Source organism: Nelumbo lutea, chromosome 1, assembly GCF_056320005.1.
Source record: "Nelumbo lutea isolate HS-2025 chromosome 1, American lotus-T2T, whole genome shotgun sequence".
Taxonomy (NCBI): domain Eukaryota; kingdom Viridiplantae; phylum Streptophyta; class Magnoliopsida; order Proteales; family Nelumbonaceae; genus Nelumbo; species Nelumbo lutea.
The window spans coordinates 19,874,930-20,019,108 of NC_142684.1; the positions used below are offsets into that span (position 1 = coordinate 19,874,930).

Sequence of the window (144,179 nt, forward strand, 5' to 3'; positions counted from 1 at the left end):
TAGACTAGCCGAATCCAACAAGGAGTTTCCTTCTGTAATCTCCTATTTAAGGAGCTACAAATTGAAGTAAAGGCATTCAGTTTTCAACCAAGAAATGTGTTAGGAGAGTTCGGGTGATCTCTTGGACAAATCACCCATGTGATTGCCACAATAGGGTCTATACGCAAGGGCAAGGGCAAGGGAATACAGGAGTCTCTCCCGGTGGACCGACCCATGACAAGATCCTACGCGTGGGCCCATAACACGTTGTCCATTAACTCAGAGAACTCTCCCCTTTCAGACACGATATGCCCCAAAACAATACCTGGTCCCAAAAATGCATGTTTCGATCCTTCAGGAAGTGGGAATAACTCTATTTTTGGTGTCTCCATAGAAGATAGCTTCGGCTGTTCTCTTTCATGCGGCAACTCCTCAAAGCGTGGTTGTCAAAACGTCTTCAACTTATCCTACATGTTATTAGAAATAGAGGAAACATTAGAGACATCATTAATATGATAAAACAAAAATTCAGAATTCAAATCAGAATTACAGAGGAGATATTCTAAAGATTCAAAATTTTCCTTTCATCTACTTCCTCTGCAATGAGAGAGTCTATCATATAGGTATGATAGCACTTGTCCTCATCTCGGGGCTGCTTCCCAACATGAAAAATATTCACCCCAAGAGTCATATTCCCAAATGAAAGCTTCATCAAACCATTCCTACAATTAATAAGAGCATTGGCTATAGCAAGGAATGGCCTTCCTAAAATAAGCGAAATCTTCCACTCATTATCAAAAAATTAATAGGATAATAGAATTTATCAATTCGAAGCAAAAAGTCTGCTTCTATCCCCCTCGGTTTCCAAATAGAACGATCAGCCAGTTGTAACACTACAGACGTGGGTTTTATCTCTTCAAGACCTAATTGCAAGTAAACCGAATAAGGCATTAAATTTACACTTGCTCCTAAGTCCAAGAGAGCTTGACCGAACTCCTGTGTCCCAATACGGCTGGAAATTGTGGGGCACCAGGGATCTTTGTATTCCGGCAATGTTCTTTGCTCAATCACCGCACTTACCTGTTCTGTCAGAATGCAGTTTTCTTGACATGGTGTCTCCTTTTCAAGGTACATAGATCCTTGATCACCTTGGCATAAGTTGGTACCTGCTTAATCACATGCAATAAAGGTAGATTAATCTTAACTTCATTCAAATGTTCCAAAATCTCACCTTGGTTGTCTAAAATTTTTCCTCCATATCTGAGAGCTTGGAGAAAAAGCACTTGGATCGTAGCCTCATTTTCTGGCTCTTTTGAGGGAGCATCTTCAGCTTTACTCAAAGTAGTGACATTTATGCGAGGTGGGCTTGGCAAAGGCCCATCTAAAACCTTACCACTGCAAGTAGTGATGGCATGGACCCCCTTAATGTTCTCCAGTTTAGAGGTGGATCCCTATACCATATATGACCCCTTCAGATTGATCTGAAGCTAAGATGCAATTTTGCCTCTCTCATGTATAGTAAGACCATTGGTAAGCTTAGTTATCTGACTCTTGATATCATTGTTCTCTTCAACCACTTGCACAAGAACATATTTAAACTTTTGGTTAGTCTTATTTTGTGCCTCCATAAATGCTTGAAGTGTTTTCTCTAAAGGATTCCTATTCAGTCAATCATTGTATTGAGGTGTAGGATGAAATCTGTGTGGTTGCACCACTACACTCCAATTATTGTTGGACGATGTGGGTTGGTTCTGATAAGCCTTCCAACTAAAATTGGGATGGTTCCTCCAGCTAGGGTTGTAGGTCTCTGAAAAGGGTGATAAAGGTTTCCTATACATTCCTAAGGCATTACATTGTTCTTCATAAACCTCTCTCATCTCACCATAAGTTGGGCAATCTTGAGCTAAGTGATCCAATCCCCCACAGACAAAACATGAAGTTTGAATTTCTACCCTGGCAACTGTGTGGGTGACTTTATTATTCCTCATTTTTAATGCATCAAGTTCCCTAGATACAACTTCTAATTGGGCTTTGAGGTTGTTTTCCCCCACAAACAAAACATTGTTCTTCTGTTGGAATTTTAGTCACAATTGAGATTTATGTAGTGCAATGCCTTTGCTTGAAAGGCATGTTACCATCCCAAGCCTTTGAAGGCAAATGCAACTGTTAAGCAATCATGTGAAAGACACAGTGGTGCCATCCCAGAAATAGCTAGTATTAATTAATGTTTTATTTTTATTTTTTATTACAAGTGATTGATTCTTGAATTATTGATTGATGTGTCAATTTGAAGGGTTTAACACTTGGATGGGGTTGGTTATTTCATAAAGCTTGTTGGGTTTTTATTGATTTATATGGAAGTTCATGTTGAAAGAAATATTATGGGTGTTTGATTTAAAAACCTTTTAGAAAACCATTTTGGAAACTTGACAAAGGTCATGTGATTACTATAGCACATGATGTTCTAATAGGTAACAAGAATCCTTCATATGGGAGTAGCTTGTGCATTGAAACCTCAATAAATCAGATGTTGAAAATTGTGTAGTGCAAAGCGTTTTGGTGTGGAAATAAGTCTAACGCCTCTAGCAATGATTTGGCCTCCACAAGAATGGTTTGAGGATAGGATAATTTGGTTGCAAACTATCATGCTTTTGGCACTTCTGGACATGCTACAACACAGAGAAATCAAATTTTGTGTCTAAAGATAACTTGCATAGAGCAGAAGATTAGCGAATTTAATGATTATCCATGAATCATGTAAAAGATTTTGATTGATTTCATGAAGTGCAATTTTTTTGCATTTTTTGGTCTATGATACGAAGCATTTGAATTTTTCTTTTTTTTTCCTTTTTTTTATTGATTTTATGATTATGCCCAAAGGCTAAGTGAAAGTACTTTTAAGATTATGTCAGAAGGCGAGTCACACAAAGCAATAGATTTTGCATTGTGCCCAAAGGCTAGTCACACAAAGCAAAAGATTTTGATGGATTTTGCATTATGCCCAAAGGCAAGCCATTCAAGGCAAAGGATTTTGATGGATTTTGCATTATGCCCGAAGGCAGCTAGCATAAAGCAAAACATTTTTATGGATATTGCATTATGCCCAAAGGTAACTCAAACAAAGCAAAAGATTTTGATGGATTTTGCATTATACCCAAAGGCAATTTACACGAAGCAAAAAAAAATTATGGATTTAGCATTATGCTCGTAGGTGGGTTGTACGAAGCAAAAGATTTTTATGGATTTTGCATTATGCCCGAAGGTGAGTCACGTGAAGTGAGACATTTTGATGTGTTTTGATGGATTCTACATTATTCCCAAAGGCATGTTGTACGAAGTGAGAGATTTTGATGGATTTCGCATTATACCTGAAGGCAAGTCACATGAAGCGAGAGATTTTGATAGATTTTGCATTATGTCCAAAGGCAAGTTACATAAGGCAAGAGATTTTGATGAATTTTGCATTATGCCCAAAGGCAAGTCACATGAAGGGAGACACTTTGATGGATTTTGCATTATGCCCAAAGGCAAGTCACATGAAGAGATTTTAATATATTTTGCATTATGCCCAAAGGCAAGTCACATGAAGAGACTTTAATATATTTTGCATTGTGTCCGAAGGTAGGTCACATGAAACGAGAGGTTTTGATGGGTTTTGCATTATGCTCAAAGGCAACTAGCACAAAGTGAGAGATTTTAATTGATTTTGCATTATGCCCAAAGGTGGATCGCTCAAAGCGAGAAATTTCAATCGATTTTGCATTATTCCCGAAAGCAGGTCATTAAGGGTGGCCATGAGCCAAGCTTCTCATGAGCTATTCAAATTCGGCTCAGCTCGGTTTAAACCAAGCTTCGAGCCAAGCTCAAGCCTAATACATAAGCTCGTTTGTTAATCAAGCCAAGCTCGAGCCTAGTGAAGCTCAGCTCATAAAGTCTGAAAGCTTGGTATAATAAATAAATATTTTTTTATTACATACATACATACATACATACATACATACATACATACATACATGCATACATGCATGCATTCATACATACATGCATACATACATACATACACATATAAATTATATAAAATAAACAATTTTTATTATATATAATAATAATATTTTTTTATGTATAATAGTAAATAACTTTTATAATTCTTGATTTGTTGTATGTAAAATAGAAAAATATTTTTATATGTATAATTTTTATTTTTTAGAAAAAAAAACTTGGCTTATAGTCGAGCTCAAACTTGTAAGCTTTGAATTGAGCCGAGCACGAGCTCAAGTCTCTATCTCAAATTGAGCTTGAGCTTGAGCTCAAGCCTAAGACTATTTCAGCAAGCCGAGCTCAAATAGCCAAGTATTCTGTTTGGCTTGGCTCGAATCCACCCCTACGAGTTGCATAAAGAGAGATTTTAATGGGTTTTGTATTATGCCCAAAGGCGGGTTGCATAAAGTAAGATATTTTGATGGATTTTTTTGTATTTAAGTGATTCTGTATTTTGATTAGAGGAAGTTTAGATGATGATATCATTATGATTTTTTTTGTACTTAAGTGATTCTGTATTTTGATTAGAGGAATCTTAGATGATGATATCGTTATGAAATTATGTTTGGATGAAATAGTTTTGGGTGATTTGGATTTGGACAATTTAGATGAAAGTAATTTAATGAATTTGGACAAAAGAGGCCCACCTACCCTTGGTGGAGTATGATATTTGACAATTGAAACACTAGTGGTTTAAGAGATATATGACTTGGAAGCATTAGATGGTAACTAAAAATTCATTTTGAGAAATATTCTAGTGAGAGGTAGTTGCCCCTTCCACGCAACAATTGAATCCTGACTACTTTCCAAGAAAAAAGTATTGCCTTTGCTTGCAATGAGGCAATCGATTTGAATGTTGAAATGAACATCTTGTGCTTTTATACACTTGTCCCAAGTTTTGAATGTGCCGCTTTGCCTCTTGTTTAGTGTTTTTAGGTTTTGCTCACTTTTTTTTCTTTAAACCTTTGGGATGCCCTTGTGGGCTTTCACATTCTTTAAATAGGATGAAGTCTAGCTTAGAACAAGGCTCACAATTGAAGGATAGGAGGCTCAACATTAATTTTTTTTATATGAATGTTGAATGCTTAAGTTTCCAAATAAGGCATTTAGCACATTCTTGCATTTTCTTCCTTTTTTGTTCTTTTTCCTTTTTGCTTTCCTTTGGATATGGTGATTGAGAAATGCTTTCCATGTATTTCAATTCCATGAGCCATACATCTTTCTTGATCCATAAGGACTTTATGCTGGGATGAAGAATGAAGTGTAGTTAGAATGAAATCAAAGAATGGATATTCAACCTTACTAGCTTAACTGCCCTAGTTTTTTCTTTGCTTTGCTTTTTTTTCTTTTAAAGTCACACTTTGTTACCCCATTTTTTACTTTATTTCCTTATTTTTATTTAGTGTAAGGGCATTCAAACATTTGACATATATCTATCTCTTCAGAAAATGGTTTAAGGGTTGGTTAGTGGATCAAATGAAAGGGGTTAGAATGAATAAAGCAACGCAAATGACTAATAGACAGCCTCCCTTCATTTCTTGATTGCACACATGATTCCAGACAAGAAATACATGTCAAGCTTCTCCCTGATTAACTATCCAAGGAAAATTATAGTTCCTGGCAAAGTTGGGGTGCTTTAGTGAGTTTGCCCCTAGTTTCTCTCTACTTTTCTTTCTTCTCTCTTTTTCATACATCTTCTTCTTCTTTTTCATTTTTTCCCTTTGATTTATGCATCCTTAGGAGTTTACATGTTTTCTCAAATGAATGATTTGATGGAGGGCTCAAATGAACTGACTATTATCTGAATGAATGATGAAGGACTAAGGGGAAATGATCAGCCAAAAATGGCCTCTAGTCCTTTCTTTGATTGATCAACAATTGACATAGGTATTGTGAGGAAAACTTTATTTTGTACTGACTTAGGAAAAACTATTGCAAGTAGACTCTGCCTTGTATCTTCGGTGCCTATGCTACTTGGGTTGTCCCCTTGTTTGAATATTGTTTTCTTCAAATTTCCAATCAACAACCAACTTTCTTAAGAACACATCCATGAGACTTTTTTTAGGTCCTTAGTTAAGTTTAGTTATGACCATCAAATCTAGATATATTAAAAGGATGAACGGAACTCAATTGAATTTGTTGTTTTGTTGGGAGTAACTAGTGGGACACAAACATAGATTGACAAAAGACAAAAAAAAAGTAAACTTTTATTAAATAAAAACCGGGTACAATGATTTTTAAGGCATAATGACTAACAAAACAAAATTCAATGCAAAGGTGTTTTAAGCGGCATCATGTCCACAAGCTCAAGCTCAGGGTTATACTGGCCATCATCAATGAGGTAAAGTAAGCCTTCTGGTTGAAATTCTTTGCACCTACGGGAGGTTTCCAAGATATAAAATGAATGTATCCTTTCTCGAACAATATGGGCAAAAGTTAAGAAGGTCAACATGGTAAATAAATGAATCTATTCACTTCTTTTTTGGATGGTTGAGGTGGTGGCATAAGATTTGAAACAACGAGAGATGAAGGAGTCACTCTTGTACAAGAGATTAGCCAATCAACTTTGAGGATTAATAGGTTAATTGCTTTTTAAAGTTCTTCAATTTCTTATTGGATTTTGAGTTGATCTCTTGTAAGTGTGGTCATCTTTACTGTTCAGAGCATTAGACTTTAAAAGACATGAAAAGATGCATGGAATGAATGTCAATGAAGTAGTGCATAATGTGTGTGCATGTAATGCAAAGATGATTCAAGCAATGCCTAGATTATATGGGTTGATACCTAGAGGGTTTTGGGTAAAAAACCTTGGTCTTTGGGAGATGATACTAGAAGGTGTTAATTTAAGAGTCCTAAGGTTTTACTTTTACTATATTATCTAAGTCACACCTAAGCACCATTGCCTAGGCTACCTTGTACCCTTTGTAAGGAGTCAGAATGATCGTAGTTCTTGAAAAGGTTACAAATTTGATTATATATTTTAGTGATGCTTCCAGGGGTATTGTCCTACATTGATGAGATCCTGGATGTTGACTTTGAAAATTGTGTAGTCGTTTATTGAGTGCCCCAGTCCTTGGTATTAAGCACAATACTCATCTAACTTGAAGTTCTTTGGTAAAGGATTAAGGACTAATTTTGGAGCCAAAGGTGTTAAATATCCATTCTCGATCAACTAGGGAAGCAATTGAGACTATGGAGGGAGGGGAGTGAAATCATCTCTTGACTCTTCTTTTGAAAGGATAATTAAGAGTTCAATGTTTCAGTATTAAAGAGGAAGGTTGATGTATGGTGACAACTATAGTAGGCTCTTTGAGTTCTTCTGGTGAATTCGTGGGTGCTAGGTGGATTTTCTCATGCTTAATTCCCCATTTTATGTATAAACCAACCTCTTACAATTGATGAAAATCTTGGAACGCTTATTCTGCCATTAATGAATAGAAGGTTTCTCTGAGTGACTTGATAAAAATCCTAGCCGCATCATTCTCTGGTAAGGATTCCTTCACATTGATAGAAATAATCTTCCATCATTTCAAATACTCAATAAATTTTTCATAGTCTTTAAGTAAGGTGTTCTAGATCACTTAACATTGGCAATGTTTAGAAATCAAAGCTCTTGATAAGTGCTCTACTGATTTGCTCCATGTCTTTTGGGTGTCTAGGCTAAGTTGGGTATACCAATCTAAAGTGGCTATTTTTAGGCTCTTGGGAAATAGCTAGGCCAACAATCTTTCATCATATCCAAGTTGAAACATATTTGTGCAATAAAAGAGTATGTGTGCCAGGGACAGTTGGATCCATCATACTTGTGAAATTTTAGGATATAAACTTTTTCAGGAAGGTTAAGGTTGGGGAGAGGGCACAAAGTGCTAAACTCAATTATCTCTTATGGTTGGAATGCTCATATGTCCTTCATGTTCTCCATATTGACTAACTCTTCTTGGTAGACTACAATCGAAAAATATTGCTCAATCAGAGGCTGACTCAAGACTTACTCCATTGTAATCCTGAAAGGAGTCCTCTCAAGTTAAAAGTAATTTGAACTATTATTACATTAAATTTGTTTTATTTGTGTTGTTTTACTTTATTTAATTCTATTGTTGACAGGTTGGCCTAGACATTTTTTTGTATTGTCAGCTCTATGAGGGTATTAGGGTTGGTAATAGGCACCTAATAAGTGGAAAAAGACTATTAGCAACTAGATCATGAGGGGATGGGAAACCTATGTGTGGACACCCCATTTTTGCGCCCTTTAGTCTTCTTGCAGCACATCAAGCTTCAAGCATGCTTTAGCTAACATCTTAGCTAATCCAGGGGCATTCTTAGATTTTTACAAAAGTTGAGACCTCTAGAATCTGAGACCATATCGATGACACCTGAATCACCCAAATCCAATACCGTTTACCCCTTCATCTTAAGGCCCAAATCTAAAACCGATTATAACATCTGCTTGGGATCATTTTGATCTTGAACCTTTAAGTCAAATCATAAATCCAACACCATAGGTATGTAGAGCCCAAAATTTTAAATTTGTGATACCAAGATCACCCAAATCCGATACTGTTTACTCCTTCATCTTAAGATCCGAAACCGGAACTGATTCTAATCATCCGATTGGTATTGTTTTGATCCTGAACCTTATCTCATGTCAAATCAGGAATGCAACACCATAGGCACTTATAGCCCAAATTCTAAATTCAATGACTCCTAAATCACCCAAATCCGATACTACTCACCCCTTGATCCAAGGTTTAAAAATTTGATACGATACGCCTGATATGCATGGAAATCGGGTCTCATATTTTTTCATGTGTATTAGACCCATATTGGGGGCGTATTGTAGGCGTATCGGGGGTGTATAAGGGCATATTGGTAGCGTATCAACGAAAAAGATACAGACAAAAACTAAAAAAATAAAGGGGGAAATCAAACTTCTTTTCCCTGAAATAAGCCTTCTTTCACCCCCAAATGACTCTAAAACTCCAAACCTCATTCCTAGAGTGACAAATTTGCAAGAAATAAGTGTGAATCGTTAATTTTTTTTAAGATTTTTTAAAATTTTGAAAAAATATGGCAAAGTAGGTAAAATTTTCAATTTTTCATAATATCTTGTGATTTCTTTTTTATTGAATGTATAATTTTAAGTTGATCTACATTTGTTACATTCAAAATCACATTTTTTTGTGTTATTAGTAGATTTATGAAAATTTCATGAAGATATTTGGGGAAAATATAAATTAACAAAAAATGTAATTTTTTCTCTGCCTATAAAGACAAAATATGTTATAGATCTATGGATTTATCTATCATATCCATAGAGCAATTGACATTTCTTGTTTAATATTTTTTAGTTTTTATATTTTTAGAATTAAAAAATAAAGGTTAAACTATCACTATTCTTTATCTAATTGACTAATTGTACCGTTATTATTTACATATTGTGTTAAAGTACCATTATTGTTTCTAAAAATTGACATCATTGTTAAGTGCTAACGGAAAGAAACAAAATATCGAATTTGCCCTCCACTATTACTCAGATTTCAAAATAAAACTCAACTGATGAGCAGTTCCAATGATGATGCTTGATCCCTTTTTCCAACAACTGTGTAAGAGGGTTATCTCAGTTGGGTTGGTTTTCTAACAAACTCCCGATATGCAAAGAGGGGAGATGGAGAGGGACAACGAAGAGGAGAAGGGGGCAGAGGAAGAAATCACCATCGTTGTTGGGAGTTGCAGCGGTGGTGGTGATTTTGGTAGATCCAAAAATAGAGTTGAAGGGAGCTTTGTTTTTCGCCATCAGAAACCCTGTTGCAGTGGCGGTGGTGATTTCATCATCGGAAACGCTGAAGAAATCAGGGATGATCTTCTTCGACAAAAAAAGGTAAGCAAGATGGTACCAGTAGAAAACACTGGTAACATAGGTGTGTGCTTTCTTGGCTCCAAGGTATGGAGTCATTTAATCTGACTGGTGGTTTAGCTAATAATCCTATGACATCTACACTCATTAACATATTTAATGATGATAAAGAAGCTAACTTGATTTCAATAGGGCCAATCATTGAATAAAGGACTTCAATTCTATTTTAGAGTTGGAAGTTGATAAAATTAAGACAATTTGGAGGCTTGAGCATAGAAGGTGAAGGTGAATTCACCAACTTTGATATTGCTAACGAGATTACCATAAAAGCTACAACCAAGCAAATTGCGGAATTCCCTACATCTAAGGCTTGCTACCTTGTCTTGGAGGTGAATTTGTGCCAAGCGCTGAATCCACCGTGGGTTGGGATGTCATCTATGGTGTTGAATTCGTGCCAAGCGTTGAAGATGGATTCATTGTGATAGTTCATAAATCGAAAAAGATCGATTCACTACGTTGAATCCACTGTCTATTGTGAGGGACCTCTCCAGCAGTGGCTCTCTCTCTCTCTCTCTCTCTCTCTCTCTCTCTCTCTCTCTCTCCCCGTCCCCTTCGTTCTCTCTCTCCCTCTCGCCCCTGCTTCATCATTGTTGTTGTTGCAAGTAGAAGCAGTAGATCTGGGACCTATTCTTTGTCACTGACTTCGATCGGCCCTGTTCTTCAATAGATCTAGGACCTATTCTTTGTCACCGAATGGGGTTGCTGCAGTAGAAGCAGTCGGCTGCCGTAGAAGGAGGTGGCCATTGTAGGAGTAGGTTTCAGGTTGTGGTAGCAGATCTGGGACCTACGAGCAGGAGAAATGTTGTGTTTCCTTGATTTGGGATTTGGAACCGTAGTAGAAGATTTGGGACCTGTGAGCGAGATAGATGGCTACTTCATCTTAAACTCTATAGATCTAAGACTTGCGACTAGGTTTTGTGTTCCAGTAGAAGATCTGAGACCAGCAAGTGAGAAAGATGTCATCCCTAGCCTCCTCTGAGAGAGCGGCACCGACAATTCTTGTCAAGAAAGAGAGACCATGGAGAATGATATGTTTGTAAAATAACGATGGCAAATTTGAAGGAGAATAGGAAGAAAGAGAATGATGGAGGGAAGAGAGAGAGGTGAGAGGAGGTAGGGGCTGCCGGTCGAGAGGAAAGGAATGAGGGTAATATTGGGTTTTAAAAAATTTTAAATGTCACATAGTGTCACGTGTGTACGAATTTTAAAGGGAAATTAACGGATGCTAACGATAGGGGTAGAGCTAGTCCATTGTCAGAAAACTTGGGGGTGCTATAAGACAATAGTTAAACAATAACTGTACAGATAGTCAATTAGATAAACAGTAGGGGTAATTTAAGGAAATTGCCCAAAAATAAATAATAATTAATTATATTTTATCATTTGATCACAACAGTTGAATATATTTAATTCTATGAATGATCTATCATATCCATAGACCAATTAAAATTTTTACTTTAATAATTATTTTTTTTATATTTTTGAATAAAAAATAATTAATCAATTAATTATACTTTATCATTTGATCACAATGATTGAACAAATTATAATTTTATGAATGATCTATCATATCCACAAAGCAATTGAAATTTTTTCTTTGATAACTATTTTTTGAATATATTATATTATGTTTATTTATTTTTTATAATTTTTAAAAATAAATAATAAATAATTATTATTTAAATAATAAATAATTAATAATTATATTTTCACTTAGAAGTTGTGACAATGCATGTTTTATGGTTGGATAGGAGAGTTGGGTTTTTCCCATCCCATAAAACATTAAAACTTAAGAATTATAATTTATAAATTATAGTTAAGTATAGGATTTTTAATGAAATTATAATTAACTACAATATATTTCTTCATAAAACCATTAAAATATATTAATTTAATGTATGTACACCTCATTTAGGTCTTATATTTAGTGTTGTTGATGTATTTTTATGATTTATTAAAGTTTTTATAGTGTTTCCAATTGTATTTATGCATATCTTATTTTTTTCTCTCATACACATGCATATCCCAGGCATATCTCAATACATCTCTTAAAATTGCCTTTCCGATACACTTGACATTTCTGATACTTTGAACCTTACCTTTATCTTAAGGCCTAAAGTTGGAACCCATTCCGATCATCCAATCAGGATCATTTTGATCCTAAACCTTATTTCACATAGGGTCCAAAATTCCAAATCCGATGATACCAAGATCAGCCAAATCTAACACCATTTAAATCCCTTCATCTGAAGACCTAAAGTTGGAATCGATTCCGATCATCTAATTGGGATCATTTTGATATTGAACTTCATCTCACACCAAGTAAGAAATCAAACATGATAGGTACGTAAATCCCAAAATTCCAATTCTAATGATACTAAGATCACTCAAACTCGACACCTTTATCCCTTCATCTAAAGACTCGAAGCCGAAATCAGTTTTGATCATCCGATTGGGATCATTTTTTATCTTGAGTCATATCTCACTTGAAATTAAAAATCCAACTTTGTAGATGCATGGATCTCAAAATTCCGAGTCCAACGATACCAAGACCGTCCAACTCCAACATTGTTAACCCCTCAATCTTGAAACCCAAAGCTAGATTTGATCTACATCCTCCGTTTGGAATCTTCTTTACTACAACTTTGAACCTTAGGACCCACACACCCAGATATTTCTCCCAACCTATAGAACCATTTTAAAATTTAAAATTTAACCAGTTAAAGAGCCTCCAATCAATCAAGCCAATCACCTAAACTTGGAATGTTCAATTTTGGCAAATTGTTGAATTTTTCCACTTAGGCTATGTTTGGTTTGAAGGAAAAAGTAAGGAAAGGTACAGAAACCTTTACGAACCTTGTATAGGTTTCTCTATCTTTTCCTTCATTTCCTTACTTCTTCCTTCAAACTAAACACGACCTTATTGTCTTAATTGATTGAGAAGATCTCTTCCAAAGTTGTCTTGATAGCCCCTTTCCTCAATCAATCTCCCTCAAAAAATACTTTAAATCTCCTTTCCAAAACTCTATAAATACCCACGCCTTCTCACACACAAGAACAAATATTCTAGCCTACACATATTCTAACATAGAAGGAGACACTTACACCCATTAGCCTAGAGAGTTCCCTAGGGTGAGCAAGAAAAACCGAAAAACCGAGCTGAACTGGAAAATCAATCAAAACCGAACCGAAAATCCGATTAATCGAACTGATCAATTCAATATTTTGAAAAAAAAAAAGCGAAGGTACCAATTCTGTTTCCGTTAACTGGTATAGAAAATTGAGGTCCAATATACATATAATTCTATATATTTTAGGTAAATTTATGTATATTATATATAATTTATATTTTCTATATATTATAAATTAATAAATATATGTATTATATATATACATATCTAAATATATATATTGTAAATATATATATATATTGAAAAATTGACAAACCGAACCACTCAACCAGTTAATCGATCGGCTTTGGTTCAGTTTCGGTTATCAATTTTCTGGAAATTAGTGATGCTGATTCGGTTCCAAAAATAAGCCCAGCACCCTAGAGTCCCTCACCACGTCCAAGAGCTTCCAGCTCACTCTTCCCATGTCCTTAGATAGTTCATAGGAAGGTACAAGAGTTAGGAAGCCCCTGGGGTCATGCATGTCCAAGAAATGAAGTTTTGATCATTCTTGAAGCCAAGAACAGTGCAACACAGCATACACCAACATCCAGCAGTGTTTTTTCTTCCACCTACGGCCACATAACCACTATCGTTTGTCTCCCAAAATGCCCAAAAATTCAACTTGATATAGTGGTTGGTAAGGGAGTCGATGATAAGTTAATCAAGAAAGAAGTCTACAAGTGAGGTCTGCTACTCAATAGTAAAAGAGAGATCTTCTTTGTTTTCTACTAGTCATTTAAAAGGTTTGCTCTTGTCATTATCTCCCTTGCTTTCTTTCATGGGCGTTTTCTAGTGATTTATTTTTGTTTATCTAGGTTGTAATATCAGTGGTAGAATGTTGTTTTTACCTGCTCATGCATATGTGTTCTTTGGGTTGTTTTTGGATTATATGATAGCCATTCAAGTCCTTCACTTAATTCGTATTTATGTTCTCTTAGTTTTCTTTTTAAGTAGCCTAATAGGATTGGCTTATACCAGATGTCCAAAGGTGAATATGGTGTTGTTAAATTTTGGTTTGTATAATATTAAATATTCAAGGTTTGCTTCTCTTTCATCATTAGTCACTTCTAATTAATCTAGTTCCTCTTTAGAGAATCATTCCACTCACTCGCTCGTTCCATATCTTTCCCCTCCTATAATTAACTTCATCATTTAATCTTCTTAATCATCCATTTTTCTTTCTTACGCATTTGGTTAATAACTTTAGATTATACATCCTTCTCATTTTTTTTTCTTTTAATTTGTTTTTGCGCCATAGTCAATAACCACATACATACTTTAGATCTCAACACTTCCAATCTTTGGATTTCAGCATTTACATAAATCTGTGTCTTTTGGTGCATTAATTATATAACATTTAAAATAGGAGCAGTTCTCAGGTATTTGCACAAAAAATCAATCAACATCTCTCTCAAATTAAAATTGCACTTTAATTTCAATCATTTGAACTCGGTTTTCTTCTCGTCTCAGGCATTAGAGTGGTTGGGCTTACAAGGTTTAGATAATTGCATGTTTATAGTTTTTCTACTAGGAAGGTACCTCAAAAAAATTAGGAAAAAGTTCATAATATTCATTAGTATTTGAAAAATGCACCTTTCTCACTTCAGGTTGCAACTTGTAGTTTTGTTTTATCCCATATGCATAAAAAAGCAACATGTTTTCCACAAAGATGATTGCTCACGTTGCATACCACCACCCACCTAGGCATTCCACAAAGATGATTGTTTAATCCTTGTAGTTTCATACATCCATTTCATGTCCTAACCTCTTTTTTCATGACATGATTGTCATTGCAACTTCATGTACATTAGCCCAAATTTTCAGTTTAGAGTAATTTATTTTATCAACTTTTTCTTTTAGAGTATTAAACCATTTCTTGTAAGTTGGTAAGCTAGAACTTGTGGGTATTTGAACACCTCACTTAGGATCACCAATTCCATCTTTATTTCAGATTAAATATAGATTAATTCATTTTTCTTCTAATTTGTTAGAAAACCACATCTTGCTTGCTTTAGTCATTACTTAATCATTCTCTCTTTAGTGTATTGTCATCTCTTTGCTAGTTCATGTTCCTTTGATTAGTTATCAATTTGAATAGTTAGAAATGTAACTTTTTTATTCTTTCCCTTGAATAAGTTGCTATGTTGAATGTGTGTGTGTGTCAATTTGAATTATTCATAAGCCCAAAATTATTAGAATAATCCTTGAAACTTTGATGAAGTAAAGGCCAATTTAATTGAGCGTGTGTGGGGTGTCTAACGCCTTCCCACACTTTACCTTGGTTCTTGATCCCATTAAATATCTATCCAATTGGGTCTAAGAGTCACCAAGAAGAATTCATTTTTCTTGAAAAATCTTGGGTTTTACTAAATTCTCATTTCCCCAAAAATTTTGGTGGCGATTCCATCCACCATATTCCGTCTCCCTCCAAGTCGAATAGCCACACTATGAACTAAGTCTAGCGATGTGGCATGTCACGACATGCAATATGCTCATGAAGTGTGGATAAAACCACAATAAATCCGGTTTACCCCTAGTATGCACCTAGAGCTATAGAGGTTACTATGGGTTGGTTAACTAGATCTAGGGTGTTAGGTAAGAGTGGATTGAGGTTAAACTTGACTTGGCAAGGATACTATTGTCTCTCGATCTAGAAGCTCCCTCATGGCTGATGACTCGGACTCTGACTTGAATGTCTACTTACCTGGGTCGAGCTGTGCAAGGCTGAGCTGTTGTATAACCCAGCTGATGCTCGTGTGTCCGAGCTGATGTACGCTGCAAGAAAAAGGGAATGAGAGTGTTCGGGTATCTTTTACCCGGGGAGGGCACTTTGATTCTTAAGTCAGAAAATGTTTGAGAGTTCTCTGAGAAATTGAGAGAGCTTTAGGGTACTCAGTGCGCGTACCTTTCTAAGTGGAAATAGGTGCCTTTTATAAGCATCAGTGCTTAGGGCCCCCTTGGTAACAGGCCTGAGCTCTTCGCGGAGCTGTTTCTATTTTGCCTGGCGCATTAATACGTCAGTTGCGAGATCCCCACGGAGGTTACAGTCTGCTCGAGTAAAGTTGAGGCACGCGATACAGCGGGCCATTCTAACAGTTGAGATATCGGCACTTTTGGTGGCATATTGCTAAGGATGATTAGCGAGCTCTTCCTTGCAAGCAGCCTTGGACTCCTGTAGTTTGGCGGGCTCCTAGGACAGGTCGCTGCAGTCATACGAGGTCTACTAGTTTTCCTTGGCCAAGGTGGAGGTCGGCCTAGCCGAGGTGCATCGAGCTAACTTACTGAGCTGTTTTGCTTACTCAGCCCCAAAGTGTTGTCCGAAGGCCACATGTCACTTTACGATTAGAAGGACTAATTTATCCATCATCAATTTCCTCCCACTCTAAAGCCAGCGTCAGCTCAGTGAAGAGAGTATCTCTCAGTAAGGGTAATTGATTTGGATAGTTTATGGGTCGCTCGACTTGCTTTATTAACTCGATCTTATGCTGAGTGAACCGTGGCTTCTCTTTCAAATTTCAAATCCGAAGAAAGAAGGGAGCGTGCGCTGGGGAATTTTCAAAAGAGGTGCATGCCTAGGGTGTGCGCTAATTTCAAATTCAAAAAAGAGCGCGCTTGGTGAGTGTGCAAATTTCAATTTAAAAACATCCCACGTACGCTACTAGTTGTAGCCTAGCTATTGGCACATCTGCACCACTCATCTTCTTGCTTGGTGGGTTATAAGTATGGGGTCCCCCACCGAGGTCCCCACGCACACTATTTCTCTTTTGGAGTTTTCTGGGTGGTGTCTAGTCCGAGGAATTCGTGAGTCGAGTTGGTTTGAGTTCCGCTCTCTGTCAGGTTTTCATAGTCATTGTCACTAGTCTTCTTTTATTTTTTCGATGAGTATTTTGGCTTTCACAATGTCTCATAGTCCATCTGGGGGTAGGCTGCCCAATCAGAGGTTGGATAGCGAGGCGAGCACCTCGAGGGAGGACTCGTATGAAGAGTATTGTGCTGGTTCTTTGGTGGGAAAGAGGCACGAGGTTGAGCGGGTTGTAATCATGCTTCGTCCAATTGAGTTATTAGGGGAGTGAATAGTCAAGTTTTATCATTTGTACCAAATCCCTAGTGAGTACAACTGGACCAAGCCGCATGCCAATCACTTTCCGACAATGACCGAGATGCGTTGTGTGTCTATGAGGAGGCATTGGCCAACAGTCTCCACTTCCCCCTTCACCCTTTCATTGTTGTTGTTCTGAGGCGTTGCGGTGTATCTTTGGGTCAGCTCACCCCTAATGCGATCCAAACTTTGGTGGGGCTAATCAACTTGTGCCACCATTGTAACTTCCCATTGTCTAAGATCATCACCCTTAGTAGCTTGAATCTACACACGATGTTCCTCCAGGAGAAGTGTTGAACGTTGTGAGCTGTTATGGTGACTAGTGGCTCGACTTCTACCCACTTTGTGAAGTAGTCAACTACCACTACTAGAAACTTCTTCCATCCCTTCGCTGGTGGGAAGGGACCCAACAAGTCTATCCCCCACTGTGCAAATGGCCATGGACTGGTCAAGTATTTTAGGTAGGCCACATGTTGGTGGAGGATGTTGGCGTGTCGCTGGCACTTGTCGCATTTCTGAACTACCTCGATCGCGTCTGCTTTCATGGTGGGCCAATAGTACCCTTGTTATAAAGCTTTCTTAGCGACGGCCCTGCCCCCCCCCCCCAAGTGTACTCCACAAAGCCCTTCATAGATCTCATGCAATACTCGATCTACTTCAGTTCGGCGTAGGCACCGTAGGTAGGGTAATGTGAACTACCTTCTATAGAGTTCCTCGCCTATCATCACGTAGCGAGCTGCTTGTCTTTCTATTCACTGAGCTACGTTTCATTCTTTATGCAATAAGCCTTGGCGTAGGTAGTGAACGAGTGGATCTACCCAGCTCGACTCTGTTGTTGTCATTTGGACGACCTCCTCTACTATCTTTTCTATGGAAGGGCGAGGTAAGTTTTCTATATAGATTGTTCTTTTGGTCGATTCAATTGTGCTAGCTAATCTAGAGAGAGCATCGGCCTTTGTATTCTCTGATCTTGGAATTTGTTGGAGATGCCAGGAATGGAAGCTGGACAAAAGTTCCCTTACCTTAGCTAAATAGGCTGACATGGTGGGTTCTCGTGCCTCATACTCGCCATTCACTTGGTTTACCTCAAGTTGTGAGTCACTGTAGACCACAAGATGCTTGGCCCCGATCTCCCTTACCAGTGATAGCCCGGCTATAAGTGCTTCATACTCAGCCTCATTGTTTGAAGCTCAAAATAGGAATTGGAGTGTGTATTCCAGTTTCACTTCGCTAAGCCCATAGAGTATCAACCTAGCTCTGCTTCCACTCTGAATGGACGAGCAGTCCACAAGGAGTATCTAGGGCTCCTCATCCCAACTCGTGATCTTGCAGACAGGGGTTGGCGCTGCACTTGAAGCCTCTGATGTGGGTACAAGCTCAAAAACTTCAGGGGTCGACGAGTTGAAGGTGCACTTGACAATGAAGTTTACCAAGACCTAGGCTTTTATTACTAGTTGCGGTTCATAACGGATATCGTACTTGTTGAGCTCAATTGCTCACTTTGTTAACCTCCCCAAGACCTCGGGCTTCTAGAGAATTTGCCTTAAAGATCGGTCGGTTAGGATTACAATAGTGTGAGCCTGGAAATAGGGCCTCATCTCAGCAGCGTGCAGGACTTTGCTTACATAGTATACAAGTCGTTGAACTTTATTAACTTCACTTATCAGAACAGAACAAACTACCTCATCACTCGTGGAGAGTTAAAGTTTGAGCTCATCCCCAGGCTCGGGTCTAGTCAATAGGGGAGGCAAACTAAGGTATCTTTTTAGCTCGTCAAAGGCGAACTGACACTCTTTGGTCCACTCAAAACCTTGGTTTTTCTTTATAGCTTTAAAAAAGGGTAAGCACTTCCCCGCCGACTTAGATAAATCGGTTTAGGGTAGTAATTCGGCCAGTTAATTTTTGGGTTTCCTTAACCGTGCTAGGAGGTCACATATCTAAGATTGTCTAGACTTTTTCTAGGTTTGCCTCGATACCATGGAGGCTAACAATGTACCTGAGGTCACACCAAAGGCACACTTGTTCGAGTTAAGTTTTAAGCTATATAGTCTTAAAACGCAGAAAACAAGGTCAAGGTCAATGACTAAATCATTCAAAAAATGAGTTTTGACTACCATATCATCAACATAACACTCCACTTTATTTCCAATTAAGTCAGAAAATACATAATTCACAAGCCGTTGGAAAGTTGCTCCAGCATTTTTTAGCCCAAAGGGCATGACTTTGTAGAAGTACAAGCCCATCTCAGTTACAAAAGCCATTTTTTCTTGGTCAACTGGGTCCATCAGGATCTGGTTGTAGCCGAAGTATGCATCCTTGAAACTCAACAGCTCGAACCTGAGGACGCATCCACCAAGCGATCTATCTAGGGTAGGGGAAGTTGTCTCTTGGGCAAGCTCGGTTTAGGTTTGTGTAATCGACGCACATGTGCCACTTGTTGTTGGCCTTTTTCACCAACACTGAATTTGCTATCCAACACGGGTACTGGAATTCCTTTACGAAGTCCACTATCAGCAGGTTCCCCACTTCTTCATCTACTATTGTATTCTCAAGTGGTGGCTTTAGGTCAATGTTGATGGAAATCTTGCATTTTGCCTTCAAGGCGGCTACATAGAACTTACGAGATTCCAATTGGTCACCTCACAGTACTCCTATGCTTGTGTTTGTAGGGAGCTTTACTGCCAAATGGTACATCAAGATGACAACTTGGAGGGTATGTAAGATAGGTTGGCCTAATATGGCACTGTATGGGGAAGGGGTGGCGACCACTAGGAAGTCATGATCAAACCGCATTGTAAGAGGAGGCGAGCCTGCCTCAACTAGTACTCTTACCTTGCCAATAAGTCAACTAGTACTCTTACCTTGCCAATAAGTCGAACTACCTCTTCGCTGAAGCCTATTAGGGGAATATTGGCGGGTTGTAGATCAGTTTTCCCAAGCTCCATGCACTCAAAGGCCTCCAAGAATAAGATGTCGACCGAACTGCCAAAGTTGACAAGAATTGTTTTTACCCTGAAGTCGTTGATAAGTAACCTTACCACCAAGGCATCATCATGCGGATATTGAATTCCACGTATGTCACCCTCGGTGAAATAGATTACCTCTTCTCTTTCTAGGCACTTTGACGGGTTGTTATCTTCATGTTCCAATTCTCTGACTGAGTTTTTGCTTGCCGAGGTGATGCACTCGGTGATGATTGATCCTCCTATTATCATGTTGATGGTTCCTCAGATGGGTCGTTCCGTCTGTTGGTTTCTGGGAGCTACCTCCTACTCCCAAGTTGCTTGGGGTGCTTCTCTGCCTTGATCTTCAAGTCGGCATTCGTCCTTGATGAACTGCTTTAGGTAACCCCATTTGATCAGGTCTTTTATTTCATTCTTAAGGTTTCAGTAGTTCTCAATATCATGGCCAACATCACGATGGGAGTGGTAGTATTTGTTGGGGTTCCTAGTGGTTGCACTGCCCCTCATCCTGGGTTGCCACTTTACACAATCATTGGATTTTATTTGCATTAAAATTTCTCCCCATTTTGTATTCAGGGGAGTGAAAGTTCTATTGTATAGGGCGAGGTACTATGTCACTGGGTCGAGCTCCGAGGTGGTGACTTGCACTTCCTTCATGGCGAGCTACTACGTCTGCTCTTTGGTGATCTACTTCTCTTGGGAGACTTGCTTCTCCTTTTGGTCTTACTGCTACTTGCTTCTTCTTCTTGCGTTGCCCCTCGACCCTAGGGCTTCTTCGGCCTTAATAAACTTGTCTGCAATTGTGAGGAATTTCTCCTTGGTGGCTGGCGGGTTCAGCTTGATCTCCTAGTGTAAGTTGGGGTGACGTACACCGTTTTTGACCGTAGTGAGCTGCACGGCTGGGTCTAAGTCTAGAATCTGTAGGTGTTCCATATTGAACCTCTTTATATATTCTCTCAGTGTTTCATTAGACTTTTGGATTACATTAAGTAAACATGTGGCTGATTTGGAGTACCTTTTGTTAGTGGTGAACTGACTGACGAACATTCTAGCGAACTGGTCCCAATTCCTAATGGATCTAGAGGCCAGCCTTGAGTACCAAAGTCAAACTTCTTCTTTCAGGGTGGTTGGGAAGGCGATTCATATGCTTGCATCATTAGCCCTGTGAAGTAGCATGAGGGCTTGGAAGCTGTCGGCATGTTCAATTGGGTCTGTCTTACCTTTGTAGGTCTCAAAAGTCGGTGCCCTAAAGTTCTTTGGTCTTGGGGCCTGGAGCATCTTCAGTGCCAATGGTGATTCTCGGCTTAGATGTGGTTGTTTCCTGCTTGCTTATCGCTTTACTATCCACCCTTCTCTGGGTTATGCTCCTGTTGGAGCAAGATGGCTCTTTTTGGTAGTATGGTGTACACGTCTCTTGCACCTTCTTTTGGACTCTTCAGATGAGCTGGCGGATTCAGTTGCAATGGAAGTCGTAGCTCGGCTTTCCACTAAGAGTTGGTTGTTGTTGTGGGCCGCGTTGTTGACGTGGGGCCAGTTGTTGTCATGCACGGGCATCCCGTTGGAGACCTAGATCTGGCGGTGGACCTGGGGTGGGAGCGAGTTGACATGGTTGATCTGGTTCAGACCGATGTTGTGTTGAGGTACCCAAGGAACCTGCTGAGGGGGTACCTGTTGGAGAGCTACCTGGTGTTGCTGCTACTGTTGTTGTTGTTGCTGGTGTCCCTCTATGGAGGCGAATTTGCTTTCACAAAACTAGTGCAAGTCAACTGCTACGAGAACCGCTACGGGCTCAACCACAGAAGGAGGCATGTTTACATTCTCTAGTGCAATGGCTGGGTACAAGGGAACATCTATTTGACCAAGGGTGACAGTGGGGATTTGGTCATTGGTGTTGTTATTGGGGGACAAGTTGCTTGAATATGCCATTTCTTAGCTTTCAAAGAAATAAGAGAGAACTTAACTTTTTGTTACAGTTTCCCACAGGCGGTGCCAATTGATGTCGCTCAATCTGGAAGCTCCCTCGTGGCTGATGACTCAGACTCCGACTTGGATGTCTGCTTGCCTGGGCCGACCTGTGCAAGGCCGAGCTGTTGTATAACTAAGCTAATGTTCGTGTGTTTGAGTTGATGTACATTGCAAGGAAAAGGGAATGAGAGTGTCCGGGTATCTTTTACCAGGGGAGGGTACTCTGATGCTTAAGTCAGAAAGCGTTTGAGAGTTCTCTAAGAAATTGAGAAAGCTTTGGGGTACTCAGTGCGCGTACCATTCTAAGTGGAAATAGGTGCCTTTTATAGGCATTAGTGCTCAGGGCCCTCTTGGTAATGGGCATGAGCTCTTCACGGAGCTGTTTTCATTTTGTCTGGCATGTTAATGCGCTAGTTGCGAGATCCCCATGGAGGTTACAGTTTGCCCGAGTAAAGTCAAGGCGCGCGATATGGTGGTCCGTTCTAACGGTCAAGATATCGGTAGATTTGGTGGTGTGTTGTTGGGGATGATTAGTAAGCTCTTCCTCACAGGCAACCCTAGACTCTTGTAGCTCGGCAGGCTCCTAGGACATGTCGCTACAAACTTATAGGGTCTACTAGTTTGTCTTGGCCAAGGTGGAGGTCAACCTAGCTAAGGTGCATCGAGCTAACTTGTCGAGTTGTTTTGCTTACTCAACGCCGAAGTGTCGTCTGAAGGCCACATACTGCTATACGATTGGAAGGACCAAATTACCCCTCATCAGATACTAAGGACGAGGTTGAGGTAATAGGCTTGATGGAAAGTGCTAAAGTTGATGTAGCAATTGATTAGAGGGGTCCTAAGACTAGGAGTGTCAAGAGAACCTAGTAAGGATGTGTAGGGATTTATGGGCAACTAGACTAGCTTATGTAAGGGGAACACCTTAAATTAGAGTTCTTCAATTAAAAATTAAACGAAACAGCTAGAAAGTAAAAACTATGGTTGAACTTGAAGTTAGAAAACAACTCTATTTGTAGAAAGAAACTTTGATTAATCTTTTGGGATTTGATCAAACTTGATTAACTTACTTTATTTTGATAAGGTTGAAAGAGTATTCATAGATTTTGATGTTTCTTTTTGACAAATTTAATAAAATGTTACAAGTGATTATACATAATTTGAGATTTTCACTATCTTGTAAATTAAGAATTGATATTTTGTCTAGGTAAAGAGGCTTTATTTGACAATGACTTTATTTGATTACTAATGTTGGTATTTTTGTTCTCTTTTTTTATTATTAATTTTGGGACTTGAGCAATTAGTGGTATAGTTAGGATCAAATTTTGATTTAGAAAAGGCTTTTGGGTGTTAAAAAAGCCTTTGATGTTGCTTACCAAGAGTAAATTCATTGAGTGAAGCATCTATTCAATGTAGATTGGATAAGAGAAAGAAGGATATTTGAGTTTAAAAGTTTATGAAGGAACATACGAATGTCATTTTGATATTGGCCAAGTGAGTATTAACCCTTACACCATACATATATCTACTAGATATCCCAAAGTTTTGAAGGTATTAATGTCAAAGTGGCCTTTTGATGCTGCTTCTTTTTTTTTTTTTTGTTAAAATGATATTGCTTCTCAAAAGTGAACTGATAGTGTCAAGTATTTACTTGGCCTAAGTTCAGCTATAGGAATGGAGTATCCTTTGAGACTAGTTAAGGGAGGGTTAGACCCTTCACTATACATATCTAGTAGATATTCCAAGTACAAAAGAGGGTCAAGATGGCCTTTTGGTGCTACTTCTAATGAGATAAATTCATACATTCATGTATCTACTTGGCCATGGGTCAAACTAAATGGTCAAGGAATGAAGTACCTTTTGATATTGGTTAGTGGAGGATTAGACCCTTTCCATACATGTACTTACTAGATACCCTAAGCATAGAAAAGGGTTAAGATGGTTTTTTTATCCAATCTCTCAAGAGTTGAACTCATAGAGTCATGCATCTATTTAGCCTAGGTAGGGAGTGAAAACCTTGGATAGAAACAGGAGTTCTTTAATCATTATAGATGAGAGTTTTGGATTTTAAGAATTGTAGGTTTGGTTCGATCCTAATCCCTAGATTTTTTTTTGTTGGAATTTGATTTTAGATGAAGGTTGTGGAATTGATTTTGATTTTTTTTTTAATTTGATTCAAAGTTTGTTTACCATATATATATATATATATATGTCAGCATGTCTCTCCTTTGAGAGAAGCTATTTATCTATTTTCTCCATTTTTTCCATTTTTTCTTATTTTCTATTATTTTAAAAACATAAAATAGTAACCATTGCTTATCTTGATTAGATTAATAAAGTTGTACACTATTAGAGAGAGACCTTTGGGTTTTCTTGTGCCTCTTATTTTAATGCATGTTATTAAAAAAGACATTTAAGAGAGAGAGAGAGAGAGAGAATAGAAATAATACAAATAGGTTGAGGTTAAACAATAAAAAAATTATTAATTTAAAAATCACTAAACTTTCACTAAAAATAAATGTTTACAAAACTTAGTAAATATTAATAATGTGTTCCAGTTCCACTTAAAAATCAAACTTAATAAACACTAATATAAATAAAAAATTTAAATATAAAAATATTAATTGATAGTTTTAATAATATTATGGATTACTTAGAGTTGAGACCTTTATTGTGCATGATGAACTCATTAAAAATGATAAAAATTAATAAAATTTTAAAATGCAGAACCCATTACTGAATAATAAAGAAAAAATATCAACAATTAATTAAAAATAAGAAATTTAAATATAAAAATATTAATTGATAGTTTTAATTATATTATTATATAACTTTGTATCAATGTATTTTTAATTAATTAATAATTTTTATGAGTTGAGACCTTTATTTTGCATAATGAACTCATTAAAAATTATAAAAACTAATGAAAATTTAAAATGCAAAACATGTTTTATTAATAGTATTATATTGCAAAAATTACTGAATAATAATGAAAAAAATACTAACAATTAATTAAAATCCAGAAAATTCTAAAAAACCTAAGCATAATTAAAATAATAAAAATAAAAAAAATATTGAAAACTAACAATATTTTATATTAATAGAAATTTATGTTACACTAAAAGAAATTTATGTTAGGGGATATTTAAAATAGGTGAGAAGGATAAAAAAAAACATAGATTAGTTGAAGCCTAGGATGCAACGAAATAAATATGCAAAAAAAAAAAAAAAAAACCTAACTAATATGGGTACAAATGAGAAAGGAATTAAATACTACAAGATTGAAGTATAAAAAAGAATAATAATAATAATAATAATAAAAGAAGAAGTAACATTAAACAAAATAACAAAGAAAGCTAACACCTAACTAACCTTTGAAATGAACGGGTTAAATAACTGATAATCAGAAATTTTATCGTACTTGGGAGATTGCTTGGAAAGATTTAAAATCACATCCTCTTTCTAACATTAAGCACAGCAAATTCTTATCTTCAATTGACAACTTTAATCCCAATGTATGTCTATGTTGCACCATCCTAAACTCCTCTTGTACTTTGAGGGATCCCAATAATCATCGTGAAAGACGAGAGATATAAATTATGTGGCCAAAATGATAAAGAAAGTTGTTGGTTGCCTGCAACTTTCTGAAACAGTAATTACGCTTCAAGCAAGATTTAACTTCTCTCATATGACTCTAGGGTCGGTTCTATGGTGGATGCTTGGTTCTCTTAGCCTATGGACAAAGTGAAGAGTGTATTGGAGTCGTGGGATGCAAATCCTTAGCACATAGGAGACGTGGAAGAGGTTATGAAGTCATGTAAATGCCTACAGAAAATTACAGTAATGTTGCGCATGGCTTAGGTGATGGATTTTGACATAATGTAGGTGATCTCTCAAGCTAGGGGATGGAGAAGAGCGAGGAGGGGTTGTCTTGCACGTGGATGAGTGAAGGTTGATGATGCTTGGGGCATGAAGTGTTCTCTATACTAGTGAGTGTAGGATCATCTCTCTAGGCTTTCTCTTGTATCTAGGATGTGAGAAAATGGTAGTATTTATAGATTTTTTGAAAGAAAAATGGAGGGCTGAGATGGAAGATAAGAGAGATCAATGGTTGAGCTTTAAATGGTTTTTGAAGGGAGATTGATTGAGAGAATGGGCTGTCGAGACAGATTTGTGAAAGATCCTCTCAATCAATTAAGACAAAGAGTGAAAGATTTCACTAATTTACCTAAATTGGACATTCCAAGTTTAGGTGATTGGCTTGACCGATTAGAAGCTATAGCCGGTCAAATCTTGGATTTTTAAGATGCTTCTAGAGGCTGAGATGAAGTTTTGGTCATGGGATGACTTAGGTTCGAAGTTGTTGTGAAGGATTCCAAATGGAGGGGCTGTATCAAATCTAGCATTGGGTCTCAAGATGGAGGGGCTAATGGTGTCGGAATTGGATGATCTTGGTACCGTTGGACTTAGAATTTCAAGATCTATCAATCTAAAAGGTTGGATTTCAAATTTAATGAGGCATAGGGTTCAGGATCAAAGATGATCCTGATCAGACGATCAAAATTGGTTCCGACTTTGGGTGATCTTCGTGTCATCAGATTTGGATTTTTGGAATCTACGTACCTATGGTTTTGGATTTCTGATTTAACATGAAATGAGGTTTAGGATCAAAATGACTCCAATTAGGCGATCAGAATCAGTTCCGGCTTCAGGTCTTAGAATGATGGGGTAAACGGTGTCGGACTAGGGTGATCTTGGTGTCGTTGGATTTGGGTTTTTGTGCTCTATGTATCTATGGTCTTGGATTTTGGATTTGATGTGAAATAAGGTTTATGATCAAAATGACTCCGATCAGACGATCGAAATCAGTTTTAACATCAGGTCTTGGGATGATGAGGTAAACGGTGTCGGACTCGGGTGATCTAGGTGTCATCGAATTTGGATTGTTGGGTTCTATGTACCTATGGTCTCACATTTCTGTTTTGATGTGAAATGAGGTTCATAATCAAAATGACTCCGATCAGACAATCAGAACTAGTGTTGGCTTCGGCTTCGGGTCTTAGGATGAAGGGGTAAACGGTATCAGATTTCGGTGATCTTGGTGTCATTGGGTTTGGGTTTCTAGGCTCTACATACCTATTGTCTTGGATCCTTGAGGCCCCAACTTTTGCCTGAGCTGCTCTTTCAGGCTTTCAACTCAGTAGGCTATGCGTAATATTTTTTTATCCTATCAACATTGGTAGCCTTTGGGAGTTCATTTCCATCAAGGTCAACAAGTCGAACAATGTAACTAGGCAATACCTCTTTGCTGACATAGGGCCCCTCCCAATTAAGCTTGAACTTGCCCCTAGTATCATGTCGGTCTCCTATATGGCTTTGAGTACTAGATCTCCTAGTTGAAACTCCTTTGGTCGGACCATCTTTGCAAAATCTCTAGCAATCCTTTCTAGATAAAGTTTGATATGTCACAAGGCTTGCAGTTTGATATGTATGTATGCATGCATGCATGCATGCATGTATATGTATGTATGTATTAGGCTTTAATGCAAACCTCATGCGTCAAGCTTCATTGTGCTCAAGCTCGACTTGATTAGCAAATGAGCCTATATATTGGGCTCAAGCTTGGTTTAAACCAACACGAATTGAGCTTTACATAAGCTAAGCTCAAATAACTCGTGAAAAGTTTGATTTGTTTCTTCCCCTATTTTTATTGCAAATTAATTAATAGCATTCCATTACAAGGTGCCAAAAGGTTAGTTGGTAAGGCCTCCTACTAGTTGTACTAGTGGAGACTTGGAAAATATTTATTCGGGTAAGTTTATATCCATGTTTTTTTATTTACCAAGTAAATAAGACAATGACTGTTTTAGCTATAAAAATTCATTATTAAAAGGACAATTTTGTCTCATCCAAGTGCTCCTAAGTGGGGATCTTACTTACCCACTTGGGAGATGTGTATCACTTACTCCTAAAAAATAATTTTTTTCATGAACCCCATATATTGAAAAAAATCATGGGTATCTTAGTTAATTGGAACCAAAATTCCATTGACCAATTTTCCCTTTCAAAATCCAAAAAGTGAATGCCATATAAATTCTCATGTATCCCAAGCATTTCATGGGAAGTGTTAGTATATGTAGGAATGGCAACAGGTAGGGTACCCGTGCAAAATGCCCTATCCATTCCTGAACCCGCCTATGTACCCTTGATCCTAAACTCATCTAACTTTTCCTCTCAATTACCAAAATTCATCTTGTCCTAAACCCGTTAAACCTGTCCCACTCAATTTGAAAAGTTAATTAATGCTTTCTACTAAAGAACATTTATTAATTCTTAAAACATGATTTGAACCCGAATTAGTTAATGATAACATTGAAACTCTTAACACTACTTTAAGCCACTAAGCCATCTCGTCTTTTGTGTTATTTAATGAAATAAAATAATTTTTATTAACTTTTGCGTTCATCCAAACAAACAATACACATTTATGGTTAATAATTCCACTAAAATTTAAAAGAAATAATATTTAAAATTATCATTTTATAAATAAATAGAAAATAGAATAAATAGTTTATCAAATCCAAATTTACATCAAAAGATGATTTTAATCCCAAGAAATTTATACAAATAAAATATTAATAACAAAATAATTATCTTATTACTTAAAATTTATAAATTTGTGCATGATATATCTTACAACTTTTGTATTTATTAGTTAATATTTTAATTTATATTCAATAGAATTATATATATATATATATATATATATATATATATATATATATATATATATATATATATATAATAGCTGGGTTTATATTTTGGTATCGAAAAGGTACCTGTGTCAAATAGAACTAGGTATCGAGTATTGGTACCCTAAGTCAAAGCCCAAATCCTATAGGATTTTAATCTACAATCTCAAATCCGTCCTAAACCCTATAGGGTTTTGATAAACGAATCCTATTAGGGCCATAATGGGTCATATACCAAAAAATTCCCATGAAATTGCTATCCCTAAGACTATGTTTGGTTTAAAAGAAAATACAGAGAAAGGAAGGGAAAAGTAGGAAAACCTTTACTAATCTTGTATACTTGTCTTTCCCTTCCTTTTCCTACATTTTCCTTCAAACCAAACACCTAAAACTCTGTTTGATTTGAAGGAAAAAGTATAAATTCTAGAGAAAGGTAAGAAAATCCTTACGGACCTTGTATATCCTTCCTTTCCAAACCTTTTCCAAAAGAGTCTATGCGAGGCCTTCTTAAACAAAAGGCATCCGCACACCGCACGTTCGTACTCCTTCCCACGATTCGTGAAGGGTTTGTTCGTCTTTTCACCCTTCTGATAGGCATACCGCGTTTCGTGTTTCTCTCCTCTCATACCATATTCCCTGACCAGACACCTCTCCAGACTCCGGCTATCCCTCCGTCATCGCCGAACGGCCCGAACCCGGAAGCCAACGCCGTCGTCGCCGTCCCTTCCTTTTTGACCCTTCTGATTTTTATATGGGCGTTTTGCCTTTTTCCTCTCCCTCCGTCTCTTTCTCGTCTGAAGCAAACCCTGCTCTCTCGCTCGTCCCTTCCTCTCGCTCCGTCAGCCCATCTCTCGTTATCTTTCTAAACCCTAGCATAGCGTCGTTCCTTCTCTTTCTAAACCTTCTTGCTATCTTGGCCGGAGCGTCTTGCCTTCCTAGTGTTGCCGCGAGAGGGGTGTTTGATTGGTCCAAGTCTAACAATTTTTTCTTTTTTGTATTCCCATTTTGTGATTCAGGTCTCACAGTTTTATTTCTCTATTTTTGCAGAGTCTCCACAGTTGAAGGAGGTTTTCCTTCGTGCTCTCTCTCTGCCCCCCCTCTTGTCTTTGTCTTAGGCGGCAGCGGACGGCATTTCCAGCACCATGTTTTCTATTGAGTTATGGATATTCGACAGGTTCATTAAATCTGAACTTCTCATTTGAGTTATGGACATTGGAAAGTTATTTCAATTGGTATTTCATATTTGAATTTTTACTTTATTACTTTTGCTAATTAACTCTAGGTTTTCCTCTTGGAAATTTTGATATGAGAAGATAAATGCAATGCCTCTCTATTCCTTAATTTTAAATGAAAAAGACAAATGCATGTTTTCCTTCTATTTTTTTCTTCTTTTAATTGATTTTTATTTTCTGATTTTGTTTGTTGTCTATTAGATTTACTCATACTTCTTAAAATTATATATATATATATATATAAATAAGATTTTTCTTCTGTTCATTTGAAAAACACAAACGTAAAGGTGAATTCTCTGAGTCCAAGTGAGGTTTGTTTTCGCTTGTCACTTGGAGGAACCGTAAAATACTACAGTTGTTTTGGTAAACCCAGCTCAACTCGAACCATTTACCATCCCAGAGTGCTGTGTAAAACTCTATCCTCTTTATAATAAATGAAAAAATTACTTACTATTGTCCTTTTTCTTAAGATATTTAAAACTCTTGACCCTTGCTTTTTCTGACAACCAAAGAAGAAAGGAAGGGTGATGTGGAGAACAACGAGGGCAGCTGTCTTGTGGGCAGTATGCGAAGAGAGAAACAATAGGATTTTCCAAGGGAAAGAAAAATCAGCTCCTGAAGTTATTGAAGGGATCACCATCAAGGCAGTACATTGGCTGAAAACTCTTGACTTGTTCAAGGATGTCTACAGATGATTTGATTAGAGGTTGGAATATTTTAGCAAGATCTTCTACTTCATCACCTACCATACAAGCAGTTTGGTCCCCTCCTTTGCAGTGTCATGTCAAACTGAACTTTGATGGCAGCTCTATTGGGAACCCTGGACCTTCTGGAATAGGGGGTGTGTTTAGAGATGCGGAAGGAAAAATCCTAGCTCTGTATTCTGGCCCAATAGGTGTGGGGGACTCGCTTAGAGCTGAAGTTTTGGTGCTCTTCTAGGGGCTCAGATGGGCCAAGCAATTGGGTTTCCAACAGTTGGAAGTGGAGGGGGATTCAAAATTAGTAGTAGGATGGCTGCAATCAAACAGTTTGGGAACGTGGTCCCTTAGACAACAGGTAAGGGAATTATTGAGCCTCGCAAGGGAGCTGGATGCAAAAGTGTATTGGTCTAGGAGGTCAGCAAATGCATTAGCTGACTACCTAGCAAAACAGGGGGTGAATCGGGAGTTTTTGTTTTGTGCAGTGTTGTAAGATTTTTGTAATTCGGGGGTCACCTTTTATTTTGGAAGGTGACAGTTGTTTCTTATGGTTTTATCTAATGAAAGTTACTGTTTCCTATAAAAAAAGTGTGGCCTTTTCTTCATTTGCATTATTGTCTTGTACATTATTTATTGTATTATAAGGACAGAAGTGTGCCCTTTTATATCCTTTAATATAAATAGCCTCTTCTTGGTGTGGTAGACACATTAGACACACCCCAAATTTGTTGTGTTCTCTCTTGTACGAGTTGCACTGACAATATTTGGATTGCTAAGACTTGCAAGTAGGGGAATTTGGTGGAAGCATTTCGGCTAAAGATCATAATGGTTCAGGAAGGTATTGGTCCTCATCTATTTACTTTTAGGCTGTGTTTGGTTGCAATACAAATAAATTTGCACTGGTACAAAACTATGGCAGTGCAAATGATTTGAGTGTAAATTCTGACCTATCTTTGTCTCAAATTTTAGCTTATTTTGTTTGATTTCAGTATAAATGATGTAAATTAAGACATGAAGCAGAATAAAGTAAAATCCAAAGCGAAATTAAACTAGAAGTTACATTTTCTTCATTTGCATTGCCATGCATTTGTACTAGTGCAAATAAAATTGCACAGAAACCAAACACAGCAGGTTCTATTGAAAGGATGCCTGAATGAAAATTGTCTAGCTGCAATTTCAGTCCTCCAAGATCAGATCCCTTTGGGGTTAGGTAGAGGTAGAATAGGTAGAGGAAATTGTAGTGATTTTGAGCTAAGAGATCTCTTAATGGGTCCTATTGATTGACAAGGTCATTTTCAATTGATTGGAGTACATGCGATTCTTTGCTTAAGCAATTATTGATTCTCATTATCTTGGGGTAGATTGATGCTGATGAAGATGCTATAAAAATTCTCTATTTTACGAGTAGAGTAGGTTTATTGTGGTGGGAAAGTTACTTAGGGTTAATGGAAATAGGGATTGAGTTTGTGTGTGCATGAACTATTTCCTTTTCTATTTATACTGCTGAAGATCTCTTCTTGCAAAGGTCTGTTTAATATTCTTCCTTGCTCTGTTTCTTGAATGTCATTTGGTTCTTCCTTTTGTGTCTTTAGTGTTTTATTTAGTGTTGATGGAAATTATAGTAATTGAATTAGTGTGTGCATGAACTGTTTCCTTTTTCATTTGTACTGCTAAAGATCTCTTCTTGCAAAGGTCTTCCTTTGCCCTGTTTCTTGAAATGTCATTTGGTTATTCTTCTTTTTTGTGTCTGTAGTATTTTATTTTAAACATTTCGCTTTCATAGTTGATGTAATTGAAATCTTTAGTAATCACTGTCACTTAACTGAGAATGATGGAAAATGGCGGGAGTTTCTCACTGTGACTGAGAATGGTGGAGAACTGGCGGAGAATGATAGAGTTTCTCACATAACAATGGTAATCACATCAAACATGCTACATGACAAATGTTTGCAGGATTAGATTGTGCTATTATTTAATTAAAAAATATGCTGGATTAGAGAGAAAAACCAATTCAAAAAACATGAATTGGAGTCCAATTCATGTTTTTGAATCTCATTAAGTAGCATTTGTATTTTCTTAATCTTAAAATAGTATTTTTAATTCAAAAAATTTTCCATTTCTTTTTCAAAGATTCAGCCTATTAAAATAGCAATTGTTCTTGGTTAATTTAATTTAGTGATTTCTGAATTTTGGTTCTCTGCCTTCACTCTCTTTCTACTATGCACTAAAACCCAGCATCTCTGTGTGTGTGTGGCTATGCAAATTGGACTCAATAACTATTTTGAACTTTTGGTAAAAAGATTACTTAAAACTTTTAATTTTTTACCACAATATTATATGTAAACTGTTGAACTTTAGCATATTAAAATTCTAAAAATGGGTGTTCATCTTTCAGGTTCTTTATTGCAATAAGCCTTGTCTAACTTTGAACAGTTGTATTAGTACCTGAACATACTTCAGTATATCCTAACAACTGTTTAAAAGGTAAAAGTTGACGTTGTAGTTGTCATGTGGATTCATCTGCACTTTCACATTCACTGTGATATATTTATTACATTTTCAGCATCTTGCGTTTTGTGTCTAAGGAAAGTCAATCCATTTTCCTGCAGTGATTTTCCTTTAGAACTTGTCTCAGCCAATGGTGGAAACCTTCATGCCTTTATGTGGCTGTAGGCAGGATGATGCCTAAGATTTCCACTTGTAGTGGACAGAGATGAAAGTCTCTGCTCTCTTAACCTCTGCAGGCATTAATATAGGCCTGTGTGTGCTGCTTTTGTCGTTGTATTCTGTCCTGAGAAAACAACCAGCAAATGTTAGTGTCTACTTTGGCCAGAAGCTTGCTCGAGAAAACATAAAACGCAATGAATTTATATGCTTAAAGAGGTTAGTTCCTTCCCCTAGCTGGATTTTGAAAGCCTTGGAAACATCTGAAGATGAAATCTTGGAAATTGGTGGCTTGGATGCCGTGGTTTTCCTCAGAATACTTATTTTCAGGTGATTAACATCTCACTTCCTGAAAATTCTATCCAGTAAAGTTGATAAATATGAATTTGTTCCCCAGTAACCAACATATGAATTTCATGTTACTGGTGGTACTATTCTTTGGGTGTTGACTGGGAAGATATATGATACCCAGTTGCCTGTACATAGCGGGTGTTGGACACATACTGGATTCTGCATGAACACTTTTATATGTACTCTATAGCATGAATGCTTTTAAAATATGTAAAATGGTACCTTTTAATAAAAATACTGTAAAAAATCTGTACATGTTGGAAATTTAACTAAACTTGGCAAGACTTAAATTTTGGGAAATGGAATTCAGATCTAAAATCTAGATATACAAGAATGATATAAGCATGTTTCACAATTTCAATGTCATCTATTAAAAAAAATTTCAATGCCAATAGAGATTTCACCATGTGGAGTTGGAGAAACTTTGGAGATATTTCACTAATTTCATAAGATATTTAGAAAATCTAAAACATTAGGAAAGTTTTCTAGAAATGTAGAATTAGTGAGAAATCTTTAGAAGAAATATAACTGCACATTTAAGGCTCAAAAAACCATAGAAAAGAACTGTATAAGTCAAATAGGAGAAGATTAAGAGACCGTAATAGGCATCTTTCTCTTTGTCTCTCTTTTGTCATATAGCCATGTTATCTTCTTTTAATATATAAATTACTTGCTATTTTCACTTTTGTCTTTATTGTTACTTTATGTTTTGAACTTTTGATTACATTGAGAATACTCTTGTAGTTATATGCATTTCCTTTTCTTTTGCATTATAGTGACTTGGTAAGTGAACCGTATATAAAATAGTAAGCCAATTATCCAATCACCAATCCCTTGTTGGTTCTTTAGGAAAATGTTTTTAAAAAATTAGGATGATTTTAATGAAATACTAAAAAGTTTTTGATAATATTCTAAAATTTTAAACCATAAACATATGGTCTATCAATGAAACCTGAAATATTGTGAACATATCGGCAAAATATTGGGAAAACAGGTGGTGTGTATTCCAAAAGGAAAAGGAAAATAGGGTTGGCTGAAGTTCGTGGAAGCTCTATATGATTTTGTGAAGGAAAGGAAATCCATCATATGGATGACCGAACCATGCTAGATGGCCGGGCGAAATTTCAAAAATTTTCTTTCACCCTTTCGGGAATCGTATTCCCAGTTTTAGAAAAACTACATTTTTCTAGGATCGTTCATGCACCGAAACCAGACTAGATTTGAAACTAAAAGAAATGGAGAAATATACCTGATACAGATTCCACAAATGTAGCTCCCAAAGTGGTAGTTCATGCCCAAAGAGAGTTCCAAAACTAGCTTCCATTGAAGATGGCGCAACTTGAATTGAAGTCGGTTCAACAACATAGTTTTCAGCAAAACTGCGATCCAACACCTTGGATCAAACAAGGGAGGTGAGCATGAATTGGTTCTGATATATTCTTGCAAAAATCAGAAGTCAGAACTGATCAATATCAGTTCAAGAACTAGAGGTCGAATTAGGGTTTTTAGGGCGGCAAGAACAGAGAGAGAGAACTGAGAGTAGAGTGATAACTGGAGTAGTTCGCCTCCTCCCTATTTATAAGCCTTAAGGAGCACCACTCCTAATTTGATTAGGAGGTTCCCAATCCAAAGCAGATGAGGAGGGCCAAATAAAGGGATGGAGAATAGGGAGCAGAGGCGTTCCAATAACTTCCCTTCAGTTTGGTGATGATATTGTTATTTTTTGTGAAGGGAATGAGTTGAGCAAAGTGGAGAACCTTAAGATTTTAATAAGTGCTTTGGAAGGGTCTCCAATTTGAAGGTAAATTTTGATAAAAGTTGTGTGGCTGGAGTAAACTTGGAGAATAGGGAGATTGAATCCATTGCAGAATGCTTAGGTTGCAATATTTCTTCTTGGCCTTTGACATACTTAGGGCCACCCTTAGGAGCCAACCCTAAAGAAAGTAGTTTTTGGACCCTATTGTGGAGAAATTTGATAAGTGCTTGGCGGCTTGGAAAAAGAATTACATTTCAATAGGGGGTAGGTTGACTTTAATTAAGGCTACACTTGCCAACCTTTCAACCTACTTCCTTTCAGTGTTCAGGATTCCTCCAAGGGAGCCTAAGAAACTAGAGAAGAGAATGAGGGACTTTCTATGGAAACCAGGAGAGGTGAAAAAGGATCACTTGATCAGATGGGAGATAGTTAACAAACCAAAGGAAGAAGGGGGCTTTAGCCCTTCTAGGGAAGTGGCTATGGAGATGGGCGCAACCTATTCCTTGTCAAAGAAGTCTGGGCGCAACCTATTCCCCCAAAAATTGCTGTATTTTGCTGGGAAGTCTTCTATGGGAAAATCAATACTTTGGAAAACTTATAGAAAAAGAGCCCCTCTCTTTGTCTTTCCCCAAATTGGTGTTCCTTGTGTAAGGCCGAGAATGAGGACTGTTTCCATTTGCTGATCTCCTGTTCCTTTGCTACAACTATATGGAGGTGGAGCCTTTGTTTATTTGGATGTAGGTGGTCTATGCCTTCTAATTTAAGCTTGTTATTCAACCCATCTGTCTTTGTTTGACACACTAGAAGAGGTAAGGTCATGTGGAAATGTGGCAGGGCGGCCACTCTGTGGACTCTTTGGGAGGAAAGGAATGCATGAATTTTCTTAGAAAAGGAAAGAGGGTTAGATGAAATGAAGGATTGTATCCTAACAAGAGCAATCCATTGGCTGAAAACTGTGGATATCTTTGATGACTTCTCCTTTGATGACTTGTGGAGGAATTGACTAGTAATAGCTAACACTTCAACAAAGAAGGATAGAGTTCTGTCAAAATGAGTTATGCCTTTGGAAGGTGTCATCAAACTGAACTTTGATGGAAGCAGCCAAGGCAACCCCGGGCCTTCAGTTATAGGGTGTGTCCTGAGAAATAAGAACAGCAACATAATTTCCCTATTCTCAAGACCGGTGGGAATGGGGGATTCCACAAGGGCAGAAATCCTTGCTGTAGTACAAGGAATTCAGATCGCCAACCAGCTTGGGGTGGAGCATCTCCTAGTTGAAGGGGACTCTCAGGTGGTAACAAGGTGGCTCCTAAACTTGGATATCACCATTTGGGGCTACAAAGATCTCATAAAAAAAGTAAAGTGGTTAACCAGCATTATGAGAGTTGAGGTAAAATGGGTTAGTAGGTCTGCTAATTCTTTGGCTGATGCTTTAGCCAAACAGGGGGTTTCTAGGGAAGATCTTTTCTGTGCTTCTTTGTAAGTTGTTATTAATTTGGAAATCTGTACTTAACTAGCTCGGAGAGGTTGCAACTCGTGCCTTTCCTTGGGGACTTTGTACTATTGTCTATTGCTGATTAATAAAATTATTTCAATTATCAAAAAAAAAAAAAACTTAAGGCTAAAATATCTAAGGAAAAATAGTAAAATTATCAAAGTTATAAATGAGTTTGTGCTTTAGATGTAGTATCTATAAGGTTCAGAGTATCAAAAAGGCAATTTTAACGCTAAATCCCAAAAATACATCTATAACACTAAATCTATGTTTTAGATGATTATAAGCAAGGCATATACATATAAGAAAGACATACTTTAAAAGTTTATGTAAACTGTGAACTATTGATTCACACTTGAGAAACATTGAAAAATGATAAAGAACTAAAAGTATGGTGTGTATCTTATTATCAAGAAACTAATACAATTCTGCTAATATTTATAAATATATACATTTTAATAATCATTCTTTACTTTTTAACAGATGCACTGAGAAGGGAAAATGTCTATAAGTTAAAATTTAGAACCCATGTCATAAAGACAAATAATTGAAACATAGCATAGTGGTGGATTTGTTTCCTTTTAGCCTAAAGACTCGGGTTCAGGACTACCTACTTGTTTTTTTACCATTGGAATATAATATATAGAGTTAATTAGTAGAATTTAATGGTGTGAGAAACAAAAATGCTTAAATTTAGGAATTAATGAAAGAAAGTGATTGATGTCTCAACTGAAGAATAGAAGTTAAAATTATGTTTTCTGCACTCACAATAGAGTGGGAGTAAATTCAGAAATACAAGTATTGCATTCAAGGAAAAGTACAAAGATTTGAGGTCCATTCACACTTCCATTAGCAATGTATATATATGGTGGTAATTGTATTTAACTATTAAGTATGAATTGCAAGACAGGAAGTAGGGGCAACCCTTGTATACAAAGACTTTACATGTTTAGTGAGAGAAAAGTACACATGTACATGTCTATGCCTTTACAATTCAAAAGGAGAATGCAAATTGAAATCTACCACGCCATCTACCTTCCTATTTGTTCTTCAAAACATTTTTCTTTTGTGTGGCCTTGGGGTGTTTACTATTAAAAATGTGCTTATTGCATTCCTTTCCAGAAGACCAAACATAAAAAGGAAGGTAGGATGTTCCAAGAGATAGGTCCCCTAGCTTCTTGATGACTTCTTAATGTTATAATGTGCTGTCCATGATGAAAATTGTAGTGCATGTTAGTCTTGGTTGTCAAAATCTTAAAATTTACAGTGATTCATGATATGAATGATGAATTGGGGTTTCAATCTGAATCTTACCATTGTATAAAAAACATTGATTATTATTTAAGTTTTGCAATCTTATTTATGTGATTTGAATTAAATTGACTGGGACCCAATATTTTTTTGATAGGCAAGCTGACATATATATGCATTCAGGGCCAGAGGGTACAGGGCTGCTTGGGCAGTGTTCTGTAAATCCTGTATACAACTTGTTGTTGTACATGTTCTCTTACTTCAATGATATTTTTACTTTATTTGTTCTCATTATACATATTCTTTCAAAAGAAGTTGGCAAGGTCCCCACCAAATAACTGCGACCCAACTTTTACACCTTATCATTGCCTTTTCAATTTTGTCAAAGGGCCTTTTGTCTTCAAAACTTAATTGATTAAATGCTTTGGATTTTTTTGAAACCTTTTTGAGAACACTTTTTTTTTTGGTTATTTTTGGTGAAAATGTGTTTTAAACAACCACTGTATATGGGTTAACTGGCTCTAAACTTTATTTGTATAATTAATGACTTATGGTAGAAATAGTAGACTTGGTAATATCAATTAATTATGCAATACTTGGACTGAATATAGGGTACAAATAGATTTTTGTTTTTGAGATTTTAGCATATGTTTTTTGGTGAAGTTCTAAAGAAAAAAGAAAAAATAAAAAAGAAAAAAGAAAAAATAAAAAAGAAAAAAGAAAAATCGTATTATCTCGAACATGGATCACATTGAACTTTCTTTACAATTTGTGATAAATTGTGATATTCAGACATTCAGGTTCAAATGCATTTCATCCAGCTAATGCTTGGATGTGCCATTATGTCACGGGGCTGTGCGTTGGGGCCCCATGCGACACACATTAGTTGACGAGTAAGCCTATGAAGTAAACAAGCAAGCAACAAGGAAACAACAAATGCACACAAATTAGACAAAAGGCTCTTTGTATTGCATAAATTGGTGGCAAGCACAAGCACATAGTTTAGTGTCGAGGGGATCTCGTGCTTAACCTTTACACTCTATTGATTCGCTCAACTACCTACCTCCCCTCAAAGAGTACGTTAAGCTTTTGGGGAAGTGATAGAAAGATACATCAAAATACTGAATAATCATACTACTATTTACATAATTGCCATTGGCATTACCCCCCTATACAAAAAGAATACAATGACCCACCCAAGACACATGAAGACACTTAGATGGCATGCTTGATGGTGACATTGGTGGCTGAACCGTCACAATTAGCTATGACTTCCTAGGAAGTTGCTTGTGCTGTTGCTTATTGCATCAGCCTTCACTCCATTGTGTTTTTGCTACGATTTTCTTTCTTGTTTCTGGAATTTAACTTCTAGTAAAGTAGCAAGTGTGCTTGTTTGCCTTGAGATAAATAGAACCATCCAGTAACATGATGGATGGTCGACTTTATATGTATTCGTTTTTAATACAGGTACTTTAAGTTGGTTCTACAACTTTCCTTTAAAATAAGAAATTCGTCCTAGTAATTCTTTAAAAATGTTTCCATTGGCAATTACATTTATTCCTTTTTGCTTGGTGCAATATTAAGGTTACTTTTTTGGGAGAGTTTTTAAGATTCTAGTGTATTCTCTAGTTTACTTGTTTAGACAACCATGTAGTAAACAAGTACCAAAATGTTTGCAGATTTCCTACTTTTGTTACAATTCTTTCAGCTTTCTAGTTGAGCAATTGTGTATTTGGATTGTCTGATGTTTTGGAATTTGAATAGATTTTGCACATTCTTATTTTCTATTTTTCCTGTCACCTCAATGAACTTAAATGATAATTAAATTCTCTACAGTATCCGGATATTCTCCATTGCTGCTATCATTTGCGTTCTTCTAGTGCTTCCATTGAATTATTATGGGAAAGAGATGCATCACAAGTACATTCCTTCAGAGTCATTGGATGTATTTACAATATCAAACGTAAAGGAAGGTTCAAAATGGTATGCTTCATACTGCACCATTTAATAATGCAAAAAACTACTTCATGTGAGTTTTAAATTTAACATGACTGGTTATGTATTCATATGTTGAGTTAGAGTGCTTTTATTTGCTGAATGGCCAATTTGGTCTGTTTTGGTTTTAGCATAGAAAATCATGATAATACACTGCACCGTTTAATAATGCAAAAAACTACTTCACGTGAGTTTTAAATTTAACATGACTGGTTATGTATTCATATGTTGAGTTGGAGTGCTTTTATTTTCTGAATGGCCAATTTCGTCTGTTTTGGTTTTAGCATAGAAAATCATGATAATAATTTGAAGAAATGATTCTTTGTTGGCTGAAAGGAAAATATTCAAAAACTCGGGAGGCTTTCACAGTTGCTGCCCACAAATGCTACTGGGTGCATATCTGCACTCAAAAAACTTCTTGTATATTGAGAGAGATAACTTGTCATAAAATAGGCAGCGATGGTATTTTGAGGAATACCATTTTATTTGGTTGATTGAGTTCGGATTTGTTTTGTAGGAGTGCTAGTTTGTAGTACAGTTTGCTAACAAACTGTTTATGATGGGAAAGAAACGAAAGGCATGCATTTTTTTTTTTCATTCTGAAGCAATTGTTATACGTTACAGAGGTATTGATTATAAATCCTAGGTTTTGTGATGTTTTCTTTTTTTTTTTCATAACTTTCTGTCTTTAGAAGAATATACACAAATAGTTTGTTAAGAAGAAACTGAAATGTGGAACCCAACATGGATTATAAAATTGTTATTATAGCTATATAGTTAAACTGTCACCTAGGAAGGCATTTAGGCATGCAAGCAAGCAGTAAATAATAGTGTCTCCTTTCATTTCATTGCTTATTTTTTTTTATTAGAATTTTTTACCTATTAAGAACAAGCATATGCATAGATAAAAATGAGAATATATTAATCCATGTGTCTCTTTGTATCTTGAGCTGAAATGTTTATTGAAAAGTCTTATGATTTTTTTCCCTCAAAATCAGGTCATACCAAAGGCAATGAGCTTATATTGCTTACTGTCACTACTGAATTAAGTTTTCCATGAACAAGTCTTATAGGTTGCTTACGTGTGTTTTTTTTTTTTTTTGATCAATAACCGAGCTTCATTAAAATTTAGAAACAGATAAAGAAAGCAATGTAAAGGTTGCTTACATGTTTTCAATTAATAATGATTGAGTAAAGGTTGCTTATATTTACAAATATTGCAATGTAAATATATATGGATTTGTACCTGCTTTAATTACTGTCTGGAACTTCCAATCCTATAACCTTCAGCTTTTTCATTGATATGTTGCATACCTGCATTTGAATGTCGTGATAATATTTTCAGTCATTGCTTCTACAAATTTATTAGCATATCTGATTTTATTTTCTTTTCTTTGATGTTCATTTTGCAGGCTTTGGGTCCATTGTCTTGCATTATATATAATAACTTGTTCAGCTTGCGTTCTTCTTTACTTTGTAAGGATGCAATTTCTGTAATTGATATATGCATTATATTTCATTTAATTTTGCATATATTCATAAAAAAAATTATTTGAAAGGTTTGTTTGTTTGTTTTTATGTCTATAGGAATACAATAAGATTGCTAAAATGAGGCTAGCACACATTACTGGATCTCCTGCTAATCCAAGTCACTTTTCAATTGTTGTTCGTTCCATCCCATGGTCTTCAGAGGAATCATACAGTGATTCTGTACGAAGATTCTTCACAAATTACCATGCTTCAAGCTACTTAACACACCAAATGGTTTACCGGTCTGGAACCATTAAGAAATTGATGGTGAGTAGTTGTCATAAACTTTTCTTCATTTTTGTTTTGTATTTTGTGTGAGTTTTGGATTATGTATTGCATAGTTGTCAGGGCATATATGCAATTCTAGGTGATAGTGGAGTGCCCAGTTGCATAGTGACCTAGGCAATTGAATTTTATAAAATAAAAAACTAAAATCTAGGTCAGTTCCCTAGTTTATGCCAATCGGCATGCATATATGAAAAAAATAGCAATAATATTTAGTAATAACACTAACTTTTCTCTCAAAACATGGAGAATTATCATATCTGAAGACTGTCATTTTAAATCTATTAATTTCAATTTTAAATATTTGAAAATGACACTTTGAAATAGAAAGTACATATTAGAGAAATTTCATGCAAAGTTAGCAACTAAAGAAGGATATAAGTTTGTAGTTGTACTTCTAAAAATTAAAGATTGAGAGTTACAAAAAGGGAGCAACAAAAAACAAGGGGAGAACCCCTATTCCATTTAATTTAAGAGAGGGAAAGGGAGTAGTTGATTAAAAAAGAAGAAACTTCTTTTATTGTTATCTTCTTTCTTTGATTCTCTTCTCAAAAATCTTGGATCTTTTAAGTTTCAATTGTAAAACCTTAAAAAAACATAAGTAATGTATGGTATAATGTATCAACAACATACTAGTAAGATGAAGCCATCATAATAATATTATAGTAAGGTTCTTGCATTGTGACTCAGAAAGGAACTAGAAGTGGAGGAATTGAAATAAGCTGATGATGCTGCTGTTTGAGGCTTCTTGAACTCCAATGCAAAAAAAATGGCCCAACCTGCACTCCTTCCCTTTTACCTTCCTAGTGTTCTGATCCTGAATCAAACATCCATCATATGAAGAGGTGAGAATGTTACCTTTATGAACTAATTAGCCAACAAAAATCAGATTTGTAGTGAGATTATGAACAAGAAACGTCTTGGTAAGAGGGAATGATGCAGTGGGTGAATATGTTTGTGATGGGTTTTATAAGGTTACTTGGTTGGTTAGGGTAGGCTCCTGTCATATGGTTGGTAGCTCTATAGTCAATGATCCAAATGTGAGAGGGAGAAGAACAATAACTGGAGAACTCACCACATAAGCCAATAGCAGAAAAGGTAGAAGAAATAGTAGATGCTACTAGTTGTCGAATGTTTTCATCTACCATAGATGCCACCTTTAACAAAAGAATAACCACTAGTAGAAGATTTCTTACTACAATGTGCTACAGCAGCAGTGCCAATCCCATAAGTTGATCCATCAGGTTTCACATGAATAATATCAGCTCTATCAGAGGCCATTTTAGAAAAAGAAACAACATTCTAGACACAAGAATATCAAAGAAAGACAAATTCAGCAACAGTCCACTCTAATCCAGGGGGATAGAGAAGTATTCCCGCAGTAGAGGAAGTCAAGAGACTCTAAAAAATACCACAAACAACTTCAGCAATCAAGAACTTGAAATTGACAGTCGAGACAAGTTTTAGGATTATTGAATCTAAAAACTCTCAAATATCAATCTGAAATCTGAAACAATTAAATGAGAAACAAGAAAACCCTAGGGTCACACCAGATCTAGGGCTATAGGTTGATCGAATCAGTCAATTGAGAGGAAACTGTGATTTACCAACATGTCAGGCATCTTTTCCAAGAACAGGTACCTTCTGTTGACGGAAACAGCCCTCAGAAAAACTTCAAACCAGAAACTGAGTGTAGTGTAGGGTTAAAAAAACACTAGATAGAACCCTTCAATCTGGAGAGAAAAGCCTAGATCGCTGGATGTTGTAGAAGACCTGAAGTGCAAAGCTGTTGCAGTCTAGAAAAGGAAACTGTACATTATTGCTGCCACAAGAAGAAGATAAGAACTCCTTCAGAAACTTCACCAAATCAGATGCTGTTTGTAAGGTGAATACATAAGGTCTAAGCGACACTAGATCTGAAGTTTGGCCTCAAACCAAGGTCTCCCAAGCAGTGATTTAAAAGGCACACCTCACGCACACCTAGTTGCACAGACAAGGTGCATTTAAGATTAGGTGCCTCGCCCAGGTCCTAGGTGCAGCACTTTTGCTCACTCATGAAAGCTCCAACAACCCCCTATTTGCTAATGCTGTTCATTCATTGATTTTAATAAAATATCTTCTTGAAAGGCAATTAAAATTATAAAATGAGAATTAAGAATTTAAGGCCCTAACATGGACTTGTTTGGGCTTGCCTTGAGGGGTGTGGCACAAAGGCAACTCGTTGAATCAGGAATGTAACATGTTTTACATCACATTAGCTACTTGAAGTAATGCAATTGAGGAAAAAGAAGATTGTGGTCTTTACATGCTTGGAAATGTTTTACATGTTTGATTTTATTTTTAAATTTTTATTTGAATATGCTTTACATGTTATATTTATGTATTATAATTTTTTTGATAAATTTTATGTATTTTAATTTTAGATAATAGGTTTTATAAACTATTAATTTTAAAATTTAAGTTTATATTTCTTATTAATATTATGTTTAATATTTTTTATTTGATGCATTGTTTTGAATTTTCTGACATTATTTTTTATTTTTATCAATTTTTTTTTGTATTTTTGCACCTTGCTTCGAAAAGGCACGTGCCTTGCGCCCTTTTTGCTTCTTGCGCTTTTAAAACATTGCTCCCAAGAGAGATCTAATAAAAACTTTCCTGCTGGTTGCCAGAGTAGACTGAACAGCAATTAGGGTTGATTAAAACTGCCCTAATATTTTTCAAAGAATAGAGGACAGTAAATCCTAATAGGACAGTAGGATTACTGCTTCCAGTGAGGATCGAGAGAATAGAAAACAGATCAGAGAGCAACCTGTTATGATACCATGTCAACACTCTTGGCCAAATAGAGAAGTGAACAAGAATAATCTTAAATGGTCGACCCCCACCTCAAAGAGTCTTTATATATTAAATGATATGCACAATTACACGAATGCCATATAGGACAAAAACAGAAAAAACAACAAAGAATACAAGTAATGTAACGTACAACAGGGACTATACTAATAGGATACATCAAGTCACAGAATCTCCACAAAAATCACTTCACAACCTTAGTTTCATCAGGAAATTAATCGCAACACAGATTCATAAGAGATCTTCACTTCACAGTACTGAGCAGCCTCAATTATCACCTTTCCTCTTGGTTTCGATCCATTAGAGGGTCACAAACAATCACTTATCACCTGTCACAGCACTTGTGATGGTTGGAACCATCACTATTCACCCAGGACCTCTGCTGAGCCTAGTTCGATCCCCTGTAGCAAGCTATGGCAGTCTTCTATAAGGAACCCTAACCAGATCGTTGGCAAGAATTAGCTGTAATCTGATCTTCCTTTTGTTACCTGCTCTGATACCATGTGAAAAAGTGGTACAGAAGAACTACAATGGAATTTGAACCAGAAAAGAAGGAAAGAAAGGAGAGAAGAGAGGAGAAGAGAGAATGGAGAAAACTGCAGATCTGTTTTATAGAAAGATTAGACTTCATAATCCTCTCTAAGCAGTCGGTCCACCTTTATATTAATAATAAAAGATAATGAATTACATATATGCCTCTATTTATGATAAATAGTGGACAGGAGTGTCCAAAACATAAATTAAAAAGACCTCTCTATCCTGCTGCTCAATACACCCAGAGATACTATTCTTTAAAAAACAATTTTTTTATGTGGATAATGGATAAACAATGACTCTACCATTAAATTTTCAGTTTCATGATGTACTAACTAGTAAAAGTTCTTTTTTAAGATACATTTCTGTGACAAAGAACAGAATGGTGGAAAAAGATTCATGTAGCCATACATCTGCATGTATAAGCTAGCCCTTCTTGTCTTTCATGTGCATGTATAAACTCATTTTTCTGTCAATCTAACATGCCAGTGATGATGTCTGACATTTTCTATTTTCAGAATGATACAGAAAAGACCTATAGTGTTCTTTCACACCGTAGTTCAGGGTCTTTGGACCAGAATTGTCGCCCAAGTATACTAAGACGTATCACCTGTGGAGGAGCAACAAATTTTTCCCACTTACTACCAAATCAACTCATGCGTGTTTTGGAGAAATTTATCCTTAGCTGTGTTGATTTTTGTATAAGAAAAAAGGTGACGACTTCACATGCCATTTGAGTGTTCTAGTACTATTATATTATTCATTTATTCATTATTTATACATTTCTAAGATACAAGTGCTTGGCTGGTATTTATCAAAGCTTTCCTTTATCTTCAACTTAAAGTGCTTTCTCTTGTGGGCTTGTATTCTGAACAGATTTCTATTACCTAGGTCATAGAACGTATGTTTTTCTTTAGCATACTAGAAACTAGGTTAACTTTTCTTAGCTGCCTCTATGAGGACCCATTCTCTCCCTCGTGTGTACATGTGTCAAAGTTGGTACAGAAGAATTAAAAATGTTGTGCTTGAAGTGGAGTCCAAAGTCTAATATTTTTATATATTTGAAGTTTGAAAATTTTGAATTTTGAAAACTATTAACTTGACATCCATTGTCATTTACAAAATAATGTTACATATCAACCATGGCATAGACCTTAAGTGGAACTTTTCTTTTTGACTAAGGCCATGTTTGGGAGTGTTTATGCTAAAAATAAGTGGTTAAAAAAAGTGCTTATATGAATAAGCACTTATATGTATTTGGCACCCAGCTTTTTCAAGTGCTTATTTTAAAAAATAAGCACTTATTTCATATTGGGTGTCTAGTGGCCTTTTTCTCCAATAAGCATTTAAATAAGCACTTGTGACTCTTTTGTAGTCCCAACAGAGCACAGTTTCTCTCTTCTAGATTATATTCTTCGGGTTATACTTTCATAAAAAAGGTATTCTGATCCCCTGCAAACGCTTCATGATTTAAAGCCTGTTTTCTTGTCTTAAAACCTCCACCTCTGCATTTCCTCTCTGGGTTCTCCCACCTTTGCTCTCTACTTCTCTGTTCCATCGAAATCAAAATCTCGAACCTATTCTCTGTAATTGAATTATCAAACTGTAGCAAACTTGGGACTTTATTCTTTCCATGGAAGGAGAGAGAGGGAGGCTGACTGGCCCACTGGCCACCGCGAATTCTGAGATTATTATTATTTTTTCATCGGATTGGTATGAGCTGTAATTCTGTGTTGTAACTGTAATTCGGAAATGGTGAGATCGGGAATGAAAATTTTCTTTCCGGCTTCCTATCATCTTACTAACTTGAATTGGTTTCTTCATGAGAGCAAGAGCAAGGGATGGACCCATGAAGAGAACAAGAGGTTTAAGGATGCTCTTGCGGTATATGATAAGGACACTCCTGATCGATGGATGAAGGTAGCGGCAATGATTCTGGGCAAGACCGTGGTGGACGTCATGAGGCAATACAATGAATTTCTGGTCGTCGTTGGCCATAGAAAAGCTGGCCAGATCCCAATTCCAGGGTATGACACCCCTTCTTTCACATTAGATTTGAGAAACAATCATGGGCTTGACGGGTTTAAGCAATTGTATAGTTCTGGCAGCAGGAGAGCTACCTTGGGTCGGCCCTCTGTATAGGAGGGATTTGGGCATCGGAGAGATTAGAGAGATCTGTGTTATTACAGTGGAAGAGACCTGGGCATCAGAAAGTTTCCAACCATGGAACGAGTGAGAGGAGAATGTGACCCCAGATCAGTGGAGAAGAAATCATGTGTTTTTACAGTAGGGTTCCATTATTGGTTGCAGAGAGCAATGGAGAAGAAAATCCTCGATGAAGAAGAAACCCTCTGTTAATTAATAATTTTTTTAAAATAGAAATAAATACAAAAAACTATGAAAAGTAAAAAATTATAGAATATTTGGGGGCACATTTCTAATATTTTATATTAATTGTATTAAATAAATTAAATGTGATAACCAAGAAATGTTTTTACTGATGATGAAAATGAAATACAACACTTAAAACCGACTCAAAACTGAAATTGTATTCTTGTTTGATGATGGGCCAAAAGTTCAACATTTTGGTTGATATGTGATAACCCTTGATGTCATAATTAAATTATAAAAAAAGAAAAAATACAAAAAAAATGAAAAAGTGCAGAAATTTTGTAGAATGCATTTGTGTACATCCTTAACATTTTATATTTAATCATATTAAAGTAAAACAAGTGTGATAAGCAAGAATTGTTTTTTATTGATGATGGAAATAAAATAGTGTTCTGCAGTTCACATCTTGTAAAATGACATGATGCTTATGGTGATGAGAATAAACATGATGAGGAGTTGACTCTGATGATGCAGATAACACTAGTATAGTCATAAGAAGCTGAACCTGAGGCAACCTGTCATCAAGAATAGTGTTCTCCCCTTAGGAAAGGTAGAAAAGAAAGGCCAACTCTCAAAGAATGATACATCGATAATTTACCAAGAAACAAAAAGAATGATACATCCATAGAAATGGAGTGCCTTTGTTGCTGATAAAAAAAATGGAGTACCTTTGTGACATAAGATCGAAATACTTATACCCCTTCCAAGAGGATGGATAGCCAGGGAAGGCAAAGGGAAGGACTTGTGGTCTAACTTTCCACATGGGGGAGAAAAGTTATGAATAAAACAACGATAACCAAAAAATATGGAGAGTAGAAAGAAAACGATACTTAGAATCCATTTGTTCTGTCCAATTCAAGGTCTGGATTGGAGTGGGACCTAGGTTTTAAAAGAGGCTTCTGTGGGTGTGAAATAAGTAATATTTTGTTCTTGCTCCAAAGTCTTGAGAGGGTGGTCTTGGACCCATTAAAAAGGGATAGTCGAATCTGGACTCTTTCATCCAGAGATTCTTTGGCTTCTGCATCTCTCTTTAGTTCTTTAGGCCCCGTTTGACATTGTTTTTGGTTCTGTTCTTGGGGAAGTTCCTGTTCCAGAACAAGAATTCTGTTTCTTTTTCCTGAGTTCTTACCTGAGTTCTTGGACTATTATTGTTGGTAGGTGGTTGTCAGAAAAACAAGTGAATCTACAGATTGTTGCTGGTAGAAGAAACAGGTGATGGATGAGTGCGACCTGAATCAACATATGAAAAACTAGTCGGGGGTTGTCACTGGAGAACATAAAACATGAAAAAGGGAAAACTGTGAGTCATGGTGATGGGGAGAAGAGGACCGTTTGAAGAAATTAGGGTTTTAGAAAGCTAAATTTGTTGTTCTGTCTGAGGTTTTGTAAACACCCTTGTTGACATGTGAAGTCCAAGCCACACATGTTCGTAAATTCGAAATAAGTGTTGCTGTGTTGGGAACACCGCCTTTCTCTTGTTCCTGAGAAATGACAAATTTTTCTTGGGGCTCTATTCCTGTTCCAGGACAACGTTTTTCTTGTACTTTTTTTGCATACCAAATGTTTTCTCCTGCGAGAACATCGGGAACACGATAAATGTTTCTGCGGATGGATCCCAAACAAGACCTTAATACAGCAGGGTGATAGTCTTGGATTTTCCTTTTGTGTTAAAGAGGTTTGGAGTACGCCTAGGAGGATATTGCTGGGAAGTCCTTATCACCCTATTGGTGCTGTTGTCAGCCTGTTAGTAGAGTAGCACTGCTGTTAGGGTGTTCTTTTCATAAGGCCTTTTGTGTTCTTTTAGTAGTATGAGCTGCCAGGGTCAATTCTGTAATTACAGCTCTTATCGTGGGGCACTAAGAGCATTCATCAGATCTGCAGTTTTCTTTCAGAACTTTCTTTCTTTTGGACTGTGGAGTAGAGAACCCATGGCGTCTGATGGGTTTTTCTCTTTTCTTTTGTATTCTCCCTTGGTCATAACACCAAGGAGAACAGGTGTAACAACCCGATGCTGTAGAGGTGACAGTTGATATGGTTTCTGCGTACCTGTGTGCACAAGGAGTTGTGTAACCCCTGCCGTAGGTGTATCCAGATTATTTTTCATTTCAGCATGGTGTTAGGTGGATTGTATGTGGGTGAGTCATTGTCTGTCGTGGAGCTGTAATTGGTAAGTATCAGCAGTCGAAATTGTTTTCTGGATTGAAACCCTAGTGTTGTGGGGCTGTAATTTGTATGTTTCAGCAGTTCGAATTGTTTTCTGGATAGTTGACTTCCAAGGATTCTACTTCTTCTTGTGTTACCACATCACGGGAACAGCCAGTGTAGGGACTGATAACATGCTGTTTCCTATGCCAACTACTCCCTTCAATGGCCTGAATTATCTGGAGTGGTCAAAGGGGGTGAAACTCTATGTAATTGCAAGAGGGAAAGCTGGGTATATTAATGGGAAGATAAAAGAGCCTAAGAATGGGACCGCTGAACATGATAGGTGGGACCGGGAAAATAGTATGGTGATGTCTTGGCTCCTTGTAGCCATGGAATCTGATGTTAGTAAGAACTTTATATGGGCTGAAACTGCCGGTGAAATTTGGGAACAAGCTGGGACAATATATTCTGAGCAAAGACATTATGCAAAGATCTATCAATTACAGGTTTAATCCACAACTTGTAAACAGGGTGATTGGAGTTTGTTAGCATACTATTCAGCTCTCACTTTAGTATGGAAGGAGTTAGATTATTTTCCGAGTATAGAGTGGAAACATGATGATGATGCCAAGGCTTATAAGAAGCTAGTCTCCTAGCAGCGAGCCTTTGCCTTCTTGTTGGGGCTAAATCCTGTATATGAGCCCCTAAGGGTTTAGATTTTAGGAAGTAGTACATTACCTTCAATTCAAGAGGTGTATGCCTTAATCCAGTCCGAAGAAAGTAGAAGTGCGATGGTTACAACTGAGGGGGAGAAGCAAATAGCATTGGCTGCAAGGGGTAATGTGACAAAGAAGAGTGAATTTAAGAAGAATGATGACAAGGACAAAGTTGTGGTGTACCCACTGTCAACACTCTAGACATACGCGTGAGAATTGTTAGAATCTCGTAGGAAAGCTGAAGTGAGCAGAAAAAACCATCAGAAGGGCCAAAAGAAGTATAGTACAACTAAAGTGACAACTCAAGATACTTAGTGCGGTGATGTGTGTATTGGTACTACCCATAATCATCATACTAGTTCTGACCCCAAGGAAGATATCATCAATTATGTTCGTGATCACCTAGAGTCTTATGGTAAGGCTTTACGTCAGATCGAGAATACTACTACTTGTACTCCCTTTTCTTCATTTGTGTCTACATTAGGTAATGTTGCCTTTGCCTTCCTTGTTTCTACTACCATTCATTCCATCTAGATCATCGACTTAGTGGCCTCCAACCACATGACTGGTAATTCAAATCTTTTCCAATCTTACAACCCTTTGTCTGGGAGAGATAAGGGGAGGCTTGTAGGTGGATCTTTCTCCTCCATTGCAGGCCAAGGATCAATATCTCTTCTCCATGGCCTTAACCTTAATAAGGTATTGCATGTACCGAAACTTCCTATCAATTTACTTTCCACTAGTAGTATCACAAACTACTTAAATTGTAGTGTAACCTTCTTTCCTGGTTCATTTGATTTTCAAGATCTAACTTCTAGGAGGGCGATTGGTAGAGGAAGCTTAGTAGATGGTTTCTACACTCTTAACAAGGTTGATGTTTGGGGACCTATCACTATTACTTCAGAGGGCAGTTATAGGTATTTTATCACTGTGATGACTTCTCCCTCATTACATGGGTATTTCCCATGCATACTAGAGATGAAGTTCCAAGAATTATAAGGGACTTCCAAAAGATGATGTTTATGCAATTTCATGTTGAGATTCAAATATCTCAATAAGGTAATGCAAAGGACTATTTCCATGGTGATCTAAATTAATTTTTTGGTTCCCATGGATCACTTCATTGGAGTTGATTTGCAAGAACACCGCAACAAAATGGTGTTGCAGAAAGAAAGAACCAATACTTTGTTGAAGTAACATGAGGGATGATGTTACATATGAATGTGCCTAAACGTTTTTGGATGGATGCCTTGCTACCGCATATGCCATCAATCGTATGTCCTCTAGAGTATTGAATTATAAGGCCTCTCATCATTCATTGTTCCCTTAGTCCCCTTTATTTTCCATTCCTATGAGTGTTTGGTTGTCGTGCCTTTGTTCATGATTTGTCCCCTTCCTGTTGTAAGTTGGACATTCGGCCTATTCCATTTATCTTCCTTGGGTACCCCTCTTCTCAAAAGGGATATTAGTGACTTGATCCCATTAGTCGTAAGTACTTTGTCTCTATGGATGTTTCCTTTATTGAGTCTAAACCATTCTACTTTGTTTCTCCTCAGGGGGAGAGTAGAGGAGAATATCATTCGTCATGTCTGTCTTCCTTTTATTTCGAAACCTACTCTCTGTGTTTTCCTGCATAAGCGCCATAGAAATCAGCAATGTTCTCAAGATGTGAACCCACTGGATACCGAGTGATCGATATTGCTAGACTGTAGGAAGGTAAGTCCAATTGAGCCAAGTACCCTTGTTCCGATTGTTTCCTTTATTCCCATTTTAGTTGTGGATGATCTTGATATTCCCATTGCCTAAAGAAAAGGGGTAAGGTCATGCATTACCAAACACCCTATTACCCATTATGTGTCTTATGACCATATTTCTCCCTCTTACCGTGTCTTCTTGTCTACCATGGATAGTATTCCTATACCTAAAAGCGTGGTAAAGGCTTTGACTTACCCTGAACAGACATACAAATGCTATGAAAGAGGAAATTAATGCTCTCCATAAGAATTATACTTGGGAGTTGGTGGATCTTCCAAAAGGGAAAGGCCTAGTGGGGTGTAAATGGGTGTTCACAGTAAAACACAAGGCAGAGGGAATGGTAGAAAGGTATAAAGCAAGGCGGGTAGAAAAGGGATACACTTACACCTATGGTGTTGATTATGATGAGACATTTGCTCTAGTAGAAAAGATGAATTCAATTTGGGTTCTTCTATCATTAGCTGCAAATCTTGGTTGGGAGTTGCACCAACTTGATATATAAAATCCCTTCATAAATGGTGATTTGGAAGAGGAAGTTTATGTGGTTCAACCACCGGGTTTTTATGTTGAAGGAAGCGAAAGTAAGGTGTGCAAGTTGAGAAAGTCTCTCTATGGATTAAAACAATTTCCCCAAACATGGTCAATAGGTTTCATATAGTAATTCAGCAAGTAGGGTTCAAACAATACAATTCTAGTCTAATCTTACCCTCTTTGTTAAGAGATGTTCAGGGCAGGTCACAATGTTGATGGTATATGTGGATGGTATCATCATTACATGAACTATGGCTTTGAGATACAAAAGTTGAAGGAGTTCTTAGCCTCCCAATTTGAAGTGAATGATCTGGGACCCCCAAGGTATTTTATTGGGATTGAGGTTGCCCGCTTACAAAAGGGTAGCTTTATTTCTCAAAATTCGGGTTGCTCTCCCTACCATTATTTCTCCATATCAGGGTGCTTTGGTAAGTGGAAGGCCAATCACTGACTAAATCCTAATCGCTAATGAATATATGGAGGATGTAAACTGGATATGGATAAATCTTATGATATGGTGGATTGGTCTTTCTTGCTAGAAGTGTTGAGGGGTTTTGGCGTTGGGGAGAGATGGTACAAGTGGATCAAAGGGTGTGTCAAGATTTTTCATTACTCCTTAGTCAATGGGACAATGGTTTTTCACCAAAAAAAAAAAAGAACAATGGTGGATTTTTTTTCCAGCCTTAAGAGGAAGTAGGCAAGTAGGCCCTCTTTCTCTTTTTCTATTTACTCTAATTGTTGAGGTCCTTGGAAAACTAATTTATAGGGTAGAATCACAAGATTTGGTGAGGGGTTGGAAGGTTGGTCATGTCGATTTTCCAATTGCACACTTGCAATTTGTAGATGATACATTATTATTTTGTGGAGGAAATGGGAACTTGGTAAGGAATCCCAAGCTTACAACACAACATTTTGAGCTAATCTCCAACCTTAAAGTGGCTCTGTCTCTACTAGAGCAGAACTGATAGGAACTGAAAATGGTAGGGGCATTAGTCATATGGTAAGATGCTCCTGAGTTTCTAATCCAGGGAGGTCCCTCCTTACCTAAAGTGGATGCAAGATTTGCAGTTGTATATGAATTACCTGTATGTGCAAAGGAAGTGGTGTAGTTGGCTCCTGCATTCTGCTGTCCATCTGGAAGGCTAGAGCTAGGTGAATCCTTCTCACTGATAAGCTGTCTAGACCTCTCCAATTCTGTTCTCAGTGCTGCTACTGCAATGGATTCTCAATCAGTTTGGGAGAGAGGGGATGAAGAGTCTCCTGTAGTGGCTACATTTGCATTTCCCTTCTTGTTTCTTATCCAAGCAGGCATAAGATTTGTATGAAGCTTTCAACAAGTGTCCTTGGTATGCTTAGGCTTCTCGCAATAATCACACACCAAGTCCTTATCTTCCCTTCTAGTCTCACTATACCCCCTGTCTCTATTCGACTTAGGTTTTGTTGTACCAATCATAGCTGACTGATTAATCCTAGGCTGTCTCAGCATTACATTCCTCCTATTCTCCTCTCCAGAGACAAAAGCATAGGCCTGAGAGAGTGTCACACCCTCCCTAGAAAGAATATGCTACGTAGCAATGTCAAATTCAGGTTCAACCCTGCCAAGAACTCAAAAACCCTATTCCTCTCTACCAGTCTGTGATAAGTTGCTGCATCATTTACACTTTCCCATACCACAGTTTCTAAGTGATCTATTTCCTGCCATAGGGTTTTTAGCATGGAGAAATACACAACAAGAGGTTTTTCTCCCTGTTTCATATTTATCACCTGATTTCTTAACTGATAGGCTTTGGCTTCATTTTGCTTATGAGAGTAGGTTTCAGTCACTCCATCCCAAATCTCCTTAGTAGTATTAGCCCATAGGAAATTTTTTGCAATATGAGGTAACATAGGATTACATAGCCAGGACATTACCATGTAATTCTCTTGCACATATCGGGAAGAGTCTGTATTAGATTTCCTCTCCTCGCTAGTGAGATACCCTAATTTTCCACGGGCACCAATAGCCATCTTTGCTGATTGTGCCCACTCCAAATTATTTCTACCATCAAGTTTTACTGTAGTAATGATCCCAAATCAAAAAATATCACTACTACCTCCAACACCCAGTCCCACAGTATCGATATATTTCATCTCGGTATTCAAACTCTCCATCTTACTTCAAACAGTTCAACAGTAAGAAAAAAATAGATTGGAGACCTTCAAAAAATAATTTAATATCACACACACATGAACCAACCCTTCCGGAAGAAGAAAACCCTAGCTGGAGGGAAATCTCTCTCCTCCCCACGCCTCCCAACAGAGAGAAAAGTGAATCGACTACTCCGAGAGGCCTAGAAAATTCTAGAAACCAAACTGCTTTCTTTAGAAAATCAAAAGAAAACTAACAATACCTGGGTGCCGAAGATTAGATAAAAAACAAAGAGTCCAACTTTTTTGGGACTCTTCCCCATACTCCAGTTCTTTCTGATTTTGATGTCAAAAAGTTGATCACCTTCCTGATGACTAGATCTCCAAAAACTCCAAGAACTGGGCAATTTATAGCAGATCAATCAGCCCTTTACTACTTCATGCAGTCGGCTGATTTAGGGCTGCATGAGAATGCTTTAAGAAACCCTAGCCGATGCTCTGATACCAAGAAGAAATCTACTGCTTTAAAAAAATATAAAAGAAAAGTAGTTTCTTGAAGAGAGAAGGAAGAGAGAAGGAGAAGAAGAGAAGAAGAGAAGTTGAAAAGAAATGTGAGCATTAATCTAGCCGCCCCCTTCACTTATTATTTATACTAAAATAATAGAATAGTACAAAGACAACTATGCTCTTATAGGGCGGCAAAACATAAAACAACATATATAACACTCAAAAACATAATAAAATTTGGACTCACATAACTACTGTGGTCCCCACCTTGTATCTAACAACTAACATAAAACATCTACTCAGAATAACATCATAAAACTAATTAATCTTCAACAATAGGTATTCATGGGCTTGCAACTGGTACTTGGGATGTTGGAATATTTATTGGGGCTACCACAGTCTCACCTTGGAAAGCCATCCAAGCTATTCTCCCCTCTTTCCTGCCTTTGTCAAGTATGACCATTGTTCTGGTAATCTTATAAAATTTTAGGAATAGGTTTTGAAGGGAACTTCTCCTTGAAAGATAAATTCCTCTCTGTTTTTGCAATGTTGAGATATAGTGATAAACATGTGTACTCTTTTCTTGTTCCTTCAGGTTCAAGAAATGGCTTTGATTGGGATTTTTGATTGAGAAGGGGTGAGGGACTCAGAATTGAATGATGTTTTGGAATTGCCTCATACCTTGATGGGGTCTACTTGGACTCCTCTGGTGCTTATTTCTTCAAGGCTGTTATTCAACATTTTGATTCATTGGAGCCAGCCTTTCCGGTTAAGGAGATTTGGGGCAACCCCATCCCTCCTGTTGTCAGTCCTTTTATTTAATTAAATAAATAAAAACTTAAAAAGAATTCTCCTGGTATGAGCCTAGAAGGAGAAGAGACGAAGAAGAAGAGGAGAAGAAAGGTCAAATAGAATAAGGTTATACAGTTTCTATTGAAGAAGAGAACTGCCACCCAAAATTTTTAATTCATAATAAAAGGTAAAATTACACTATTACCTTTGTATACAAATGCTTGAGAATAGAGACAAAAAACATTGATTTAAAGAAGGGAAAAAACTAAAATAACCCTAAAACAAAGCTGTATTTTAACACTCCCCCTCAAGTTGGAGCATATATATCATGCAACTCCAACTTGCTACAAATGTATTTCCTCTGAGCACCACTCAAGCCTTTGGTAAACAAATCAGCTAGTTGATCTTCAGGCTTCACGTATTGGGGTAATGAATTCACCACTGACCACCTTTTCTTTAACAAAGTGGCAATCCACCTATATGTGTTTAGTCCTCTCATGATACATTGGATTGGAAGAGATATGAATGGCAGCCTGGTTCACAAAATAGCTTCAAGGGTGTTGTGACTGATGTTCCCATCTCTTGTAACAATTGTCTCAACCACACCAACTCACATGTAGTGTGGGCCATGGCTCTGTACTCGGCCTCAACACTACTCCTAGCCACCACATTTTGCTTCTTGCTTTTCCAAGTAATCAAATTCCCTGCCAAAAAGGTGCAGTAACCAGTTGTTGATTTCTTGTCAGTAACTGACCCTGCCCAATCAGCACTTGTGTATCCTTCCAAGGAAAGTTCTCCCTCTTTCTTATACAACAACCCTTTACCTGGAGCCCCCTTTAAATAGTGTAGAACACTAACAATACCTTCCCAATGGGTTGTCCTTGTGTTTTGCATGAATTGGCTCAATAATCCAATGTTGAAGGAAATTTCAGGTCTTGTAATGGTTAAATAAATCAATTTTCCTACTACTCTCCTGTACTCCAAGATCATCTAGGGGCTCCCCCTCACTATTAGACATCTTCACATTCAGATCTATATGGGTATCCACGGGTTTTCTACCTAAAAGACCAGATTCTTCCAATAGGTCAAGCACATAGTTCCTTTGTGAGAGAGAGATTCCCAACTTTGACCTTGCTACTTCTATACCCAAAAAATATTTCAAGTTCCCCTAGTCCTTAGTTTGGAACTGGTTTTGTAAAAAACGTTTGAGCTTTTCAATGCCATGCTCATCACTTCCTATGATAATGATGTCATCAACATAGACTACTAACATAATCTTCCTAGATGTAGTGTCTCTACTGAACACTAAATGATCAACCCTACATTATGTCATTCCAAACTGTTGTATTACACTACTAAATCTCCCAAACCAGGCCCTCGGAGATTGCTTTAACCCATAAATTGCTTTCTTCAACCGATACACCTTACCTTCCTCCCCCTGAGCAATGTAACCTAGAGGTTGTTCCATATACACCTCCTCTAGGTCACCGTGAAGAAATGCATTTTTGATATCCAACTGGAACAACAACCAATCAAAATGTGCAGCCAGGGAAATAAGCACCCGGACTGAACCCATTTTAGCTATAGGTGAAAAGGTATCAGTATAATCAACACCATAGGTCTATGTATACCCTTTGGCTACTAAGTGTGCTTTATATCTCTCCACACTACCATCGGCAAGATGCTTAATAGTGTAAACCCACTGACAACCAACTGCTTTCTTTCCTGGAGGCAGAGAAGTGAGGTCCCAAGTATAATTATAATGAAGAGCATGAAATTCCTCATCCATCGCCCTTTACCATTCTAGAGAGGGAGGAGCATCGTGAAGAGATCTAGGAACAAACACAGACGATAAAAAGGATACAAAATTCCGATAGGATGGAGATAAATGGGCAAATGAAACATAACGAGATATAGGATGTTCAGTACAAGTACGCATACCTTTGTGAAGTGCAATGGGAAGATCAAAATGAGATGGATCCGTTGACGGAGGAGCTACTGATGGCGAAGATAAAGCTGGAGAAGGCTGAAACACAATACCACGAGGGTCGTGAGCATACACTCGATGGACCGGTGGTCGTACTGACTCTTGAACAGCGGGAGTAGGCACAGACACCTCCTCCATTGGTAATGGAAGAGGAGGTGGGGATAGAGTATCAAGGGAAGTAGGTTCAGTTGAGGAAAAAAAAGGAACATTTTCAAAGAAAGTCATATCAGGAATAACAAAGGAGTGCCAAAGGGAAGGACTGTAGCACTTATATCCTTTCTGGGTCCGAGAGTACCCTAGAAAGACACATTTAAGAGCACGAGCGTCCATCTTATCCAACACCTGCCCCAAGCGATGAACAAAACAAACGCAACCAAAGACACGCGGAGGCAAAGGGAATGGAGATTGAGAAGGAAAGACAATAGAAAAAGGAGAGGAGCCACTTAACACGGAAGATGGCATATGATTAATGAGAAAGCAAGAAGTAAAGAATAACATCACTCCAATATTTTTTTGGAACTGACATTTGAATCAAAAGTGCCTGAGTAGTGTCAAGTAAATGTCTATTCTTCTGCTTAGCTACTCTATTTTGTCGTGGAGTAGAGGAGCAGGATGATTGATGTATTATGCCATGAGATTCAAAGAACATACGAAATGGGCATTGAAAATATTCTTTTGCATTGTTAGATGAAAGTATTTAATGGAGATACCAAATTGATTCTTAATTTCAGAATAAAAGGAGAGAAATATATCAAACACCACTGTACGGGATTTCATTAAATAAATCATGTCATTGTTGAATAATCATCAACAAAGGAAATAAAATATTTAAAACCATTGTAAGATTAAACTGGACAAGGACCCCAAACATCTGAATGAACAAGTTCAAAAAGACTCGAGACTCTAGTAGGTTCCCTTGGAACAAAAGAGACATAATGATGCTTACTAAACTGACAAGCTTCACACTGTAACTCGCGAATAGACACAACCTTTGGAACAAGACTCTTGAGAGTTGGAAGAGAAGGGTGACCCATCCGATAGTGCCACTGCAACAGTGTAATAGAGGAATGAAGAGCTGTTTGTGACCCACTGCCATGAGATCCTGAAAAATGCAATAGGACGGAAAGAATGAGACAGAGCAATTCAAAGATTTTGTCAACTTACTAACATACATAAGACTAAAGGGAAATTTAGGAACATATAGGACAGACGGTAAAGTAAAATCAGAATGTAAAGAAACATCACCGGTACCAGAAACACAGGATGTAGTACCATCAGCTAGAGTAACCGATTGAGCAGTAGAGGGAGGGGATAAAGATGCAAACAGGTCTGAGGACCCAGTCACGTTATTTAAGGCCTCATAACCAATAATCTATGGTTTAAAGGAAGAAACAAGACATGTTTTACCTGACTTTGCAAGAGTTGTAGTATTACCGAAAGAAGAAGACAAACGAAGTTTTTCATACTCTTCTCGGGTGATGGAAACCATTTCCTTCTCCTTCCCAGTACCTAAAGTAGTGGAGTCATCTCTCGTAGTACCACTATCTCCTTCTACAGTAGTATGATTGGCCCAAGTAGAAGGTGGGCCATGCAGATCATAACAGTAGTTCACAGTGTGTCCTTCCCGCCCACACTAGCTGCATTCTTTGATCATTCTTCGACCAGCAATATCGACACCACGACCTCTGAAATTCCCATCTCTACCACCACTGCGACCTCCTCTCACACCACGGTTACTACCTCTGGGGTAGCTACTTCTACCACGTGAGCCACCTCTACCACCTCTGGTTGCGGCTAGGGTCGACTTCTCTAATACTGGAGAGCTATCTGTATGTGGACTTGTAACCCTTCTTACTCTGGAGAAGACTTCTGATATTGTAGGTATGTCACTGCTACCTAAAATCTGGGCATGCATTGGTTCAAATTCAGACCTCAATCCGGAAAGAAAACGTGCCACATCCAACTGATCTCTCTTTTATTTTTGCACTTTGAGATCAATCGAAAGAGGCTGATACGAATTCAATTCATTCCGAAAACTCTTCAAGCAAGCATAGTACTCTTCCACACTCCTATCACCTTGCTGTAATTGAAAATACTCCTGATACAATTGATAGATTCTAGTTACATTGTCTTGTCCAAAATACAACTGCTTAGCATGTTACCAAATTTCTTTCGCAGTGTCAAGGAACATCAGGTTCACATTGATATGAGGTTCCATACTGTTCCAAAGAATTGTCATAATTTTTGCATTCTCCTAGATCCAATCATCATACCCTGCAGCTCCTGGGTCTGGTTTGTTTTCTTTAATATATTTTAACTTTCCTCTCGCCGTAAAATTTACCTCCACCGACTTTGCCCATGGTACGTAGTTGGTACCATTAAGTTTAACCGGCGTCATTTGTACAGCCATGAAATCAGGTTGTACCATCACACTAGTTTTGTATTCACTGCCAGAGGTAGCCAAGTTACTTCTGCAACACTCTCCCTAGACGAACACCTTCCCGACTCAACAACAGCATTCAACCGACTTGACTATTGTTTTTGAAATTTCAACAGCATTACCGCAACCCCTAAACCTGGAACATCAGCATAAAAGCTTCTTCTACGAGTCAACCAACCTCCCGATTCCTAGAAAATAACCCACCAAACACGTCAACCACAACCAACAATCAGCCGAATTTCACATTCACAGTCCCTCTTCAAACTGCCGAATAGAGGGAGTCTAAACCACCATCAAACAGTCGACCAACGATGTAGGTTGAGGCATAGAAGCCTCTAAACCTTCTGGGCGATCAGTCCTTTTAGGTTCTTCCCCTTCCTTTCTTCTTGTATTGGTATAAAAACTCAGCTGAACCAGTTGGCGTCCTTCACTGGTGCAGTCAGGAAACTCGATCAACCAGGCTCTGATACCATGTTATCAGGCCTGTATTTAAGTAAATAAATAAAAAGAAGGCTCCTGGTATGAGCCTAGAAGGAGAAGAGACAAAGAAGAAGAAGAGGAGAAGAAAGGTCGAACAGAATAGGGCTACACAGTTTCTATCGAAGAAGAGAACTGCCGCCCAGAATGTTTAATTCATAATAAAATGTAAAATTACACTATTACCCCTGTATACAAATGCTTGAGAATAGAGACAAAAAAACACTGATTTAAAGAAGTGAAAATACCAAAATAACCCTAAAACAAAGCTGTATTTTAACACCTCCAAATGTTGGAGGTTTTTGTTGGCAATCCCATCCCTCACTGGTGTTATGTGTAAGGCTAATGGAGAAACTTGCTTTCAATTATTAATCTCCTGCCCCTTTGTAACTTTTATTTGGGACTTGTTTTTCTCGTTGTTTGGGTGCAAGTGGTCTCCCCCGACTAATGTGCAAAGCTTGTTTGCTTCTACTTTTTTGAGGTGGCCAAAGAAAATGGGTTGATGTCAAAATTTTTAAGGGCTGCACTGAACTAAACTGTTTGTTTAGAAAGGAATTCACGACTATTTTCCGAGAAAGAACTAGAGAGGTTGTCATTGAAACCATCTTGGTGTGAGTGGTTCATTGGGTAAAGTCTGTGGAGATGTTTGCAGATTTCTCAGCAGGTGACATCATGAAAAATTGGAAGGTGTCTAGTTCTGACTGTCATAAGTCCAATACAAACCCTACTTTGTCTCAACCATTGATTGATTACATCAAGCTGAACTTTAATGGGAGTAGTGCTGGTAACTTGGGTTCATCTGGCATTAGAGGGGGTTTAGAGATAGTGAAGGAAAAATTATTGGTCTATTTTCTGGTCCAATTGGAGTAGATGACTCCTTAAGGGCTGAGGTCATGGCTTTCATGGAGGGACTGCAAAAGGCAAAGGATATGAATGTAATAAAACTGATTATAGAAGGCAATTCAAAGCTGGTAGTGCAGTGGTTGCAAAAGGAAGAAAAAGGGTTCCAGGTTTTTAATAATGAAAATAAGAGATTCAAGTGGCTGACACAAGATATGGATGTGAAATGCAGTTGGATTAAAAGAACTGCAAATGGTTTTGCTAATGTTTTAGCAAAACAAGGGGTCGGAAGGAATCAATTTTTCGGAGCTTAATTGTAATTACAAATTGTTTTTGGGAGAGTTAGCAAAGCTTATCTCTCCTAATCTTGTAATCATCTTTTTATATTTGAAACTCTGCTATTGATCAAGAAAAAAAAGAAAGGAATCAACAAATGTTTTCATGGAGTGAAGTGAGAGAAGCAGGGGTTCCCTAATTGAAATCATTACCATTAGGGTGGTCCTTTGCGTGAAGTCCTTGAAACTCTTTGAGGACTTTCCTACTGGTTATGTGATGAGGAAGTGGTTTGAAGTTTCTTATTCTTCTCACTGTAAGGTTGTTGTTAGGCCTTCTTGGTCCCGACCTAATGGTGACTTCATAAAGCTGAATTTTTATGGCAGTAGTGAAGGAAATCCTGATCCTTCAGGTATTGGAGGAGTTTTTAGAGATGATGAAGGAAGAGTTATTGGTCTTTTATTCTGGTCCAATTGGTGTGGGTGACTCACTGAGGGCAGAAATGATGGTTGTGTTGGAAGGAGTGCAAAAAGCTATGGAATTGCTTATCCACAAATTGGTGAGTGAAGGGGACTCAAAGTTGGTTATAGATTTTCTGCAAGAGGAGGGTGCTGTTTGTTGGGGTTACATCTATGAGAGGAGAATTAGAAGGCTGTTGCATGGAGGCCATTCTACAATGGGTAAAAAGATATGCTAACTCCTTTGCTGATACTTTGACTAAATAAGGGGTGGGAAGAAATCAACTTTTTTGGGCAATGTTGTAATGCTTTTCTTTTCTTTTTTGGGGGAGAGTTAAGAATCTCTCTCCTTGTTTTCATCCTTGTACTCCCTTGGTTTAATTTTATTTTAATGAATCTGTTTTGGTTATTGATAAAAAAAATGATGTGGGTCCTAATACTCAAATTCAAGAGGGAATGTTATAAATCAAATAAGTTACAGTTACAACAACATATGCCTAGAATCTCTTAGTCACATGCATGTGAATTATCAAGCCACGAGCAACTTCAAAAAGATGGTGGCTCTTTCTCTCAACCATACAATTTTATTGTGGTGTATTTCAGCAAGAGCTCCGACAAATAGAACTACAATTAGCAAAAGAACTCTATCAAGTCTCCTTTAAAATACTCTCTGACATTGTCATATTTGAAAACTCTAAATCTCTACGTGAAAATATGTGAAAAGCACAAAAAATATAGGGGCTGAAGAGAAAGGAGATCCTGAGCATGAGAGAGAAGATGGAGGCCGACGGTTTCTCACCGGCTAGAAAATGGAGAAAGACACTGATAGTGGAAAGGAAAGACTTTCTTTTGGAGGAGATTTATTATCAGAAAGAGTTCATGATAAAAATAAGAGAAGGAAGAAGAGGCTCGATACTGCTTGTGGGTGGAGCTGTTCCTTGGTTTCAAAGCTTTCTGGACGGAGCAATCCATGTAAGCTGGTGCGAAAAATGGTGTAGTACTTAGTCAGTTACGGAGGGAATACGATGTTGAGAGAAGGAGAAATGATAAAGGATGGTTTGTTTCTCTGGAAGAATAGTTCGAAAAAAAGAAGAAACAAACAATCATCATCCCTGAAGGTGACAAATTACAGGGCTGGATCATGATGGCTAATGCACTCCATGGAAGACTTGCTACGTTGGAGTGAGGGACGGTGAGTATAAGGTAGATAGAGTTGATAATGGATTGAGCAAGAAGGAGGAGATGACAGAAAGAAGGAAAAGATTAGAAAAGTTGGGCCTAGACGAGCCTGTGGAAAGCCAGGATCAACCAACGATGGCTTTCACAATTTCAGAACCAAAACTCTCACTGGTAGGAGAGAAAGGAATCTGGGAGAAGAGACTGGTAAGGGTTATTAGAGGAGGTGTCGGAGAAACTAAGGCTCCCTGGGAGTATTATCCTAATCCCATTCAATGAAAAGAGAGCACTGCTTGATGTGGGGGAGGCAACGGTTGAGTTCACCGCAGTGGAAACAAAGGAAGGAACTGTAGTGATTGAAAATCGGTATCCTTTGGCTAATTCAGCAAGTCCTGTTGTTGGAAGCTTCAGATTGAAAATCCTGGGTTTACCTTTTCACCTATGGCGGAGAACCATTTTGGAGAAATTAGTCATGGCGATGGGAGGTGTTCTTCTCTCGTATAAAACTTCAGACCTGAGAGCAGTTCACTTAAAGATCGCTGGTTTAATGGCTGAAGCTGTGCCGAGAACGATCAACATCTATGCAGATGGATACTGGTACAAGGTTTGGGTCGCTTCAGAAGTTTAAGCGTTGCAGTGGTGTAGGAGGCCGAAGCTTGAGGATGAGATGAGTTGGCAAGATGGATAACACTTGGTGGGAACAAAGATAAGTTGCTTAGCCACGTCAGCAATAGGAGAGAAGATGTTCCATCTAGAGAAAAGGCGAAGATTGTTTTGGGAACTGAAAAGTCTTGCGCAGAAAATACAGCAGTAATTAATGAAAAGTTCTCAAGTAATTTTGAAATTAAAAAAAGGTTAATAGCCGGTTTGTCCTATGCGGATCTAATTAAAAGGGGAACACAGTCAGATATAGGGAGGGGTTCAAGTAAAGCCGGGTTTGGAGTTAAATTAACCCGTTCTGACCCAACCGGTTTAATAGTGGGTCTGTGCGAGCCAAACATTGAGGCCCAGGGTGCTAATGCCGACTCAGGTGACTCTTTAAGTAGTCACGTGAGTCGGGCTCCTAAATCTTTGATTGTAGACCATATTGCTGGTCTATCGTCGTCCCAACTTCTGCTGCACTCGAAAGAACGCAGGATGCGCGCAGAGAGTAAGCCTATAGTGAGGCAGCAGCCAGCTTCGGTGGTTTCTAGTCGCCAAATCCAATGAGGGGGAACAAGGAATCTCCGGTGAAGACAGGCCTAACCCAAGATACTCCAGAACAAGGAGAGATAAGCTGGAAGAAGAAGACGCGGGTTGGGTAAGTTGCGACTCTTCAGAGGACGATGCTGAGACAAACTTGGAAGCTGAAAATCAAATTAAGGATGGGATAGAAATGCTGGAAGACACCTTCAATACTGACATTCTTTTTGCTGAGAATGTGGAAGACGCTTCATCTATGCTAAGACCCGCCGCTGAGAAGGGGGAAGACTTTACCTCCACGCTGAGAATCCCTGCTGATGGTGAGCTGACATATGATGATGCGTGCTACTTGGAGGCTCGGGGGGATAACCGAACCTTGGGAAGGAAACAATCAAACAACATAATGAACAGGGGGCTGGGAATAAATGAGATGTTAATGACTGAACACCAGAATTCAAACTTTGATATATCAGGAGGGGATGAACGACAGAGCCCCAGAAGTACCAGCAAGGGTGAATCATGCCTAGGGTGTGACCAGCATAAGCATACTCTGCCACCGAATTGTGAAACGCAGATTGTTGTCGAACAACCTCTTCTTTCAGACCCAGGTATGTTTGTGATTTTGGGTTTTAAAACTAATCCTTGCTCTGCTCTTGATGGTTGTCTCCCAGATTCCAGGCCTGTGTCACTGCCAATTACTCATGGACTTGAAGCTGACAGAGGTGTGGGGGGTGGGGAGATACAGAAGAAGGGTGAGAAGGAGGGGGTGTGCAATTTAGTCTTGGAAGAACTTGGGAAAACAAATAGGGTGGAATTAGAAAGGGAGAAGACAAATGAGGGTGAGGTTAGTGGGTCTAAAGAAGATAGAGGAGGAATGGAACAGGAGGGGGTGTACGGGAGGCATAGAGAGGGCGAAAATAAAGGCGTTGAAAAAGGAATTGAAAGAGAGGATTCCTTAGCCGAATTTGTAGGAGAGCTAGGTTGCAAGATTAAAAATCTGAATGAGCTGAAAGTGCATCTGAAGAATAAGAAAGAGGAAAGGAAAGTAAAAAAAAAGAAGGTTAAGTGAGGTTGAAAGGCTGAAAAAGGATGTAGAAGGGGACAAGGAATTTAGTGAGAGGAAGGGTAGGGGAAGGGAAGGAGAAGATTAAGGGAAAAGTTTAGGGGTGGGGTGGATTTTTTCCGGTACAGTGAAGATTGTGAGTTGGAATGTGAGAGGATTGGGGAAAGCAAGTAAGAGAGTACTAATAAAGGAGGTCCTAAGGAAAGAAAACCCAGATATTTTTTTTAATCCAGGAATCTAAACTCATGATTTTTGACAAGAGTTGGGCTAGAAGTGTGTGGAAGGCAAACGGTCTCAGCTGGGCTATGAACCCTGCTTGGGGCTCATCAGGAGGATTAGTCACTATGTGGAAGAATGAAGTGGTAGAGGGAGTTGAAGAATTAGTTGGAAGATTCTAAGTGTCTGTTAAATTCAAACAAGTGGGAGATGGGTTTGAACGGGTCTTAAATACCGTTTATGGCCCCATTGGATACAGACAAAGGAAGGAACTGTGGGAAGAATTGGAAGATATTAGAGGATTATGGGATGGCTTGGTGCCTAGGAGGGGATTTCAATGTGATTAGATTCAATGAAGAGTGCACTAAGGTACGACAAAGGAGTACCATCAGTATGAGGAAATTCAATGAGTTTATAAATGTTTTTGAACTCAAGGAACTTGAACTCCAACATAACAGATTCACATGGTCAAATCTCCAAGCTGATCCAATTTGTTCCAAATTAGACAAATTCCTTTTCACTGCAGATTGGGAAGAGCATTGGAGAGACATGGTGTCAAGGGTCCTTCCAAGAGTAACTTCTGGTCATTGGCCAATCTCACTTTTCAAGTCTGAATTTAGAAATAGAGGACCTTCCCCATTCAGATTTGAGAATGTGGTTGCTTCATTCGGATTTTAAAGAGAATGTGAAGAAATGGTGGAATGCAAGTAACCCGGAGGTGAATTGGGCAGGTATGGAGATTCCATTGGAAGTTAAAAGAGCTTAAAGGTAAAATTAAAGAGTGGAACATTCTTCACTTTGGGAGATTAGAAGAAAAGAACCAACAATTGATTAACCAATTAGAGGAGCTAGATGCAAAGGAAGACCAAGGTTGCTTTGGGGAAAGAGATGGAGTGTTGAGGTGGGAATTGAGGAAAAATCTAGAGGATCTGCTTTTTAAAGAAGAGATCAGTTGGTAGCAAAAATCCAGACACAAATGGGTGAAGGAGGGAGATAGTAACACAACATTCTTCCATGCTATTGCTAATGGTAGAAGGAAGAAGAATTGCATTTCTAAATTGGAGATTGATGGTATAACTTTAACCCAACAAAATGAGATTGAAGGGGCTTTTGTGAATCATTTCAAATCTATTTTCAAGAGACCCTTAAATGAGAGATTAAGGATTGAAGGTTTGGATTGGCCCAGGCTCCCTGGCGAGCTGATTGATTGGTTGGAAAGAGAGTTTGAGGTGGAGGAAATAAGGGATGCCATCTTCTCTATGGATAGAGCTAAAACCCTAGGACCCGATGGTTTTACAATGGCTTTTTATCAAGACTGTTGGGAGATTGTCACCCGAAGGAGGGTGCTTGCCACCCGAAGGAGTTCAGACCCATAAGCTTGGTTAATAGTCTATACAAAATCATTGCCAAGGTTCTCTCGCGCAGAATTAAAGAGGTTCTCCCCACAATTGTCTCCCCTAACCAAGGTGCATTTGCAAAGAATAGGAAAATTGTGGATCAAATACTAATAGCAAATGAAAGTGTGGAAGATTTCAAAAGAAATGGGAAGAAAGGGTTGGTATGTAAATTGAATATAGAAAAGGCTTATGACCTGGTTGATTGGTCTGTGTTGTTGGAAGTGCTTGGGTCCTTTGGTTTTTGGAAAAGGTGGTGTAAGTGGATAAAAGGGTGCATTAGGACTTGTTACTATTTCATTTTGGTGAATGGTAGGGTGGTGGACCATTTCCTAGCTACTAGGGGTATTAGGCAAGGGAATCCCCTATCCCCCTTTCTTTTTACCCTGATTGCTGAAGTTTTGGGGAGGATTATGGAGAGGGCAGATTCTAGGGGTCTGGTAAGTGGTTGGTAAGTTGGGAGGGATGGAATTCAGATCACTCATTTACAGTTTGCAGATGACACGATTCTGTTTTGTGGAGGGGAGGAGATAAGGTGGGTTAGAGGGCCGAAGAGGTGGAAGAAAGGGCCCAAATATTGGGATGCAAGATTGCACAGTTGCCTCTGAAATATCTGGGACTTCCCTTAGGGGATACTCCTAGTAGAAGGGACTTTTGGAATCCAGTGATTGAGAAATTCACAAAAAGGCTAGCTTCATGGAAGAAAAACTATCTATCTTTGGGTGGTAGGATAACATTGATTAAAGCAACCTTGACGAACCTCCCAATATATTTTCTGTCTATGTTTAAGATTGCTGAGGGAGTGTGTAGGGTGTTGGAGAAATTCATGAGAGATTTCTTATGGGAACTTGGGGAGGAGAAAAGGGTTCATAGAATTAGGTGGGATTTGGTAAATAGAGCTAGAAAGGATGGTGGTCTTGGCTTAGGTAACTTGTAGAAGAAGAATGAAGCCTTGTTGGGGAAATGGTTATGGAGACTGCCAAAGGAAAAGGATAATCTGTGGGCTAAAATAGTCCTAAGTATTCATGGGCAAGAGGCAAATGGTTGGGACACGGGTGTTTCATCTAGGGCTACAAGAGCTTCTCCCTGGAAGTCTATTCATACTATTCTTCCACCCTTCCTTCCTTTTATCAGGTATGACCTTTGCTTTGGAAATTCTATAAGATTTTGGGAACACATCTGGGTGGGTAACTCACCTTTGAAAGAGCAGTTTCCTTTGTTGTTCTCTCTCTCAAGGTTTAAAAATGTGCCTGTTGCTACTTTCCTAACCTATTCTACTTCTGGCCCTGTTTGGAACTTGGGCTTCCAGAGGCCTCTTAGAGACTTTGAATTCGATTCCCTTTCTAATTTGATAAAGATTTTGGAGGAGGTAGTTGTTGACCCCTCTAGATTGGACAGTAGGATTTGGGCTCCTACTCCTTCGGGTATTTTTTCATGCTCTTCCTTCTTCAAGGAATTAACTCATTCCCATTTGGCCCTTGATCATCCTTTCCCGGCTCCGGAAGTTTGGGGTAGACCAATTCCTCCCAGATTAGGTGCTTTATGCTGGGAAGATATCCTAGGAAAGTGTAACACTTGTGACTTACTTCAAAAGAAAAGGCCAAGATGGTGTTTGTCCCCACACTGGTGTATCTTATGTAAGAGGAATGGTGAGAGTTCCTGTCCTTTTGTTTCAGAAATCTGGTGTTGGTTTTTTCCTCTTTTTGGTTGCAGGTGGCCCACTCCCCCAAGTGTACTAAGCTTGTTTAACTCTAATCCAGTGAGGGGTTTAAAAAAGAGAGGTAAGATCTTGTGGAGATGTGTAAGAGTAGCTGTATGTTGGTCAGTGTGGGAGGAAAGAAATCAACGGAGCTTCCAGGAAAAAGAAAGGAACAAAGAAGCCATCATTGATTTAATCTACATTAGGGAGGTTCATTGGGTCAAGTCTACAGAGCTTTTTGAAGGTATCTCAGCAGGAGACATCATTAGAAATTGGAAAGAAGTTGCCTGGTCTGCTCGGCTGTTTAATGCTACTTTTCCAACTTGGTCTACTCCAATTATGGGGTTTACTAAATTGAATTTTGATGGTAGCAGTGAAGGGAACCCAGGCCTTTTAGGTATTGGAGGAGTATTTAGGGATGAAGAAGGTCGAATTATGGCTATGTTTTCAAGGCCTATAGGCTGGGGGGATTCTCTGAGAGCTGTAATTTCAGCAGTATTAGAAGGAATTAAAAGAGCCAAACAGCTGAATATTAGGAAGCTGTTGGTGGAGGGTAATTCTAAATTGGCTATTAACTGGCTACAGAAGGAAGAGGCTAGTTTATGGAAGTTCTCGAATGAAAAAAAGAAAATTTTCCAGCTCACAAGACATTCAAATTCAGTTTCAGTTGTCCAAAAGAAGCGCCAATTCTTTTGCAGATTATCTGGCTAAACACGGGGTGGGAAGAACTAGTTTCTTTGGGGCTGTATTGTAATGTGATGTTTTTTGGGTGGGGTAAGAGACTTTATCCCCCTTGTTGTATGTTTTCCATATGCTTTTAATTAATAAAAGTTTCTGTTATTGATAAAAAAAATGTGAAAAGCACATCACAGAAATTTTGTATACCTTTGGAACTTTTTCTTGTGAGTTAAGTGGATATACGCAAGTGTAGCATGAGTAATTGTCAATAAAACTGATAAAGTACTTATAACCACCCTCAGCGGTTCTAGGTCACTGGTTCTATGTCAATAGTTGAATTGTTTGGTCTAAATTGATCGATCCATGACATTTTGAAAAATAAAAAGTAAAATATAATTAAAATAAAATGACTCATGAACCATTTATCAAATCAATCAACTTAGTGGTTCGATCACTTGGGTCAGCAGTTTGTTGCGCAAATTAAAAATTTCAGATGATCAAACTATTCAACCTAGTTATTGGTCAATTGTCTAATTCCGTTCTATACCTAGGTAGTTGAATCATTCAACCTAGGAACCAGTCAATTGCCTTGTTTGATTTTATGCTTGGCTTGGAATTTTTCAAGGAAAAACATTGATTTGGTTAACAAATCGTTGTCTTAGACAGTTGAACTGTTAAATTGTTGGACTACTGTCCTAGAAATTGGTGACCAAAGTGGTTCTGTTTTAAATTGCCTTGTTTGATTTTATGCTTGGCTTGGAATTTTTCAAGGAAAAACATTGATTTGGTTAACAAATCGTTGTCTTAGACAGTTGAACTGCTAAATTGTTGGACTACTGTCCTAAAAATTGGTGACCAAAGTGGTTCTGTTTTTTTTTAGCTTTTAAATTACCTTGCTTAATTGGCATAATTTACTTATTTAGATTGATTATCTTTGTTTATTTAATTTAATATATTAACTTTGTTTACTTAATTTAATTTATTAATTTAGTTGCTTAATTTACTTAATTATCTTAATTAGTGAAATTTATTTGATTTACTTTATTAACTTAATTAAATAAATTAAAAACTATAGGGTCATTTAATTAACTAACTCTATTAATTAATTAAGTAAATTAAAACTTAATTATACTTCAAGGTCATTTAATTAGACATTGAAGTAATTTACTTAATTAACTTTATTAAAGTGGTCCATTTTCAAACTTTAGGATTGAAAGTGGCCGTTTTCAAACTTTAGTAGTGCCACATAACATTGCCCAACGGTTTTGTCAACGTCGTCTATTTTTGCCTGCAAATGGCCTTTGTATGAAAGTCTGTGGTCGAAAATGGCCCTTTTTATTCTTGAGGGTCAAAATTGACCTGTTCATAAATTTTAGGGGTTAGAGCCAAAAATCCTTAATGACATCGCTTGTCATTGATTGTGAAAAAGTTAGCACTTCAAAGAGGACACTAAGATTTAAAAAACATTGGTAACAAAAGTTGCAACAACTCAAAAGACAAATGCCAAAGATGACAATGCCACAAATATATCTTACTATTATTACATTGACTCAGAGACTAACCCATGATCTCAAAAGATTTTCTTGATTCCGAACCAACTTTATTCTCCAACATGTAGAGGCCATCCACCTTGTGCCCTTTACTATCTTGGAAGAGGAAAGAGGTTACACAATAATTCATTGATGTAAGAGCTCAGAAATATGTAGAAAGTCTCCCTTCATATATATATTCACTTTTTGCTTTGATGGTTAATAAAGTTTTCTAAATCGACAAAATCAGTAACGTTTACAAAATAATGTTCAAATAGATGAGTAGGAAAGAAATAATATTTTATTGGACAATATTACCCCTTAAAAGTATATGAAAAGTGAGAGGCCTTTGACCTTAAGTTTTATTTCTTCTTTCCTGCTTTCATTGACAGCCATGATGCTTTTGCTGTTGAATCTTATTGTGAGTGTTAACCTCAACTGTTAAGTTTGAACTCCAAGGATTGAATGAAGAGTGAGTGGAGATACATGCTGATAGGTTAGAATATTGGCGCTATGAGAACCTGAAACCCTTACCGAAGAGAGAAGAGTACTGAGCTTGTTGATAGTGGTGTTATCATTCTTAAATGAGGAGTGTACTCTAACAATGTGATGGAATGGGAAGGAATGAAGAGTAAGAGTTTGTGAAAACGACATGTTGGAGAGATGAAGTGGTGATCTGCGAACTCATAAACTTGTAGATGTTTTTGTTCAAAGAGCTAGAAGTTTCTCCACCATCAAACCATCAATTGATTATTTTGAGTTTGGGCAAGAAGTTATGGATTAAATATAAAGAAGTCAACAAACAGAAATGTAGGAGATGTATCATTCATAGATCACATCATGATTACAGTGCAGTCAGATTTTCATGGGGTCTTTGATTGCAAGCCACTTGATCTTAATTGGGTTTAATTCGGTCAAGAAGATTTAACTTTTTGTCTTCATAACTGTTTTTGTAATTTATTTCAAAACATATCTGATTTTGTAAATCAATAAAGCTTTATTAATTTTTTCATAAAAAGTCTTATACACACACAAGTGCAATGGAATGTCTATAAACCTCATTAGCCATGGGAATTATTGCTAGTAGGTTTGTAGCTTTACTGAGACTATGAATATCCACCTCCCATGCAGGAATGTGCTGCAGCTTTTGTTTTTTTCAAGACCCGCTATGCTGCTGTTGTTGTTTCACAGGTTCTTCAATCTTCAAATCCCATGTTATGGGTCACTGATTTGGCACCAGAGCCACATGATGTTTATTGGTCAAACCTTTGGATACCCTATTGGCAGCTTTGGTTCCGTCGAATAGCAATTCTTTTTGCTGCTATTCTTTTCATGTTTTTGTTCCTTGTCCCTGTCACCTTCGTACAAGGTTTGTCACAACTGGAACAGTTGCAACAGATGTTTCCATTTCTCAAAGGAATTTTAAGAAAGTAAGTATTATCTATACTTGATAAGATGCATTACTTTTACTTTGTCCCAGATATTTTGCTACTTGAAAATTGAACCTGTATTGATTTCAGACATTAAAATTGTCAAACATAGAGTCCAGCAGACTCGGTACTTGAATACCTCTGTACAATTTTTATCATATACTAGAATATGTGAAATTGAACTGATTTTTTTGGGAATGAGGAAAGTCTTATTATTTTATAAGAAGTTGTACTTGTTGCAACGTACTACATATGTTTTTCAAATATTTTGACGTTATATTACTTAAACATGGCAAGTGCATTGATGTCAGACATGTAAGAACTTTCAGATGCTCTAAGAAATTTGGTTGTCTAAAAATCTATGGAGCTTATTTCCATGTATGAAGTGAATTTTCCCACATTCAAATGTAAAAGAATGAAGTATATGTTTAGATAAGCTTATATACAGGGATTGTCTTATAAATAATACAAACTAAAAAAAGCTTTGAAACAATATTATTCTTGTTTAGAACTTCTTGACATTATATTGTTGAAAAATGTTGAAAACAGATGCTTAGCTTAAATGGTTTCCAAGAAGATCAAATGTTCTTTTTACACAGTTTAATGAATTCCTTTGGAAAATATAGTGGATGTTAGTGATCCATCAAATTTAAAAGAGTGAAATAAACAAAGTGCTCACCAAAACAAATTGAAACACAAACCAATTACCTATCCAAAAGAAAAGTAACAACAAAATGCCTCATGCCAAGAAATGGAAATCTATCTGTTGTCAGTTGTTTATGTATTCAGGTTTAGTACCATAAGGGTACTGTTGTAATTTCGCCTTTGGTTACATTGTTCGGCTGTACTAGTATAAATAATAATATATCATTCTTTCGCCCCCTAAGTTAAGAAGGGGCTTTCAGTCCTCTCGGCTCTCCTCTCCTCTCTCCCTCTCTTCTCTCCTCTCGTCTCTTCACTTGCTCTTGCTCTTGCTCTTGCTCAACATGGTATCAAAGCAAGTTGTCCAGGCCTGAAGGGTGGTGTCAAGCAAACCTGTTGTTCAATGTCGAGCAGATAGTCTTTTTCATCTCCTAGGGCTGTATCCATCGAATTGCTAATCAGTTGTATTCAGTTCGACCCTGAAGTTATAGACTTTTCATCTTCCAGCCCAGAAGTTGTATTCATTGTCTATTCGACTGTAGAGAGGCTATCATCTGAGGTTCGTAGAGGGAGTTTTGGTTTACAGAGGCTATCATCTGAAGTTAAAAGAGGTACTGTTCATTTACTGTTCGGCTGCCCTACGGATTGACTGTTTATTGATTGACTGTTCAAGCCGATTGATGGACTATTGATGGACTGTATTTCTTTAACAAAGCAGTTGTATTCGACATTTTTTTTTGTATTTCTTTACCCCTTCGATGGACTGTTGATGTCGTAAAGCAGATATTGTATTGATCTCAGTCATTGACTGTTCGGCTACCAGACCTGCCGATTAGGGGTGTGGTGAACTTCACGTTGTTTTTTCTATTCTGTTGGAGGGTCATATGACCTCTGTACAATTGTAGGTCATACATACCTGATTAGGTACTGCAACTGCAATGTTCTTTTCTTGGATTTCTACAAGACCGTAGGTTATACAGACCCGTTCCAGTACTGCAACAACAGTACTCAGTCTTTGCTCCCAGTGAAACCGTAGGTCAGAAGGATCTGTTTCTATAATAGCCTTGTACGGAAGTACTCCTTTGGTTACTGTTTTTTTTTCTTAAACCAGAAATCATGAGTAGTGAAGATTCAACCACATTTGGAGTTTCCTCAATGCTGAATGGAATGGGTGGGGGTGATCTATCCTTTCCTAGAGTGGTCAAGAGGGATCAAGTTGTACATCACTGCAAGGGGGAAGATAGGCTATATTAATGGGAGGATAAAAGAACCATCCTCCGGGAGTGCTGAATATGATAGATGGAATCAGGAGAACAGTATTGTTATGTCCTGACTCTTGGTTTCCATGCAACCTCAAATCAGGAAGAATTTCATGTGGGCTGAAACTGCAAATGAAATCTGGGAACAAGCAAAGTCTACATATTCAGAATTGCGACACTATTTTCAAAATTTATCAACTGCAAGCAGCATCTTCTACTTGTAGACAGGGGGAGAGGTGTTTATCGGTCTATTACTCTGACTTAACATCTGCTTGGAAGGAGTTGGATCACTACCAGTGTGGATTGGAAGTGTGATGAGGATGCTAAGAAGTACAAACAGCTTGTCTCTCAGCAAAGGGTGTTTGCATTCTTACATGGTCTGAATCCTATGTATGAATCTATCAGAGTTTAGATTCTCAGCTCTAAGGATCTTCCTTTTGTTCAGAAAGTCTATGCTCTTGTACAATTTGAAGAAAGCAGGAGAAATTTGATGAACAACCCTGGTGGGGATGCTGTTGTGTTAGTTGCAAAAGGGGGTGTATCTATTGGTGGGCGATCTTCTTCCCGGAAAGGAGATCTCCAGAAAAAAACAAAAGATAAGGAAAAATTGTGGTGCACTCATTGCCAGAAACTCCGACACACCAAAGATACCTGTTGGGATCTTCATGGGAAACCAAAATGGGCTCAAGATCTGACTAAGAAGCAAGGTTCAGAGGTGAATAAGAAGTACGGGCAGCAAAATACAAAGAAACATCACATGGCCAACATGGCTGCTCGAGAGCATCAGCCCCCCATTTCTACTGTGACTCAAACACATCTCACTGGACCTGACCCGAGGGAGAACATTATGAATTCCTTCCGTGACCATTTAGAGCTCTATGATAGAGCAATTCGTCAGATGGATACTCCTCCCTCAACCTCATTTGCATCTACGTCAGGTAACCCTGCCACTGCTTTCCATGTTGCTTCTCACACCCATGACTCTCCATGGATCATTGATTATGGAGCACCAAAACATATGACTGGTACGTCCTCTTACTTTCAAACCTATCACCCTCTTTCTGGAAGAGACAAGGTGAGACTAGCCAATGGATCATACTCTTCCATAGCTGGTCAAGGAACTCTCTCTCTTCCTCTTGGCCTTACCCTCTTTGATGTTATTCATGTTCCAAAATTTCCCATTAATTTGTTCTCTGTTAGTAGTGTTACTAATTCCTTGAATTGCTCAGTGACTTTTTTCCCTTCTCATTGTGTGATTCAGGATTTGGCCTCGGGGAGGACGATTGGTAGGGGTCATATGGTTGATGGTTTATATGGAGTTTCCCCCTAGGTTTTATGATGCAAATGTAAGGAAGAAGCTTTGTAGGTTGAAGAAAGCATTATAGGGTCTAAAACAATCTCCAACAACACGGTTTGATAGGTCTAAACTTGCTTTGGGTAAGTTCGGTTATTTACATGCTCATCATGTAATGATACTATAGTGACAAGCAATAATATTGGTGAGATTGATACCCTTAAGCAACCTCTCAATAAGGAATTTGAAGTGAAATATTTAAGTGAATTATAGTATTTCTTTGGAATTGAGGTGGCACGATCTTGCATGGCATTTTTATTTCTTAGAGAAAGTATGTCCTCAATCTTTTAGAGGAAATTGGGAAAACTAGGAGTTAAACATGCGTGCATATCAATTGAGTTGAATCATAAGATTAGTATGAAGGGAAAGGAAATCCATCACATGGACGCCCAAAGATTGCAGAATAAGGGGGTGAATTTCAAATATTTTTTCTCTCCCTTCAACTGGGAATCGAATTCCCTATTTAGAAAATCATATTTTCAAGGATCATTCTTGAACCATAAACTAAACCAGGTCTGAACCAAAAGGAGTAGGGAGAGATAATACATGATACAGAGAAGTAGTATCTCCCAATGGAGGTGTTCACGCCCAAGGAAGGATCCAAAATCTGCTCCCACTGAAGTTGACACAGTGCAGGGTGGAGCAGAATCAGCAGTGTTCTTCCAAAAGAACTTGATCCTTCTCAAGAATCACCTGGATGGCTTGTGAATACAACTCCCACCAATCTTCTCTCCAAAAGATTGGAATCAAGATCCAATCTTGATTTCTCCCAAGAACTGGAGATCGAACTGCTATAGGCGGCGGCTGCAGGAAGGAGGCGGCAAGAGAGTATTTGCAGGGTGCAGATTCTCTCTTCTGTGATTTCAGCTCTGAAGACAAGACTATGTATTGCTTGTGTTGTGTTGTGTCTAAAGGCTGCCGCCCCCTTTTCCTTTTATAGACTTAAAGGGATTAGCTCCTAATCCCATTAGTAGTTGCTAACCCAAATCATATCTGGATTAAAAGTCCCTTTAAGATAAGGGATAACCCATATCTTATCTGCAGATTAGATCAGCCATCTCCTAATCTAATTAGGAAGTTTTCAGATCTAAATCTTATTTAGATCTTGGACTTTCTAAGTGGATAGGGTGTGGGCCCAATCCTATCAGCTGATCCATCTCAGAATTCGCCCCTTAAGTGACTAATCAAATTAGCCCAGTTCAAAATGGGCTTAAGGCCCATTTAAGGTTATGTATTCATTTAGCCTTCCACCCCCTGTAACCCATCAGATGGGCTCTATGGGCCCAACACTTACCCTAAGTGGTCCCTGGGCCAAGCCACATTGTAACACCTAGGGACTGTGGGCAGATGCAAGATTAGCCCATCAGGTATTATCCTCAATGGTCTTACACTTAACCTCTCAGCCCATAATGATCATACACTGCCTGACAAGAGAGGACCTCTCCCTCGGCTGCAAGGAACAGTGTTGCACTCTCTCTTATATGGATCTCGGGAATTAAAACCTTTTGCAAATCATTTCGAAACCATAATTTATATACTTTTATATCTCATATAAAATATATTTTGCAAAACAAATCTCAACGATTGAAATCGGCTGCCGGTAGTCTTGGTTTCCATCAGTGAGAGTGCATCCCCGATCATTACCTTTGTCCGACAAAGGGGCTGATCCTGTCACTATGATCACCCACTCAGATGAATTCATAGATTGTCCCAACATACCCAGGTTTTGACCCCCGCTAAGGATCTCACTGATTGGTACATCGAAGACAGCCCAATCCGACACCTAGTGCAGTATCATAATCGAGTTTAGGGGTCGGGTGTAACTTTCCAGTTTTGCCCATCAATCTCCAAGGTCCAGGGCAATACTAAAAATCTAGTCTAGTTCAAAGATTCAATTAATCCTACATTGTATGTGCCTAGGGTCTCACCTCGGTAGCTGAGACAAGCCACCCCAACCGACTTGGTGGCACCATAGTGTCAGCCTTGTCAGGATAGGTCTCCCCAGACCGACCCACTGACTGTGAACATTCTAAACTAACACGAGTCTCATTAAATGTCCAGTTTAAGGGTATTACACAGAAACATACCAAGGGAACATGAATCAAATATGCACTTTTATTCATTTACAATAAACTCATAAAGTACATCATTTTGATTGAAGCTAAGTGCATAAAAATATGCACTTTTATTCTAGTGAGCTTCTTGAGGAGGGTCCTTTCCTACCTGAAGAGGCATTTAGGCTGAGGTGTACATTGATGTTGATTGGGGTAGATGTGTTGATATAGGAAGTCCACTTCAGGGTATTGTTCTTTTGTTGGAGGGAATCTTGTCTCATGGATGAGTAAGAAACATAATTTTAATGTTCAAGATCTCTACTTAAAGAGTTTGGCATTAAATATGAAATGCCTTTGAAGTTGTATTGTGATAATCAGGCCGCTATTAATATTACCCACATATGAATACACTATGATGGAATAAAATATATTGAGATGGATTGGCATTTTATTAGGGAGAGAATTGCCTATTCCCAGAAATTAAATGTGGCCAGGGCTTACAAGCTGAGGAGTGATTTGAAGAATTTGAGATGGGGAGAAACCTTTAGCTGTTTATTTCTCAATAGTGAAGTCTCTATGGCAAGAAATTGATTTGATAGAAGCTGTAGCCTGGGACACCACTAATGATGCTGAGACCTATAGGAAACTTGTTGAGAGAAACAAGGTGTTTGAGTTTTTGACAAGGCTGAATTCAGAGTATGACATCACAAAGAAAAATATTTTATCCAAGGATAGTGTTTCACTGTCTCAAGCCCTTGCCTTGGTAAGTAGTGAAGAAAGCAGGAGACTTGTCCAGGTTCAAGGGGCTAGTCTAAATGATCACTTTGCTAATATGGGAGTGAAACCCAAGGGAGTTGCATCCTGAGCTTCTTCCTCTTTGGTTTTAAAAGAAGTCTGATAATATGAAGGCAGGGAGTGCCAATATCGCTGTTGGTTCAAATAGTGACAGATGCCTAACTGAAGAGATGACTGATAGTGAGCAGTTAGCAGCTATGAAGGTAGAGTATGAGAAGTTTGGAAGGATGATTAGTCACCTAGAGGGTGTGGCCTCTTCCTCCAACCCTCTAGGAAATTCAACCTCTTCTACATTTGCTCATTCAGGTATACGGGCTTGTGCCAATTATGCAACTATTTCAAGTAATCGTAGGATCCCTTGGATTATTGATTCTGGTGCTTCTAATCATATGACCAACCTTTCCATTTTGTTTGTTTCTTATGATTTACTTCCTGGCCGTGACAAAATCACCGTAGCTGATGACCCTCTTGCCCTAATCTTCGACAAGGGAACCATCAAGGCTACAGATTACTTGGTACTTCCTTCTGCTCTTCATGTACCCAAGCTAAATACAAAATTGTTATCTGTAAGTAGCTTAACTAAGTCATCGAACTGTTGTGTAACCTTCTTTCTTTCCTACTATGTTTTTCAGAACTGGAGTAGCCATGAGGCGAATGAAATATATCTGCTGAACACTCTTGGATAGAGCCATGGACAACCTAGAAAAGCTGCTTTTGGGTCTACATCTACAGAGTCCATCAGTCGAGTCATGTTCTGTCATTTCCGTTTGGGTCATCTTTCTTTTTCTGCATTAAGTCATTTATTCCTAGAACTGTTTAAGGGAATTAGTTTGTCCAATTTTCATTGTGAGTCGTGTCAATTGTCAAAACATTGTAGAAGTAGTTATCTTTTGATTAATAAAAGATCTCCATTTCATATTGTGCACTCTGATGTGTGGGGCTTTACCACTTACCTTCTATGGGTGGCTACAAATATTTTATCTTGTTCATTGATGACTTTTCACGGTTCATTTGGATATCTTTTATGAAGTTTCGTGATGAAGTTCCCAGACTTGTGAGGCAATTCCATGAATTTGTTCTAACCCTGTTTGATACCAAAATTAAAATCTTCAGGTCCGACAATGCAAAAGAATATTTTGAGAAAAACTTGACCTGCTATCTCACTGATTTGGGGGTTATTCACCAAAGCTCCTATGTTAGGACCCCAGAACAGAATGGAGTTGCAGGTAGAAGAAATAGGCATATTGTTGAAATTGCAAGAAGTATCCAATTTGTCTCACATGTCCCTACAAAATTTTGTGGTGATATTCTCACTGCAACCTACCTAATCAACCGTATACCATACAGGGTTTTGGGGTTTAAGTCTCCCTTCAATCTTCTTCATCCGGGCAAAGATCTTTTTCCTATTCCTCTCCATGTCTTTGGTTGCACTTGTTATGTACATATCACAAGTGTCCAGAGACATAAATTTGAACCAAAATCCCACAAGTGTATCTTCCTTGGTTATTTCCCCACACAAAAGGGTTATTGTTGTTTTGATCTGAAGATTGGCACTCGGTACATCTCAATGGATGTCACCTTTGATGAACTCTCTTCCTTTTATGATTCTTCTCAGGAGAGGCATTGTCCAAAGGGGGAGAATTTGTCATAGTTGTTTGCTCTCCCCCTTCCTATCCCAGTTGAGTCTTCTGTTGAGACTCTTCTTCCTGCAAATGAGTCAAGAGAGGATCAGTCATTTCATTCTCATTCCAATGTTCCTATCCCTCCTCCTTTACCTCGTCGTCATCTTTTTAATCCCAGGTTGTACCAACGACAGAGAACTAGAAGTGAACAGATTGTTTCCCCTACACCACATGAGCCTCCTACACTTACAGTCACAGAAGAGACAATAGGTACTGATACAGCCCCTTTGGAGTCATCATTTCTAGACCTTGATATCCCTATTGCTATTTGGAAAGGGAAAAAGAAGTGTACTGCACATTGCATTTCCAAACACCTTTCTTATAATTTGCTCTCTCCTTCATATTTTGGCTACCTTTCTTCTATTGCTTCTAACCCAATTGTCAGGTCTGTGTCAGAAGCTCTTACTATTCCAAAATGGAGGGATGCTATGAGAATAGAAATTGATGCCCAGCACAGGAATGACACTTGGGAAGTGGTTGATTTACCTGAAGGGAAGGATCCAGAAGGCTGTAAGTGGGTTTTAACCATCAAATATCATGCTGATGTCACCATTGAACAGTCCCCTAGGATATGATTTGAAAGGTTTAGGGCTGCCCCTGTTAGCTTTGGCTATGTATAGACACAGTCTGATCATACCCTCTTTGTGAAGAAGAGAGGATCCTTGGTTATTTACCTGATTGTGTATGTTGATGATATTGTTGTGACTGATAATGGTGTATCAGGGTTTAATGATCTCAAATCTTTCCTTCATACAGAGTTTAAGATCAATATGATCTGGGGGAATTGAGATACTTTCTTGGCATAGAAGTTGCTAGATCCAAAGATGGGATCCTTATCTCTCAGAGAAAGTATGTACTTGATTTGCTCTCTGAAATAGGGAAGATGGGTGCTAGACCAGTTGTTACTCCTATTGATATGAGTCATAAACTCCCTGCTTCAGATGGAATATTGTTGAAAGATAAGGGAGTCTTCTAGAGGCTACTTTAGAAAACTTCTCAATCTATGCATGACTCGGCTAGACATTGCATATGCTGTCAGTTGCATTAGTTAGTTCATGCATGCTCTCAAGGATACTCACATGGTAGCAACAGAGCGGATTCTATGTTATTTGAAGGGTTCCCCTGGAAAGGGAATTCTATTTGCTAAGCATGGCCATATGAAACTTGAAGCCTACACAGATGCTGATTGGGTCGGAAACATTGATGACAAAAGATCTACCTCTGGGTACTGTAGCTTGGTAGCAGGTAATATTATCTCTTGGAGAAGCAAGAAACAATCAGTTGATGCCCGATCTTCAGCCAAAGTTGAATACGGAGCCATGGCTCATGGAGTTTTTGAACTACTGTGACTTAGATCCTTGATGGAGGAACTGGGTATTGAGCATAATAAGCCAATGATGTTATATTGTGATAATTAGACTGCCATCAACATTGCTCACTATCTAGTGCAACATGACAAAACTAAACATATTAAAGTTGATAGACACTTCATTCGAGAAAGAGTGGCTTCTGGAGAGGTGTGTCTACCTTTCATCACTTCTGAAGGACAATTAGCTGATTTCTTCACCAAGGGCATTCTCAAGGCTAAACTTCAGCATGATAATGGCAAGCTTGGCCTTATTGACATCTATGCTCAGCTTGAGGGGGAGTGTAGAGAAGATGGGCCGAATGGCCCATAGGCTGTTTATCTTTTTTATCTTTTATGTTTTTTGCTGTAATGGGCCTTAATCTGGGCTTAATTCTTTCTTATGTTATGTTTTTTAATTTTCTCCCCAACTAGGGGCCTCTCTGTAAATTACTAAAGTTTAATTTAATGAAATGGAATCAAGGGTGTAAGAGAGGAGGCTATGTTAGAAAATCTCTCTCTCTGAACCCTAGTTGCCGCCATCTTCTTCTTCTTCTCTCTTCTTGAAACCTGATTTCTACTACTTCCTTTTGATTTTCTGCAACTTTTTAAACAGTCATTTCTTTTCAAAACGCTGTTTTTCTTCTCCTATCAAGAAGTTTATCTGCCATATGTTGCTTCTAACATGCAACTTGCTGATCTCTTCACCAAAGTAGCCACTAAAGTCAAGTTTGAGACAGATTTATTCTCCTATCAAGAAGTTTATCTGCCATATGTTGCTTCTAACATGCAGCTTGCTGATCTCTTCACCAAAGTAGCCACTAAAGTCAAGTTTGAGACAGATTTATGCAAGTTGGAAATGAGCAATATCTATTCCCATTTTGAGGGGGAATGTAGACGTGAGGGGGAATGTATACGTACAATAGATGAGTCTTGATCATTTATTTGTGGTCCCATGTTATCTTTTGTTACTGTTTTACTATTATTATTTTTATTTCTCTTTACTGTTCTAGGCAGCAGGGTATTATGGTCATTCTACCTTGTTATTTTATTTGATTATTGTTGTTTGAAACTGAGGAGGTTCAGACCTGTTTAGTAAACAGAAAGGAAAACAAAGATGAAGAGAAGAGAAAGGAAGCAGAGAGAATAGAAGAGAAAAGAGGGGTTCGGTCAGTCTTAGTCTGCCGCCCCAAGTGATATTTAAAATATGTCTACAAAAATAAGTGGTACAATGATAGGAATACCCTTGTCACTAGAAACAACAGAAAAGAGTATTCTAACAGTATTCTAGCAGCACTATAATCAAAGGAAAAACATATGAACAAGTGGGGACCACAAGTTGGTCAACCATTTTCTCTACACTCCCTCTCAAGTTGGGAAAATATATTGATCATTCCCGACTTGCTTAAATCTGTGTCAAGCTTGATTTTGTTGATTGCCTTGGTGAAGACATCGACAAGCTGCATATTAGTGGCAACACAAGGAAGGCATACTTCTTGAGAGGCAACTTTCTCTCGGATGAAATGTCTGTCAACTTCATTTTGTTTGGTTCTATCATGTTGTATTGGGTTGTGAGCAATGTTAATGGCCGTCTGGTTATCACAATACAGCATCAAGGGTCTTTCAAACTCAATTCCCAATTCTGTAAGGAGAAACTTCAGCCATAATATTTTAGCAACACTATTAGCTATAGTCCTGTATGCATCTTCAACACTGGAGCGAGCAACAACATAAGAAATGTCGGGTCAAATCCTCTCAACAACAAGGAGAGTGCATGTACTGACTAACAACACTAACAACATAAGAAATGTCGGGGCAAGTTAGACATAGGTAGAGAAGTCTTCCTACAAGCCATTGATACATAACTTTATCTTCTAGAGGCTCACCATCCTCTACATTTATCTTATGATTTTTCTCAAAAGGAATATCAATAGGCTTAGCTCCCAATTTTCCTGTCTCTTCCAAGAGATCAAGAATATACTTTCTTTGGGAAACAAAAATGCCATGCTTGGACCTTGCCACTTCAATCCCAAGGAAATACCTCAACTCACCCAGGGCTTTTACTTCAAATTCTTGATTAAGTAGTTGCTTAAGAGAATTAATCTCATCAATATCACTTCCTGTCACAACACTGTCATCCACATAGACAGTTAGGAGAGTCAAAAGAAATCATTTCTTCTTAATGAATAGAGTGCGGCCAGATTTGGCTTGAACATAGCCAAATCTTTCCAAAGCAAGTCAGAATATATCAAACCATGCCTCTGGAGATTGTTTTAGACCATAAAAAGCTTTCTTCAACTTGCAAATTTTCTTACCAATCTTTGCATCATAAAAACCAGGAGGTAACTCCATATACACCTTGTCCTACAAGTCACCATTTAGAAATGCATTTTTAACATCCATCTGAAACAGAGGTTAAGAGAAGTTAGCAGCAAGAGACAGTAAAACCCTGATGGAATTCATTTTTGCAATTGGTGCAAAGGTTTCTAAGTAATCAATACCATAAGTTTGAGTGTATCCCTTAGCCACCAGTCTAGCTTTATATCTTTCAACTGTACCATCAGCATTATACTTCAATGTGAATATCCACCTACACCCAACATGCTTCTCTCTTGGTTGATCGACCAGTTCCCAAGTATCATTTTTAGTAAGGGCATCCATCTTAATCTTCATTGCTTTCTTCCACTCAAGGACAACAAGGGCCTCTTGAATTGTTCTAGGGATAGGAGTGGCAGTAATGGAGGCTAAAATGGGAGATATAATGGGTAGAGGATGAGGTACACCTACACTTCCCCTTACGTACTGCAATCAGGAGGTCAAGGTCATCTGAGGATGGCTAAGGCTCAGTGGTGGAAGTGGGTATATCATCAATAGTAGGATTGGATAAGGAGGAGGCAATACCTGAATCTGGTGCTGCAGAAGAGATAGGAGAACCAACTTGCTGCCACCATCTTCTGTGAAACACCCTCAATTCTTTACACTTTTGACAACTCCCCTCATTACACTCCCCTCCACTTGTAGGAATATGCAAAGGAACATCTTGAGCAAATACACCCTACTGACCACTCTTCCCCTAAGGTGAAACTCTAGGGTAATAGGGGACATCTTCAAAGAAGGTGACATCCATGGATACAAATCTGGTTCTCAAGACAGGGTCATAACAACAATACCCCTTTTGATTTTTTGCATACCCTAGGAAGATACATTTGGTAGCCTTAGGATCAAATTTTGAATGGGTAGGCCCAAGGATTTGGACAAAACAAGTGCAACCAAGGGTTTTGGGAAAAACGGAAAACTGCTCCTTATTAGGATACAACAAGTTAAAAGGAGCTTTCATGTCCAAGACTCGTGAAGGAATCTTGTTAATGAGATAACAACACTTCAAAGAGGTGCCTATTTTTCCTCTTAGCAACACCGTTCTACTTAGGTGTATGAGGACAAGTGCTCTGATGAATCACTCCATGTTACAAGGAGATAGGAAGATAAGGGTTAATGAAAAATGTAGGTCAAAGTGGGAACCTCATCCCGAGAGTGCATGAGGTAAACCCATGAAAACTGAGAGTGGTCATTAACAAACAATAAAAAGTATTTGTACCCACCCATAGTCGGAATATGATAGGGCCTCCACATATCAGGATGCACAATTTCAAAAGGAAAAGAACTTCTTTTATTATTTTGTGAATAAATTGATCTACAATGCTTTGCCAACTCACAACTCTCACATTTCAAACCGGACACTTGGATTGACTCAAACAAATTAGGAAAAAGACTCCTTAAAGACCCAAAAGATAGGTGGCTCAATCGATTATGCCAAAGCATAATCTGACTCACAAGCTGTGACACAAAAGACTTCCCAACTTCTTTACTCTTCCTAGGGGGATGTTTAAGCAAGTAGATCCCATTCGTGTCACGGCCAGTCCCAATCACCTTCCTCGTAGCCAGATCCTGGAAAACACAATGATCAGGAAAAAAGGTCATTGAACAATTCTGGTGTTTAGTGATACTATTGACAAAAAGTAGATTAGTACTTAGCTTAGGAACAAGCAGGACTGAGGATAAAGATATAGCATCAGAGACATGATGTCTCCCTTGCCTGAAATAGGGACAAGAGAGCTATTGGCAATAGACACTTTGTCTCTGCTAGAGGACAAGCAATAGGTGTGAAATAAGGAAGATAAACTGGTCATATGATCAAATGCACCTGAATCTACAATCCAAAAATGGCTAGTGCTGCCTAGGGTAGAGGCATGATAGGTAGTGGCCCTTGTACCTGATTGAGCAAACGCAGAAGTGGGAGGAGGAGTAGAATGAGACTGTCCAGAGAAGCCAACTTCATTCTCCAGCTGAGATAAAGTAGCCCTAACAGCAGTCGATGCATCAAGAGAACTAGATCTAGTGTTGGGTGTGGATGAAGCTCCTGTGGTTATAATTGCATTAGCGTTTCCTTTCTTGTTCCTAAGTCTCTAGAATTAGCTGAGGATGAAACTTCCAACAAGTGTCCTTAGTATGTTTTGGTTTCTTACAGTAGTTACAAAACACACCCCTCTTTCCATCCTTCTTTACATCCCTCTCCTTATCATCTTCAGTCTTCGGTTTTATAGCTACTAAAGCTGATTCCATAGATGGAGTTTGTAATATAACTTTTCTTCCACTTTCCTCATTATCTCTAGTGAGAAGTTGCTGTCTTACAATGTCATAGTCAGAGTTTAACCTAGCTAGGAGTTCAAACACTATTTTTCTCAACTAATTTTCTGTATGTGGTAGCATCTTTCTAGCTCTCCCACTCAATAGTCTCAAGATGATCACTCTCATACCACAATGATTTCAAGGTGGAGAAATAAATTCACATAGGTTTCTCCCCCTGTTTAAGATTATTCACCTCAATTTTCAGTTCATAGGTTCTAGCAACATTAAGGGGCTGAGAATAGGTTTCTTTCATATTGTCCCAAATCTCCTTAGTTGTCTTTGCCCAAAGATAGTTTCTACTAATATGAGGCTGCATGGAGTTGCATAACCAAGTCATAATCAAATAATTTTCTTGGACCTATTTAGCAAGGGAAGGGTCCTTCTGTGCTGGTTTCTTTGTGCCTCCCATCACATACCCCATCTTTCCCCTCCCTCCAATGGCCATCGCGGCTGATTGGGCCTATTCCAAATAGTTTGTTCCATCAAACTTGACTGTAGTAATCTGAAATGAACTGTTGTCAATAGAGTTTCCAGCTCCTACAAGTCCTTCTCCATTGGTTTGTTCTCATTTCCAGCCATTTCTATGCTGAAATGGACAAAGGATATTCATTTAATGGAGAGTACAGCACTGTCTAAACTTCTTTCCCAAACAGAAATTCCAAGAATTGTCCAACAGCACCTAGAGAAAAAAAAATTCAGAGGCCTTTTTACGAACACATGGTGGGCAGTAGAGGTGACTAATGCTGCCAAAACAATACAGTCCACAAGAACAGTCCGTAAAGAAACCCTAAAACAATCCAAGAGAACAGTGAACAGCTGTACTGATTCCAGAGAAATTTCAGACGCTTGACAGTCCAAAAAAAGTATGAAAAACAACCCAGAAAACACTGGGCGCCACCCTCAATCTCTGATTTAAGCTCTAAATCAGAAATCAACCCATTTTCTTTGATTCTTCCTGGTCACCGGACAACTCTCCAAGTATTCTGAACCTTGGTCACCTTCAATCTCCAATGACCTCCAAGAACCAGGCAAATCAAGCTGAAACTTCCAGCCCTAGAAATACTCTCATGTAGTTGGCTGGACTACACCTACATGAGAGCGCTAACCAGTTTTAGGCCTGCTCTGATACCAAGTTGTCTGAAACCGAGGAGATTCAGACCTGTTTAGTAAACAAAAAAGAAAACAGAGATGAAGAGAGGGGTTCGATCAGGCTTAGTCTCCGCCCCAAGTGATAATTAAAATAGGTCTACAAAAATAAGTGGTACAAATACCCGTCACTGGAAACAACAGAAAAGAGTATTCTAGCAGTACTATAATCAAAGGAAAAACTTATGAACAAGTGGGGACCACAAGCTGGTCAACCATTTTCTCTACACTCATATCTATATCAATGAGTGGGGCAACAGGACCATTACATTCTGCTCCCTTTTTCTGTTTTTTTTCTCTGTATCTTTTCTTCTCTCCTCTTTTTCTTTTATTTCTTTGCTGTTTATCTTTCTAAACCTAATTCTGTTATCAGATACTTCATCCAAGTATGTATTTTTAAAAAATTATTGAAAACTAATGGTTTATAACATAAGATGGGAACCATAGGAAATTGGCTACTCTTATTCGGGGTAAAGCTTAATTAATGGTTTATAACATAACACAAGGCCCCCACTAGTTTTCCTTGTAACAAGATACTTTTTGAAGATTCTTCCATCCACATTATCATCTAATATTTGATTTGGGAACTATACTATGCATACAGTATTCAAGAAATTGAGAGGGATATTGTTGAGATTTCTAATCTGTTGACATGGACACAAGTTACTTTGGATGCTTCATTGGTGTATTTAGACTTTGAAAGGTGAAAAAATTACATGATTGGTTTTCTGATAGACAATCATGGACCTAACTGACTTAACATGTACTTCTGTGCAGGACATTTGTAAGCCAGCTAGTAACAGGTTACCTTCCAAGTGTTATCCTGCAATTATTTCTTTATCTTGTTCCACCAACGATGATGCTATTTTCAGCAGTTGAAGGTTCTATTTCTCGTAGTGGCAGGAAAAGGAGTGCATGCTGCAAGGTCCTATACTTCACAATTTGGAATGTTTTCTTTGTTAATCTTTTGTCAGGATCCATCATCAGCCAGCTTAATGCCATTTCTAGACCAAAAGATATACCTATGCAACTTGCAAAAGCTGTACCAAGGCAGGTGATTGTTACTTCCAGTCTTTCTGGTTTGCTTTGATCATCCTGCTTTCTTTTGTCAGAATTCTATTGGAAATGCCCTGCCTGTCTTTCCACTGCGATGTCATCGTAACGGTCAAGTTTCGTTCCTGCTCATGAAACTATGGAATCACTTCTTTGTGGATATTAACTTCCATCAGTTGAAATTCTCATTTTTTAGCTTTCTATGTTTCAACAATAGCCAGTTGTTTTGCACATTTAATGTAAAAAATTTATTCGCTGGTTGTTGAGTTGCAGTTAGCCTTCATTTTATGAGACTCCAGGTTCTATATATGCAATTAACCATCTATAATAGAAAATAATTTGAAGTTCAATGAGTGGAGCAAAAGGCTCCCCAGTTTCTAAATTTTTATTATGAGTTTAATGTGGCACTCTAATAACCTACTGTATGACATTATGCTTTTCAAATGTTTGCAGGCTACTTTCTTTATTACTTACGTTTTAACATCAGGTTGGACAAGCTTGTCCTCTGAAATAATGCAACTTTATGCTCTTGTTTCCAATTGGTTCAATAAATTTATACTTGGAAAGAAGGAGGATCCATCATACAGTGCCCTATCTTTCCCATACCACACAGAAGTTCCAAAAGTTCTTCTCTTTGGACTCCTTGGGTTCACCTGTTCTGTTTTGGCACCTTTGATTCTGCCTTTCTTGCTAGTGTACTTCCTTCTTGGTTATGTTGTGTACCGTAACCAGGTGAGAATTTCGCCAATTGATTTATATCAAATTTTGTATCTTAAATTCATTCAAGTATGGACATGGCCATGCACCAACTTCTGCAATTGGTTTATTCTTCTATCATAATAGACTTCATAGCATTCTCATTTCTTGGAAGCAAGTGTATTTTGAATCCTTAATGAATCCTGTTTACGAGTGTAGGTTGTCAAGACTGCTATTCAGTCTTGATCATTAAGAGATTTCAGGTTCGATGAGAAGAGAATGTGAAGAAGATGTAGAAGAAAGAGTGATGGAAGAGCAATAGAACACAGAATTTTAGGAGAACAGAATGTCAATATTCTGCCGCCGCCACTTTAAGTTAATATATATAAGTTATGCTAGTTACATGAAAGGACATATCTGCCCTTGGTGTTTACATCATAACTGCTAACAAATAACAAACAATATAAAACTGAAACTAGAAATAACAAAACAGAAAAATAACCATAGCTGTGACTAGATACATTCTACCCTATGGACAGAGTGGGACCACAGCTATGGGGCCCACATCACTGTTCTCTACACTCCCCCTCAAGTTGGGAGTATATATTCATCATTCCCAACTTGGATAGATCCACCTCTAGCTTCTCTCTTGATACGGCTTTAGTAAGAATGTCTGCTAGTTGCATACTGGATGTGATGTAAGGGAGGCATACTTCTTGAGATGAGACCCTCTTTCGAACAGAATGACGGTCAACTTCAATGTGTTTGGTTCTGTCATGCTGTACTGGATTATGTGCTATATTAATGGTGGCTTGATTATCACAGTACAGCATCAGGGGCTTCTCATACTCAATACCCAACTCCTCAAGTAGAGATCTTAGCCATAGGATTTCAGCCACTCCATTGGCCATGGACCTGTATTCTGCTCCAGCATTTGACCGGGAGACAACACTTTGTTTCTTACTTCTCTAGGAGACAAGGTTTCCTCCCACAAGATTCTTGAAAAGTATACCCCTACCTAGGCATCTCTTCAAGTAAGCTAAGATTCTTTCTACCGCAAGAAGATGTGTGGTTCTAAAAGAATGCATGTACTGGCTGACAACACTAACAACATAAGTAATATCTGGTCGAGTGAGGCAGAGATATAGGAGCTTTCCTACCAGTTGCTGGAACATAACTTTGTCTTCAAGAAGCTCCCCACTCTTGGCACTAATCCTGTGATTCTGTTCAATTGGTGTATCTGCAGGCTTGACACCTAACTTTTCAGTTTCTGCCAACAGGTCTAGGACATATTTCCTCTGAGATATAAAGATCCCCTGTTTTGATCCAGCAACCTCAATACCCAAAAAATACCGAGTACACCAAGGTCCTTCACCTCAAATTCTTGGTGAATAAGCTGTTTAAGAGACTCAATCTCATGGCTATCATTCCCTGTGACCACAATATCATCAACATATACTGCCAACAGTGTCAAAGAGGACTCCACCCCCTTGATGAATAGGGTATGATCTGACTGGGCCTATACATATCCAAACTTCACAAGTGCTAGTCTGAATCTATCGAACCAAGCCCTAGGTGACTGTTTCAAATCATATAAAGCCTTGTTGAGCCGGCAGACCTTCTTACCTACTTCTGCATCATAGAATCCAGGAGGCAAACACATGTAAACTTCTTCCTGCAGATCTTCATTCAGAAAGGCATTTTTCACGTCCATTTGGTATAAAGGCCAAGTGTGACTTGCTGCAAGGGACAAGAGAACTCGAATAGTAGTCATCTTGGCTACCGGTGCAAATGTCTCCAAGTAATCTATGCCATAAGTCTGTGTAAACCCTCTTGCAACTAACCGAGCTTTGTACCTCTCAATAGATCCATCTGCATTATGCTTCACCGTAAATACCCATCTGCATCCAACTGGTTTCTTTCCTTTTGGCAAATCAACTACCTCCCAGGTGTAGTTCTTCAACAGAGCATCCATCTCAACTTGCATTGCATCTTTCCATTCAGGGACGGATAGGGCTTCTTGCACTGTTCTTGGAATAGTTACATTGGAAATGGAGCTAAGGTAGGACCTGTAGGTAGGAGATAGACGATCATAGGATAAAAAGTGGGAAATACAGTGGGTTGTGGATGTGGTACAATGTCGTTTCCCTTTACGGACTGCAATTGGAAGGTCAAGATCATCTGTAGTGGAAGTCTCTGTGGGCTCTGGGACTGAAGTATCTGGACCTGGAGCTGCAGATGAGATTGGAGCTGGTCTGGACTGCTAATGATCAGGATCAACCTGCCTACACCGCCTGTGATAAACCCTCAACTCCTGATCCCTCTGACCACCCTCACCATTGCAGCTTTCCCTCAACTCCTGATCCCTTTGACCACCCTCACCATTGCAGTTCTCATCACCCAATGGAATAGGTAAAGGAACTTCCCCACTCTCACTGCTCTCCCCTTGAAGACAAGAACTCAAACCCCCACTCTCACTACTCTCCCCCTGAGGGGCAACCCGAGGATAATAGGGTGTCCCCTCAAAGAAAGTGACATCCATGGAAACAAACTTCCTCCCGGAGACAGGATCATAACAGCAATAACCCTTTTGATTTGTGCATAACCAAGGAAGATGCATTTGGAGGCTTTGGGTTCGAACTTGGAGGGATGGGGTCCGAGAAGCTGAACAAAGCAAGTGCAACCAAATGTCTTAAGGGGAATAGAAAACAGGTCCTTACGTGGGTGTAGAAGCGAAAAAGGAGATCGCATATCAAGGACCTTGGAAGGGACCCGATTAATAAGGTATACCGTCGTGAGGATAGCATCCCCCCAGAAGCGAATGGGGACATTGGAAGTAAACATGAGGCTTCTAGCCACTTCGAAAATGTGCCTATTCTTCCTCTCAGCAACTCCATTCTGCTGAGGTGTATGAGGACAAGAGCTTTGGTGGATAACCCATGATGAAGAAGATAAGATGTCAATGATTTTGCAAGGTATTCCTTTGCGTTATCAGATCGAAGAACTTTGATCTTGGCATCAAACTGGGTTAGGATCATTTGGTGAAAATTTTGGGTCAGGGAAGGTATCTCATCTCGTGAATGCATGAGATAAACTCAAGAAAAACGGGTATGGTCATCAACAAATAACAAAAAATATCTGTACCCACCCATGGAAGGGATATGATAAGGCCCCCAAACGTCAGTATGCACAATATCAAAAGAATTATCACTCTTTTTATTACTCAATAAATAAGGCTTTCTACAATGCATAGCAAACTCACAACTTTCACACTGTAGTTGAGACAACTCAATAGACTCAAATAAAGTAGGAAATAGACTCTGTAAAGATCGAAAAGACAAATGACCTAATCGATTACGCCAAAGCATAACCGGACTCACACTCTGAGAAACAAAAGATAACTTTTCTACTGACTCTTCCTGACGGAACCGCTCCTCGAGCAGATAGATCCCATTCGTCTCATGGCCAGTCCCAATCACCTTCTGCGTCTCCAAGTCCTGAAAAACACATCGGTCAGGGAAGAAGGTTACTAAGCAGTTCATATGCTTGGTAATACTACTGACTGAAAGAAGGTTAGTATCAAGCTTAGGCACATGCAAAACAGATGATAGGGACATGGTATCTGAAAGCTTGATGTCACCCTTCCCAGAAATTGGAACCAGGGAGCCATCAACAATAGATACCTTATCTCTACCAGAAGACAAATGGTTAGTAGTAAACAGTGAAGGCAAGCTAGTCATGTGATCAGATGCACCTGAGTCTATTACCCAACAAGGCTCAGTAGTACCTGGAGCTGAGGCATGATAGGCTAAAGCTCGAGTACCTGAATGGGCGAAGGCAGATGTGACAAGGGCTGATGGAGGTTGTGGTGGCTGAGCTGAATTTCCAACCTCCTTTTCTAGCTGTATTAGGGCAGCCCAAACTGCAGCTAAGGTCTCCAAAGATGTTCCTTTTGTACTAGATGAGGATGCTGAATCAGTGTTTATGGCTTAATGAGCAGTGCCCTTCTTGTTTCTTAACTTTGCAGGGACCAAGCTAGGATGCAGTTTCCAACATGTCTCTTTTGTATGTTTGGGTTTCTTACAATGTTCACATACTACATCCTTCTTGTCTTCCTTCCTCCTGTCCTACTCTGAATCACCCCCTGATTTGGGTGTAGCCACTTCAAAGGCTGATAAGGTTGCATCAAAACCTTCCTTCTGGTTTCTTCACTGTGTACAAATGAGTAAGCCTGAGAGAGTCACACTGTCTCTAGTCAAAATCTGCTGCCTCACAATATCATATTCTGGGTTCAGTCCCGCCAGGAACTCAAACACTCTGTTTGTCTTGATGTGCTTTCTATGGGTCTGAGCATCTTTGGGACTCTTCCACTCAAGAGTCTCTAAGTGATCAATCTCATGCGATAGGGACTTCAAGGTAGAGAAGTAGACTGATACCGGTTTCTCTTCTTGTTTAAGGGTGTTTACTTCACATTTCAATTCATATGCTATGGCAACATTAAGGGGTTGGGAGTAAGTTTCTTTCATAACATCCCATATCTCCTTAGCTGTCTTTGCCCACAAATAGTTCCGGCTAATATGAGGCTGTGTAGAATTACACAGCCATGTCATAACCAAGTAGTTTTCTTACATCCACTTGGTATATGTCGGGTCTCCCTTGGAAGGTTCTTTCATATCTCCTAGGAGGTACCCTAATTTACCTCTTCCACCAATAGCCATCATGGTTGATTGGGCCCATTTCAAATAGTTTGATCCATCAAACTTTACGGTCGTAATCTGACCACCCATCTCAGAAACACCACCATAACTGATGTTCCCAAGACTGCCTTCTGCCTGAATCTTAGACTCCATTTCTGTCAAGTCTCAAAAACAGTACTTGAGTCACCAATCACAATCAAAATAGTATAGGCCTAATCTGTATTCTCAGTGTATGTGCACAAAACCGAAGTAATTCTGATATGAAACCAACTAGCCAATACAGTAGTAGCTGTCCTAGATCTCTAACCCCCTTAGAACTTTGAGAACAGCCTTAAAACAAAACTGATATGCTAGGAAAAGTTAGGGTTTTAATCAGTCCTGAAAGGAAGCAATTCAGTCGCACAGTCCAAACTGTATAGATGAGCTTGCAGTAATAAGAAACCCTGGAAACTGATCGGACCTACCAATCAACTTAAGAGTAGCTCTAGGTAGATCTCAGGGTTCAGTCAACCACTAGGGCTTGCCGCAGATCACTTTCAAACCCTAGAGTAGAGAGAAACACAGTTCGGTTCAGGGTTTGCTGTAAAACCCTAGGAAATCGAAGAGAGAAAGAGCTAGAATGGTTCGACCTTCCCCTCCAGATAGGTCCAACCTATCTTCTCTGAAAGAACTTCTGTTAAAAAGGTAACAACTTACAAGAAAAAAATAGTTCGCTGCCTTCTAGGGTTACCTGAACCCTAGTATTCTCTGATCCTTCCTAACCACCAACACTCTGCAACCCTAGCAAGTTTCCAACAGCTGCTAGTACCTCTGGCGATTTCCAAGAATCAGTCTGCGAACTCCTCCTTTTCAGCTTTCAGTCCTAGGAGATTCTCATGTGGTCGGCTAGTATTAGACTCACATGAAAAACCTTAACTTGGCTCTGATACCATGTAGGTTGTCAGGACTGCTATTCAGTCTTGATCACCAAGAGATTTCAGGTTCGATGAGAAGAGAATGTGAAGATGTAGAAGAAAGAGTGATGGAAGAGCAATACAACACAGAATTTTAGGAGAACAGAATGTCAATATTTTGCCGCCGCCACATTAAGTTAATATATATAGGTTATGCTAGTTACATGAAAGGACATATCTGCCCTTGGTGTTTACATCATAACTGCTAACAAATAACAAACAATATAAAACTGAAACTAGAAATAACAGAACAGAAAAATAACCACAGCTGTGACTAGATACATTCTACCCTACGGACAGAGTGGGACCACAGCTGTGGGGCCCACATCACTGTTCTCTACAACGAGATTTGGCAAACAAGCACTAAAAACTATACTTCAAAAAGCTTGTCGTGTCAAAATTGAATATTGACTCTAGCTCACTTGTCCAAGGCACTTCTTTTGGTAATAAATAAAAAGAAAATGTATTGAAATAGAAAAAGAATATTAGAACCAGGTGATAAGATTTCACCCAACAAGAAAGAAGACCATATTCTAAAAACATTGGACTCAAAATAACCAAAACCAGCAAGAGAAACACCCAAAATCCCTAGAAAACATACATAAACAAACTTAATGATTAGGACCTTCTTTCTAAATGACCATTGCCCACCTAAATGATCAATTGCTTAGTGTCTCCTTAATCCTGATTAGGACCTGCCTTGCTTTTCTTAATACTTTTCTTCAGCCTCTTTATGGGTCCCATCTATAATTCCCCCTGCAATCTGGAAAAAAACCTTAGACACCTGGACAGTTCTCTAACTCTTCTGAGTTTTAAATCTTCTCAGTACATTAGGGACTTTCTCAAAAGCCAGCATATTCCTAGAATTATCACTGATTCTTTCTAACTCCAACACCACATTTTTTTCTGAAAAACACTGATATGCTGCCAACTCACTATCCTTGTTGGTGTCATTCCCTGACCCTTCAAGTGAACATTCACCAGCTTGACCACCTTCTGTCCTTGCTACAGAGCTTGTCCCAACAAGAACCACACTATCTTCCTCCCTTGTCCTCAGAGGCAAAGGATGTATTTCTTGTGATTCCTTAATTTTTTTACTGTAGATTTCTCCGATCTGACTTGGCTTTTCCCTTGTTTTATCTGATCAAGAAATCCATATCCAACTCAATTAATTGATATGCAATTTGTGATCATTTATTGGAACTACAATTAAGGTTTATACATTTATAGAAAGATAAATCAGTAGAAAGCTTGTTGAATTAAAAAATATGAAATAAAAGGAGTTTCTTGAAGAAAGAAGGAAGAGAGAAGGAGAAGAAGAGAAGAAGAGAAGTTGAAAAGAAAGGAGAGAAATGATCTGGCCGCCCCTTTCACTTATTATTTATATTAAAAATAATAGAGCAGTACAAAGACAACTATGCCCTTATAGGGCAGCAAGACATAAAACAGCATATATAAGACGCAAAAACATAATAAAATTTGGACTCACATAACTATAGTGGTCCCCACCTCCTATCTAACAACTAACATAAAACATCTACTCATAAAAAACATCATAAAACTGATTAATCTTCAATACTCCCCCTCAAGTTGGGAGTAAATGTCACACATTCCCAACTTGCGTAGATCATGTTCAAGCTTGTTCTTTGCCACCCCTTTAGTGAGAATATCAGCCAGCTGCAACTCTAAAGAGACATAAGGCAAACAGACTTCTCTAGTTGTTACCATTTCTCTTATAAAATGTTTATCAACTTTAATGTGTTTTGTCCTATCATGCTGAATTGGATTGTGGGCAATATTGATTGCAGTCTGATTGTCATAGTATAACATCATAGGTTCCTCTGCTTTCACCCCAATCTCACTCAAAAGAGCTCTAACTTAAAGAAGTTCTGAGACACCATGAGCCATGGATCTATACTGAGCCTCTGCACTTGACCTTGCCACAATCGCTTGCTTTTTACTCTTCCAGGAGATCAAGTTTCCACCTACAAAGGTATACACTCTTGATGTAGACCTCCTGTCATCTAAGCATCTTGCCCAGTCTGCAACTGTATAGGACTCTTGCTTCAGATTCTCATGATTTGAGAAAAGAATGCCTCTGTTAGGGTGCTTTTTCAGATATGCAAGTATCTTCTCAATAGATTCTCAGTGCTGAACCCGAGGTGCATGCATGTACTGATTCACAACGTTGACAGCATAAGAAATATTTGGTCGTGTCATACACAAATACAGTAGTTGGCCCGCCATTTTTTGATATCTCCCCACATCCTTTACCAATTCACCATCCACACCATTAACTCTATAATTTGGATCAATAGGAGTGTTTGCCGGTTTGGTCCCCAGCTTCCCAGTCTCCCACAATAGGTCAAGTACATACTTCCTCTATGAAATAAAGATCCCATGCTTGGATCTTGCAACTTCAATCCCCAAGAAGTATTTGAGTTCACCAAGATCTTTGATATCAAATTCTTACTACAATGATGTTTTGAGATCATCAATCTCCTCTAGATCATTTCCTGTCACCACTATATCATCCACATACACAATCAGAATTGACACCAGAGCATCTCTCATCTTCGCAAAGAGAGTGTGATCAGATTGTGTCTGTGTGTATCCAAAACGGATGAGTGCCCCCTCTGAACCTGTCAAACCAAGCCCTAGGTGACTGTTTCAGTCCATATAGAGATTTTCTGAGTCTGCACACCTTTCCCTTACCAACATTCTCATAAAAGCTTGCTGGAATGTCCATATATACCTTCTCTTGTAAATCACCATTGAGGAAGGCATTTTTTACATTAAGCTGGAACAAAGACCATGAATAGGTAGCTGCTAGAGATAAAATGATACGAATTGAACTCATCTTAGCTACTGGTGCAAAGGTTTCCATATAATCAATACCATAGGTCTGAGTATACCCTTTTGCTACCAACCTTGCCTTGTGCCTCTCTATCTTGCCATCAGCTCTATACTTCACTGAGAATACCCATCTACATCCAACTGTCTCCTTGTCTGGGGGGAGATCAGCTATTTCCCATGTTTGGTTTTTAACCAAAGCATCCATTTCATCTTGCATGGTTGTTTTCCACTCAAGTTTGTAGAGAGCCTTAGTAACATTCTTGGGTATAGACACAGAATCTAGGGAAGAAAGCAAAGCACGGTAGGAGGGTGATAAGGCATTGTAGGAAAGATGGTGTGAAATGCAATGGGTTGTACACTTTCTCTTCCCCTTACAAAGTGCAATGTGAAGATCAAGTTCAGTGGGATCAGGTGCAACAATGGTGTTAGGGACAGGAACATTATCATCATCAGAAAACATAGCATGCTCAGGCTCAAGAGGAATACCTGGAACTGTATTTGCCGAATCTAGAGTTTCAAAAGGACTGATAGAGTGGTGTGGGTAAAGGATGTGTGGAGTCAACCATCATCTGTCGGCGCTGATATTTCTATGAGGCTGCCTGTAGTGGCTCAAGTAATGAAACTAGAGGTGCAGGTGCTGGCTGAACTGATGGAGGTGCTGGCTTAACTGATGAAGGTGCTAGCTGAACTGATGAAGGCACCAAAGAAACAGGAAGAGGAACAGATTGTGAGTTCTCGTCCTCAAAACTCTCCCCCTGAGGAGAACCACTCGAGAAGGTGGATTCAAAAAAAGTTACATCCATTGTGACAAATCTGCTCCTCGACACTAGGTCATAACAGCAATACCCCTTTTGGTTCTAAGCATACCCAAGAAAAACACATTTCTTGGCCTTAGGATCCAATTTCTTGCGATGAGGGCCAAGAATGTGAACAAAGGAAACCCACCCAAAAACCCTTAGAGGTATATGAAATATCTCCCCATCTGGAAAAAGCAGACTAAATGACACCTTAAACATCAAAGTCCATGAAGGAACACGGTTAATCAAATGCATGACTGTAAGAACTGCATCTCCCCAGAACTGTGCAGGAACTGAAGCACACACCATAAGACTCCTTGCTACCTCCACAATGTGTCTTTTGTTTTTCTCTGCAACTCCATTTTGTTGTGGTGTATATGGACAACTGCTTTGATGAATTACCCCATGTTCTAGGAAATAGGTGGTCAAGTCCTCAAAGTACTCTCTAGCATTATCTGATCTAAAAACCTTAGTTCTCACTCCAAATTGTGTGAGAACCATTTGGTGGAATTGTCGTACCATGTTAGGAACCTCATCACGTGATCTCATCAAATATATCCAAGAATATCATGTATAATCATCCACAAACAAGAGAAAGTAACGGAATCCTCCCATGGAAGGGATATGATATGGCCCCATACATCAGTGTGAACAATATTAAAAGCAAAAGTACTTCTTTTATTACTTGGTTTAAAACACTGTCTACAATGCTTTCCTAACTGACAACTCTCACACTCCAAAGTAGATAACTGAACGGACTCAAACAACTTTGGGAAAAGACATTTCAAAGAACTAAAAGAAAGGTGTCCCAAGCGATTGTGCTAGAGCATAATCTGGTTCACTGACTCTGACCCACTACTACTACTACTACTAACATGATGGCCCTGATGTCTCGGAATCTCATCCAGAAGGTAAACTCCATTCACCTCACGACCACTCCCAATTATCTTCTTTGACTCCAGATCCTGCAAAACACAATTACAAGGAAGAAAGGTCACAGAACAATTCAAATTCTTTGTCAAAGAACTAACAAACAGTAAGTTGGTATGAAGTCTGGGGACATGTAAAACAGAAGACTGAGTTATATCATTGGTCACTCTACCTGTCCTTTTCCCAGCAATGGGAATATGTGAACCATCTGCGGTAGAGACTCTACTAGAACACAACTGATAGGAATTGAAAAGGGTAGGGGCTTTAGTCATGTGCTCAGATGCTCCTGAGTCTATAATCCAGGGAGGAGGTCCCTCCTTACCTGAAGTGGATGCAATATTTGCAGTTGCATATGAACTACCTGTATGCGCAAAGGAAGAGGTGTAGCTGGTTCCTGCATTTTGCTGTCCATCTAGAAGGTTAGTGCTAGGTGAATCTTTCTTACTCATAAGATGTTCAAACCTCTCCAATTTTGTCCTCACTATTGCTACTGCAATGGATTCCCAATCCGTTTGGGAAAGAGGGACCGAAGAGTCTCCTGTAGTGGCTACATTTGCATTTCCCTTCTTGTTCCTTATTTGGGTAGGCATAAGATTTGGATGAAACTTCCAGCTAGTGTCCCTAGTATGCTTAGGCTTCTTGCAATAATCACACACCAAGTCCTTATCTTCCCTTCTAATCTCACTACTCCCCCTGTCTCCATTCGGCTTAGGTTTTGTTGTAACAACCATAGCCAACTAGTCAATCCCAAGTTGTCTCAGCATTACATTCCTCCTACTCTTCTCTTTAGAGACAAAGGCATAGGCTTGAGAGAGTGTCACACCCTCCCTGGAAAGAATATGTTGCCTAGCAATGTCGAATTCAGGGTTCAGCCCTGCCAATAACTCAAAAACCTTATTCCTCTGTACTAGTCCGTGATAGGTTGTTGCATCATTTACCCATTCCCATACCATAGTTTCTAAGTGATCTATTTCTTGCCATAGGGTTTTCAACACGGAGAAATACACTGGTAGAGGTTTTTCTCCCTATTTCATACTTATCACCTGATTCCTTAACTGATAGTCTCTGGCTTCATTTTGTTTCTGAGAGTAGGTTTCAGTCACTCCATCCCAAATCTCCTTAGCAGTATTAGCCCATAGGAAATTTTTTGCAATATGAGGTAACATAGAATTACACAGCCAGGACATTACCATGTAATTCTCCTGCACCCATCGGGAAGAGTATGTATCAAGTTTCTTCTCTTCCCCAGTGAGATACCCTAATTTTCCACAAGCACTAATAGCCATCTTTGCTGATTGTGCCCACTCCAAATAATTTGTACCATCAAGTTTTACTGTAGTAATGATCCCAGACCCAAAAATATCACTATTACCTCCAACACCCAGTCCCACAGTACTGGTAGATTTCATCTCGGTATTCCAACTCTCCATCTTACTTCAAACAGTTCAACAGTAAGAAAAAATAGATTGGAAACCTTCCAAAAACAATTTAATTTCACACACACAAAAACAAACCCTTTCGGAGGAAGAAAATCCTAGTTGGAGAGAAATCTTTCTCCTCCCCACGCCTCCCAACATAGAGAAGAGTGAATCGATCACTCCAGGAGGCTTAGAAAAATCCAGAAACCAAACCGCACTCTTCAGAAAATAAAAAGAAAGCTAACAATACCTGGCCGCCCAAGATCAGATAAAAAACAAAGAGTCCAACTTTTCTGGGACTCTTCCCCATACTCCAATTCTTCTTGATTTTGATGCCGAATAGTAGATCACCTTCCTGATGACTAGATCCCACCAAAAAATCCAAGAACTGGGCAATCTACTACAAATCGATCAGCCCTTTATTACTTCATGCAGTCGGCTGATCTAGGGCTACATGGTAATGCTTCTAGAACCCTAGCCACTGCTCTGATACCAAGTAGAAAGCTTGCTGAATTAAAAAATATGAAATAAAAGGCGTTTCTTGAAGAAAGAAGGAAGAGAGAAGGAGAAGAAGAGAAGAAGAGAAGTTGAAAAGAAAGGAGAGCAATGATCTGGCCACCCCCTTCACTTATTGTTTATATTAAAAATAATAGAGCAGTACAAAGACAATTATGCCCTTATAGGGCAGCAAGACATAAAACAGCATATATAAGACAGAAAAACATAATAAAATTTGGACTCACATAACTATTGTGGTCCCCACCTCCTATCTAACAGCTAACATAAAACATCTACTCGTAAAAAACATCATAAAACTGATTAATCTTCAACAAAATTAATCAAGTATTTATTGATTTCTAATTGATTCACATATTAACCAAGTATACCTGAGAAAGAATTCCCTATCAAACCACATGATTGCAATCAAACCACATGATTGCTACAAATGGAACTACAATTAAGGTTTATACATTTATAGAAAGATAAATCAGTAGAAAGCTTGTTGAATTAAAAAATATGAAATAAAAGGAGTTTCTTGAAGAAAGAAGGAAGAGAGAAGGAGAAGAAGAGAAGAAGAGAAGTTGAAAAGAAAGGAGAGAAATGATCTGGCCGCCCCTTTCACTTATTATTTATATTAAAAATAATAGAGCAGTACAAAGACAACTATGCCCTTATAGGGCAGCAAGACATAAAACAGCATATATAAGACGCAAAAACATAATAAAATTTGGACTCACATAACTATTGTGGTCCCCACCTCCTATCTAACAGCTAACATAAAACATCTACTCGTAAAAAACATCATAAAACTGATTAATCTTCAACAAAATTAATCAAGTATTTATTGATTTCTAATTGATTCACATATTAACCAAGTATACCTGAGAAAGAATTCCCTATCAAACCACATGATTGCTACAAATGGATTTAGTGAGCCTTTCTTGAACCCTCAAAGCTTATATCTAGCATTCTTTATAATAATGATTATAAGAAGCTTCATTCCTTCTTGCTTTTACTATTTTCTCATTTTTGTTGTGCTTCTCCTAGAAGGTAATGTTAGGAAGCTAGGTTTAACTTAAGTCGTTGTAAGAAGTCCTAAAGTTTTCAGATTTTTCTGAGTTGATGCTCGAATATGAGAAAGGTTACTCAACCTTTCTCTCTTTCACACAATATATTCATAATATTCTTTAGACTATAAGGTAAAAGACAGTATAGTCCCTATTATGTAAATATTATTATAAGAACACCCCTAATTATGCTTTATATAACCTATGAACAACCCCAATACTTAAAATCCCCAAGAAAATCATAAAACTGATTAATCTTCAACAAAATCAATCAAGTATTTATTGATTTCTAATTGATTCACATATTAACCAAGTATACCTGAGAAAGAATTCCCTATCAAACCACATGATTGTTACAAATGGATTTAGTGAGCCTTTCTTGAACCCTCAAAACTTATATCTAGCATTCTTTATAATAATGATTATAAGAAGCTTCATTCCTTCTTGCTTTTACTATTTTCTCATTTTTATTGTGCTTCTCCTAGAAGGTAATGTTAGGAAGCTAGGTTTAACTTAAGTCATTGTAAGAAGTCCTAAAGTTTTCAGATTTTTCTGAGTTGATGCTCGAATATGAGAAAGGTTACTCAACCTTTCTCTCTTTCACACAATATATTCATAATATTCTTTAGACTATAAAGTAAAAGACAGTATAGTCCCTATTATGTAAATATTATTATAGGAACACCCCTAATTATGCTTTATATAACCTATGAACAACCCCAATACTTAAAATCCCCAAGAAATTACAACAAACTAACCAAGTTTTTTTTTTTTTTTTTTTTTTTCAAATTGTGGTATCACAACTAAAACTAAATATAGAATGTTTAACCCAACACTATTATGAGCCAAATTTCTACATAATCTCATTAAATCAACCAAACAATACTCAGAATGATTGTCTCAACACATATGTAGCTTTCTTCGACCTACATAATTTGGGTATCTCTCCCTCGCAACAAAACTAGGAGGTTGCTCCATATATACTTCCTATAGATCATGTTGAGTTGGGCCGATTTCTAGTTATTGGGCCCAGTTATTTAGCTCTTATATTTTTAAGTTGTTAAGTTAGGAAGTTGTTGGGCTTTAGGCCCATTAGCTTATGTTTTGAAGTTGTGACTGTTCAGCTACTTTAGTATAAAATATAACGAGGGGTTGGTTGCCAAAACTAATTTAATTCTGGTTGACATCCTACTCTTTCTTTCTTCTCTTTTCTTCTGGACTACTGAAACTCTTCATCTTCTTCTTCTTTCTCTTCACAAAGAATTCATCTAGATTTCCAAACAGTGATTTCTACTTGGTATCAGAGCAGGCCGAAGGTTCCTTGAGTTGTTTTCTCATGCAGACCTAGATCGGCCGGCTGCATGGTGATTTAAGAGGCTGATCAAAGATCTCAGGGAAGCCCAGTTTTTGGATTGTTTGGTGGATCTGCTTTGCCCTGTAGCTGGTCTAGGGTTTCCCATCAAAATCAGGGAAAACTGGAGAAAGGGGGAGAGTCCTGTTTCTGTTGGACTCTTCAGTTTTGACGTAGGAAGTGGCGCCCTAATTTTTTAGGGTTCCTTGGAGTTTTCTGTAAGGGGCGGTTCAAGTCCTGCCTGATTTGGAGGTCTCTGGAGAGAGCGGCTGCCTCTTCTCCCTCTTCTCCTGTCTCATAGAAAAGGAATCTTTTGTGGGAGGACCATCTAGGGCACCAGAAGGGTGTCGTTGGTACGAAAAGTGATTTATTTGATATTCTTGCATATTATAGTAATCTTTTATCCCCTCTTTGAGAAGTGTGGAGGGTAATGGAGTTGAAAACAAGCCTGGGAGTGAAATGGGACCAATGGGAGGTGTTGGAGACCTTTTCGGGGCTGGGACCATTACCATAGTTAAGTTGGATGGTTCGAATTACTTAGAATGGTCACAATTTGCAAAGATGGCCATTGGTGCTCGTGGGAAGTTAGAGTATATCACTGGTGAAGAAGTGAAACCCAAAACTAACAGCTCCCGGTGGATATAGGAGAACTATATACTGATGACTTGGATGTGTAATTCCATGCTGCCCCATATAAGTAAAAATTTTTGTGTGCAAATACAACCACGGAAATATGGGATGGGGTTGTAGAAACCTATTCACAGAGGGAGAATGTTGCTAGGACTTAACAGTTGAGAAATCATATTATTGCTACAAGGTAGGGAGATAACCCTATTGTTGTTTACTTTTCAGCCCTTAAAACCCTGGCCAGGACAACCCTTTGTGTGCTGCAAGGCTAGGAGTTGCCCGATGAGATGGCTCCACCAAGGTCAGTAGCACTGGATCATGACCTCAAGTCGCATGGCCGGGGCACTCGGCTGGCTCTGGCCGGTCCATGGGAGGCGCCACTTACGTGCTAAAGGGGGACGGCCATAATGAGAGGCGACTATGTGTCGAAGAGGTGGCTGGGCACCGATGTGATGGGTCTCTTGTATGCCAATGATGATGGGTACTTGTGTGTCATGTTGAGAGGCGACCGCTTGGGTCGGAACACACCCGTGCGCTAGAGGCAACGGGGTAGCTCACTCAGCTTGGGCAAGGGGCTAGCATGGTGAAGGGTCATGCTTGAGCCAGGCCCGCATGCCAAGGCTCCCTTGAGTGTCGGTAGCGCAATGCCGATCCATGCACTGTCCCCATGAGCAAGTGTGCACCCATGAGGAACCCTAGTAGTCATGCTAGCCATTAACCAGGGCCGCCCCGCAAGGGAAGTTGGTCTAGCAGTGCCAAGGTTAGGCACCCGAGGAGGTTGACCACCCCTCCTCAAAGAGTACGTTAAACTTTTGGTGGTCTGCCTGAAGATAACATCAATTCTCCCAAAAATCTTATAGGAAAAAATGACGGTGATGTCCCTTAACGTAAGCCTGCCAAGCTTAGGCAAGGCTAAGCCTGTGTCAGATCGTAACACTGTGGCAGGAGATTGACCATTTGGAGACAGTTGTTTGGGAAACCACTAAGGATGCAGTTGCCTACCAGAAGCTCCTAGAGAAGTATAGGGTGTTCGAATTTCTTGTTGGCCTTTATCCCGAATATGATATTGCAAGACAACACATTCTTTCCAGGGACAATGTTACTCTCTCCTAGGCATATGCCTTTGTGTCAGGGGAAGAGAGCAGCTGTTGCAGTAAGGGCGAACTTGAGAGATATGGGCAGTTTCTGAACCAACAGGATACAGCCAGTTCTAGCTCAGCAACAGGTGGACAGCCAGGTACAGGTGGTTCTGGTGGAGCACTCTCTACTTCCTTTGCTCACACAGATAGTTCACGTGCCACTGCAAATTATGTTTCTACTTCAGGTAAGGAGGGACTTCCTTGGATTATAGATTCTGAAGCCTCAGAGCACATGACCCATAGTTCCACTATTTTTTCTTCTTACCATCTCTGTCCTGGCAGAGACAGGGTCACCATAGCTGTTGGATCTCATGTTCCCATTGTTGGGAACGGGTCTGTCAAGATTAGTGATTTCATTTCCCTTCCCTCTATCCTTCGTGTTCCCAGATTGAGTACTAATCTGTTGTCTGTTAGTAGTTTGATTAAGAACCTGAACTGTTTAGTAATTTTTTCTCTTGGTCATTGTATCTTGCAGAATTTGAATTCAAAGAGGACGATTGGGAGTGGCTATGAAGTGAATGGAATCTACCTCCTAAATGTGCTTCCTCCTCACCAGAGTCATCATGTCAGTAGGGATAGTGAGTCAGGGTTTATGAGTCAGATTATGCTTTGGCATAATTGTTTAGGCCATTTTCCTTTTTCTTCTTTGAGTCTTTTGTTTCCAAAGCTATTTGAGTCTATTAGTTTGTCAAGTCTAGAGTGTGAAGGTTGTCAACATGGAAAGCATTGTAGACATTCCTTTAAAGCTAGTAATAAAAGATGTTTATCTCCTTTTGATGTTATTCATTTTGATGTGTGGGGACCTTATCATGTTCCTTCTATGGGTGGTTTTCGATATTTTCTCTTATTTGTGGATGATTTTTCTCGATATTCTTGGATTTACTTGATGAGATCCCAAGATGAGGTACCATCCTTGGTAAGGCAATTTCATTAGATGGTGCTAACACAGTTTGGAACACGAATAAAGGTGTTTAGATCAGACAATTCCAGGGAATATTTTGTAAAGCACTTTGCTTCATATCTGTTAGAATATGGTGTTGTCCATCAGAGCAACTGTTCCTACAATCTACATTAGAATGGTGTTGCAGAAAGGAAGAATAGACACATTGTTGAGATTGCAAGAAGCATGATGATCACATCTACATTTCCAGTTCGGTTTTGGGGTGATGCAATTCTCACAGCAGTATTTTTTATTAACAAGGTGCCCTCCCGTATGCTTAGATTTAGCACCCCATTCAACCTCCTTTTTGCCCGAGGGGGAGATGTTCCATATTCCTCTGTGTGTTTGGGTGTGTTTGCTTTGCACATATTCTTGGTCCTCACCGTTTGAAGCTTGATATGAAGGCAAAGAAGTGTCTTCCTTGGATATGCAGAAAATCAGAAAGGGTACTGTTGTTATGGTCTAGTCTTTAGGAGTCGGTATGTTACTATGGATGTTAGCTTTTTTTAGTCCACATGCTTCTTCTCGAAGAAACCTTCTCAGGGGGAATGTTTTGGGGAAGTGAGTGAGTAGTCTATCCCTCTTCTAGTTCCAGCTCCTATGTCCACTCCTATGTCTGATCCTCCTATGTCACATACCTTACCACCCCCCTTGCATCCTGCTTCTTAGCGTTACTCACAATAGAGACTTCACAGGGAGGTTGATTCCATTGTAGCAAAACTCACATCACTTCCTGTCAGTTCCTTGGAGACTCTAGATTCAACTTATGGATTCACGTATTCCTCTTGATCCCTCTGCTGTTTTAGTTCCCATTGATTCTACTAACCCCATTATAGATAACTTGGACCTTCCTATTGCTCTTAGAAAAGGGAAGAGAAAGTGTATTGCTCATTGTATTTCACAGTACCTCCTACAATGGACTTTCTCCTTCCTATCGAGTTTTTCTTTCCTCTCTTGACTTCGTGTGTATACTCAAAGGTGTCGGTGAGGCTCTCTCCAAACCTGAGTGGAAGATAGCTATGCAAGAAGAGATGGAAGCTTTAATTAAGAATCAGACATGGGAGATTGTGGACCTACCAAAGGGCAAGGAGATTGTTGGATGTAGATGGGTTTACACAGTCAAATATAAGGTAGATGGAAGTATAGAAAGGTATAAGGCCAGACTTGTTGCAAAAGGGTAGACACAGACCTATGGCATTGATTACTTAGAGACTTTTGCACCAGTTGCAAAGATGACCTCCGTTCGGATACTTCTTTCTCTTGCTGCCACATACCCTTGGCCCCTGTTTCAAATTGATGTAAAGAATGCTTTTCTAAATGGAGATCTACAAGAAGAAGTGTATATGTAAAGAATGCTGAAAAGGGAATAGTATGCAGACTTAAGAAGGCAATCATGATTGAAATAAAGGCAGTTCAGTTTCACCTGAATATCAGTTCTTCTGGGTCCACATTGAAGGCAATCATGATTGTAAAACTATGTTAATCTTCCCTCAAACCTAAGTTGGCAATAGGGTTATAATACCTAAGAGAGTCACCCATTGGTCTGCAATGGGTTTGACAGACTTCTTCTGAAGTGGTGGGAATGGTCTCAAAAGGAAATCAAGGTAGGTGGAGAATTCCATCCCATTGGTTGTGAGGTAGCAGATTCAATTTCTCCTATGGAGCCTTAGAGTATTTTATAAGTGTCTCGAAGACCAGGGATGATTTGACAAAGCTGGTATAAAGTCTAGAAAAACCTAATGAGAATTCTATATCTTATTGACATTTGATGGTAAACCTCAGTCTAATACATATGATTGACATTGTGAGTTTGGATTTTCCTTCACCTATTCTGGAAGGATATCACGGACCTTTTTTTTTCTGTCCCAAGGTAATTTTGCAGTGTATACTAGAGTCACCATAATATTCTCAGAGAACTTAAATCTCCTAATCATGCTTCAATGCAAGAATGGAGATGCAAGGATATCACGGACCTTTTTTTCTGTCCCAAGGTAATTTTCTGCATGTTATTGTTTACTTAGTGTTATGGGAGCAAGGATGTCGCCCATTTCACATTTGATGTGTTCCACAATCAGCAAATGGTCCTGATTTCTAGGAGCTTCTTGCGGTTCCATTTTGGAATGTGATATGAATAATGATTACTAAATGGTTGTCTCAATTTTTTATTTCTTCCTACTTCTCCACATCCATGTATTTTTATTTCATTTTGTTATCTCTTTCGACACGTAAATCCTTTTTATCCATTAACAGATATCTCCTGATACTGTCCTTTAAATGTGAATGTCAGATTGTTAATGTATATGTTTCAAAATATGAAACGGGTGGACAAATTTGGCCAATTGTACACAATACGACTATTTTCTCACTGGTGCTGACACAAATAATTGCACTTGGAGTGTTTGGAATAAAACATTCACCAATTGCATCAGGCTTCACCATCCCATTGCTGATCTGCACTCTCCTTTTCAATGAGTACTGTAGGAAGCGGTTTGGTCCTATATTCAAGATGTTCTCTGCAGAGGTACCATCTTTCTTACGCATGTTCATGTTCATTATTGGTCTAGGTTTCATGCGTTGGTTGTCAACAGGTTCTTATTGAGATGGATAGGCAAGATGAGAAATGTGGACGGACGGAAGAGATTCATCGACAACTTCTATCAGCCTATTGCCAGTTTTCATTGACCTTGAATGACTTGTTGTGCAAAGATGACGACTCAAACCATTCCGGGGATGCAAACTGCATGCACTATCCAGAAGACATGAAGCCAGGTTTGGTTCACCCAATACTTGGCAGATTTCCTCTACCCAGAGTTCAACTAGTAACCACTTGGCTGTCTATGCTTCTCACTTTTCAGGAGAGGAATCTACCCAAATGAGTGAACCATGGACTGCTAGCAAGGATTAAAGTAACGATATGATACTCCCAATATGGGGTGTATTGTATCCGTATCCATAGCTACGGATACGGGATATGCCATGACTGGGTATGTAACCCACAACTTGTGCATATCGGCGTGATACACCTTCATATTAGGCCATATCACACTTAGTACAGAAGTGTTGTATTGGTGCTTAGTTTGACAAATCTGTATATTGACTGCTTTTGAATTGTTTTTGGACTTTAATATACACTGAAATTATAATTATGAATACCAAAAAAATTATAATTATTAAAATTAAAATGGAGTTATAATAATAAAATTGTAGCAAATTTAAGATTTAATTTTTCCCAAAAGTTTAATGAAAAAAAAATTATAAGATAATTTATTTTATCTTAAATTCTTTATATGTTTTATTTTACATGTAAATTACATTTTAACTATATTATTGAAAAAAATAGTTATTGTTTATAAAATACTAAATTATTTTGTTCAAAAAGCTTAATAGAAATAAAAATTTATAATTATAAAAACTAAAAGAAAGTAATAATTAATGTATGATGTATACATTCTTTAGAGTCTTGGCATTATCAATTTTAATCTTTCTCTTCATATAGCTTATTAAAGTGCGCATTTGTCGTGTGTTTATACCTTATTTATAGATAATTCAACTTATACTTGGTGTTACTAATGTATTTATGTAATTTGTATGTATTTTCTTAGTATATCCAAGTATTTCTAAGCATATCCATATCTTTCCTCTATATTTATGTGTTTCCAAAATCTATTTGTATCGGTATCTGAATTGTCGAATGCCAATACCGATACTTTGATCCTTCACTGCTAGTTGTAGCTTGGAAAGAGGAATTACCAATGAGCAATAGAATGAGATGGTGTTCTGTATTTAATTTATTTGTTCTATACCTTAACAGTTATATGCAACGCGCAACGTTGATCAATGAAAGGACAAGCTTGAGGATTGTTTTGAAGCCTCGAACAAATCAGTGCCTGCTTCAATGCTAGCGGCTGTCTTAGTGCTCATACAAGATTTATTAGTTCTCATAAGGAAATGCAACATAGCAGTATGTTTATTCAATCTCAGATAAGCTACTGTCGACGGCCATCCATACAATTCGGAGAAACATGGTAAGAGAAGAAATTATCTTGTTCCACGGCTTAAAATTCGGATCAGCCTTAATCCCAATTAATTGGGAACATGAATCTGATTCGCCATTGTGCCCTATAATAGCTGCTCATTAACTTTTCTGTACAAATGCCTTGTGATTATTATTTGACATTTCTTTGTATTTGGCCTGTGACCACCTTTTGGGATTAGGTGGAGCCTACTGGCACTTTTGCTTATGCTCACCGTATATTTCCTTTGGATATTTGATTTCAATGTCAGACTATGAATTAAATTCATAATTATAGTCTGATCCATGATGTAACTGGGTTTTTTGTTTCATTTTAAAAATATTAAAATTTTCATTGCCTCTACATAACGCAAAATGTCTCTAAATCCAAATGCAATCCTGATTGAACCAAATCTGATGTACCTTTTCTTCCGAATAACTGGTTCTGAAAAATGTTTCTAGTCTGTGACCTGTGAGCAATCGAATTGGCAACCTTGGGATTTAGCAGTAGTGGTTTAAATTTTAATTCCGCATTGGAAACTTCTTGTGAATGGAATAATCAGTCCTCATGGGTATTTCATCTGAACCACTATTTCTGAAAAAATGATTCAAAAACATGTATTTTGTATTTCTTATTCTTCTTTTGCATTGTTCATATGTGTATTTGTACTCTTTGCAAATTTGAGCCTATATAGCTAAGTTTGGAAGGAGTATAAATACAGATATGCAGAGTGCAAAATCTTGTATTTTGTATTATTTTCTATATATTTGTATTTATACTCTTTTCAAACAGATCTTATGGTTCAATTTGGAAAGAGTACAAATACAAATATGTAGAGTGCAAAACCTTGTATTTTGTATTATTGTGTGTATTTGCACTATACATATTTGTATTTGTACTCTTTTCAAACTGAGCCTTGGCTGTGTTTAGTTGCAATGCAAATAAATTTGCAGATGCAAAATTATAGCAGTACAAATAATTTGAATGTAAATTCTGATCTAGTTTTTGTTTCAAATTTTAGGTTAGTTTGCTTGATTACAGTACAAATGAATTAATTCAAGACATGAAGTAGAATAAAGTAAAACCCAAAATAAAATAAAATTAGAGTTTGCATTTTTTTTCCATCTGCACTCCCATGTATTTGTATTAGTGCAAACAAAATTGCATTGCAACCAAAGACAGCCTAGAGGACAATTTGAGACTTATACAAAAACTCAATCTATATTACGATTCCCTATATTAAATGCAAGAATTCTGACCTTTCTTTTGTTTTTGAACATACATCAAAAGCAAGCTTCATATCTAGGGCCCTTAATGTCATGGATAATCTGTCTGTACGGTTGGGTACCTTGGCTTCCGTCATAGAGTTAACCAGGAAACTTTTGAAGCCTCCTTCAGATGACACGGATAGCATACAGGAAACCTTTGGGTGATCTTACTAATTCTCATCTCTTGATCTAAAATACTGGTCCGGTTCTTACAGGCTGTGATTGGTCTGTTTCAGCCTCAGCAGCTTAAAATACTGGCCTTAGGAGTATAAATACAATTACAGTTTACGAGTATAAATACAAATTTGTAGAGTGCAAAACCTTGTATTTGGTATTATTTTGCATGTATTTACACTACATGTTTGTACTTGCACTCTTTCCAAACTGAGCCTTTGGGACATATCTCAACCAAAATATATTTATAATCGAATGTATGCACAATCAGACATTAAAACACTTGCCTTCCAAACACCAACTCTGGCTCAAAAGTGAGAAACCAATTCGAAAGAGATTTTATGTCTGTTTTGATGCATGTAAGAAGGTTGATTTTCAAATTGAAGTGAAAAAGCTTAGGAGGTTGAAGCCTGTTACTAAAGATGAATTGATGAGAATAGACCCTTTAGCTTGGTCAAAGGCATATTTTTGGACATCATCTAAGTGTGATTGTGTTGACAACATGTTTGAGACATTCAATGGAGGCATCATTGAGTTTAGACATAAAGCCTTTATTTCAAAGCTAGAGGATATCAAAGTGAAAATAATGCTAATGATAGTGGGAAAAAAAGTTGCCTTCAAGTTCAAAAGAGTATTTGTACCCAAGATATGGGAAAGGATTAAGGAATATAAAGAATAGAGTGCTTGGGCTTGAGTGATTTGGATTGGAGAGTCAGGGAATGAGGTCCAAGAAAATGCAAGCAAATTTGTTGTTGACAAGATAAAGCAGACATGCACCTGTAGGAAATGGGACTTAACTGGCATACCTTGCCCTCATGTCATATGTGCCATTCTATATAGAAAGGAGAAGATAGAAGCTTATGTGGCACAGTAAGGAAGCTTTCTTGAATACATATAAGTATGCCATGTGGCCAGTGATTCGGATGAAATTTTGTCCTAAGTTCACTACTGAAGCACCTGAGCCACTGGCACCTATGAAGAAGAGAGGAAGGCCTAAGAAAAAAAGGGTTCTAGAGGAATGGGAGACACTCTTCAGGGTACAAGGTTTGGCATGAGAGGTAAGACGATGACATGGTAATATTAATACAAGCATGAACACAATAAGAGAACATGTCCTAATAAGAAGACTAATAGGTTGAAGGTATATTCATCCATAACTTATATGGATATCTTAATTTTGTATGCTAATATTTAAACCTATATTGTGGTTTAAGAAAAACAGGTAAAATAGTTCACCCGTTTGACCACTTATTTTATTTTAGCAATGTTGCTAGAAACGAGCAATCTATCCAATATACTCTAAAGAATCATAATTTAAAGTGCTTGAAACAAAGACGTCCATAGAAACTAAGATTGGTGAATGTTACACGATTTTAGAGAGGATGACATAAGAGTTGCAAGGCTCGCATGTAGGATTGTTGATTGGTGGAGAACAAAATGACAAATCTCAAAGAAGAACCTATACTTGCAATTGATGAAAATAATAAACAATCAATGGAAAATAAAACAAACAATGTGAGGAAAACAAAAGGAAAAAAATATACTTACATGACAATCCATATGAGTTATGAGAATGGCCAGGTTGAGTGTATATGGAGGAAGAAGAAAATAGAAAGTTATAACAATGAAAAACAAAATCTTCTTACCATAATTTATCCAGAATAATGACTCACTTCATTTATTATTTAATTTGAGATTCACAACTTATGCTTATATGCTATATTTGATTTTGGGTTCTTATTTAATTTAGAAAATTAAATCAGGTTTAATTTTCAATTAACAATTTATTCTTTTTCTTTTTTTAAACCTATGGAGTAGTAGGCATGGCTAAATTCTAAGTACAGGACACTATTATTTTGTTTGAGATTCGATACTTGTACAATAAGTTTAATTTGAGTATTTTAGGAAGATGAAGATATTTTAGGAAGAAGCATTTGATAATAGAGTATTTTATGAGAGTATAGAATTATAAATAATGTTAAAAAAAAAAAAACGTAAGTTTAGACAGATAGTGTATAAGGGAGTAGATCTAGGAGATGCTAACATAGACAATCACATTTTTATACATGTAACACATATTCAATTAATTTTATTTAAATAGTTATTTTTAATTTATTTATCACATCTTAATTAACTTAAATTAAATTAGTAGCTTTATTTAGTTAATAAATCTAAGGTAACTTAATGAAATTAATTAATTCAATTATTTAACCACTTTACTAATTATTAGTAAGTGTGCACGTGCTTTGCACGTGGAAATTCTAGATGATGATAATTATAGTATAATATATCCAAAATTTTCTATAAACTTTATGCATACTTTATTTATTTATTTATTTATTGTTTTTGTTATTAATCCGATGTTGATTGCAAAATCCAAATCTAATTATATAAACACTTCATCCAAATATGTGATAATCAGATTGAATTGCGAAGTTTTAAGTATCATTACAAGGCCTACCTATTTAGTTGGACTCTTCTTTTTGTAGTGTTTTATCTTTTGGGTGAAAAGTAGTAGTTCAACTTACAAGTTAAACCTTACAATTAAATATGAATTAAATTAAAAAAATTAGTATTTTAGTCATTATTTTAAAAATCAGACTAGATCGGGTGGTCAAACCATTGGCTTGGGAACCAATTAGGTCACTAGTTCTGTTTTAGCCTTGAACTGCTATTTTACAAAAGACCATTAGAATGGTCAAAGAACCATTGACCCAGACAGTTTAACGGTTAAAATGTTCAACCTGGTTAACGGTTCTTGGTTTATTTTCAAACTAATCCCAAATTTATTTATTTATTTAAAAATAAAAATTAGAAAATAAAAAATAAAAAATAAAAACTTTCAAATGTCATAATCTTGTTTGATTATTCCCAATGGCGAAAATTAGTTAGGGTTTTAGTTTTTCTATTTTGATTTTGAGTTTTCTCGTTTTTGTGATTCTTTTTAAGTTGCAACAACAAAAAAATTGCAACTCCAATGAAATAATTGAAAAATCGATGCAAGAGATAAGAAATAAAACACCTATCTTATATTAGAAATCTGAGATACACCAATGAAGCAAATGATCTGAGATCTGAGAGATTTAGAGAGATAAGAGATATATAAGAAAAGGGCAAACAACACTATAGTGGTGGTAATGATGAACATGGAGATAGTTGGTAGCAATGGTTCCTTCTTCTTCTTCTTCTTCTTCTTCTTCTTCGGGTAAACGATTGTGCAACAACAAATGATGAACATGGTGACAACCACCTCCGATAATGTTTATTTCTCTTCTTCTTCTCATTTTCTTTTCTCACTTATCAGCTTTAACCAACCGCCTCCTTCTCAAAGTCTCACACTCCCCTCTCTTATTAATGTATATATACAATGGACTTTAACATAATCATAATCTAACGATCAAAATAAAAGTTACATTATGTTTTACATCTTAGTAGTCTGACTTGAACAAACTGAACGTTGAACCATTGGCTTAGAAATTGGAAGCCAAAGCATTTCACAATCTTATTTATATTTTTAATAGTAGTGTAAATATAGAATTATAGATGTGTTCGATTTTTTCTATAATTTTTTTTTGTATTTTTGTGTGTAAAAATAGCTTTGATATGCCACACTTTTTGTTTAATATGATAAATATATGCTATTATACATGTACCTTAATGTTTTTTTTGTAAACTTTATGTATTTTTATATTTTATTAATTTTTATTATTTAATTACAACATTAAAGGTAAACACATATAACTCAACAATTGAAATATTTATTATTAATTTTTCATCAGTTCTAAATTATGTATTTAATTTTTATTATCAATAAAAATAATTCCTTTTATTACACTTATTTTTTAATTTAATTAATACAAATATCATAAATGTGTCTAATTTTTTTATGTTTTTTTGTAATTTTCTATATTTGTTCATATTTTAAAAATTTTATTACCTAACTATGGCTTGTAGGTTTGATCAATTTCATTCATACGATTGAATTGCTAAGTCATCACTTGGATAAAGAATGATTTTGTTTTTGAGATAGTTTTAAAATATATGGGTTAATATTGTTAAAAATATTGACATAGGTCTAATTAGTAGTGTTTAGAAAACTAGGCCAGACCAACTAGTTGGATTGGTTGATTCATGACCTGAGCCCCCTAGCCAATTTGGTCATGCCCCCAAAACTATAGTGGGAAAAAGTGGTCAAAATCGAAGACCTGGTGCCTGTTTTAGAAAAGTGGCTGGTTTTTTGATAATCTTTTTGCACATAAATGTGAACTTCTAAAGAACATAACTTTGTGCTCGGATGTCCGATTGGGGTGATCTTTTTTTTTTTTTGATTTTGGGTAACTTTTAGAGATCTACATGTTTCCAAGGGGTGATCTTTTTAATGAAAATATGCATATAAGTAATATTATTGTATACATATAATTATATATCATATAATCGTGCATATAATTATAATATACAATATATTGTATAAATTATATTACATAGTATAAAACAAAATAAAAAATATAATTATTTAAATATATTATAATCTAATATATAATTTATAATATATTACATATATATAGTACACAGATATGGTCATTTTAGTAGCCAATAAAGTTGGCATTAAAGGTATAATAAAATGGCTTTTATACCCTTTCTCAAACAAAGAAATAGAGGGTAATTTTAGTCCAAAAAAATTTTCACACTACATCCACACTTTTATATATAATATAGGTGCAATCATTTTCTTTTTTTTTGGAATAATCATTTTTAATCATTAATCATTTTTAGTAGTTAATGGATCATTTTGTATTTTTTTATAAACTTAATAATTTTTATTTTATATATTAATTATGTACATGAATTAATGAATTGAATAATTAATTTTTTGTACTAAGTTATTGATTTAGTTTAATTAGATAAGTTATTAATTTAATTAAATTATTAAGTTAAAAAAATTAACTTTAATCGAATTAAGGAGCCAATTTAAATTCAATAACCCATGGTGTACGGATTCAACATAAATGATGACCTATAAATTGTTAAGTTAAAGTAATAACTTTTTATTGAATTAAGGCGGGGTCAAGTTGGCTTATAAAAAGGGTCAAGTTTAATTGAATACTTCTAAGAAAAAACAAAAAAAAAACATGTTTAATTTGTCTTCAGTGAAATTAGGGATACTAACCATCTGATCACCCACTAGCTTGATGACCCCAAGAACCAAACCAATGGTATTCATGAAAAAAAAAAGAAAAAAAAATATGAAAAGCTTTTATTTTTTTTTTACAAAGTAATGACCTTAAAATGCTCAAATTCATCCATGCAACTTCTAAATATAGTGGAGAATTACAACGTGGTCACTCGTAACTGATAATCAAATCCATGCAATGTTTAGGTGATGGAAAATACCCAAACTGGCAATTATTTGACTATTGCTTTTTTACAAAAAAATGCTCAAAACATGAGTGCATTGGACATTTAATCTCCATTTCTCATAAATGTAGTAGCACTCATCGATAATGTTTCTTAGGTTCCATCATACATACAGAATTTTGACCTCTCAGATGGTCAATGAAAATGTTTAAACCTGTTAGAGTTTTCTTCTGCAGTATTAGTTAAACATTCATCAACTTGTTTGCATCTTCTTTCGATAATTTCTCCCTTGTCGTTTCTCGCTATACAACCAATCGCAACTCTAGAGAAAATAAAAATAAAAGAATTGTTCTATTGCTTGACCTGTCGATAAGGCCGAGATGGGTATAGTATATATACACAAAGAACATAAGAATAATAAAAGAAACTAAGAGTAGAATAGGCAATTGTCTATTTACAAAGATTGCTAATTAATTTTTGTTAATTAATTCTCTCTCTAATTTAGTGGTTGTTAAATCTATGTGAGAGTTTTCATCAGTAACTGCTATTCTTGGAGATCTTTCATTGGCAGCTGCTAAAGATCCTTTATTAGCAGCTGCTATTCTGGACTGAGAGCCTCCATTGGTAACTGTCAAACTTGTGGAGTTACCTTCTAGAGAACTTTCCTTAATATGCCCCCTCAACCAATATTATCATAGTAAAGAATAGGCGGAACAGACTGACGAATGCCCGAATCCCGTAGTAGAGACTGAAGCCACAGTAATTTTGTTGTGGAGTTAGCTAATGAGCGAAATTCGGCTTTAGTGCTAGAATGGGGCAATGGTGGGTTGTTTCTTCGCACTCCATGAGATTAAATGAGACCCAAGAAAAATACCATGGCCACTAGTAGACCGACAGTCATCAGGGCAACTGGCCCAATCAAGATTTGAAAAAGCAACTAAATACCTAGGAGAATTAGATGCAAAAAATAGCCCATGCTCAATTGTGCCTTTGAGATAACGCAAAATGCGTTTCACTGCCATCCAATGATCATTGGTCGGGTTCTAAAGGAATTGACAAGCTTTGTTCACCGCAAATGCCACATCTAGACGTGTAAGTGTAACACATTACAGGGCCCTAACAATGCTGTGATACTGAGTAGGATCAGGAAGCAGGTCTCCCGGAAATTTAGACAATCTAGACGTGGGAGCCATAGGCGTGGTCAAGGGTTTAGAAACTGTCAGATTAGTTTTCTATAGGAGATCCAGAATGTAACGCAGTTGAGAAAGAAACAGTTCAGTCGTGTCTCAATGAGCTTCTACTCCAAGAAAATGGTGTAGAGATCTGAGACAAATCCAAAATGAATTGAGAAACATGAGTAGCAAAAGAACCAGTAAAAATAATATCATCAACATAAACCAAAATATATAGAGAAATATTATTTTTGGTGTAGATGAAGAGAGAGGGATCACACTGAGAGCTTCTGAAGCCAAGATCATGGAGTTTGTTACTGAGTCGAGAGAACCAAGCCTGAGGGGATTGACAAAGACCATAGAGAGCTTTTCTAAGCTTGTAGACATAATTTGGATGTGTCTGATCCTCAAAAACCTAGAGTTGTTTCATATAAATATTTTCTTGAATAAATCCATTCAAGAAGGCATTGTGAACATCTAGCTGCTTTCTGTCATCATTGACTCCCGGGAATTGATAAAGTCCATCTCTACTGGGTCCTTTGAGTAAAATTCTCCCCATACGATCATTCAATAAAAAAGAAATCCAGGTGAAATTCAAATACTAAATTATTATCTATTGTAAATTTGCTAACAGAGATCAAATTCTTTGTTAAGGCAGGAACATGATAAATATTTTTCAGATTAAATTGATAATGATCATAATTTAATGAAGAAGAACCAATATTCTTAATTGTCAAACCTTCACCATTGCCAACTTTCACTTGGTCCATACCCAAAAATTCAAACTTGTTCGGTAAGTTATCAACATCTAGAGTCATCTGATGAGTTGCTCCACTATGATGGTACCAAGCAGGGTCGAAATTAGCTGTTGAGCCATTGTAGGAAGACATACCACTATGAAATGCAGCCGCAGGATCTGGAGATGTATTGTTATGTTCTCCTTGATATGAGAGGTCGTACCATTTGTAGCACTTGAGTGCACCATGGCTAGGTTTTTTACATACTTGGTAAACAATTGTATTATCTCTACCTCGACCTTGTCCTCGTCCAGACTAATTGCAACGCCCCTGCCTCTACCGCGGCCATAGTTCCCTTTGTTATTTTGAAACTGGGAATTATTATTACTAATCTTGCCATTATTATTGTTATTTTCTGTTATATTGGCATTGGGAACCTCATTGGAAACATTATGCTGAACAAGCCAAGATTCATGACTAAGCAGTAGACCAAGAACATCATTGATGCCTAATTGATCAACATCAGTTTTATTTGTAATAGTAATGATAAGAGATTCATATTCTCTTCCTAGTCAAGACAAAACATAAAGAACAAGGTCTTCCATAGCTACCGATTCAGAAATAGAAGACAAATTGTCTGCAATAGTTTTTGCTTTCTAAACATACTCACTTATGGACAGATTGCCTTTCTTAAGATTCTGTATCTGTTGCCTTAGTTGTAGCACCCTAGATTGTGAGTGAGAAGAAAACGATCTCTCTAGGGAATTCCAGACTTCGGCTACAATAAATAGTCTAACAACTTGGGCTAATACGCCCTCTGTCAGAGATGCAACAAGCCAACTTAAAACAAATTGGTCCAATTGTACCCATGAAGAATAGTTTGGGTTAAGAATTCTCTTACTACCATCATTAGGATCTGGAATTTCCTTTGGTGGTGCCTTGGCCGAACCATCAATCAAGCCCATCAGTTTATAGGTTCTGAGAACTAGTAGAAGTTGAACCCTCCATAGAAGAAAATTTTCTCCATTCAGCTTGACGGTGAGATATGGAGAAATGTTGGGAATGGAGTTCATGGCTACTGTAGTAGCCAAATTCTGAAGATCATAGGAGTTAGAGCTCATAGCTTCAAACGAATAAGCACTGTGAGATGCCATAGGCTCTAATACCAAGATAAAAATATAGAAGAGAGAAAATAAAAAGAAAAGAATTGTTGTATTGCTTGACCTATCAGGCTGAGATGGGTATAATATATATACACAAAGAACAAAATACTAATAAAAAAAAATACTAAGAATAGAATGATTTTATTCTCTTCTCTTGCCCAAAAAAGGGAAACCCTAGCTCGAACAAACAGAGGTCACCCAGAACGTTACCTTCTCTTCTCTTTTTTTGCTCGAATTAATAGAGGTCACCCAGAAAATTGCACAACCCTAGCTCTAAATTGCCCAGAAAATCACACAACCCTAGCTCTAAATCACTTGGAAAATCACACAATCTTAGATTTTCTTTCCAACTTTCTTGCTCGTGAAGAATAACTTTTCTTCTTCAAATTTCTCTACTAAAACCAGAGAACCTTCTGCCTCGTCAAACAGGAAGGAGAATTCGCACGGGAGAAATAATTTCTTTCGTCCCTGCGTTTCTTTACATTGGTCGTTGTAAGGTTAGACCGCTTTAATTTCGCTTCATAGTAAAATCCACCGAGTGTATATTAATAATTGTCGTGTCAGCTTTTAGAACAAAGGTAGGCGGTGATCATGCCGCCTCAAATATCCCTATCCGCCGGGTCAAGCCATTTTTCTTGTAGTGATCGCCAATCACCTCTTCCCTGGTCAGTAGCTGCCGCCTTCCCCAAAAAACTTGCTTAAGTGACCTTCATCTTCATCGTCATTTTACAAGAAACAAAAATCTGTGCATGGCGGGTGTTGTTAATGTTAATTCCAATCAGATGGTTTCAAACATTTCAGTAGTGTTGATGTGATATATCCGACCGCTAGAACTTCTAACAGTCATTGGGAAGAGTTCACATCAGCCCCCAACTAGGGGGCGCCCCACAACGTCCCACAGCTGGGATGTGCTGCGGAACGTGGGGCGGGGGGCTGATATGAACTCAGCCAAGGAACCCAAGCTTTCTCTGGTTTTGCCATGGTGGAAAGGCCCCCTGACTAGTAGCAGCGACAACGTCCTAACCAATTGCTGAAACAAATTAAATATACGTAGAATGACAAACCAATGACGCAACAGGGCTTCCTTCTTCAATGTTTTGATTGCCCCAACTTCTCCAGACTGCTGGTAATAAGAGGATTTTCTTTAATAGTTCCTATTGTATTTAATTTGATATTTTGTTCATTTTCTTCTAAATTTTATAGAGGACACCACCACCTTTCATGAAGCATTTCAATGGATATCAGTGCGCAAAACATCCACTCTTAGAAGTCCAACGGGGAAAACTTTGGTCTGTAAGGGTGAAAATGATTGTGAAACAATTCTACTTTCAATGTTTTGATTGCCTTTTCTGCTTCTTCTTCAGCTCATCAGACAACTCAGAGTCGTCAGACTAATCCCTGGCCAAAGAACAAAAAGCAATTAAAGCAAAACAATCAGCAAATCCACGATTGGTCACTTTGTGGCCACTTCGTAGTTCGTACAAAACATATATAATTTCCACAATTCGCATCACTTTGTGGCAAGACCAGCAGAAGTCACACATGGTGTGCGTTTTGGTCCAAACTAGCTTGGGGATCGCGGCAGAGACCGGGGGCGAGGTGATTGGGGATGGGGGAAGAGAGTGAAAGGGAGAGAGAAAGAGAATGGAAGGGTTGGATAGAGAAAAGGTGCAAGGTGCTGGTTTGGGTCATTTATTTTTGGGTAGGAAAGAGCAACAAAAAGAAGAGAAATCCACTTGTAATTTCAAGTGGGGTTCATTTATTTATTTTTGGGTTTTTATTATTCATTCCACCTCAGAAATTGACTGGTTGGCTAAACCCTAAGAATCCCTTTATTTATTTATTTAAAAAAAAATCAAAAAAGAGAAAAAACTTATATATTATTTTTAACATTTATGATTATACATTAAATAGTTTTTAATTTTATTTAATGGGACCTTATCATAATTTTTCAATTTTTTGAATTTAATAATATCACATCAGTATTTTTTATTATTTAACGAATTGTAAACGATATCACTAACACTATACGTTATTTGCCTATATTGATCTTTTTTTTAAGTCTAGGATCTAAATTGACTCTTTTAATTGTATAAAGGCAAAATTAACATTTTCATAAAGTAAAAGAATTGTTAGAGACGTTGATCCGTTTAGTTAATTAAGGGTGGGGTCATATCTATAAACCAAAGGATTCGATTTTATTGTTTCAGTGTAGCTTCATCACACTGTCCTAACAAATGTAGTTTGATTTGATTCACGCACTACCATCATGACGTTCGTCCAGTGGAAGAGGAGTCAGAAAATTCTGTTGTAAGCCTGTAAAGTGGGTTGGGCCTGGGCAGTGCGGGCTGGGGTTTTGAGGCCCGCAGGCGTCGAATAATTGAACCATACAGGCATGGCCCGTGATACAGCACACATATAATATATTAATGTTGCACATATTCTCGTTGATGGATAAAAGACAAGCCATATTCTCGTTAATGTTACATACCTTACGTTAATACTTTTGAAAATATGGCTGAATATATTTAAATTTATCTTGATAGGATTGTAAGTTATAACTATTAATTTTATTTTTTTTTAAGTTCTTTTAAAATGAAATTGAAATAAAAATAAAATGAATTAAACTTCATAAAAAAGTGAGTGGGTATCCCATGGGAATAAGGATGGAAAAACCCTATATCCCCATTGACAAAAACAAAGATGGGGATTTTCATGGGAACAGGGATGAGGAGTGGTTCTCCATCCTAATGCCATTCCTAGGTGGTCAGGATGTTTTGTTCATGTTGCGAAAAACTCAAGAAAACAGATTCAAGTGGCACCTAACCTGAAAGTAAAAGTAGAGATAAAGAGAAACATGTGCAAAAAATACACACAAATTTACGTAGTTTGGCTTATACCTTATGCCCATAGGCAAAGGAATAACAAAAATCCACTATAAAGTTGGCAATAAAGAAGAAATACAGAATTGTGCCCTCACATAAAACCCTAAGCCCCAAATACATCCAATGTCTCACATGTTTCTCACAAGACTAAGACTGTATACAAGAGAAAAAGCCCCCCACAAATACATAATTTTTCGTATTCGATTCGGACCTATAAGATGAATATGGATTGAGTCCATACTGCCGTGGGGGCTACGCCCCCACACCCCCAATAGCGATTGTGGTGGGTATACATCCACCACAAACCACTATGAAAAATTTACTTTCGGGTTATTCTCAAATTAATTCAGAACAAATTTATAAAGCGGGTCACCACAAAGAATTCAAGGCACAAACATAACAGTTCAAGGGTCTCACTATCGGAGGCTTGAATCCTCAATCATTTTTGGTGTTTAATAAGTTAATTTGCACCATTTGCAAAGGCCTCACAAGTTTTCTCTCCGGGTGCTCAGGGTTGGTATCTTTTCTTCAGCAAATTGGTGTGTAATTTATATATAGATAGGTTTTATTTCTCCATTTTCTTCGTTAATTTATTTGACTATTCTTGTTTGTAACATCTTGTATTCTAAGCATTTAATAATGAACTTTGCCATATGTGGCTTTAAAAAAAAAATAAAACAAAATAAAATTTGGAAGGGCCCGGTGTTAGCTAGTGTATAGCCTCGGGATCCAATATAGTATGTCAATATTCTACTATATATAATAAAGTTTGAGTTTCTAGTATAATTGCATGTGTCAAGTTGGTGTGCTTTTTTCTATTATCTCCTTCATCTAAATTTTAGGATCCTGTTTTGAGACTTATATAATCAATATGTAGATTAAGGGCCCATTTGGCAAGTCTTTCTGCATTGTCCTCCATCTGTTTAGAAGCCCGGAAAATCGTTTTTCCATCTATTCCTATTTGGTTCACGGAAGATTTAGTCACCAAAAGCCGGAGCATTGAAAAGACGCAAGAAACCTATTTTGGACTTATTTTGGGAAGCTCCAAATGGATATTTTCGTGTCTTCTTCACTTTATTCTTGCACGAAAAGACACAGGAAGGCGCGCAATAGTTAAACTAACTTCGAACTGCTCAGATCTTCAAGCAAAGCCTCAATGCGTCTTTCGACTGTCAGAGCTACCAGAAGATCTTCCCAAAAAGACTTGTCAAATGGCCCCTAAAAGTTGTCAACCAATCGATGAATTTAGGCAATTTATCCCTACAAGATTGACATATTTGTACTGCCTTAAGGGATGAAGCAATTTTTATTGACTACTTTCGTTAAATCCAAAGCATAAGTGTGGTGTTTATAAAATACTGAAATGGATCATTTCCAATGTGCTTTTGGATTTTCCAATTGTATTGTTGCATGTAGCCTGGAGACATGATATTAGTACTTTGTCAAGTATCAGACTTGTTTGTTTATTATATGTCAACAAATAATATCTTTCTAAGGCCAATAACTAGATATATTGGAGTAGATGAGGATGACATTTTGACAAGTAGTCATTGTGATAGGATATTCCACACTTTGTGAGACAAAGAAAATATAATTTGTTCAAAGTTATACATTATAATGTAATAAGCAAGTAAAGCAGAGCAGTGATTTGACTACCTATTGATATGCCAAAATCAAAACATAATCTTGTTTCCATTGTATATGTGGTCATATGAACACTGTAATAATGAGACCCTTATTACAGATTGAATGAAAGTGAGTGACAAGTGCAACATAGAAAAGTTAAATAGATCCGGTCCTTAAGGAAGGAAAAGACAGAGAAATTCAAACAAAGTTTGTAAAGGTTTCTTTACCTTTCTTTTCCTTTCCCTATTTTTTCCTTCAAACCAAACACAGCCTAAAAGTTGATTGAAAATATGTGTACTACAAGAGAAAATGAATTTCACAAATACTTTCCTTTAAAGTGGGGCATTTCTATAATGAGACTAGAAAGGCATGGTACCTCAAAGGACATAACTATTTTGATATTGGATGATAGATATTCCCTTTCAGCAAAAAAAAAACTTTCATTGTCATACCTTTCGGGCATCATAGATATTCCTTTTCAACGCAAGCTTTAGAGCCAAAGAATGAGAAGGAAGCATAAAAATCAGCAAACCAGAAGTTCTTTGGATGCTTTGTAATGTATGGTAATATAGTTAAGTTGGCTTTTATGGTGGGTTGGGGGCTCTCGCTAGGGTCTGATTTCAAATTTAAGATTTGACGTAATCAAATCGAATTCAGATCATCAGTAAATATCCAAAATTGAACTGATTATTTAATTTTATATATAATGTATAAAATATTTAAATGTTTTATATAATTTATATATATAATAATTAAATTGTATAAATAATTATAGATTTATATATTTTATATAAATAAAATATTTATTTTATATAATTATTAATTATCTAAAATAATTAATTATTCAAATTCGAATCAAATGGAATATTCAAATATTTAATCAGATTTGACTTCAAATACTAATTTTTAATATCCATTGGATACTGACTCAAATTCGAATATTAAATTTTTTAATCGGATTCGAATTTGAATATTGCTCAATCCGGTTCGAGTTCGATTCGTTTACACCCCTAGCTCTAGCCTCTTTTTTTTGTGTGTGTTTGGGCTCGTTCCTCCTATATTTTCCTTCTCTCTTTTATGTCTTTCTCTCTTTTCTTTTTGTAATAAAATATTTTACTTAAATAAAAAAAAAAAAAAAACTTTGTGATGTAACTACTACTTGTTGCTCCAAGTTATATCCTTTGCCTTGACAATTTTCGAGAGATTAGAAAACTTCTGGCTATCATGTAAACATGTCAAAATTGTATATAAACTTATAATAATTATTAATTATTGAAATTATTAGTTATTACCATAGTACTGAAAGTCCAAAAGGGCTACGAAAATACTGGAGCTTGGTTTCAGCAAACCACCTCCTTAGTTTCCTTTTCTTTCTGCAAAACTCGTGAATGTCTCTTTTAATCTCAATACATTCAGATATACTAGGATCCATCAAATTCCTTCCCAACCGATTGATAAGATGGGCTACATCTTCATCATTGCCAAAGTCATTGATAAGTATGTGATCCGTCCTTAATTCCTTGACATCATCGGCATGATCAACAAGTTGAAAACAACTTGTTTCATAGGCTATCTCAAGTTTAGAAATATAACCTCGGTCGACTGAATGACTCACTCATCCTGAAAATGATCCCTGAAGCTTTAAGCTCGCTCGCTGTACAGAACCGACGCCATATTTTCCTCCTTCGCCAAAAGCCCCAAACAAAATAGTAGAGCGCAATACCTAACATGAGCCTCATGGCGAATAACAAGATCACAGGAAAAAGCAAATCGAAATTGACAAGCGATAGAGTCGATGCTGTTGATATACAGTAGTTGATCCTCCACCTCGACCTTGATATGCAGTTGATCTCTTGATATTTTCTGACCAGCATGTTCGGAGGAGGTCAAGGAGATTACAAGGTGTAAAGTCATGAAGGATGTCGTCAAGTTCAGGTAAGCATGAATCGTACGTAGTATTCCTCCTCTACCTGGCGTCCCAAATATACAATGAAAACAAGAGTGGAAGTAAACTCTCTGATCATTATTAATTCTTCTGAATTCATCTCTTCCAAATATGGAGTCCATCAACACCACCTCAAGCACTAGATATGGGAGTTGGTTCTCCAGCAGGAGAAAATCCCTTGCTACTAAAACTATCGTCATATTTTCCATGTTCAGTTCCTTCCGATATGGCCTGATATTAGCATTGTTGTTTACTGGGAACACATGGTACCTTTCACTTCTTGTATGTAGGAGTCAATTCTTGATTCGCATTCATTATGTTGATTAACCATTCATCACTATCATTCAACTTGATCGAAATGGATCTCCAGTCGTTTTTTGCCATCTCATTCATAGATGACTAATGTAGAGAGGGGTTCTATGAACTGTGCTCACTTGAAATCCCTTTCCTACAAAATTACATTGATTTCACGTATCAAGTGTTAGTTATAGAACTTAATTAATTAGTATAAGCAAATCATGGTGAAAAGGATGAGGAAATGGCTATTCCCACTTATTGTAGTTTCAAATGTTACGAACACGAACTACACTGCAAGCTAATTTGGATTCTACAATAAGACTTTAAGGGAAAATGCTTATATGTAATTATATAATGGAAAAATGCTCAGCCCATATTAATTTTTTACTTTGGTAATAAAATAAAATTCATTAAAAAATAAAAACCAGATACAAGAGAAGTGGCCCACCCACATAACACCCAAAAAACCGAGAAGATCAATAAACCAACGGCCTAGAAAACCTTTAACAATAATCAAAGAGCATCCAAAACAATTCCCCTCTCCACCTCAAAACGAACGTCCCCCCATCACAACGTCAAACACTATGTCCAGTCCGATCCAATCCATTACAGATGGACCAGGTCCATTTCAATCCGATGAATACTTAATTTGGACCATTCTGGACTGGTCCAATTCAATGTTTGAACCATCCAATTTAAACTGTTCCAATTGATTTAATTTAGATCGGGTCCAATTCAAACCTGGTCCGTTGACACCTGTACGTATTCTTATTTTATGTCAATGGACCAAATATTGGTTCAATCCAATCCAGTCTAATATAAACCCATTACAAATCAGTCAGGTCCAATTCAATCCAGTAACTATTTGATCAGTCCAATCCATTCAAATTGATTTTGATTCAGACAGGGTCCAACCCAAACCCGATCGATTGACACCCCTACCCAACAGTCCACCAAAAGAGTAAATATTGACAATGTCATCCAAGATGGTATTCGAATCTTGCATCATACAAAATGTTCATTGCCTCATCTTCTTCCTCAAACAAATGGTACTAAGTTTTATCATCAGGTTTACGGGGCATGTCTTGAATGTTTCTCCAACTTCAAAAACATTGCTTTGAAGAGCACTCTAACCGAAGTTACGCCTCACTCCTCTAGGGAGGAATTGGAACCCACCTCCTCAAGTTGAAGAGCACTCTCCTTACACTCAATTTGAACATACTCGTCAACAGCTTGAGACCCATTTTGACCTCCAACCAATGCCATCAACTGCACTGCACTGATGGGCTTATTCACCTTCTTCTCCTGCTCAATTGCAAAATTGAGCCTCCCGAACCTTTTTTTTTTTTTTATCACTGAACACAAATCATGATTTTTGCCAATTTCTCTTGAATTTCATGAGAAGTTCAAATTACGCAACATCGTCTATTGGGCCTAGCTTCTTTTTCCTAGGCTCAATGGCTTTCTTTAGGCATTCACATATGTTAGAAACTAGGACCAACAGTTGGGCTTGAAGAAAAAGCCCATCCACACCAGACATCACCACCATACTAGCCTCAAACCTTGGGCCCTATATTTGATTTGGATCGGGAACTGGTACCAGACTAGGCTCTACTGAGTACTGACCCACTTAATTTCTCCACCCACTCACCATCCTCCTGATTTGAGTAGATATTTTTTAAATTCGAATTTGACTTAGCCTTCAAAACTAGGATTGGTAACTTGGTGGAGCTTAACCTAAGCCTGACCCGACCTAATCTGAGTTTTTGTATGAGTTGGGTCTGCATTTTTGGGTTGCAATCTGAGCCTGGGACAAAAGAACTCAGGCCTCGCCTAAACTTGGGTTGGGCTTGGGTTGAGGCCTCAAGTAGCCTGTTTCTAGCCTAGCACAACCCAACCTAAGCCTATCTAAGTAGAAACATTCATATACATACATGCACTATATTATATAAAAGCATCCTTTTTTTTTAATTATATGGACATGTATATATATGTTCCGCTTAAAAGCTTGCAAGCCTGCTCAATTAACACACACACATTTAGTTTTGATCTTTTGAACCGAATTTAAGCTCATCAAATATTTAATCAAAATAAGCTTGGATAAGATAACAGAGTTTGAATTGAACTTGAACTCAAACTCAACCTTAACAATACTTTAGTCGAACCAAGCCAAGACATACAGAAGTTTGGCTCGGCTCGGCTCGATTGCACCTCTAGTTGTCACAGGGTTTGACTCAACCCTAACCTTTCCCTTCCATGCTTTCACTCAAACCCAACCCAACCCAACTCAATACTATGCAGTTTTTGAACCTACCCCAGCCGATAAGGTTCAACTCGATACTGACCCAACCTATCCCATAGTCCTTGAATTGTATTTCATGTGATACTTTTTGAAAACTCAAGAGCCATTAATTTAAGTTAGAAATTGGTTTATGGGTTCCAGGGTACTGCTTCTCCAAAGTAAAAGAAAAAACCCAAAAATAAATAATGATAACTATCTAACTCATCTACAAAAAACACTTTTGATGACAGTGATTACTGCTATTAAAAGATTAAAAATATTAAAAATCATTCACAAGCATATTTTCTGCCCAAAATAAGTCATGATTTTACTAAAAGTGTTTTCATAAAAATACTTTTATAAAAGTACTTTCATAAAAGTGCTTTTACAAAAGTATTTTCATAAAAGTATTTTTGTAAAAGTACTTCTGCAAAAGTGCTTTTATAAAATTACCTTCATAAAAATGATTTTATAAAAAATGCTTTAATAAAATTACTTTTGTAAAAGTGTTTTCATAAAAGTACTTTTATAAAAGTATTTTTGTTAAAATGCTTTCATAAAGTGCTTTCATATAAAAGTGTTTTGTTTAAAAGTACTTTTATAAAACTGCCTTCGTAAAAGTACTTCCACATGCGCTAATAAACATCTATGGAAGCAATTTTTGACGCATATTTTCCTCAAAGAATGAAAATGAGCAAGAAGGGGCATGATTATTTTTCGTGCCGCAGTTTTCCTCAATTTTTGTGCTATATATGGGCTGATTTTTCATTGTAAAAAGAATATGGCCCATGGCAAGAATTTTGTAATCTAACATTCAAATGTTATTCATTTTTGCTCATTCTTACCTAGAATGAGCAAGAATTAAAAGAATGAGGCCCATAACAATGAACCAAACATGGCCTAAAAGGCCATTGAAAGTAGCTTAACGACATTTATTTTGCTACAAATGGATCTCACATTCTAGGTGAAAACTATATGCGACATCCTAACTACAAAATCCCACCTGTGTTATGGGATCCATAGATAATCTATAGCTCAGATAAAATAAACCGTTATACAAATATTTTAAAGCCCAAGTGATCTCACATACAAGCAATCATATGTTGTTGTGGATTTATTTCATAAATATTATTGTTGTTGCCCCCTAGAATGGGCTAAGGGCAACACTGTAATTCTGCTTCCAAGCCGAGGGTTGGCTCAAGAGTTTGAGGTTTGTGGTGACCAAGGATCTATAGGTTGGACCTGTGGAGAGAGAGAAGGTCAGAAGCCCCAGGTGCTAACTCGACGCGGGAACTCCGACGGTCAAGTTAGTACGGGTGCAACACCAGGTGGACGAGGCTTGAGGTGGGAACACTCAAACTAGGCCACAATGGAAATTGAAGAACTCTTGGTAGTCTTGAGTCCAGATTTCAGATGTTTACCATGAGAGAGTTGCCTCCTATTTATACTTGAGGCCACCTAGAGGTAGGTGGGCTCAGACGGTTAGGATGTGATCTTCTCCTAAGGAGCATGGCCATCTGAGGCTACTGCGTGCAGCTGCCTCATTGGTTTGGGTAGCTTGCTGACCCCTTTTTTGCGCACGCTCTCATTAGGTCCACCTTGAGTGACGCGGCATGTCGTGTGCATGTGTGCTATTGGACTAGGCCATGCACACCTACATCATTTTCCCCCCACTCTCAAGGCCATGGTGGAGGTCTCAACTTAGGGACTTGGCTTTGGTTGAAGAGAGTGCATCGTTCATGTTGGGAGATGTCATTGGGCCTTTCTAGTGAAGGCCTCGGCCAAAGAGAATGCCTTGTCTTCATTAGGGAGCACTAAAGGGCTTCCTCTATTGAGGGCCTCGACCACAGCCTCGGTTTGTCGAGGATACCTTTGTCGTTGCCTGTAGTGGAATTGACTTGGTTCTTGTCCTTCTTTCTAAGGGATGCTATGGAGTGCGTTTGCAAGCTCGGGTCTGTATTGTGCTGGTGCCGAGGTAAGTTTGTGTGAGGCGTTGGCCTCGGATAGGTTCATCGAGGGGATCACTTGGTGGCAAGTGGCCATGACCTAGCCTTGTGCGGAATTGATCTCGCTGTTGATAGGTCATAACCCGTGCAGGGGGCGGGTTCGATGGCGGGCATAGACCGTGCACGCTACGAGTTCCCATGATGGTAGGTCAGAGCTGTGCACGGGACAGGTCGTAGTGCTGTGCTCGTAGGTGAGTCGGGCGCCATGCTGGTCGGGTTGCGCATCTTCTAGTTCAATGTCATCGGGCAGACCAGTTGATGTGGCAAGAAGGCCAGTCGGCTCACCTGACATCATTTTGTCTTCCCGAGGCGAGGACGCATGTCAAATACTAGATAGGACCATGGAGGCGGTCGTTCCATAGTTGTTGGAGACGATCTAGGCCGTCCGTTTTTCTTTAAATAGGGGCCTTAGTTGTGTTTCCCCTACCATTTGCTTCCAAGCACCTTTGCTTTTGGAGACCTCAGCTTTTCCGCTATCCTTAGAGCTTCCCACACTTTGTATTATTAGGTAAAGGACCCCTTTGCAGTCATGCCTTACTCGGATTCCGACCCTGAGTGCTATGAGCTCCCAAACTTCTTGGGAGTGATGTTCTTCCGAACCCCATCTGGAATCTAAAGCGATGAAGACAGACCAAGCGAGCCCGAGGTCCCTACTTTAAGGCCTGAGGTCGAGGTGCTGAAGGAGAGGACAGACCCCGTAGGTGCTGAAAGCAAACGAAGGGGCGATGATTCTCCTGATGAGAGTGTTGGATCTATGAGGCCCAGGGAGACTAAGGGGTCTCTGGGGTCATTTGACGTGGTCCAGGGTGAGGAGGTCCTCGAGCTTAGCCCGAGTTTGATGGCCGAGTATGCGGTCTGAGGTGTGAACATAGGGTGCCTCCCGTGCTCGGAGCAAGATAGTATTCTTGACTTCAAGCGGGTGAAGTCCCTGGCTAGGAATTACTATATCCCTCGATCTTATAGACTTAGGGTTCTCGGCACCAGTGATCGGCCGTAGATGCCAAAGGAGGGGGAAATCTATATTTACCAACAATTCTTAGAGTTTGGCCTCAATTTTCCCCTCCATCCTCTCATCCCCGAGCTGCTAAGGTGGTACGACATTTCAATCAGCTAGTTAACCCCCAATGCCCTTAGGACCATCCGTGCTATGTTGGTGGTGGCTCGACTTCGGGACGTAGAGCTGACCCAAAAAATTTTCTATGCCATGTTCGTAACGAGGCCACACCCCCGTGAGGATGGTATATACTACTTTCAATCTTGGAGAGGCTGACCTGTTGACAACCCCTCATCTGTGCACCACTAGAAGAGCAAGTTCTTCTTTATCTCCTATCCCGAGGGTTGGTCGTTTAGGTCGAGTTGGGGGGAGATGCACTTAGCCATCAAGAAATCCAAGACTTTCCTTCGGGACGATGAAGCTAATGTGGTGACCCACATTCTCGTGTTGGGGATGATCTGGGCCAAGCCCCTAGTGGAGGAGGAGCTTCCTTTGGTTTTCGCCAGGCTCAGTCTTGCCCACCTCTGTAGGAGAAGTCCTATTGTCAGCTTTTAACACATCGGTCTTTCCCCTTTTTTTCTTGGAGGTAATGATGTGTGTTTTGTTTTCTTGTAGTGATGCTAGTTGATGCCAAGCAAATGCTGCTGGAGAAGTTTAAGGCCAAAAAGAAGACACCAAGTGAGGGCCCATCTGAGAGGCAGGCGCCAAGGGGGACAGCATCTGCTGAAAGGATGCCTTGGCCTCCAATTCGTACCAATGCTGGGGAGATCGAGGCAAGGCCGAAGGGGATCGGAAACGAGAGGTTGGCTAGAAGAGGCCAACTGAAGCACCTGAACCCCCCTGGGGAAGAGGTTGGTTTAGAGGGACTGCCCTGCCGAGGGCAGCCAAAGAAGAGGAGCCAAAACTCCAAGGGGGCTCCTAGACAAAGGAGTCACAAGGGCATCTCACTTGTCAACCACCCACTCTTCGGCCAAACTGCAGGGTAAGGGATAACTGGTAACTGTGCGGACTTTCCACCCCCATTGGGAGGTCAAGGACGGAGACTCCCTCGACACTTGGGGCGTCAGGAAGGCCCTTATCATGGGGATGATCCCTCCTTCCCATCAGATGGACATGACAAACGAGGGGTGCCCCTGTCTTTATGACCTTGCGCTACAACATCTGGCCGAGGTATGCCAACATTCCTGCTTCATTGTCTTAGTGAGAAATTCTTTCTTCTATCGTAACTTACTGACATCGGTTTTCCTGCTTGTAGGTGTGTTGGTACTTCGTCACCTTCGTTAGCTTCGTCAACTTCGGCGATAAGGTGGAGGTCCTCAATCAACACCTAGTGAACTCCTAGAAGAAGAGGGAAAGGCTGGAGGTGCGGGTTTCCAAGGACGAGAGCAATCAGAACATAGCTGCTTCGATCGTGAACGACAAGAGGCAGTTGAGAAAGATGCTGGAGGAGGATTTAAAGGCAGAGAAGGCACGTACGGTCGAGCTTCAAGAGGCTTTGAAGAAGTCGAGCTTAAGCATGTCCACCTCAACAAGGCTTTAGCGGTGGCTCGGGCGTACGTGGCAAAGGTCGAGGAGAGGGTTAGGGATGTCGTCGACATTTGGAAGACTACGGAGGAGTACTAGCACTGCCTTACTAACTATAGAGCAGACTTCTACTTAATGGGCTTCAAGGATGCCAAGCTCCTGGTGTAGAAGTTGATGCCCAACTTTCTGGTGGACCAGCTGAAGCTCCCTGGGGATGAAGCCCCTTCTACCTCCACTGTCGAAGGTCCTGTTATTTCTGTTTTCGAGGACCCATCTATTGAGGTTGTTGTGGTTCTTGCCCTACCACCGAGGATGCTGCATAGGCTGATTTGTTTCTTCCCTAGTTCTTTTGTTTATTTTGCTTAGTTGCTTTTTGTAAAGGGCATGGCCTCCCCACTCAAGGCCCACTTTGCTGAGTTGGATGATCCATCAACGAATAGCTTCTAGGTAGGCCTAGATCCTTCGGCCAACCGAGGCCTTTCTTCCTCGTCTTCTTTTGGGGTTTGGTGAAGGAGTCGGCTGAAGGTGCACTTTGTCACAAAGTCAGCCAAGGCTTGTGCTTTGATTGCAGGCCTCGGCTGGTACTACAAGTCAAACTCAGATAGTTCAATGACCCATTTGATCAGTCATCCTGAGACCTCTAGTTTAGTGAAGACGACCTTAAGGGGTTGGTTGGTCAGGATCGTGATAGTGTGGGCTTGTAAATACGGCCTGAGCTTCTTGGTTGAGAGATGAAGGCTAGCTTTTCTACCTCGGGGTATCGGGTCTCGGCATCACAAAGGACCTTGCTGACATAGTAAATTGGCCTCTGCACTCCATCTTCTCTTATCAGTACTGAACTAATGGCCTCGTCCCCGGTTGAGAGGTATATGTATAGCACGTCTCTTGGGAGTGGACGAGTGGGGAGGGGCGGCGAGGTGAGGTATGTCTTCAATTCATGAAAGGCATATGTCTACTTTTTAATGGCCCAAAAGAAGGGTAGGTAGTGGTCAACCGACTTTGAAATGAAGCTGCTGAGGGCGACCATTCGGCCAGTAAGCCTCTGAGTTTCATTGACTGATTGAGGTGCGCCATGTCTAGTATAGATTAGATCTTCTCTGGGTTGGCCACGACACCTCACTGCATGACAACAAAGCCCAAAAATTTTTCTGATTTGAAACCGAAGGCGTGTTTGCTAGGGTTGAGCTTCATGTTGTACTTCTGCAAGGTATTGAAGGTCTTAGCTAGGTCCAAGGGGAACTCGACATTGACTGTCTTCTTGTTAGATAGTGTATGCCCTTAGCTCCAATCAGATTGATGTACTAATGCATTTATCATAAATGAACAAAAGTACATAATTGTTTTATGTTATAATTGGTGTTTTTCTATATAATTACCCTTAAACTAGACACTTATGAGACTCGTGTTAGTTTAGAATGTTCTCAGCCGTTGAATAGACTTGGGGAAGTTTATCCTACCAAGACTGACACTGATGTGCTACTAAGAAGGTTAGGGCAGCCTGTCTCAATTGTCGGGGTTGGACCCGAAGCACATGTAGTGTGTGTTTGTTTGAAACATTGAACCCGGACCATTTTCTAGTTATGCCTTTAACCTTGGAGACTGGTGGGCAAAACTAGAAAGTTACACATAACCCCTATACTCGATTATGGTACTGCACTGAGTGTCAAATTGGGTTATCTTTGATATGCCAATTAGTGAGATCCTTTGGGAGTCAAAACCTGGTTATGTTGGAGTAGTATGAGAATTCACTTGAGTGGGTGATCATGGTAACAGGATTAGCCCCTTTGTCGGACAAAGTGAATGATCGGGACTGCACTCTCTCTGATGAAAACCAAAATTGTCGGTAGTCGATTTCAACAATGTTTGATATTTGTTTTTCAAAATATATTTATATGATAATATATATATATATATATATATATATATATTATTTTTTAAGAAAATGTTTGCAAAGGGTTTTAATTCCCAGGACCCATCTGAGCAGAGAGTGCAACACTGCACCTTTCAGCCAGGGGAGAGGTCCTTCCCTATCGAATAGTGTTTGATCATTATGAGCTGAGAGGTTAAGTGTAAGAGACCATTTAGGGCTATTTACCTGATAGGCTATATCCTACTTAAGTCCATTGTCCTTGGGCCTTCATAGGATGGCTAGACTAAATGATCATTTAATGTAAATGTTGGGCCCATTAAGAGCTCATACTGATGGACTCAGGGGTTCACTGTGCTTGACAATTAATTCGGCCAGGCCTTTTAACAGAGATTGGAAAGATCATTGTTGGGGTCTCACGTCATACAAAGTGAACCAAATGGGCTAGCAACTACCTAGGAATGTGAGCCACTTGCTTAATGGGCTTAAAGCCCATGATTAATTGGATTAATCAAGTAGTTACATGATAGCTTAAGTAGTTATGTGACTTGGGTGAATATGGGTTTGGATATGGGTATGGATCAGCCATTAGGATAAGAGGATAAGTCTTATCCACTTATAGAGTCTAAATCCAAATAAGGATTTGGATTAGGAGCCTCCTAATTCGATTAGGAGTGTGATCCTTAAGGCTAAGAAAAGAGGAGATCGAAATCTGCTTCAAATAACTCTACTCTCAGATCTCTCTCTGCTCTTTCCGCCCCAGAAACCCTAGTTCATTCTCCACCTTGTGGTTGATCTTGATCAGTCTTGATTTCTGATTTTTGCAAGAAAACATCAGAAAAATTTTGTTCTCACCTCCCTTGTTTGGTCCAAGGTGTTGGATCATAGTTTTGCTAAAAACTTTGTTGCTGGACCGGCTTCAATTGAAGCTGCGCCATCTTCAGTGGAAGCTGATTTTGGTACTCTCTTTGGGCGTGAGCTACCACTTTGGGAGCTACACTTGTGGAATCCATATCAGGTATACTTCTCTCATTCCATTGGTTTCAAATCTGGTCTCGTTTCGGTGCAAGAACGATACTAGAAAAAGCAGTTTTTCTAAAACTAGGAATATGATTCCCGGAAGGGTAAAAAAAATTTTGAAATATCGCTTAGCCATCTAGCATGGTTTGGCTATCCATATGATAGATTTCCCCTTCCTTCACTTCTTGGGCTCAGCCTCGTCTAGGGGAACCGAGACGAGGTTCTCGGCTGGTTGGGCTTGGCTTGTTGGCTCCTCCTTCAGGTCGAGGCCCTCCAGTGGCAAGGCTTCCTTGTTCTTGCCCTTTAGTGCTGCCACATAGCACTAGCGAGCGACTTGCTTATCCCCCCGAATGACTCCGACACCGTGTTCAGTGGGGAACTTGAGGGCAAGATGGTAGGAGGAGATTACTGCCTTGAATGCATGAAGGGTTGGCCTCCTAATGATGGCATTGTAGGGGGAGCCAATCTTCACGACTAGGAACCTATTCATCCTCATCACTTGCCGAGGCTCTATTCTTACTGTGACAGGTAGGGTGATTCTTCCTTTTGGTCTAACTACATTCCCAAAGAAGCCGACAAGTGGCACGTCAATGGGCAAGAGGCATTCAGGCTCCAACTTCATTCGTTCAAATGCATTGTAGAAGAGGATGTCGGATGAGGAGCTACTATCCACTAGTATCCTCTTCACCATAAAGTTTTCCATGAGGGCGGATACCATGAGCACATCGTTGTGGGGAACCAAGATCCCCTTCAAGTCCTCGTCTAAGAATGTGAGGGCCTCATTCTACTTCAACTTCTTGGGAGTAGATCCCTGGATGCTTAGTTGTCTGGTGTAGGCCTTGCGGGCCAAGGCCGAGGCTCCACTCAAGGTTGGGTCCCCGATGATGACATCTATGATGCTGACTAACTTCTGCTGCGGATGCTGCTGCTGTTGTTGTTATGAGGATAAGGTGTCGGCCTCGCCCCCCTCATACTGCTTCAGATGGCTGTGGTGGATGAGTGACTTGATTTCATTCTTCAACTCATAGCAGTCCTCGGTATTGTGGCCAGTGTCGTAGTGATACTTGTAGTACTTCTTTGGATTTTCCCTCTTGGGGTTCCTCTTCGTCTTCTTCGGCCACTTCACGTACTCCTTCCCTACTTTCATGAGGATCTACATTCGGGTGGACTTGAGTGGCGTGTACTTGTTGTAAGCTGGGGCCGAAACCGATGGCTTCTTGTTGTCCTTGTTGTTATTATTGTTGTTGTTGTTGTAGTTGTCTCCATTCCTTCTCTTCTTCTTGGGGCCTCTGTGATGGTGGTCGGCCTCTCCTTCTTGGTGACCACCGGTCGAGGCCTCCTCAACAGTGATATACTTCTGAACCTTCTTAAAAAATTTCGCCTTGGGCTTCGGCGGTGTCTTGGCTACCGAGCAGAATCAGTAGTGTTCTTCTTCAAGAACTCTGTCCTTCGCAAGAAACAGTAGGATGACACGTGAGCACAGCTTTCTATCAATCCTTTCACAAAGAACTGATGTCAAGATCGAATCTTGACTTCTCCCACAACTAGAGATCAAACTGGCAAACTTGGGCGGCAAGAACAAGGAGGTGGCAAGAAAGAATTCTGCAGGGTTGCTTAGTTCTTCCTTCTGTGATTTCAGCTCTAAAGAGGATGTGAGTATCTCTCTCTAAAGTCTGCCGCCCCTTCTTTTGTAACCCTAAAGTATTAGCTCCCAATCCAATTAGGAGCTACTGATCCAAATCTGATTTGGATCAGACATCCCTTTAGGTGATAAGGATAAACCCTTATCTTATCTACATATTAGATTAGCTTTCTCCTAATCTCATTAGGAGGTTTCTAGATCTGAATCACATTCAGATCTGGACTCTTTGAGTGGATAGGGTTTAGACCCTATCCTATCTGCTAATCCATCTCAGAATTTGCTCATATTTAACTTATTAAATTAGTCCAGTTCGAAATGGGCTTTAGGCCCATTAAGCTTATGTGCTCACTTAGCCTTCCTAACTGCTGCCCTGTTAGGCTTCTTTGTATGGCGTGGGACCCAAGCATTGATCTACACATCAGCCACATGGGTTCGGCTTAGCCTTTGTTACAAGGCCTGGCCGAATACACTGTTATGGATAGTGCACCCCCTGAAACCCATCAAATGGGCTCTATGGGCCCAACACTTACCTTAAGTGTTCGCTAGGCCAAACCACCTTGTAACAGCCAGGGACTGTGGGCAAATGCAAGATTAGCCCATTAGGTATTATCCTCAATGGTCTTACACTCAACCTCTCAGCCCATAATGATCAAACACTACCCGACAAGAGAGGACCTCTCCTTCGGCTGCAAGGAGCAGTGTTGCACTCTCTGCTTATATGGATCCCGGGAATTGACACCTTTTGCAAACATTTTACAAACCATAATATACATATACTTTTATATCTCATATAAAATATATTTTACAAAACAAGTATCAACGATTGAAATCGGTTGCCGGTAGTCTTGGTTTCCATCAATGAGAGTGCATCCCCGATCATTACCTTTGTCCGACAAAGGAGCTAATCTTGTCACTATGATCACCCACTCAGATGAATTCTCAGACTGTCCCAACATACCCAGGTTTTGACCATCGCTAAGGATCACACTTATTGGTACATCAAAGACAACCCAATCCAACACCTAGTGCAGTATCATAATCAAGTCTAGGGGTCGGGTGTAACTTTCCAGTTTTGCACATTAATCTGCAAGGTCCAGGGCAATACTAGAAATCTGGTCTAGTTCAAAGATTCAATTAATCCTACATTGTATGTGCCTAGGGTCTCACCCTGATAGCTGAGATAGGCCACCCCAACCGACTTGGTGGCACAACAGTGTCAGCCTTATCAGGATAGGTCTCCCCAGACCGACCCACTGGCTGTGAACATTCTAAACTAACACGAGTCTCATTAGGTGTCCAGTTTAAGGGTATTACACAGAAACATACCAAGGGAACATGAATCAAATATGTACTTTTATTCATTTACAATAAACTCATAATGTACATCATTCTGATTGAAGCTAAGGGCATACAAAACTGTCTAACAGCTCCCACTTGCACTTAGGTCCAATCAGGTACGAGTCGGAGTCCCATGCTTTCTACGTGTTTCTCAAACACTTTCTGTGATAGTGGCTTCGTCAATGGGTTTGCTACATTTTCCGCTGACGCTACCTTTTGAATTAGGACATCCCCTCTACCAACAATCTCCCGCAGTACATAGTATTTCCTCTCGATGTGCTTCAACTTCGAGTGGGCTTGTGGCTCCTTAGCCTGAGCAATGACTCCATTATTGTCACACAACAACAGGATGGGTGATGTGCTGGATGGAACTACTCCCAACTCGTGAATGAACTTCTTCATCCACACGGCTTCTTTGGCAGCCTCGCTTGCGGCAATGTACTCGGCCTCGGTCGTGGAGTCTACAGTGGACTCCTGTTTGCTGCAGCAAACAGCACACGATGCTATCGTGAAAACATATCTAGATGTAAACTTTCTATCATCTGGATCCAACTGGAAATCGGCATCTATATATCCTTGGATCTGTAGTGAGCTACCGTCGAATACTAGACAAAACTCTTTTGTCCTTCGAAGGAACTTAAGTATGTTTTCCATAGCAGTCCAGTGCTCCTGTCTTGGGTTGGCCTGGAATCTGCTTACCACACTCACTGCCTGAGCAATGTCAGGACGAGTGCACAGCATGACATACATGATGCTCCCTACGGCAGAGGCATAGGGAATGTCTTTCATGCCATCAATCTCCTCAGAAGTCTTGGGAGACATCTTCTTGGAGAGAGTAACTCCGTGCCTGAAAAGAACATTTCCTTTCTTGGAGTTCTCCATGCTGTATCTTTTGACTATTTTGTCATTGTAAGCAAATTGGGATAATCCTATTATCCGCTTCGATCTATCTCTATAGAGTTAAAGACCCAGTATATAGGAGGCTTCTCCAAGATCTTTCATGGAGAATTGCTGTGAAAGCCATACTTTCACCGTAGTAAACATTCCTAAATCATTCCCAATGAGTAGAATGTCATCTACATACAAAACCAAGAATGTTACCTTATCTCCACTGTACTTCCTGTAAACATAGGGTTCATCCGGATTTTGCTTGAAGTCAAATGATTTGACAACAGAGTCAAAACGGATGTTCCAACTTCTAGAAGCTTGCTTAAGTCAATAAATGAATCTGTTAAGTTTACATACCATGTTTTCCTGACCTGCAGCAATGAAGCCTTGCAGCTACTGCATATAGATATCTTCAGTAAGATCTCTATTCAAGAATGCAGTTTTGACATCCATCTACCAAATCTCATAATCATGGTATGCTGCTACAGCTAGCAGGATCCTAATGGATTTAAGCATGGCCACAGGTGAAAATGTTTTCTCATAATTGATGTCATCTTTCAGAGTGTACCCTTTCGCCACCAGATGAGCTTTAAAGGTCTCATTCCTGCCATCGGGGCCCTTATTCCTCTTGTAAATCCATTTGCAACAGATTATTTTTACCCCGGAGGGGGGATCTACTAGAGTCCAGACTCCATTGGTCTCCATTGAGTCCATCTCTGCTCTCATGGCCTCCACCCACTTCTGGGGATCTATTTCCAACATATCTTCCGCGTAAATCACGGGATCCTCCTCACTAGCCAAGGTTTCCACCAGGTAACTATCCTGGTCATAACCATAGTGGACTGGCGGCTTGGGTACCCAAGTGGATCTTCAAGGTTGGTCACTACCTGGAACTTGTGGGACATCTCCCACTGCTCCTGAGTTCTCATCATCAAAAACTACTTCCTGGTGATGGGTGTCCAAGATATAATCGGTTTCTAAGAATTGTGCATTTCGACTGCAGAAAACCTTTTGCTCACTTGGGTCATAGAATAGGTAACCCACAGAGCCTTTTGGGTAGCCTACAAATAGGCAACGGCTGGTTTTTTATTCCAACTTGTCTGCACTTGTTCTTTTAACATGTGTTGAATAACCCCAAATCTTCAAGTGTCTAACACTTTGTTTCTTTCCGGTCCAAAGTTCATATGGAGTGTTTGGAACCGATTTGGTTGGAGCCCGATTCAACACGTAAATCGCAGTCTCTAATGCATAACCCCAAAAGGTTGTGGGTAACTCTGAGTGTATGAGAAGCGACCGGACCATATCCAATAAGGTTCTATTCCTCCTTTCTTAAACACCATTAAGTTGTGGTGTAGCAGGAGGAGCTAATTGTGATACTATCCCATTGTCCTTTAAGTAGTCCCTGACTATTTCTTGACCTCTTGTCTAAACTCTTTGAACTTTTCAAAGGATTCAGACTTATGTCTCATTAAGTACATGTAGCTATATCGTGAAAAATCATTTGTGAAGGTGATGAAATACACGTGTTGATTTCATGTCCTAACACTCAGGGGACCACATACATCAGTATGTATAAGGTCAAGTGTGCCTGTACATCTTTCAGGCTTACCATTAAATGGTCGTTTCATCATCTTGCCTTGCAGGCAAGGCTTACAAGTGGGAAGATCTTCTATAGTTAGAAAATCCAAAGGACCATCCTTTACCAATCTTGTGATTCGGTCAACACCGCTGTGTCCAAGTCAGTAATGCCACAGGCACGTGGGATTAACTGTATCATGGACTCTCTTCTTGGGGATTTCAGTCGACGTAGTTTCGGTTATCTTATAGAAGGATATAGAACATAGATACCGTTATTTAGTTCCCCATATGCGATGAATCTGTTATTTCTTTTAATAGTAATCATATTACTAAAGAAGACAGAATAACCATCTGCACACAGTTTGGAGACAGAAATCAAATTTCTTCTTAAATTTTGTACATAAAGACAATCTTTCAGTACAATAATTCCTTCTCTAAAATGTAATTCCACGGTTCCTGTGGCCGCGGCTGCAACAGTTGCAGTAGTCCCCAAGTAGAGTGTGACTTCTCCTTCATTCATCCTTCTGCTTACCTTGAACCCCTGTAGTGAGTTACACGCATGAGTTGAAGCCCCGGAGTCAATACACCAGGACGCAGAAGCTACCAATAAATTGGTTTCTATAACACAAGATTCGAAATTACCTTTCTTGGATTCCAAGTAGGCAGGACAGTTCCTTTTCCAGTGGCTGGTCTTCTTGCAGAAGTGACAGGCATCCGATGCTTTGTCTTTTTCTGCTTCTTGGGATTGGCAACCATTTTCTCGGGCTTTCTCTTTGCCTTCCTTTTTTTGCCCGATTTGCTAGTTTCAACAAGCATGGCAATGGGCTTATCCTTTTTAATCAATTCTTCGGCCCTCTACAACATATTGTTGAGTTCCTACAAGCTGATGTTCAGCTTGTTCATGTTGTAATTCATGATGAATGGATTAAAGGATGGAGGCAAAGAGTTGAGAATAGCGTCGATCTATGTTACCAGATCCAGCCCGGATCCAAGAGCCTCCAGTTCGTTGATATAACCCATCATCCAAAGACAATGGTCATAAACTTGTTAGCACTTGGACATCTGCGTGGTCATGAACTGTTTCA

At 38.4% G+C, this 144,179-nt stretch overlaps 1 protein-coding gene across 21 annotated transcripts; it reads left to right on the top strand.

The window, feature by feature from the left end:
* Window positions 1–29,327: 29,327 nt before the first annotated feature.
* On the top strand, window positions 29,328–111,697 carry LOC148873853 (hyperosmolality-gated Ca2+ permeable channel 2.1-like). Of its 21 annotated transcripts, none has more exons than XM_088964027.1 (16): window positions 29,489–29,846; window positions 29,928–30,054; window positions 33,206–33,294; window positions 33,420–33,804; window positions 38,485–38,554; window positions 40,164–40,310; window positions 41,735–41,798; window positions 41,910–42,119; window positions 46,046–46,240; window positions 73,035–73,333; window positions 89,074–89,350; window positions 89,803–90,081; window positions 109,609–109,842; window positions 109,910–110,090; window positions 110,177–110,305; window positions 111,133–111,697. In XM_088964027.1, the coding sequence occupies exons 6-15, from the start codon at window positions 40,237–40,239 to the stop codon at window positions 110,224–110,226; spliced, it is 1,863 nt and encodes a 620-aa protein (XP_088820153.1). In that variant the 5' UTR covers window positions 29,489–29,846; window positions 29,928–30,054; window positions 33,206–33,294; window positions 33,420–33,804; window positions 38,485–38,554; window positions 40,164–40,236; the 3' UTR covers window positions 110,227–110,305; window positions 111,133–111,697. The 21 variants fall into 21 exon arrangements, with proteins under 21 accessions (XP_088820148.1, XP_088820150.1, XP_088820157.1 ...); XM_088964017.1 differs by having other exon boundaries at window positions 29,805–29,846; window positions 38,485–38,545; XM_088964010.1 differs by lacking the exon at window positions 38,485–38,554 and having other exon boundaries at window positions 29,420–29,846.
* The last annotated feature ends 32,482 nt before the right edge of the window (window positions 111,698–144,179 follow it).

What these genes read in the sequence shown, in the direction of transcription:
- LOC148873853 (XM_088964010.1), top strand. Translation starts at nt 33,524, where the DNA reads ATGAAAGTCTCTGCTCTCTTAACCTCTGCAGGCATTAATATAGGCCTG. An exon ending in CTTGCGTTCTTCTTTACTTT is followed by an intron (nt 41,799 to 41,909) that starts GTAAGGATGCAA and finishes TTATGTCTATAG; the next exon opens with GAATACAATAAGATTGCTAA. An exon ending in CAAAAGCTGTACCAAGGCAG is followed by an intron (nt 89,351 to 89,802) that starts GTGATTGTTACT and finishes AAATGTTTGCAG; the next exon opens with GCTACTTTCTTTATTACTTA.